Source organism: Zingiber officinale, chromosome 2A, assembly GCF_018446385.1.
Source record: "Zingiber officinale cultivar Zhangliang chromosome 2A, Zo_v1.1, whole genome shotgun sequence".
Classification (NCBI taxonomy): Eukaryota; Viridiplantae; Streptophyta; class Magnoliopsida; order Zingiberales; family Zingiberaceae; genus Zingiber; species Zingiber officinale.
Window position 1 is genome coordinate 133,800,205 of NC_055988.1, and position 144,179 is coordinate 133,944,383.

The 144,179-nt window shown below is 38.0% G+C and overlaps 2 protein-coding genes and 1 long non-coding RNA gene across 6 annotated transcripts; 1 reads left to right on the forward strand and 2 right to left on the reverse strand.

The window, feature by feature from the left end:
• Positions 1-55,750: 55,750 nt before the first annotated feature.
• Positions 55,751-61,178, reverse strand: LOC122042366. The gene is made up of 3 exons (XR_006129206.1): positions 60,856-61,178; positions 56,056-56,104; positions 55,751-55,955 (listed from the first exon to the last, which is right to left on the reverse strand). It is a non-coding gene; the product is annotated as an uncharacterized LOC122042366 (long non-coding RNA).
• A 3,184-nt stretch (positions 61,179-64,362) lies between these two features.
• LOC122042367 (cyclin-dependent kinase E-1) lies at positions 64,363-115,226 on the forward strand. 4 transcript variants are annotated; one of them, XM_042602444.1, is made up of 16 exons: positions 64,363-64,693; positions 68,327-68,437; positions 72,187-72,290; positions 72,440-72,482; positions 72,553-72,651; positions 75,860-75,929; positions 75,996-76,090; positions 76,208-76,241; positions 76,314-76,398; positions 76,476-76,553; positions 93,956-94,003; positions 106,975-107,007; positions 107,172-107,289; positions 113,765-113,980; positions 114,049-114,118; positions 114,957-115,226. In XM_042602444.1, the coding sequence occupies exons 1-15, from the start codon at positions 64,490-64,492 to the stop codon at positions 114,115-114,117; spliced, it is 1,407 nt and encodes a 468-aa protein (XP_042458378.1). In that variant the 5' UTR covers positions 64,363-64,489; the 3' UTR covers position 114,118; positions 114,957-115,226. The 4 variants fall into 4 exon arrangements, with proteins under 4 accessions (XP_042458378.1, XP_042458377.1, XP_042458379.1 ...); XM_042602443.1 differs by having other exon boundaries at positions 64,364-64,693; positions 114,904-115,226; XM_042602445.1 differs by having other exon boundaries at positions 64,364-64,693; positions 107,172-107,280; positions 114,904-115,226.
• An 11,746-nt stretch (positions 115,227-126,972) lies between these two features.
• LOC122044006 lies at positions 126,973-127,473 on the reverse strand. Its single transcript, XM_042604556.1, has one exon. The coding sequence runs from the start codon at positions 127,471-127,473 to the stop codon at positions 126,973-126,975; it is 501 nt and encodes a 166-aa protein (XP_042460490.1).
• Positions 127,474-144,179: the final 16,706 nt, after the last annotated feature.

Genomic DNA, 144,179 nt, shown 5'->3' on the forward strand with positions numbered 1-144,179 from the left:
ATTAAGCACTAGAGATGTCGCAAGGTAAGTTATCTAGACGATCGAAAGCTAGCTTTGGCATTTACAAACTAATGAGGGTGATTTAAAAGGGAAAGAGAAAGATGAGAGAAAGAGAAAGAACTAATCTTGGATGGAATGAGCCTCGGGAGATGGATTCTAGGATTTCAGTTTCATTGTAATACTAGGAGATACTACATAGATTGCTTAATTTCCATCCTCTATGTCAATGTTCTTGTAGGAAGTTAGATTGGCAAGTATCCCTAAGTATCACGTAGAGACGTTCCCTGTGAAATCCTATAACGGTTAACCCTCCTGTCACGAGGGCGCCTCGGTAGATCACTGGGATACATATCTAGTAAAGAACAATAAGGATAAGGGTAGAGGATCGGTACAGTTACCTACTTCCTTATGGAGGAATTGCCTCTCCTTTCAAGAGAATATCCTAGACGTCCGTGAACGGGTTACCCTTGTCACTAAGGCCCCTCAGGTATACGATCTAGAGCACTCTCTTTACGAGAGCAACAGTTCCTAAGGGATTGTCTCTCCTTTTGAGGGAATGTCTTAGACATCCGGAAAGGGTTTCCCCTGTCACTAGGGTACCTTGGTCAATACACTCTAAGGTATCCCCTTTGCGGGATCAATAATCCTCCACATCAATCAATCAAAGAATAGAAATATAAACATCTCACACAAGCATGAACAAGAATTGACAAGTCATCGTATAGAAACAAAGTAAATTTACATAGTTCTATATCTCCATCGCATTACAAATACTCCCTAATCCTAGAAGAGGACGTCTACTCCATTGTGGGGGAAGAACAACCCCAAAACATAAAGAAGAACATACTTACAACCCTTGATATGAGAAGGAAGGGAAGAAGCGATGCTTGTCGAGGTTTCCGATGTCTTGGAGATGCCCCCTTGCTCTGGAGATGGACGGAACGTCAAGGGACGACGGTGGATGAAGCTCTAGGGTTTCCCCCAAAGGAGAAAACCCTTTCCCAAGGAGAGTGGTGAAGTCCCCGAATAAAAAATGTTGCTCTTGAAATTATCTTCAATCTGATACTTGGATCGAGCCCTGGCTCCAACTGAGCTGAAAGTTATGGCGGTTCGAAGTTTGGTCTGCGGTCTGGGTGGAGGTCCAGTTGAACTCGCGGTTGGGAGGAACGACCGTGCCATTTAGCATGGGAAAAAAAATTTTCATTCTATTGGATCTGAAGCAAAGTTGTAGATCTTGAAGTCAGCTACGTTTCAGTATAAAGAACAGCCCGAAAATCCAACGGAGCACAAAGTTATGGCCAAATTACGATCGGTCTGCAATCTACCCAGAATTCAGCACAGCTCTGTTTTGGCGTGGCACGACCTGCGCTCTTCGTCGCACGGCCATGTGGAATCCACACGGCCTCACACGGCTTCCTCTCGGGTTGAGTCACACGACTGTGCGAGGTTGCACGGTCGTGGCCTTCTTCGTCTCTGCCGAGGTTACACGACCGTGTGGATTCACACGACTGTGACCTTTCTCTCCACTGGAATGTTGGCACGGCCATGCCATTTGGCACGACCATATGATTCTTGGCCACTGTCATGGGGGCACGGCCGTGCATGGTTGCATGGCCATACCTTGCTTGATTGCTGGTGGTGAGGCACGGTCGTGCAGGGTTGCACGGTCGTTCTTTGATTCCTCTCTGGATTGGCCACACGACCGTGCAAGGTTGCACGGCCGTGCTCTCTGCTTTGTCCTGGTGGGTCGACAATCACCATTTTCACTCCAAAAGTTATCCCTATCAACACAAAACCAAACAAAGAGCAGATATCCGAACAAAAGAGTATATATGGTGAATACATGCTAAAAGAGGCGATCATTCAAGGAATATATACGTATAAAGCAAGTGAATGTGCGTCAAAACATGCATAAACGATTATACTATTTACGCACATCAACCGGTCATAAATACGACATCCATAGGCTGCTGCTAGAAGGTGTCCTGTACATCTTCGGCCTGAGTCTGATCAGCACTCGACTGTCGACCAGCCTAGGTATGAAGCTCATTTAATTCTTCCTTTGATGATAACTGATTTCTATTTCTCTCTTACAGTCGAAGTCATGATGCGAGCATGTGTGGCCGGCAAGGCACAGCTTAAGGACGTCGTGATAGATGCAGTGGTCGTTGAAGCATTGGCGAGTCGCGCCCTACAGTCGGTCGGCTCCCACGAAGATTCACTCGGCCTGAGCGACGAGACGCCCGTGGTGGTGAGTGAAGGCGAGGCCAGCCATGCGTCGAGCGGAGGAGCCACCCCGGGCTCACAACCTCCAACCGAGCGACGCCCCATCATTCCCGTTGAGGAGCCATCGGGCTCAGTCTCCTCTGATGTGCCATTGAACATGCGCAAGAGGCACCGAGCCGAACCTTCATCGCATTCCGCCACTTCAGGGGTGCAGTCGGCCGAGCGGATCGAAACTTCGACCCCAACTTCGGTTCAACAAACGACGACCTCAATGTCGTCTGATCAGATGTTGTCCCTTGCCGATCTGCCACAAGGGACTCTTGCAACGCTGTCGATGGCCTTCATGCCACCGACTTTGAAGCCCTCGAAGGTTCAGAAGTCCCATATCCGTCCGACGAAGGTGTCTCGCCCCTCGAGTCGGGCAACCTCAGCGTAGTCGGCCCCGAGCGGCCAGCGACATATCACTGCGATCCGAGCCGAACCTTCATCGCATTCCGCCACTTCAGGGGTGCAGTCGGCCGAGCGGATCGAAACTTCGACCCCAACTTCGATTCAACAAACGACGACCTCCATGTCGTCTGATCAGATATTGTCCCTTGCCGATCTGCCACAAGGGACTCTTGCAACGCTGTCGATGCCCTTCATGCCACCGACTTTGAAGCCCTCGAAGGTTCAGAAGTCCCATATCCGTCCGACGAAGGTGTCTCACCCCTCGAGTCGGGCAACCTCAGCGTAGTCGGCCCCGAGCGGCCAGCGACATATCACTGCGATCCTCCATTTGCCCATCGAAGAGTACAGCTAGCTGAGTGTTGGGTATCGAGGCCCTAAGCATCAGATCATTATCTAGGGACCACTCGCCAAGATCTAGGAGGACGCACGAGCCTGTGCTGCGATGATGCCTTCGGGCACCCTCGCGAATAATCACACCCAAATGCCCACTAGAGTAAGTACTTTAATGTAAATTCATAATTTACCTCCGATCGACACTCACAAACTCTTTTTTGCTTGTCCGCAGTACTGGATGGAGAGCCTGGACATGTGCCACAGACTCACATTTTTGGAGGAGGAAGTAAAACAACTGAAGGCGTCGAGCGGCCAATCCTTCGTCGCTCAAGAAAAGACAAACGCCGAGGTGGCCAGACTCCAAGCCGCTCTAGAGAAGAGTGATAAGTTGCTCGAGGCCAAACGGGCCAAGAGCGCTGGGCAGGCCACCATGTGGAGCGGCTGAATAAGCAGGTCACCACTTTCGATAATAAGATCGAGTTGGCGAATGTGAGGAAGAACCGAGCCATCACCGACCTCGACGAGAAGAATAAAGAGGCTCGCGCTCTTGCCTAGAAACTGAAGGAGACCGAAGCTTTTTTGATCACCGAGCGGAACAGTCGCTCGGCCGAAGAAATGTCCCTTCGTGGCTAAATCACCTCCCGAGTTACAGCGCTGGCCACCGCCAATGATGAGCTGGAGGCCTCCCGAGTGACCCTGAAGACCTACCACGAGGCCGAGCCGAGTAGGTTTGAGGTCAAAATGCAAGCCTACATCCACTCAGATGAATTCTACGACAAAGTTACCGACCAGGCCCTCCGACTATTCGACTTGGCAATCGACGAAACGATCGATCAGCTTCGCGATGGAGGCCACCTGCCGGCCGATCTAACCAGCAAGGTCATAAGCCGGGACAAGGTTACAACCGCGCTGCCCGATGACGCCCTGGATTATCTCGAGTGAGGCGGATCCCTGTAATCTATAATCCTAAAGTTTTAATGGATGCTCGTCCATTCGAACGACTTTTATTTCCTTGCATGTTTTTTTGACTCCTGAGTTTGAAACGAACTCGCGGCCTTGTGACTCCGCTCGTCCATAGTTGGTCCACCTAGACAATCAATCCACTTTGAATTCAGTGGCGCACTTGTTCTATGCACCGTCGATCAATCCTGGGATGCTTTGAAGAGCAGTGTCGAATGGTCACTGTATTTTGCAGACTTAGGCCTTTGAGTAGTCGTTGCTTATCCTTTCACTAAGCCCAGTGTTTAAGGTCTCCGATCGACCGTTGGCGGAGGCAGGGGTTTAACGTCGCCGCTCGACCGCTGATGGAGGCAGGGGTTTAAGGTCACCGCTCGACCGTTGGTGCAGACACTCATTTAAGGTCACCGCTCGACCGCTGACGGAGATAAGAGTTTGACGTCGCCGCTTAACGATTTGATGTAGACCCGCGTTTAACGTCATCGCTCGACGATTTGATATAGACCCGCATTTAACATCATCGCTCGACGATTTGATGTAGACCCATGTTTAACGTCGCAACTCGACGATTTAATGTGGACATCAACCGTAGACACGCGTTTAAGATCACCGCTCGACCATCGATGGAGACAAGGGTTTAAGGTCGTCGCTCGACGATTTGGTGCATATTCGAGATTAAGGTCGTCGCTCGACCGCTGAAGGAGACAAGAGTTTAACGTTAACGCTTGACGGTTTGATGTATACTCGAGTTTAAGGTCGTCGCTCGACCGTTAAGAAAGATGTACTCCAAGAGGCTTCTACTTTTTTATTGAAATTTTGCCCTGCGCTCGAGAGACATACAAGAAATACAATACATAGTATTCACTTACGCACCTCTCATCCATCCCTATAGGGTTGAAAATGGTTCGCGCTCCATAGCCTCTCGTGCTGCCTTCCCTCTTTGTCCTCTAAATAGTAAGCGCCCGAACGAAGCTTCTGCACGACCTTGAACGGTCCTGCCCATGGCGCCTCAAGCTTGGTGACATCGCCGACCGGCTTCACCTTCTTCCAGACGAGATCACCGACCTGGAAGGACCTTGGGATCACTCGCCGGTTGTAGTTCTGTTTCATTCACTGTCGGTACGCCGCTAGCCGAACTACTGCTTTTGCCTGCGTTTCGTCCACCAAGTCCAGCTCTATCAACCTTCGTTCAGTGTTCCTTTCATCGTAGAGCTGCACCCGATCAAATTCCATGCCGACCTCCACGGGGACAACTACCTCATTACCATATACCAACTAGAATAGGGTTATGTCGGTCGCTTCCTTCGGAGTCGTGCGAAGAGCCCATAGTACACTGGGGAGCTCATCGACCCAGCTGCCTCTCATGCGGTTGAGCCAAGCGCATAGGACTCTGAGAATCTCCCGATTGGCGACTTCGGCTTGCCCATTGCCCTGAGGGTAGGCCACCGAGGTAAAGGATCTTTGGATGTCATAACTTTCTGTTGGTTGCTACTCGGAAAACCTAATGGTCCCACTGTACAAAAATTTTGTACAAAGGTCTGAACCTTTTCCTAGCTACCATGTGTTCTTTTAAATTAAACTTGGATCGCCTGCGGAACTTAACACGTTTGATCCAAAGTTTAATCTATTTGTTCTTTTAGGTTTTGACTTGGATCTCCTGCGGAACTTAACATGTTCGATCCAAATCACCTAAGTTATTAATTCCATTAAATATTAATTTCCATAATTAGTTCCCAGTACTGACGTGGCGAGGCACATGGCCTTCTTGGATATGGGAGCAACCACCACCGACTAGACAAAACCTTTTAAGGAAAGCTAATATTTAATTTCCTAAAATAACTTTAGGTTAACCGAAATGACCAATCAAATCACATGGAAAAGAAAAAACAAAGAACACAAAATTGAAAAAAAAATTGAAATACTAGAATTGCATGCCTCTTGTATTTGGTATTATTTCCAAAAATAACTAGTATGATGTGGAAAGGAAAAATACTAGTTATACCTTTTAGAAAGACCTCTTGATCTTCTACCGTATTCCTCTTCTAACCTCGGACGTTGTGTGGGCAACGATCTTCCGAGATGAGAACCACCTTTCCACCTTCCTTCTTTCTTCTAGATTTCAGCCACAATAAACTCCTCTAAGGATGAAGAATTTCGGCCACCACCAACGCTCCAAGGGATGCTAGAGACGAGGCTTGCTTTCTCTCCTTCTTCTCCTTCCTTGATCAGGCCAGAAACAAAAGCTCCACCAAAAGATGAGTTTCGGCCAACAAGAGGAGAGGAGAGAAATAGGGTCGGCCACCAAAACCAAAGAGGAGAGGAAAGAAAAAAAAAATAGAAGTTCATCTCATGAAGGCTCCTCTACCTCCTCTTTTATAATCCTTGGTTTTGGCAAATAAGGAAACTTTAATAAAAACTTCCTTAATTCCTTTGCCATGAAAAAGAAAATTTAATTAATTAAAATCAAATTCCTCTTCTTAATCAACATGGACGGCCACACAACAAACCTCCAATCAAAGGAAATTTAATTCAATCAAGAATTAAAACTTTCCTAATTTGTTTCCAGAAATTTATAAAAATTTCTCCAATAATTTAATCCCTTCATGATTGGTTTATAAAAAGGAAATTTAATAAATTAAAATCTTTCTTTTAAACATGTGGATAAAAAGAAAATTATCTCTAAAAATTAAAATCTCTTTTAATCTACAAATAAGGAAAGATATCAAATCTTTTGTAGAAACTAATAAAAGGGAATTATTAATTTTTTAAACTTTCTTTTAAATCATGAACATGGTTAAAAAGGAAAGTTTTAACCAAAATTAAAATCAACCTTTTAATCTACAAATAAGGAAAGAGATTTAGCTCTTCTCTTAATCTTTTGTAGAATCTTAGGAAAGATTTAAATTTTAAACTCTCTTTTAAAACATATTATCCACATAAGAAAATTTTTTTAAAAAATAAAAATCTTTTTTTTTTAATTTGGGCCGGCCACACCAAGCTTGAACCCAAGCTAGGGCCGGCCACCTTGAAGCACCCATGAACCAAACTTTGGCCGGCCCTAGCTTGGTCTCTAAGCTAGCTTGGCCGGCCCCTTATGGGATGGGTAAGAAGGTGGGTATAGGTGGGTATAGTACTCTATAATTAAGAGGCTACGATAGGGACCGAGAGGAGGAATTGGTTTTGGTCTCCCGATAAAATTAAGCATCCCGTGTTCGCTCCGAACACACAACTTAATTTTATCAATAATAATTCATTCCACTAAAGAACTATTATTGAACTACCGCACCAATCCCAAATTACATTTTGGGCTCCTTCTTATTATGAGTGTGTTAGTCTCCCTGTGTTTAAGATAACAAATGCCCACTAATTTAGTAAGTTACTGACAACTCACTTAATTAATATCTAGCTCCAAGAGTAGTACCACTCAACTTCATCGTCATGTCGGACTAAGTCCACTTGCAGAGTTTAACATGACAATCCTTATGAGCTCCTCTTGAGGACATTCTCAACCTAGATTACTAGGACACAGTTTCCTTCTATAATCAACAACACACACTATAAGTGATATCATTTCTCAACTTATCGGGCTTATTGATTCATCGAACTAAATCTCACCCATTGATAAATTAAAGAAATAAATATCAAATATATGTGCTTGTTATTATATTAGGATTAAGAGCACACACTTCCATAATAACTGAGGTCTTTGTTCCTTTATAAAATCAGTATAAAAGAAACGACCTCTAATGGTCCTACTCAATACACTCTTAGTGTACTAGTGTAATTATATAGTTAAGATAAACTAACACCTAATTACACTACGACCTTCCAATGGTTTGTTCCTTTCCATCATGGTCGTGAGCTACTGTTTATAATTTATAAGGTACTAATAACATGATCCTCTGTGTGTGACACCACACACCATATTATCTACAATATAAATTAATTGAGCAACTACATTTATCATAAATGTAGTCATTTGACCAATGTGATTCTTATTTCTAGATAAATATTTATACCAAAAGCTAGGCTTTTAGTATACATCCTAACACCTTCACACCATTCTTCAAGCTCTCGATCAGCGAACTATCTTCCATTGTCAGACACGAGTTGGCATGGGATTCCAAACCGGTAAATAATGTTTTGCCAAATAAATTTGATGACCATCTGCTCGGTGATTCTTGCCAACGGCTCGGCTTCTATCCACTTTGAGAAGTAGTCCACCGTGACGAGTAGAAACTTCCGCTGACCGATCGCCATAGGGAAAGACCCGATGATGTCCATGCCCCATTGGTCGAATGGGCATGACATAGTGGATGCTTTCATTTCCTCGGTTGGTCGATGCGGCAGGTTGTGATACTTCTGGCAGGACTGGCAGGTGACCACCGTCCGAGCGGCATCCTCCTGGAGGGTCGGCCGGAAATACCCGGCCATGAGTATCTTATGAGCTAGCGCTCGGCCGCCCCGGTGACCTCCGCAAGAGCCTTGGTGCACTTCCTTCAAGATGTACTTGACATCTTCTGATCCGACGCACTTGAGGAGGGGTCTGGAGAAGGCTCTCTTGTAGAGTTGATCCCCGATCAAGTTGAACTGCCTGACCCTCTTCTTCAGCAAGCGAGCTTCTTCTAGATCGGCAGGTGCAGCTCCCGACCGCAAGAACTCCATCAAGGACGTCCTCCAATCGTTCAGGAAGGTTATTCCCTCCATCCAATCGATGTGCGCCATAGCTGAGACTTGCTCGATCGGCTGACCTATGATGATCGGTGTCAACGAACTGGCTAGTTTCACTAACTCATCCGCCGCTTGGTTCTCCGATCGGGGGATCTTCTGTATAACGACCTCCTGGAAGTTGGTTTTCAGCTTCTCGAAAGCCTCGGCATAAAGCCTTAACCGTGCGTTGCATATCTCGAAGGTCCCAGATAGTTGTTGGGCGGCGAGTTGGGAGTCCGAGTGGATGAGGACTTTAACCACTCCCATGTACCGAGCTGCTTGTAGGCCGGCTATCAACGTCTCATACTCGGCTTCGTTGTTAGTGGCTCGGTAGTCAGCCGAACGAACAGCTGCACCGAGTCCTCCCTCAGTGAGATAAGTAATATGTCGATCCTGTTACCTTACCGAGTGGGCGCCGTCTACATATATCTTCCATGTTGTTGCTGGCTCGCCACTCTGAACTTCTATGATGAAATATGCCAAGGCTTGAGTTTTGATTGCCACTCGGGGTTGATACTGGATGTCGAACTCACTAAGTTCTGTTGTCCACTTGATCAGTCGTCCGGACGCCTCTGGATTGAGGAGGACTCTTCCCAAAGTATTGTTAGTCATCACAATTATTAAGTGCGCCATGAAGTATGGACGGAGACTCCGCACGAAGAGTACTAACGCATAAGCCAACTTTTCAAGACCAGTGTAGTGGGACTCAACATCTTTAAATACATGGCTTAAAAAATACATAGGCTGCTACTCTTGGCCATTTTGTCTAATTAGAGCTGATCCGACCACATGCTCATTGGATGACAAGTAGATCCAGAGCAGTTCACCCACAACCGGCTTGGCTAACATAGGCAATGAGTTCAGATACTCCTTCAGCTCCTCCAGCAGCCGGTCGCACTTGGCGTCCCATTGGAATTTTGTAGCTCGGCATAATATCTTGAAGAATGGCAGGCTCCGACCAGACGACTTGGATATGAACTTGGATAATGCAGTGATCTGACCGGTGAGCCTCTGAGCTTCCTTCAAGTTCCGAAGCGGAGGCATGTCTTGCAAAGATTGGACCTTGCTCGAATTGGCTTTGATGCCCCGCTCGATGACTATGTAGCCCAGGAAGCGGCCACTCTTTGCGCCAAACATACACTTGTTTGGGTTCAGCTTTATTCCATGCGTCCTTAGTGTTCGGCAAGTCTCATTGATATCTGCGCATAGGTAAGCAACTCGGAGGGATTTAATCAGTATCTCATCAACATATACCTCTATATTACGACCGATCTGTCGTTGGAACACCTTGTTCATCAGCCTCTAGTAGGTGGCTCCGACGTTCTTGAGTCCGAACGACATGACATTGTAGCAATATGTCTCATCGGCCATAATGAAACTGATCTTCTCTTGATCTTTGATAACTATGATTTCATTACACTATTTTGGTTCAGGCATACATGATTTGATGTCTTGTTCATAGGTTAAACACATATTTACATCACATTTTATGCATTGCATTTATTCTTGGACTTAATTATAAATTGGCTTATAATCATGGTATTTGATGCTAATACTTGATTATTATTTTGTAGGCATCAAAAGGATCATGGGCCCGATCAGATCAAACCAAATTTGTACTCGAATCAAAGTTCAAACAAGATGATCAAGCCTAGGAGCAATTTGGACCGTTCATCAAGAACAAGCGAGATATGAGCCATCTGTCAAGGATCTGGTCCATCCGAGCCAAGGGGAAGTAGATCACAGCCGTTGAATTCAAATCCAAAGCTTACGATCCAGATCTAAATTCATCCAGCTATGAGATGAGATCTGAAACATTCTGGGTCGTTGGATCAGATTGGGAGAGATTTAAAAGTTGAGAAGCTACAGTGAAATTGCGGAGCTTGGGCATTTTTCTTCCTCGCAACATTTCTTCACTATTCAGCCTTCGTCCCCCCAGTTCCCTTCCACATTCCAGATCCGAGAGCCTACCTTCTTCAATGACGACGATCTTCGAGCTGCTAGCGTTCATCTTCTGAGATCAGAGAGTGGTAGAGGGAGGTTTCTTAGCCGCAATTTTGATTCTACTTCACCGTGCATTCCTGATCGAGGGAGGTTCCTGATCAGGGATCTTCGCATTCAACAGAGCTTCAAGGGAGTTTTCTAGGAGTTTTTGAACCTTTTCCGATCTTCATTCCGCAACGGAGCTAGGTTGAACTGATTAATCGAACTAGTTTGGCAAATCACAGAATCATCCTATGATATTTGGCCGATGGGGTTACCAGACAGGTGTGAGCTCAAAGGGAGTTCTCCAGAAGCTGTGAGCAACACATGGTAATAATAGCTGGAAGCTTGGTTGATCGTAGTTGGGTGCTCAAAGGGAGTTTCCTTAGAGCATCTCTGTTGACAGCAGGTTGAGTGAGGTTTGGGCTTGGAAATGGATGCGGAATGTTATCTATTTTTGTTTTCTTTGATTTCTTATATCTTTGCTCAGACTTGATGATTTGATAGTTTAGATTGCAATTTACTTGCTAGTTTGAAATTCCTATTTCGGTTTTCACAAGTTTGTGTTAGTTTTAATTCTTGAATTTAGAAAACACTTGTTCTTTTCAATGGATATGTTGTCACTGAGATTGAATTTATATGGTGAAAGAATTACTTGATCTTTTTAATGCAAGTTTGAGATGTGAATGAATTACTTGATCTTTGAGTGTGATTATGAATTGAATATTATTTCGGTTCATGCAAGTTTAAGCTTAGTTTCAAGTCTTGAATGTAGAAAACTCTTGTTTTAGTCATTGTATCTGTTGTTATTGTGACTATGAATAGAAGATATAGTAATTGACTCATTTGATTCAATGATGCATAAGAATCCGAATTTAATTGATGCTCATTTAGTGAGAAGGAAGTGGATCATGTTTAGAAGAGAATAACCTTTCTTTGAATCTATTCATAATTTTACTAGTGCACTATTGATAATTAGATGTATTCAAGTTAAAATGAGAATAAAATGGAAATGTCTAATAGACCTTGTAGATGTAAGAATTCAATTTGAATCAATTCTAGAATGCACTCACACTTACTAGCTATCCTTGGAAAAAAAATACGACTTGGGACTCCTTTCTACAACTCTTATCTTTAGTTTCACTAGGTTCCAATCTTTATTAATTTTGAAGTGCCACATGATATGCAAAAATGACTACATCAAAATTTGTGCTCGAATCGGAGTTCAAACAAGACGATCAAGCCTGGGAGCAATTTCGATCGTTCATCAAGAATAAGCAAGATCTGAGCTAGTCATCTCAGGCGAGCGACACTTGATGGTAACCATGATATGCGTCGAGCATGCAGGTGAGCTCACGGCCCACCGTCGAGTCCACCATTTGATCTATCCCGGGCATGGGATAGAAGTCCTTTGGGTAGGCCTTCTTAAGATCGTAGAAGTCGATGCAGACCCGCCATTTGTTGCCTGGCTTGGAGACTAGCACAACATTAGCTAGCCAGCTCAGGAATTGGACTTCTCTAATATGGTCGGCCTCTAATAGCTTCTCTATCTCCGCCTGGATGATCACGTTTTGCTCTGGGTTAAAATCCCTTTTCCTTTGTTTGACCAGCCGAGCGTCCGGTCGGACGTGAAGTTCGTGTTGAGCCAGGGGTCGAGGAGATGCTGGGCAGCTTATGTGTCGACCAGGCAAACACATCATAATTCTGTTTGAGGCAGATGATCAGCTTTTCCTTCTTCTCCTCCTCCAAGTCAACGGTGATGAAGGTCATGGCTTCCAATCAGCTTGGGTGGATCTGGACCTCCTCCTTTTCCTCATATATCAAAGTAAGAGGCTTCTCAGTGATAGCATTTACCTCTGCTCGTGGAGTCTTCCGAGCAACTTTTGCCTTGGTCTTGACCATCTCCACATAGCAACGCCAAGCAGCCAATTGGTCGCTCTTGACCTCGCCCACCTGGTTGTCCACTAGGAACTTTATTTTCTAGCAGTAAGTCGACACTATCGCCTGGAACTCATTGAGGGTCATTCGGCCCCAAATGACGTTGTAGGCTGACGGCGCGTCCACCACTATGAAGTTGATGGTCTGGGTCCTCCTCAACGGCTCTTCTCCCAGTGAGATGGCCAGCCTTGCTTGCCTAATCGGCAAAACTTTGTTGCTTGTGAATCCGTAAAGCGAGGTCACCATGGGTAGTAGCTCGCTTCGATCGATCTACAGTTGATCGAGCTGTTGGTTGCTACTCGGAAAACCTAGAGGTTCCACTGTATAAAAATTTTGTACAAAGGTCTGAACCTTTTCCTAGCTACCATATGTTCTTTTAAATTAAATTTTGGATCGCCTGCGGAACTTAACACGTTTGATCCAAAACTTAATCTAATTTGTTCTTTTAGGTTTTGACTTGGATCTCCTGCGGAACTTAACACGTTCGACCTAAGTCACCTTAAGTTATTAATTCCATTAAATATTAATTTCCATAATTGGTTCCCAGTACTGACGTGGCGAGGCACATGACCTTCTTGGATATGGGAGCAACCACCACCGACTAGACAAAACCTTTTATAGAAATCTAATATTTAATTTCCTAAAATAACTTTAGGTTAACAAAAAAAAATAATCAAATCACAAGGGGAAAAAAAACAAAACAAAAGAACACAACTTCGAAAAATATATTCGAAATACTAGAACGTAAGCCTCTTGTATTTGGTATTATTTCCATAAATAACTAGCATGATGCGGAAAAGAAAAATTACTAGTTATACCTTCTAGAAAGACCTCTTGATCTTCTACCGTATTCCTCTTCTAACCTCGGACGTTGTGTGGGCAACGATCTTCCGAGATGAGAACCCACCAACCACCTTCTTCTCCTCCTAGCTAGGTTCGGCCAACAATAAGGAAGCTTCACCAAGGAAGAAGATCAAAACACCAACCAAGCTCCAAGAGATGCTAGCTTTCTCTCCTTCTTCTTCTTCTTCTCCAAGTAGTATCCGGCCACCACAAGAGCTCCAAGGGGAGAGAGAGGTTCGGCCACCACAAGAGGAAGAGAGGGAGAAGATGATGGCCGGCCACACCAAGGAACAAAAGAGGGAGAGAAATAATAGAGGTTGTATCTCATGAAGGCACCCTCACCCCTTCTTTTATATTCCTTGGCCTAAGCAAATTAGGAAATTTAATTACAATAAAATTTCCTTAATTTCCTTGACATGATTGAATAAAATAAAATTTCCCCAATTAAATTCTAATGGTCGGCCACATCATGAAATCAAATTAGACAAGTTTCAATCAACAATTAAAACTTCCTAATTTGTTTCCGGAAATTTTAAAATTAAAATTTCTCTTCAAAATCTCTTCATGGTTGATAAAAAGAAATTTCCATAATTTTAATTTTACAACATGTGAATAATTTTTAAAGAGAAAATAAAATATCTCACCAATCTACAAATAAGGAAAGAGATCTAATCTCTTTCTTTAATCTTTTGTAGATCTTTTACAAGAGAGATAATTTAATTTTAATCCTCTTTAATAAATTATATCTTCCACATAATAAAAATTAAAATTAAAATTCTTTTTTAATTTAATTTGGTCGGCCCCTCTAGCTTGGGTTCAAGCTAGGATCGGCCACCCCAATTTATACCTAGGCCGGCCCTAGCTTGGTTCCCAAGCTAGCTTGGCCGACCCCCTTTAGGTGGGTATAGAAGGTGGGTATAGGTGGGTATAGTACTCTATAAATAAGAGGCTACGATAGAGACCGAGAGGAGGAATTGGTTTTGGTCTCTCGATAAAATTAAGCATCCCGTGTTCGCCCCGAACACACAACTTAATTTTATCAATAATAATTCATTCTACTAGAGAACTATTATTGAACTACCGCACCAATCCCAAATTATATTTTTGGGCTCCTTCTTATTATGAGTGTGTTAGTCTCCCTGTGTTTAAGATATCGAATGTCCACTAATTAAGTGAGTTACTGACAACTCATTTAATTAATATCTTAGTCCAAGAGTAGTACCACTCAACCTTATCATCATGTCGGACTATGTCCACCTGCAGGGTTTAACATGACAATCCTTATGAGCTCCTCTTGAGGACATTATCAACCTAGTATCTCTAGGACACAGTTTCCTTCTATAATCAACAACACACACTATAAGTGATGTCATTTCCCAACTTATCGGGCTTATTGATTCATCGAACTAAATCTCACCCATTGATAAATTAAAGAAATAAATATCAAATATATGTGCTTGTTATTATATTAGGATTAAGAGCACACACTTCCATAATAACTGAGGTCTTTGTTCCTTTATAAAGTCAGTATAAAAGAAACGACCTCTATTGGTCCTACTCAATACACTCTTAATGTACTAGTGTAATTATATAGTTAAGATAATCTAACACCTAATTACACTACGACCTTCCAATGGTTTGTTCCTTTCCATCATGGTCGTGAGCTACTGTTTATAATTTATAAGGTACTGATAACATGATCTTCTGTGTGTGACACCACACACCATGTTATCTACAATATAAATTAATTGAACAACTACATTTATCACAAATGTAGACATTTGACCAATGTGATTTTTATTTCTAGATAAATGTTTTATACCAAAAGCTAAGCTTTTAGTATACATTCTAACACGAGCGCCTTCTTGAACATGATGTTCACCAAACTCCCCACATCGACAAAGGTCTGGTGAATGGTGTAGTTGGCGATCACCACTTGGATGATCAAAGCATCATCATGAGGGGTCTCTACACCTTCCAGATTGCTAGGTTTGAAGCTGATATGAGGCCCTTTAGCTTTCTCCTTGCTGCACCCCACGGCATGGATATCCAACCACTGAGCGTATGACTTCCTGGCTCGGTTGGAGTCGTCGCCGATCGGTCCACTAGAAATCACGCCTATCTCTCCATAGGAAGCATTATTCCTATTTTCTTCTTCTTGAGCAGATGATCTATCTCACTCGGCTGGGGCCCGGGATGGATAGGTGTCTTCGCTCTGCTAATGTTGGTGATGGTGATGGCGTTCGGGCACCCTTCTATCGTCCTGACGCTCAGCGGATCTATGTTGTGATCATCAATCGAGCGAAGGTGGAATGTGTTGGAACCCCAAGATTGTTTTGGTGTGATCAACAAGTTAAGTTAGGTCCTGTGTGTATTTAACCTTGTGTCTAAGTATGCAGGAGCTTAGGAGCACAGGTAGCTGAGTGGAAGACGCAGCTAGCGTGAAGGGCGGCAGCCCGAGGGACGAGGTGCTGCGGAAGAGTACACCCGCGGACGAGAAGGAAGCGTGCGGTGGTTCCGAGGGACGAAAGCCGGAGCGGAAGATTAGCGAGAAGGACGGCACGCGGTGCGTCCGAGGGACGAAGACTGCGGATGAGTACGCCGGCGGACGAGAAGGAAACACGCAGCGATTCTGAGGGACGAGAAGCCGGAGGGAAGCCCGCTCGAGAAGACCGGAACTTGGGTTCGGGTGAGCCCTATTCCGGGTAGCAGAGATCACCCAAGCAAGCGAATCCGGAGTAGAAGACCCGGACTGAACCGAACCAAACCGGAGTAGTGGTCCCCGGATGAAAAAGTCAACGTTGGTTGACTTTGGGCTCCGGGGTGCCCGGAACAATCTGGGGCGCCCGGAGCAGCCCGGGGCGCCCGGAACCCTTCCGGGCGCCCGGACCCAGTATTTTGACCAAATCGAGTCAAAACTCAATCTGAACGTTGGGGGATAAAATTTTATCCCCTAGGGCGCCCAGAACCCTTCCAGGCACCCCGACCAAGGCTATAAATATAGCCTTGGTCCAGAAGCTTTGAAAAAATTCAGAACTCACGAATTTCTTTCAAACACTTGTACGCTTTCTGTAGTTAGCTTCTGTTGTGCGCTTCAACTTTGTAAGAGGCTTCTCCGCCTGAAGGAGAAATTCTAGTGTGATCATCTTTCTTGGATTAACAACCTCCCCGGTTGTAACCAAGTCAAACCTGGTGCCTCGTTTTCTTTTTTAATCTTAGTTTATTGCTTTGATTATTTTACAAGTGTTAGGTTAAGAGTTCGAGAAGGGTGTTTGCGTTTTGATTTTTACAGGGTCATTCAACCCCCCCCCCCTTCTAGCCGGTCCAACGGTCCTACAAGTGGTATCAGAGCCAAGACGCTTCAGGAGGACTAACCGCCGAAGGAAGCAACGAGATGGCCGGATCTAACATCCACCCACCAAAATTCGAGGGGGACTTTGCAAGCTGGAAGAAGCACATGGAGGTATTTTTCGGTACCAATTTTGATTTATTACTAACAATGGAACTCGGTTTTGAAGCTCCCGAGGGCAAAGCGAAAAATCAATGGACAAAGAAAGAGCAGGCCGAGTACGTGGCAAACAAGAAAGCAGAATTCCATCTGCTAACCGTACTTCCGCCATAAGAAGTCAACCGTGTCTGCACCTATAACTCGACAAAGGAGCTTTGGGAGAAGTTCCTTGAATTACACGAAGGAACATCCGCAGCCAAGCTTGCGAGACGGGACTTACTTCGCAACCAGCTCACCAACCTCCGTCTTGAAGAAGGTGAAACAATTGCACATCTACACTCGAGGATACAGGAGCTCATCACCGGACTTTCGAATCTCGGAGAAGAGGTAAGTAACCGAGATTCGCTCAGGTACGCTTTAAATTCCTTCCCTAGAAATTCAAAATGGGCATCACTAGTAGATGCTTTTTACATTTCGAAGGACTTAGAAAAAATTTCATTAGAAGAATTTTTTTCAACATTTGAAGTGCATGAATCAAGATGTGCAGGAATGAGGGATCCAAAGAACAACATCGCCCTCAAAGCTTCGAGAGATGAACCTGAATCGGAGTCTTCTCTCGACGACGAGGAAATGGTAATGATGGTAAGACAATTTAAGAAGTTATATAATTCTAGAAAAACTAACCATCCACAAGGTAGAAAGAAAAGAACGATCCGCTGCTACCATTGCGACGAAGAAGGGCATGTCAAGGACAACTGCCCCAAGCTGAAGAACAAAGACAAGGAAAAGGGTAAGAAGCCTATCCAAAAACAAAAAGCCCTGAAGGCGACGTGGGACGATACGTCGTCCGAATCGGAAGTCGAAGCATTCTCCGGACTCGCACTGATGGCAAGTCATCAAGACGACGACTGCGATTCAAGCTCTTCTGAAATGAGCATCGAGAGCATCGATGAAGGGAGAGACACGTCGGAAGAAAGCAGTAGCTCAGGGGGAGAAACGGAAAACGAGATCGACAAGGTAAGTCAGGTACGATCTCTTCCTCCGGATAAAATGTTTAAGTTCGTTAAACTTTTAACAAAAGATTGCTGCAAATTAGAAAGTGAAAATAAAAATTTAAAAGTAATTCTAGTTAAGTCTTGTCCCTTAGAAGAATTAGATAAATTAAAAATAGCAAATGAAAAATTGAAACTTGAAAATGATGATTTGAAAATTCAAGTAGATAACTTGAAAAACTATGCATGTTCGTCTAAAACCAATTTTAGAAGTTTTAATAATTTTAATTGGTATTTTAAATATCATCCGGGACAAATTAGGAACATTTCAAGAAAATATGTCCCTAAAAGCTTTTTAATTAATCCAGTAGGGTGGAACCTATATTGGGTTCCTAAATCATGCCTAAACTAAATTGTAAAATTAAAATTAGCGCTTTAAGTGAGAAAATTAAACAAAGAATTTCCTTATGAGGTTTTGTCAAGGAAGTGGTTGTTGCTCCAATAACCAAGAAGGCCTAGTGCCTCGCCACGACCTGGAAGCCAAAATATTGAAATAAATGTTTAGTTAACTTACTAATAAAGCATTAATAAAAGAATTAATTAGTACTTTAAAAAAGTTATTCAAAACATTTTATTTTAATTTAGAAATTTACTTACTTAGAATGATTATTTTAAGTCATTTTTTTGGCTTAAAAAACTCTCAAAAATTTAAGTTAGGATTTTTTTTAATTTATTTCAAAAATTTGTTACTTAGGATTTTTCTTACTTGGAAAAATTCTCAAAAATTCCTAAGTTTTTCTCAAAAAAAAAAACTTTTTCCTGAAACTCGAAATTTTTTTCTAAATTTTTAACCCTTAGATTGTTTTTTCTTGGAACCCCATTTTTTTTGTGATCAAAGGGGAAGAATGGAAAGTATAAGTCTAGGGGAAGGTAGATAGATTTAATTTTTTTTTATCTTTTCTATCTTTTTGCACTTAAATTACAAATTAAGTTAATTTACTTAATTTTATTTTATGTCTATTTTAACCCTAGCTTAACTTGGGTTGATCACACCAAAAAGGGGGAGATTGTTGGAACCCCAAGATTGTTTTGGTGTGATCAACAAGTTAAGTTAGGTCCTGTGTGTATTTAACCTTGTGTCTAAGTGTGCAGGAGCTTAGGAGCACAGGTAGTTGAGTGGAAGACGCAGCTAGCGTGAAGGACGGCAGTCCGAGGGACGAGGTGCTGCGGAAGAGTACACCCGCGGACGAGAAAGAAGCGTGCGGTGGTTCCGAGGGATGAAAGCCGGAGCGGAAGATTGCTCGGGGAGCAAGAGACGCAGCTAGCGAGAAGGACGGCACGCGGTGCGTCCGAGGGACGAAGACTGCGGATGAGTACGCCGGCGGACGAGAAGGAAACACGCAGCGATTCTGAGGGACGAGAAGCCGGAGGGAAGCCCGCTCGAGAAGACCGGAACTTGGGTTCGGGTGAGCCCTATTCCGGGTAGCAGAGATCACCCAAGCAAGCGAATCCGGAGTAGAAGACCCGGACCGAACCGAACCAAACTGGAGCAGTGGTCCCCCGATGAAAAAGTCAACGTTGGTTGACTTTGGGCTCCGGGGCGCCCGGAACAGTCCGGGGCGCCCGGAGCAGCCTGGGGTGCCCAGACCCAGTATTTTGACCAGATCGAGTCAAAACTCGATCTGAACGTTGGGGGATAAAATTTTATCCCCCCAGGGCGCCCGGAACCCTTCCAGGCGCCCCGACCAAGGCTATAAATATAGCCTTGGTCCAGAAGCTTTGAATAAATTCAGAACTCACGAATTTCTTTCAAACACTTGTACGCTTTCTGTAGTTAGCTTCTGTTGTGCGCTTCAACTTTGTAAGAGACTTCTCCATCTGAAGGAGAAATTCTAGTGTGATCATCTTTCTTGGATTAACAACCTCCCCGGTTGTAACCAAGTCAAACCTGGTGCCTCGTTTTCTTTTCTAATCTTAGTTTATTGCTTTGATTATTTTACAAGTGTTAGGTTAAGAGTTCGAGAAGGGCGTTTGCGTTTTGATTTTTACAGGGCTATTCAACCCCCTCCCCCTTCCAGCCGGTCCAACGGTCCTACAGAATGAACAATCGGTGTTACTCCTCGGAAGTCCCGCGTGTTGTACGTCGTCGACTGGTGGAATGAACAAAATATAGGCATCCATACCTTGTACTTCAAAGGCTCATAAGGCCGACTGGATGCCACATGTTGCATGGATGTGCCTTGGTCTCCTTGTGCAGTCGTGCTCCTTCAGCCCTCGACCCCTTGGGCGGCAGATGGTTACTTATCGGTCGGCGCTTAGTCGATGTCGTATTCTCAGTCGGCGACTCCTTTCTCCTGGCCGCCCGGGCTTCTTCCACATTGATATACTCATTGGCCTTCTTGATCATGTAGTCGAAGTCCCTGGGCGGCTTCCTGATGAATGACCGGAGGAAATCTCCCTAGGTGAGCCCCTGGGTGAAGGTATTCATCATGGTCTCGGACGAGACTGAGGGGATGTCCATGGCCACTTGATTGAAGCGCTGAATGTACGCTCGAAGTTCTTCCTTGGGCCCTTGCTTTAGGGTGAAGAGGCTGACGCTTGTCTTCTGGTAGCGTTGGCTGCTAGCGAAGTGGTGCTGGAACGTAGCTCGCAAATCCTTGAAGCTTCGTATCAAGTCGTTCGACAGCCTTCTAAACCAGCGCTACGCCGATCCGGAGAGAGTCGTGAGGAAGACTCTACACTTTACTCTGTTCGTGTACTGGTGCAGCGTAGCTTCATTATCGAACCGATTCAGATGATTATCAGGGTCGGTTTACCTGTTGTACGTCCCAATCGCCAACGGGGTGTAGTGTCGGAGCAGAGGGTCTTGTAAGATCTCCTCTGAGAATAGTTTGTTGATATGTTCAGGAGACGTGTTGCTTCGGGGCGCTTTGCCTTTCTGTACGTCCCGAATGGGAGCATTGTCTGAAGACGATCTCGCTCCTGATGTGCTTGGGCTATCTCCGAGGGGGTTTGGAACAGAGCTCGATGGAAGGGGATCAACACGAGTGGTGCTTCCCCTGGGTACCAGTCGACCATCGATTCTGCCCCCATACGAAGAGTTGCTCTGCTCGGTCTTCTTGCCTCGCTCGGTCTTCTTGCCCCGCTCGTCTATCGACCGCTGATGTTGCAAGCTGTGGCGCTAGCCGATCGGCTAGCACCTGTTGTTATTGTTGCTCGATCATTTTTGCTACTTGTGCTTGCACGAGCATCTCCAGCTCCTCCTGAGTGAGCGTCACAATGGTTAGTCGTCAAGTGTCTTCCATCTTCTCGGCTCAGATTTAAGTGGTGTTCCTACAGATAGCGCCAAATATGATCCTGTCCAAAAGTCGATGGGATGGATGCTGGGGATGTGGCACTCCTGTTGACCTCTAGTGGACATTGTTCTGACCTACAATGCAAGCAGCGTCAGTGCCGAGCCAAGGAAGGGGTCCCCGGCGATGGCCCTCCAACGCTTAAGTCAGTCTCCGGCGAAGCAAGAAGAAAAAGAAATGAGAACTGTAGCGCAACAGTAAATATCATATGTAACGCATACCTCCGTCGATGCTAGGACCCCCTTTATATAGAGCTCCGGAAGCGCGCATGCATGCTTCACAATACGAGTGCATCTCAAAGCTTTCCCTAAAAGATGTGTCGGTAAAGTCGCCTTGACACAATACTTTAACATGTAAAGCATATCTCTGAAGTGACAGTGGAAGCTCCTATTGTACGATCTCCTGTCTGAACATGTCACCTATCAGCGGCACTAGCTCCCAAAAGGATGTCAAAAGATATCCTATTGTGTTTGTTGCTTGGCCAAGTGGAATAGTCGCTCGGCCGGAATTCTGCTGTCCACGTGCTGTCTACTGTCGCGCCGAAAGGGATAGCCACTTGATTGGAAGTCCGCTGTCCAAGTGTTGTCCGTCGTGGGCCGAGCGGGATGATCGCTCGACCGGAAGTCCACTGTCCCCGTGATCTATTGCTGCGCCGAGATGGTTGGCCGCTCGGTTGGAAGTCCATTGTCCGCATGCTCGACTGATGTTGAGTTTGTTGCTCGTCTGAGCGGAGGAGCTGCTCGGCTCGACTTTTGCACGTCGTCCCTCGAACGTCGATTTGATTACTCCTTGTGTCGAAGATGGTGAGTCGGTGCTTAATCCCTGGTCGGAGTATGATTTGCTCGACCGGCCACCACCGTCCACCCATTGACCATCTTGACTTTGACCTCCTTTGACCTCCATCGTGGCAGCGGGGTGGGCCCCCTCATCATCACTGCATCAGTTAAAAATACCAACTCAAATTGAGCGAATTAAGTAATCCTTCATAGTAAATAACTAGTTGGACATTTTTATTTAACTTTGCTAACCAAGTGAAAATTACTATTTTCTGGTAGTCAACTAGTAGCTAAATGTTAGATATTTATTTTTTTAAAAAAAATGGATGAATTGTTTTCACATATTATTTTCCAAAAATTACTAAATATTTTTTTAATCATGCTTTGGCTATAAGAAAATTATTCTTTAATTGCTAACTTAGATAATAAGGTCATCTTGATTAATTGTTTTCTTCTTAAGGTTTTTCATCTTTAATTTGCCTTTGGCAAATTGAGTAAATTTTTTTTTTACAAACCTATAGTAATTTTTCTAAAACTTGCAAAGTTTTCAAAACTAATTTTAATTAGATGTTTTGAAAAATACCTATGCTCTTATTTCAAAATATTTTTTTCAAACCTTACTTTTTTCCTCCTTTCAAACTTTTTGATATATGATAAAGAGAGATAGAAATGTTAAAAGATAATCAATTTCTAAGAAAAATAATCATTTTTAAGATAAAATAGATATTTCAAAATATGATTAGATTTTCAAAATATGCTTTCAAACTTTTGAGGGGGAGAATGTTAAATTAGGGGGAGCATCTTTTAAAATTTCCTTTAAAAAATGGAAAGCATTTAACACTTAAACTAAAAGCATTTGTCGTGAGAGCATGCTCACTTATAACTCGTTCTGGAGAGAGAGTTTGGAGTTCCGACCGAGAGATTGTTGGTCGTGAGAGCATGCTCACTTATAACTCACGCTGGGGCGAGAGTCGGGAGTACTGACCGAGAGGTCGTTGGTCGTGAGAGTATGCTCACTTATAACTCACGCTGGGGCGAGAATTGGGAGTACCGACCGAGTAGTCGTTGGTCGTGAGAGAATGGTCACTTATAACTTGCACTGAGGCAAGAGTCTGGAGTACTGACTGAGAGGTCATTGGTCGTAAGAGCATGGTCACTTATAACTCGTGCTGGGACGAGAGTCTGGAATACCGACCGAGAGATCGTTAGCCGTGAAAGCATGTTCACTTATAACTCGCACTAGGGAAAGAATCTGGAGTACTAACCGAGAGGTCGTTGGTCGTAAGAGCATGCACACTTATAACTCGCGCTGGGACAAGAGTTTGGAATACCAACCGAGGGGTCATTGGCCTTGAGAGCATGCTCACTTATAACTCGTTCTGGGGCGAGAGTCTGGAGTACTGACCGAGAGGTCGTTAGTCGTGAGAGCATATTCACTTATAACTTGCGTTGGGGTGAGAGTCTAGAATATTGACCAAAAGGTCGTTGGTCATGAGAGCATGCTCACTTATAACTTGCACTGGGGCGAGAGTCTAGAGTACCAACCGAGAGGTCGTTGGTCGTGAGAGCATGCTCTCTTATAACTCGCGCTGGGGCGAGAGTCTGGAGTACCGACTGAGAGGTCGTTGATGATTAAGGGAAATGAGCCCATGGGCTTAAACCTCTATGACCCTTGAAGCAATTTGTGATCATGACTCCTACCTCACTACCTCGCAATTAGGCTTTGACCAAATTTGAATCTTTCTCTAATTCCGAGGTAGGGGTGAGGTGTCAAATTCTGATTAACGAATCATACCGCCTTCTATTCCTTTTTCCAAGGTAGCTGCATGGAATTTTCGATTCTCGAGGCATAGTCTCCCCGAGGCATGGTGCCAATGCTTTCATATTAGCACTATGATTTTTCTGTCCTTTCAATCATAAATGTCGTTTCATAGAAAACTACCACGAGCCCCACTTACTCCTTCCGATACGACATCTGACGCACGCTTTCTACACGTGACCCGATGCCACTTCTCTTCCCTTGATCTGACAGCTACCATGCGATACTATATTGATTGCCCGGCTCGAAACCCTGTGTCTCTTAAGGGTTTTAGTTTAAAAACCCTAAAGGCCTCAAGCGGCTGTTCATCGGTGCTTCCTCTTCCTTCCACCTTTCTTTCTCCACTTGTTCTTGCTTGTCCTTCGTACATCTCCTTTGTAAGTGTCTCTTCTCACTCGCCTTTTGCTCCTGTATTTTTCAATTTGGTAATGGCCGAAGAAACGGTAGTCCCCTGGTATGCCTACTTCTGTTACGATTTTGATAAAAGTGACCTTAACTCAGTACACTCTAGCTTGGAGCTTTCTGAAGAATACAAGCTTCGCCTTCCTGGGCCTGACGACCATCCTTGTCCTCCTCCCTCCGACTTCGTGACTTTCTTCAAGGACCAGCTTCTTGGCAGTCTACAATTTCTTGTCCCTTCCTTCTTTTCATCGTTGAGTCGGTATTTTGTTATCCCCTTATCTTAGTTCGCCCCCAATGCCTTCCGGACCATGAGCGGAATGGTAATTCTATGTCGTCTGTATGATATTCCTTTAACTTCTCAATTTTTTAATCATTTCTATTCCCTCAAGTGATCAGAACCGGGTGTATTTATGGTGAAATCTAGGACCAGGTACAAGTTCTTCGAAGGCATGACTTCTTCCAATAAAGACTGGAAGTCTCATTTCTTCTATATACAATTACCTGAATTTGTGACTTGGCCAGTTGAATGACGCCCCAATCTTCCCTCTCCTTTTGAGTTGAGTGACCATCAATACCGACTAGATTGTTTCACAGCTTTTGAAACTTGGATGGGGTGCAACTCTGACTCTCTTCCTTGCTACGAGAAAACGTGTTGTACACCTTCGAGTTGAGCCCCATCTGAATGCCTCTGACTACCCCCTTTGGTAAGATCAAATGACTCTCCTTTCATGTCTTCACTAACTAAGGTATTTTGCTTTACCTGCAGAAGTCATCATGTTCAAGGCTTTTGCCCTCGACTCCTCCACAATGCCCAGCGACATCCTGATGATGCGAGGAAGAGAAATTTTGTCTGGCCAGAAGGTCCCCTAGGCCAGCGTCTTCATAGGGGCCTCCTCTCAGTGGTTGAGGGAGCACGAGGCTCCCGAGGATGAATCTCTCCCATTGGCAGAGCTTCCCACCGAGGTAACTGCTGGTGAGAAGGCTTCTCTTCCAACTTCTGAAAGACCCTTGCGCCTTCAACGCAAGAGACGATGCATCATTCCCTTAGTCCAATCTTCCCCCTAGAGGTCGCCTCTATCGCGGGTGTCTGCCAAGTCCAAAACTCCCGCTCGGGAAAGCACTCCAGCTTCTTCGGAGGTTGCGACCTCCTCTCCTGTTCCTACCCCCATCCAAGAGAAGACATCCTCTCGAGCAAGAGGTCAGCCAGGGACTTCCGCAACTTCTGTTCCTCCTTCCTCGAGCCAGCAATCACCCGCGGCTCCTATACCTCCGTCTCGCCCAAGGAGTGATCCAAGGAACGGTATGCTTTCACCTCCTCGTTTCAACTATCATCCCTTCAAGTGCTGGGTCCAATTCCCTCTTCCAGCACTTCTCCCAACTGTGGTCAGGTACAACTGCATGGTGCCTTGGCTAACTCATGGAAGATCACCACCGACCAGATTTTCGAATACCCTCAACTGGACTTGGCCGACTAGTTTTCTCAATGAATGGTGTCGGTAAGTGTTATTTGTTTCAGCTTGTATATATTGCTTTGCTTGATTTGCTTTTGCTTAGAAGTTCATTTTTAGTTTATCTTGTTGATTTTCATAATAAATTCCCTATGCATTCTTTTTATCATCTTGGAAACTATGAAAGTTAATTAAATTTGATTGTCGAGTTTGATGATGTATTATCATGATTGGATTCTTAGATTACATGTGATTACAACTTGGTGATGGATTTCATGTTGATACATTGAGATGATAATTTTTGATATACCTAGTGAGGATATTTTTAAGCCTATTATTTCTATTGATGTGTGATGCACTTGTGGTTAATGCTACTCTAGAACTTGCTTAATTTTTTCAAGACCGCATTATCATAGTTTGTATGATTTTTATGAAGGCTAACTCATTTGCTTTTATCCATACCTTTTGTTATCACATGTTTCTTGAATAAAATCCATATCATCAATCATATCATTATTTTCTCTCTTCTATTTATTTCCCTTTATTAGTCTCTTAGGATGTGGATATTTTTGGATGATACTGTGAGATCTCGGAAAATTTAAATAATAGGGTTATTTGAGAAATAACCTTATAGAATTTTTTCAAAATTTTTAGAAATTTTATGGAAATTTTTCAGAACTCGTACGATGGGTTTTGAGGGGATTAATTCCGGGTTCGGATAAAGCCTGTTTGGGATACCGTTTAATTTAGGAAATGTTTTATTTATAAAACCTTTTCCTTTTTATTTTTCTTTCCCCAAACGGCGACCCCGATCCTCTCCTCACTCGAACCTTCTCCTCCTTCCCCGATCTTTTCTTCTCCCCTTCCTCTGTTCTCTCTTATGGACGAAGCAAAGCCGAGGGTTCCGGCGAGTGTCGACCTCGACGGAAACCAGTGGAGTCACCGGAGCTTGCTGGAGCACGACAGGAATGGTGGAGTACAGATCTTCTTCGGTCGAGGGGTTGTGGCTCGGTGGATTCAGCGACCGATCGTCGGCGATACGGTGGCTAGGGCATGGTGAGGAACGAGATTCGCTTCGTCTTCCAACCTATCGACTCCCTCATACGTCTTCCTCGAGCTTTCCTCCCGGTTCTACTGATCCTTTCTTCCGCCGATCATTGATACCACTGGATTGGGACTCGATCGCCGGCGTGAGGGGACAATTAGGGCTTCAAGGGTAAGCAATCAAACCTTCTTCCTCGCTGTGGTTGCGTTCTTGTTGCAATTCATGCCCTAGATCCACCGCTGGTGCTTTGCCCTTTGGATCATTGGTGCTGGATTTTACCCTATCAGATCTTGATCCTCATTCTTGTTTGCGGCTGAATTAGGTCACGGATTGGAGGGGATCAGTGAGTTGTGTTTGGGTTGCCAGGCAGAGACTAGAGGGGTTGATGTTTGATCAGTGGACCTCCTCCTCCTTGCTGTTGACTGAGGTCCCAGTTTGAGGTGAGTTCTTGTTGGAAATTGGGTATTGCTTGGTTAGAGATCTCCATTTCTTGTTGATCTGTGATCTTCTTGTTTGATTCCTTCTTGATCCGAACAGTAGGGGGAAGAATTCCAATAGGGAGGTCTCTGTTGAAGTGAGGAAGAATTTCAGGAGAGTTGCTGTGGTTTCTCTGATCCAGCAAGAAAATCTCCTCTCATTGTGCTGTTGATAAGGTTTTGAATCGGTGAGGTAAGTTCTATTCTCTGTGAGCTACTTGGTTGTGGATTTTGGTTAGATTTGATTAATGTAGATGGTGATACATGTTGTAATTAGTTGTTGAATTGTGATTAGGTTTATTTGCTTAGATTTAACCTAATGGAATGATTAGGGTTAAGACAATTAACCCTAGTCAACCGTTGGATTTCTAATCTAATTGGTGATTAGGGATTAGGTAGCTAACCCTAATCGACCATTAGATTTAGTTAGGTAAGTTGTGATTGTGGTGATTAGGGATTTTGCCCTAATTTAGTTTTAGAAATTTTATTTAGCTATTTCATTTGGATTTAACTAAATAAAATATATATATTGTTTGGTTGACACAGGACTCTGATTCGAGACAGGCGTCTCGACGTTGGATTTGGCGTGATACTGCCTGCTATTTGAGGCGGGTACCCTTTGACTTATCTTTTTGATATTGTCTTATGATATGTGTAGTTTATATATAATTACTAGTAGTAGATGGTAGATTTATCTCTTCCTTGGTCTTAGCTTAGTTGATATCTATCACATGCTTCTACTGTTAGATGCTTTACATTAGAACTGGATGCTTTTATCTTTTGCCATGTGTATCTATGTTTATAGAGATGGATATGTATATTTATAGTGCTCCACTATACTGGTTTAGTTGCTTTACATGTTTGATACGTGCTCTTGGATGCATGATACTTATATCATTGTTATATGTGATGTTCATGGATTTATGTTGTTTATTATCCTTGTTATATATGTGTTTATCTTTTTGGCACCTACACATATGGAGGATATGCTCAGGGATGACATACTGTAGCCGCATGCACCATATCGCATGATTGCATGCTGGACGATTGACGACTCCATTATTGTTGAGCTCGTCGGTTGGCTACATGGACCTCTACACACGTGATCACTACATGGGTAGTGGCACAGCACTCAAGGTGTGTATGGTAGGTTGCTCTGTCGAGGGCTCCGCTGGTACACTCATGGGTTAGTGTGACGCAGCGTAGTAGCAGGACAGGGGTCCCTCCCCGTCATTGTGTACCGGGAGATGAGAGCATTGCGCTCCCTCACTATGGTTGAGGTTGGAGGATAGGTGTACTCCGGTGCATCCCGTCCACTCGGTCACTCTTCAGGGGTAGTGACGACAGAGTGCACGGTGTCACAGCCCTACCCACTCGGTCTCACCATTGTGTGTGAGATGGCTGACTGGCGTCAGTGGTAACCATGTCATATTGCATCATATGCACAGATTGCATTTATTGTGATTGTTGCATATTGGATGGTGCACTTGGGTGACTGCATATGATTGACATGCATACAGGATACATGTGTATTTGCTCTGACTATCTTTATCTGTGTATGTCCACAGTCATTTGCCCAAGCCTCGCAGGTGAGTACAGTTTATTTCAGTTATGCATTTTTCTTATTATTCTTGCTATAGACTGTACTTTATGCCTATTGCTGGTTATTACAGTTTATTTCAGCTATGCATATCTGTTATACTGTTAGGAGACTGTACCGTAGGTTGTACTGTTAGGAAACTGTACTATAGGCTCTATGGTTTAGTGTACTGTACCATAGGATGTTACGGGTGGTTATATGTTGCTGTACATATCTATTGGATTACCTGCTGAGTTCTTTGAACTCACCCCGTTGTTATTATTTTTCAGGTTGAGGCCATTGGGAGATATTCCAGTCGCTAGCCCCATTATCGCGAGGATTTTCTTTGTCGGATTATATTTTGCTTTTCCATCTTATATACTTGTATTGTGGGTTTGTATTGTGGACATTGAACATTCTGGTTTGCTACTTTTGTTTTCCGCTGCGGAGTTTCTCATTACTTCGTGAAGTTGTTTTCTTCGTTGTAGGGGAGTAGGATGTTTACATATATCTTCGAGGATTCTATATCGTTCTTCCTTATTAAACTGCGTGGATTGATTATATGTTGAATTGTGTGGAATGTTGATATAAACTGCATGGTTTGTTTCTTATTTGTATTGTATTGTTCTGGCCGTGTGTGACCGAGGTATAGATATATGTATTCTGGATTCATATTGTCACCCGTACAGGGGAGATGCTGTCGAAATTTCTTCTAACAGGTACTACCTGGGACATGATAGATACATGATGAGTATTTTGCTCAGGCCGGTCAAAAGTTTAAGTGTGGGGGAGAGACATAGCTTAGTAGAATTTAAAAGAAGCATAGGTGAACCATGCTTGATCACCATATGTAAACCATGCTATTTATCTTTTTATTTGAGTTATTAATGATGTTGTATAGTGATGCACATCGTGTTGAAAAAAAAAAGGAAAAAAAATACAGAAATGAAAAAAAAAGTTCAAAACAGAAAACAGAAATGAAAATGAGGAAAAAAAAGGGAAAACAAAAACAAAACATGAACAAAAAAGTGAAAAAAAAAAACAAGAAAAAAAAAGAGAAACCAAATGAAAAGAAAAAAAAAGAGCTTTTGATATGATGTGTTATTTTTGTATTCATATGTGGTAGAATTTTTTGTTAGTGATAATCTTTATTATAGTGACATTGAGATTTTGTAGCATATCATTACTGTATTTTCATTGAAAAGCTATAGTAAAGGTTGTCTACATGTTTGTGAAAAGCTTTGACATGTGATATTTTGTATTCATTTGTGGTAGAATTTTTGTGAGTGACAATTTTTACTTTAGCGATATTGAGATATTATTGTATACCATGTGTAGATTTTTAGTGTGAAATGTTAGAGTAGGAGTTGTTCACATTTTTATTGTATTGGTGAAAGGTGATAGAATTTTTTTGTTAGTGATAATCTTTATGATAGCAAAATTTAGATTTTATTATAGATCATGAGTGAATGTTTATTGAAAAGCTATTGTAGAGATTGTTCATATTTTTTTTTTTAGTTGTGAAAAGCTAGCTTGGGAGTTTGGATGAGATACATTTTGGGTATTATTTTCTTGTACTCATCTATGTAACATTCTAATATATCCATGTCTTCCACCATTACTTTGCTTAATCTTTCTTATTGTTTCTCTTGCACTATCATTTACTTTGATTCATGTTTTTCTTACATTTCAATAATGCCTTCATTATTTTATTGTGCACACTTATGTTTATAGTGGTGGAGATTTGAAGCAAAGCAAGCATATGGTAGTGCATAAATCATGAGTAGCTTGAGTGAGCTCCACTATTACATTTGTATGAGAGGAGAGCCACCGTTACTTTCCTTGTGAGGTTATTTTGTTATCATTCTTAGTTTATTCATTATGGATTCAAGTTATCATGCTTGTTAATCAATGTATGAATTGAATCCATGATTGCTTTGGTCATTTGAATTTGACAATCATAGATAATTTCCTTTCACTATTTTCTATATATGATTGAGAATTGCTAAGGGAATGCATCTTAGTTATTTTCTTGTTTTATTTACTTTCTCGAGACGAGCAAGTATAAGTGTGGGGGAGTTGATAATGAGCATTTTTATTGGTTATTTTGGCTTTTAGACTTAACATTTTTACCTTCTCACATGCTTAATATTGTGTTTATGTTATGTTTTGTGAGTAGGATTTATTTTGGACTTAAATATAAATTTTCTACAAATTATAGAATTTAATTGCATGTTTTTAATGTGGTTTTGTAGGAAATCGAAAGAGTCATAGATTAGGGTCGAGCCGAATCGAATTTGGGTTGATTTGGAGGTCAAACGGAGGAGATCAAGCTGAATTAATGTGGACCGTTGATCAAGATTTGGTAAGATCCTGCCCCTTCAGCCAGATCAAGTGATCCAGCCCTTCATCCTCATTTAAAGAGATCTGGACCATCCATAGAGATCATCTTCATCCAAGTCCAATTCATCTCCAATTTGGATCAAGAAAAGAGCTCAATTTGAGCCAACAATTCAACTCTTAAAACCTAATCCAAAAGCCCAATCTTGAAGCCCAATTTCATGACCCAATTACCCTTCTCTTATTGGATTCGGATCCCATTCCTTCCCAAACCCGATCCACTAAGAAACCTTACCTCTTCACGCGGAATAGAACAGGAGCTTCCTCTCGCGACTCTCTGCTCGCGTCGGCTAGGGCTCGCGATCCACACCAGCGTCTCCCACATCCTTTTTCTTCCTTCTCTCCGGCTGGCAGCTTCTCCTTTGCTTTCACTGCCATCGGTCGGCCATCCACAGTCCACTCATCTTCTTCTTGATTCCAATGGCGAGTGACAACGGGTAAATCGGCAGGGGCAGCAAGCTTCGGCGACGACAGCGGTAACTCACCTTACCGGAGAGGGTTTCTCGGGCTAGACATCCACCTTCCGATAGTGTCTTCCGACTGGGGTTCAGGCGGCAGCGACAGAAGAGAGGTCCGGTAGTCCATCACAGTCCAGCCACTTCCAGCGGAGAGTTCTCTGGTGGAAGATTTGTTCATCCCATCATGGTCGTCGAAGCGTGCAGTGACCGACAGCGAGCTACTGTCCACCGGTTTTGGGGGTTTCGAGTCGGGTCTTTCGTGTGACGACGAAGGGTAGTCATTGGTAATCAGAAGCGGATGTGTGGATTGTGGTTTGTATAGTTAGAGTTTTTTTTATTTAGTTAACTTAGTTTAATTTTGTTCATTGTTGATGTTTGCTTGTGTTGAAGTTCTTTCATTGAATGCCTGTATTGAATATGATTTTCCATGTTTGAATTGCACTTACTGCGCTTAATTAGCTTCACGCCTACAATGTGTTCGATGAATTACTTCAACCATTAATTAGTTTTAAATTGATGCATTTTAGTTTGTTCAATTCTTGCTTTGTCTTATTCTTTCAATTTTGTTAAGTTCTAGTTTTGATTGAATGCAATTAGGTTAGGTTAGATTAGATTTCTTTAATGTTTTAGGGTTCGTTAAATGCTTACTTTATTTCATGTTGCCTCTTAATTTCTGCAATTGTAGTTAGGTTAGGTTTAGCTTTATTACTTGCATTGTCTTTTATTTATTAGATTAGTTTTCATTTAATGTTTTGTCATTTCATTCCTTAGTTTAATTGTGTTGATAGTTAATCCATAGCGTAGTGTGACAATGCGTTGTGCATTAATTATTCACACTTAGTTAGTTTTCATTCTAGCATTAGATTAGTTTCCTACTTGCTTCGCTGTTAATTTGTTAGATTTAGAATCAAAACCCCAAACCCCCAATTCCATATTAAAAATCCCAAAAATAGAAATAACATACAATCCTAGACTACCATCCTATCGTTGCTTTCATTGGCGGACGACCCGAGTCATTTCTATGCTACATTAGCGTAGGAGGGGTTTGGTACTTCATTATTTGATACCCAATTCGCGACAAAATTGGGTCATAATCAAATTAGCGTCGTTGCCGGGGAGAAGTCTACTTTCTCTCTTTTTTTTGTTTCTATTTTTTGTGGTTGCAAAAATTTAAAAACATTGTTAGGGTTTAATTATTTCATCTCTTGTATGCATACATTCTATCTTGTATATTTTTCTGTGTCTTTTGATGGTATTTGTATGAGTGTTTCAGGTAAGACCAAGAAATCTGTGTGATATCAGTAGTTTCAGAGTTTCAGTGTGTTTAGAACCTCAGATTTAATGAGTACCATGGAGAATAACACTGAAAAGACTCTCAGAGAGCTTTGAGCATCAGATTTGTTAGCTGATTCATTTTGCATCAGATATTCTGATTTAGATGCAGACTTCGAGTTATGGGAAATTGTCCATCTATTACCGAAGTTTCATGGACTTTCTTGCGAAGATCCCAACAGACATATGCAAGAATTGGATATGGTGTGCTCTTCATGGAATCCACTTGGTATATCAGAAGAAGATGTTAGACTTAGGGCATTTCCATTTTCAGTAGCAGATTCAGCAAAAGATTGGTTGTATTATCTCCCACCCAACTCTATCACTAGTTGGATCGAGATGAATAAATTATTTCTGGCGAGGTTCTTTCCTGCTTTCAGGATCGCAGCTATTCGGAGAAGTATTTGTGGAATCCAACAATTCATAGGAGAACCGTTTCAAATTATTGTGATAGATTTAAAAGGCTTGTTGCTAGTTGCCCTCAGCACCAGATAAGCGATCAACTACTGATTATGTACTTCTATGAGGGATTGCTTCCCATAGACAGGAGTATGGTTGATACAGCTAGTGGAAGAGCTCTAGTTAACAAGACATCTACACAGGCTAGAGAACTTATTGAGATTATGGCTACAAATTATCAGCAATATGGGACTAGACCGATGATTACCGAGGATGTTCATTCCTTTGCCAGTGTACTCCCTACCAGGATCCAGTATTTTCAACCTGATCCTCAGTCTTATCAGATCCATCAACAGGACAAGTATAATTTTGTTGCAGGATTCGGGTATGGGAATACACAACAAGGGAAATCTGATTGGTCCCAACATTATCAGTCATATCTTCAGCATCAGCCAGAGCAGCAATTTTGGGAGCAGTCACAACAACTTGTACAACATCAAGAAACACAATTTCAGCCAAGGAAATATTCATCGACACAGTTACAATTGCTATCAGATCAATCTACTGCATCAATTCCCCAGAAGATGGATTGTAGAGTTTATGATATTCCTGACTTTGATTCTACTACTCTACATACCTCTTCTAGTTTTTTGTATTGTGATGTTGTAGTTGATTCTGATAATATTTTTGTTGATGATATTGTTGTTCCAGATATTCTTGATGTTGCAGGTGTTATTGATGATGATAGAAGTGTAGGGGAGACCCAAAAATAACTTCCTTTGACTATTCTATCACCCGTGTCAACTGAGTCAGTTGAGCATGCTATTGTACTTATTGATGATGGAAGTGTAGGGGAAACTGAAGAATCACTTACGTTGATTGTACCTGATTCAGAGCAAGATCCTTCACCTGATCAAGATAATGTTGCATTCACTATTTTAGACCCTCCAGGTAACCATCAGGGATGGTAAGGTCAATATTTTTTCTGAATTCTTAGAAAATTCCATGGAGGTAATTCAATTTGATTGTAGTGAATGTGACATATCTTTTGATTCATGCTCTATTGATTTTGATATTGTTTATAGTCCATCTCACACAACATGCGTGCAGGAAATGCATCTTTTTCTTTTTAGTGCACAGGAATTTTTCAGACATTTCATTTGCAGTCAATCACGCAAGGATGCATTCTACCAATTGAAGAAAGCCTTAACACTATATGCAATAATGAAGCTTCTGGAGTGGACACTCCAACTAAACCGTCTTCGGCCACCGGAGAAAATTTTTGAGGAGTTAAAGGTCGAGGGAGTGATCCTCACTATATCTACATTCATTCCACTTCCAGATTGGCTTCTGGAACTGAATCTCCGACCATCAGAATTTCAAGGGAGTATGTTCCATCTCATTTCTTTTTTTTTTCTTTCAGCTTGTATATATTGCTTTGCTTGATTTGCTTTTGCTTAGAAGTTCATTTTTAGTTTATCTTAACGGTTTTCATAATAAATTCCCTATGCATTCTTTTTATCATCTTGGAAACTGTGAAAGTTAGTTAAATTTGATTGTCGAGTTTGATGATGTATTGTCATGATTGGATTATTGGATTACATGTGATTACAACTTTGTGATGGATTTCATATTGGTAGATTGAGATGATAATTTTTTATATACCTAGTGAGGATATTTTTAAGCCTATTATTCCTATTGATGTGTGATGCACTTGTGGTTAATGCTACTCTAGAACTTACTTAATTCTTTCAAGACCATATTATCATAGGTTTGCATGATTTTTATGAAGGTTATCTCATTTGCTTTTATCCATGCCTTTTGTTATCACATATTTCTTGAATAAAATCCATATCATCCATCATATCATTCTTTTCTCTTTTCCATTTATTTCCCTTTATTCGTTTCTAAGGATGTGGATATTTTTGGATGATTCATGATGAGTATTTTGCCCGGGACGGTCAAAAGTTTAAGTGTGGGGGAGAGAAATAGCTTAGTAGAATTTAAGAGAAGCATAGGTGAACCATGCTTAATCATCATAGGTAAACCATGCTATTTATCTTTTTATTTGAGCTATTAATGATGTTGTATAGTAATGCACATCGTGTTGAAAAAAAAAAGAAAAAAATACAAAAATGAAAAGAAAAAAAGTTCAAAATAGAAAACAGAAATGAAAATGAGAAAAAAAAAAGGAAAAAAAAAACAAAACATGAATAAAAAAGTGAAAAAAAAAGAAAAAAAATAGAGAGAAAAAATGAAAAGAAAAAAAAAGAGCTTTTGACATGATGTGCTATTTTTGTATTCATATGTGGTAGAAGTTTTTATTAGTGATAATCTTTATTATAGCGGCATTGAGATTTTGTTGCATATCATTACTGTATTTTCATTGAAAGGCTATAGTAGAGGTTGTCTACATATTTATTAGATTTGTTAAAAGCTTTGACATGTGATATTTTATATTCATTTGTGGTAGAATTTTTGTGAGTGATAATTTTTACTTTAACGATATTGAGATATTATTGTATACCATGTGTAGATTTTTTAGTGTGAAATACTAGAGTAGGAGTTGTTCACATTTTTATTGTATTGGTGAAAGGTGATAGAATTTTTTGTTAGCGACAATCATTATGGTAGCAAAATTTAGATTTTATTATAGATCATGAGTGAATGTTTATTGAAAAGCTATCGTAGAGATTGTTCACATTTTTTTTTTTAGTTATGAAAAGCTAGCTTGGGAGTTTGGATGAGATACTTTTTGGGTATTATTTTCTTGTACTCATCTATGTAACATTCTAATATATCCATGTTTTCCACCATTACTTTGCTTAATCTTTCTTATTGTTTCTCTTGCACTATCATTTACTTTGATTCATGTTTTCCTTACATTTCAATAATGCCTTCATTATTTTATTGTGCACACTTATGTTTATAGTGGTGGAGATTTGAAGCAAAGCAAGCATATGGTAGTGCATAAATCATGAATAGCTTGAGTTAGCTCCACTATTACATTTGTATGAGAGGAGAGCCACTGTTACTTTCCTTGTGAGGTTATTTTGTTATCATTCTTAGTTTATTCATTATGGATTGAAGTTATCATGCTTGTTAATCAATGTATGAATTGAATCCATGATTGCTTTGGTCATTTGAATTTGACAATCTTAGATAATTTCCTTTCACTATTTTCTATATATGATTGAGAATTGCTAAGGGAATGTATCTTAGTTATTTTCTTGTTTTATTTACTTTCTCGAGACGAGTAAGAATAAGTGCGGGGGAGTTGATAATGAGCATTTTTATTGGTTATTTTGGCTCTTAGACTTAACATTTTTACCTTCTCACATGCTTAATATTGTGTTTATGTTATGTTTTGTGAGTAGGATTTATTTTGGACTTAAATATAAATTTTCTACAAATTATAGAATTTAATTGCATGTTTTTAATGTGGTTTTGTAGGAAATCGAAAGAGTCATAGATTAGGGTCGAGCCGAATCGAATTTGGGTTGATTTGGAGGTCAAACGGAGGAGATCAAGCTGAATTAATGTGGACCGTTGATCAAGATTTGGTAAGATCCTGCCCCTTCAGCCAAATCAAGTGATCCAGCCCTTCATCCTCATTTAAAGAGATCTGGACCATCCATAGAGATCATCCTCATCCAAGTCCAATTCATCTCCAATTTGGATCAAGAAAAGAGCTCAATTTGAGCCAACAATTCAACTCTTAAAACCTAATCCAAAAGCCCAATCTTGAAGCCCAATTTCATAACCCAATTACCCTTCTCTTATTGGATTCGGATCTCATTCCTTCCCAAACCCGAACCACTAAGAAACCTTACCTCTTCACGCTGAACAGAACAGGAGCTTCCTCTCGCGACTCTCTACTCGCGTCGACTAGGGCTCGCGATCCACACCAGCGCCTCTCGCATCCTTTTTCTTCCTTCTCTCTGGCCGGCGGCTTCTCCTTTGCTTTCACTGTCGTCGGTCGGCCATCCTTAGTCCACTCATCTTCTTCTTAATTCCAGTGGCGAGTGACAATGGGTAAATCGACAGGGGCAGCAAGCTTCGGCGACGACAGCGGTAACTCACCTTACCGGAGAGGGTTTCTCCGGCAAGACATCCACCTTCCGATAGTGTCTTCCGATTGGGCTTCAGGCGGCAGCGGCAGAGGCAGAAGAGAGGTCCGGTAGTCCATCACAGTCCAGTCACTTCCAGTGGAGGGTTCTCTGGTGGAAGATTTGTTCATCCCATCATGGTCGTCGAAGCGTGCAGCGACCGGCAGCGAGCTACTGTCCACCGGTTTTGGGGGTTCCGAGCCGGGTCTTTCCTCTGACGACGAAGGGTAGTCATTGGTAATCGGAAGCGGATGTGTGGATTGTGGTTTGGATAGTTAGAGTATTTTTTTTATTTAGTTAACTTAGTTTAATTTTGTTCATTGTTGATGTTTGCTTGTGTTGAAGTTCTTTCATTGAATGCTTGTATTGAATATGATTTTCCATGTTTGAATTGCACTTACTACGCTTAATTAGCTTCACGCCTACAATGTGTTCGATGAATTACTTCAACCATTAATTAGGTTTAAATTGATGCATTTTAGTTTGTTCAATTCTTACTTTGTCTTATTCTTTCAATTTTGTTAAGTTCTAGTTTTGTTTGAATGCAATTAGGTTAGGTTAGATTAGATTTCTTTAATGTTTTATGATTCATTAAATGCTTACTTTATTTCATGTTGCCTCTTAATTTCTGCAATTGTAGTTAGGTTAGGTTTAGCTTTATTACTTGCATTGTCTTTTATTTACTAGATTAGTTTTCATTTAATGCTTTGTCATTTCATTCCTTAGTTTAATTGTGTTGATAGTTAATCCATAGCGTAGTGTGACAATGCATTGTGCATTAATTATTCACACTTAGTTAGTTTTCGTTCTAGCATTAGATTAGTTTCTTACATGCTTCGTTGTTAATTTATTAAATTTAGAATCAAAACTCCAAATCCCCAATTCCATATTAAAAATCCCAAAATATAAATAACATACAATCATAGACTACCATCCTATCGTTGCTTTCGTTGGCGGACAACCCGAGTCATTTCTATGCTACATCAGCGTAGGAGGGGGTTGGTACTTCATTATTTGATGTCCAATTCAAGACAAATTTGGGTCATAATCAGTAGACATCGTTAAAAGAAGGGTCACCTTGTATCTATACCAACTACCGGCCCGGTCGTGGGTCATAGTGATTCTAGAGGCATCCCGCCTGCCCGGACGAGGATTACTATAGCATCGTCTATTTTCGATGTCATAAAGACTTCCTCCTTTTTTATGATGTGTCCTTTGATCCATCTTTTTCTGACAAGGCCACTGCTACATGATCTTCTAAGATGATCCAACAGCCAACATCACTTCTATGCCTATGGTTGTCGCTGCAAATCTCTTCTACGGATCGTATGATTGGCGCTGATGTCGAGGTGTTCTTCTAAGTGTCCCCCCTAACAACTATAAATAATCTGCTTGACTTCTCCTTTGGACTCCTCACTGATAGCTAGAGTCGCCTTATTTTCTCTTCTTTTTTCCGTGCTTTTACTTTCTCGCCTTCTTTTTGTAACCGCTTCATAGAATCTTCTCCAATACTTATGTATGCTCCTAGAGTCTCGACCTTTAGCGGTGTAGATCTGGATGATCTCTGCTTTGTGTACGAAGTGTCCTCGGCCATGCACTTCATCATACCCTCTGAGGTCCATCGACTCTTCCAACCCTCTCTCGGTTATGTGACTTTTTTCAAAGAATAGATTATAGTCCGTCTTTGTTTTCCTATCCTCCCCTTTTTCTTAAATGTGAGTCAATACTTGCACATTCTCCTTTGTCAACTCACCCCCAATTCCATTAGGATTCTGTGTGGGTTCATTCTTATTTGTGACTTGTGTGACATTCACTGGACTCATCGCCTATTTCACTACTTCTTTACCCCCCAACGCTATAGTGAGGGTCTTTTTTGCTTCCAGGCTCTTACCCAGACTACCCTTTTTCAGAGACGAAGTGGAAAGAGAAGTATTTTTTCCTTCACTTTCCCTCCACCATGGAGTGGCCTACCGAGCGGCGATCATCCCTTTCTTCAGCGCCTTATCTGGGAGACTATTGCTCAAATCCCACTTTTATGGAGGCGTCGTCGCAACTAGAGGGTTGGCGCTTCGATCTGCGCATGTTACTGATGGAGGATGTGTTATATCTATTTAGGCTAAGCTTCGTTCTTTCAGAGTTGCCGCACTCTCTTAGTAAGTATTACCTTTGCCCTAACTTTCTTTTGCCTCTTATTTTGACCCTCACTTTGCTGCGGCGGACACCCTCGCCCGAGCGTCTTTGACCAGACCCCTCCCACTAAGCGCTTTGGAAATAAATCACCGATGACACATAGTCTTGGGTAGACGGGGCCTTTTGCATGCCATGTCGACTACTCTGGGATGACCGCAGTTATTGTCTCTTGTCATGTCACCCCTTAAGCGCCGCCGTCTGTCTGCTCTGTTCCTGAGCCTACTCGACGAACTCATCTTGCTCCTTCCGCTTGTCACCCTCGAACTCCAAAAGAGGGGTATGATTCAAACGAGCAGCCACTTTCATGTCAACCGAGGCGCATACTTGCTAAGTCATGCCCGGTAGCCGAGGCCTCCACTATAACCTAGATACCCAGGTCAGCTCCATTTTTCGTTCCAGAGCCACAACTCCCGGGTGACCCTACTATGCCTCCAGAAGACCAACTAGGAGCCGACCGAGGTAAAACTCCGATCGTTAAGGAAGAGATCGATCTAGAGTGGCAATCTACACCAGTCGTCTAGGCTGGGCATTCTTCTCCTCAACCGTCTACTTCCACTCGACCTGGCCCTAGCGGGACCGCTCCTGGACCATCTCAATCTCAGTGTTTCCATTTCTATGCTACTATGCCTTTAGAGCGGGGATTGCGTCACGACCCCTCTCTCCTAGCTGGTACTGTCCAATTATGGGGGCAACTAGCAACTGATTGGATGGAGTCTATGGAGTAGATAGATAACTTCCCACTGCCCCCTCAAGTGAACTTGTTCTCCAAAAATTCTACTGCGATAAGCTTTCACCTTCTTTTATTACCCCTCTCTTCCGATTCTGACTATCCATTTATATGGTTAGCTCTTTGCCAAGGTGTTGTGCATGAGTTAGGCATCCCTGGACATGTATCAGTAAAATAAGGTCTTGAAGGATCGTATTGCCAACCTAGAGTCTCATCCTTCTGATGTAATACCCCGGTTCTGAAATTCTGGTTAAGTATGACTTAAAAGGTTAGATGGTACTATCCATATCACCAAGGTGCACCTTCCTTTTCGGGAACTCAAACTTAAGAACTCCAAAGTTAAGCGTGCTTGGCTTGGAGAAATCTGAGGATGGGTGATCTCCTGGGAAGTTTTCCAGGGTGCGTGCGAGTAATGACAAAGCACGCTGAAAGGACCTACGGTGGTCTGTGGAGCTAGTCATCAACCTGATGGGCAATTCTGGGTGGCGTTCTCGGTTCGGTCGGGTGGGGCCCGCCTGGGCCGGGGCGTTACATATGGTATCAGAACGTCCTTACGACCATAAGTGTGCTGTGACAGGAGCACCCAGGGCACCACTTAGCGAGGGAGATACTGGGATTTGTTTGTGGTGTGATTCGTGGTTACACAATGAGGACGTTGTGTCTTTAAGTGGGGGTGATTGTAATACCACGGTTCTGAGATTCTGATTAAGTATGACTTAAAAGGTTAGATGGTACTATCCATATCACCAAGGGGCACCTTCCTTTTTTGTAACGCCCCGGCCCGAGCGGGCCCCACCCGATCGAACCGAGAAGGCCACCTAGAATTGTCCATCGGGTTGACGACTAGCTCCACAGACCATCAGAGGACCTTTCAGCGTGCTTTATCCTCACTCGCACGCATCCTGGAAAACTTCCCAGGAGGTCACCCATCCTTAGATTTCTCCAAGCCAAACACGCTTAACTTTGGAGTTTTTAAGTTTGGGCTTCTAAAAAGGAAGGTGCACCTTGGTGATATGAATAGTACCATCTAACCTTTTAAGTCATACTTAACCAGAATATGAGAACCGGGGTATTACATCTGACCCCCTCCAACCCTGCTTCAACTAAAGGCAGAGATGGAGTCTTTAAAGAAGTTGAATGTCTCCCAGGAATATATCTTAAGTGAGGCCTTACTAGAGGTCAACCGACTACGGGATGACAAGAAAAAGTTAGAAGCCCTCCATCAATCGATTGATGCTAAGTATCAAGAGGAGTTGATCCTCAAGGAGAAGGCCTTGTCAAAATTGGCTCAGTATACTGCGACCCTAGATACCTATAAGCTCATGCATAAGCAGGAGATGGACTGCTTGACTAGTGAGCTTAACTCCAAAGACATACTCCTCATGGATCATCAAAGGGATTTAGAGTCTCAAGCTACCGAGTTGGGCTCCTTACAGACGGAGCTATCTCAAACTCGGTCTGCACTGTCCCACTCAGCCCAGGTCTTAGAAGCTTATAAAGTGGGAGAAAGTGATCTCCTTCTGGCTAGTCGAGCAGAGTACCTTCACTCTCCGAAATTTAGCTCCCAAGTGAGAGGCGGTTTCATCTGGTCGCTCACCTATGGAGTAGTAGGCGCAGACCAACAATTCCAAGAGGGAGGGTATCTGTCCTTCAACCTTCCTAAGGATTTTCTGAACCATCATCGAATCATCAAAGAAATACCCGATGATGTTTTTTCAGAGTTCAAGTGACTCAGCCCATTTATTTCTTCATTTTACTTTTACTTCCCTTGTTTATAAGAGCTCTTCTGTAGCCTTTTAATTCTTGCTTTCTATTATTGTTCCACGATTTCTCCCCTGGCTAGATCCCATCGTGGTCATACCCATGGGTTATTGCATGCGTGAGCCGAGTGAAACTTGTTCTACTGCGAACCACAAGAGCTAATCATGAATGAGATTTTTAGATCCTCACCCGACTGAGCTAGGGCGATAAGGCAGGATCTGGAAGAGTTCTACTTGGGGCTTGCACTAGGAGAAAGAGAATAAAGGACTTAAGCATAATCTCGACCGAGCTTTCCCGACCGGTCACTATGTGCGTACGCCCTGTAGTGCTCATCCCCGACCTGGATGTTTCTCTCAAACAACTGTTAGTACCAAGGGTAATATTTTCAGACACGATAAGGCTGGAGGTAATTAGCACTCCGGGGGCGGTCCAACTTCCTACCTTGAGTGTCCTATAGGTAATAGACACCAAACGCTAGTTTTTTAATGGCCTTATAAAGATCGTCCCGCTGAGGTGCTAACTTAGTTACCTCTCCTACCAGTCTGATCCTTTTCCATACCAAATCCCCTTCTTTGAAGAAGCGGGGAATTACCTTCTTATCATAGTTTTGATGCATTCGTTGTCGATACACTATTAACCGGGTAGCCGTCCTCTCACAGGTCTCACTGATAAGATCTAGCTCTAAAAGCCGCCGCTCGGTATTCTTCGGGCCATACAATAATCACCGGACGGATGGAACCCTAACCTCGATCGGTACAACTGCTTCGTTGCCGTAAATGAGATGAAAGGGAGTGAGCCCTGTACTCTCTAGTGGAGTCGTTCGATATGCCCAAAGGACACTGGGAAGCTCTTCCACCCAATTGCTGCCCACGTGGTCCAACTTGACCTTCAGCCTGTGAACTAGCTCTCTGTTAATGACCTCGGTCTATCCATTGCTTTGAGAATATGTCACGAAAGTGAAGGCCTGGGTGATACCAAAACCTCGGCGCCATTCTTAGATCTTGCACCCTTGGAATTGTCGACCATTGTCTGGGACCAACTTATGAGGGATTCTGAATCAGCATAAGATGTTCTTCCATAAGAACTGGATAACAACTCCTTCCGTTATCCTAGTCAGGGCCTCTACTTCCACCTACTTCGAGAAGTAGTCTACTGCCACGAGTAGAAAGCGCCTCTGTCCCGGAGCTACAAGGAATGACTCCATGATGTTCATACCCTATTGATCAAAGGGGCAAGAGACTACCGAAGTCTTCAGAATCTCGATCAGCCGATGGGACAAGTTATGATGCTTCTGACAAGCGAGTCAAGTGGTCACTAACTGCTGAGCATCTCTTTGCAAGGTGGGCTAAAAATATCCGGCCAGCAATATTTTTTGGGCTAGCGTTTTTCCTCCTATGTGACTACCGTAGCATCCCTGGTGAACTTCTTGGAGAGCATAATCCACCTTGTCCGGACCTAAGTATTTGAGTAGTGGTCGAGAGAATGTCTGCTTGTATAATTGATCCTCAATCAATGTATATGCATGGGCTCTCCTTTTAATCGATCTGATTTCTTCAGCATCGGCAGGTAAGATACCTTGTTGAAGATAAATGATCATTGGAGCTCTCCAATCAATTGGTTCTTCCAAGATGTTTTGTAGGTTGATCTGAGTTATCAAGAAATTCTGGGCTATCAACCTATCCATCACCCAAGTGGTCTAAGAGCTGGCTATTTGGGTTAATTCATCTGCTCTCTGATTATCTGCCCTGAGAATCTTGGTAACTGTAACCTCCTTGAAACCTTCTTTCATTTTCTCATACGCTTCCCTGTAAAGCTATAGCTTCTCATTGTTGATTTTAAAATTATCGGCCACTTGTTGAGCTACCAACTAGGAATCTAAGTAAATGATTACCCGTGCGGCTCCTACATGTCGAGCAGCTTGAAGTCCAGCCAAAAGCGCCTTATATTCTGCCTCGTTGTTAGTAGCTCTAAAATTTAACCTGATGGCTAGTTGCATGACATCTTCTTGAGGGGATATAAGAAGTATCCCCACTCCACTTCCTTATTGAGTAAATGATCCATCCATGTATTCCTTCCATATTTCCTCAGAATCATGCTGATGGATCTCTGTCAAAAAGTCGACCAAGGCTTGTGCTTTGATTGTAATGTCCGTAGATTATATACACTTTTATGCATATTTGGACGTACATCTACTTGTATTTCATTAGTATAATTTATGTTTATTGCACTCTATTTCTTTATAATATCATACTTCCATTATATTTTGTTCGGAGATCCGATCTTTACTTGTTTTGATTGATAGAATGTGATCTGGAGTAAAAATAGAGCCAAAACGCATACAGGAGCAACTCCGAAAAAAATCAAACTCGGGTCGTGTAAGTCACACGGTCGTGTGGCCATTAGCATGTTCTGGCCGTGCCAAATGGTACGGTCGTGCCAGCAATCTAGATGTGAAGAAGGCCACGGCCGTGTGACCCACATGGTCGTGCCATTCTCCTAGTGTCCAGGCAGCACACGGTCGTGCCAAATGACATGGTCGTGCCAACTTTCCAAAGGCGAGGAAGGCCATGGCAGTGTGAATCCACACGGCCGTGTGAATCCACACAACCATGTGACTTTGACAGAGAAGAAGAATGCCACGGCTGTGTGAGCTACACGAGCATATGACTCAACCCGTGAGGAAGTCAGGTGAGGCCGTGTGGATTCCACACTGCTGTGTGATGAAGAACATGGGGTCGTGTCACGCCAAAACAGAGTTGTGCTGAATTCTGGACAAATTGCAGATCGATCATAAAATGGCCATAACTTTGCGTTCTGTTGGAGTTTCAGGCTATTTTTTATACTGAAACGTAGTTGACTTCAAGATCTACAACTTTGCTTCAGATCCAACAGAGAGATAGCACTATCTATCCATGCTAAATGGCACGGCTATGCTTCCCAACCGCGGGTTCATCTGGACATTTGTTCAGACTGCAAATCAAACTTTGAACCACCATGACTTTCGTTTCGGTTAGAGACAAAGCTCGATACAAATATCAGATTGAAGACAATTTCAAGAGCTACAACGTTGGTTCAGGGTGAATCATGAGAAAACCCAGTTTAATGGGTGAAAATTCTGATTTACCAGACCCCTGTAATCCTGGTCTTCTTGGGTAGTTTGAAGGAGGTATAAAAGGGTCAAGATCCTCATTCTTTGACTCATCTTTGGTTTAAGACTTCGTCCCTCTCCTTGAGGAAGGGTTCTCCCCTTAGGGGGAAATCCTAGAGCTTTATTCATCTCCATCCCTTGATGATCCGTTCATCTCTGGAGCAAGGAGGCATCCTCAGGACATCGGCAAGCATCTCTTCTTCCCCTTCTTCTCACATCTAGGATTGTAAGTATGTTTTACTTTATGTTTTGGGGTTGTTCTTCTTTTGCAATGGAGTAGATATCCTTTCTAGGATTAAGAAGTATATATGATGTGATGAAGATGTAAAAACTATGTGGATTTGTCATGTTTTTATTCAATGACTTGTTAATGCCTTGTTCATGTTTGATGAAATGTGTGTGTGAAGCTTATATATATCTTTTGCATGTTTTATCAAATGGTTGTGTATAATTATTAATCTTGTAGGGGAGATATCCTAGATCGTATGACCGAGGGGCATCAGTGACAGGCTGCCCTGCTAACGGACGTCTAGGGTATCACCTTGAAAGGAGAAGCAAATTTCCACAAGAAAGTTGGGGATAGGGCATAATCACTATTTCTATTTCTATGTTATTGTGTGTTAGTGTGTTTCTGTGTTGTATGACCGAGGGGCGTTAGTGATAGGCAGCCCTGCTAACGGACTTCATAGGAATCACTTCCATTTAGTAGCATAGGACATGGCGTAGGAGATCATGCCGGCTTATCCACTGCAGGGGAGAGTCGGTAATGCATCTAACTTCCTACAAGAGCATGAACATAGAGGATAGGAACTAAACAATCTATGTAACATCGCCTAGCATCACAAGGAAACCAAAATCCTAGAATCACACCTTAAATCATCTTCCATCCTCTTAGCTCAATCTCATCTCAAGTTTCATTCTCTCTCTTCCCTCTTTTCTTTCTCTTACTTTCTTTCCCAACCAATCTTACGTTTGTCAAGATATTCATCGTGCGAAGTTAATTAGTGCTTCATCAACAGTCCCTGTGGATTCGATATTCTTTTATTACTGATGATGAAATCGTGCACTTGCGGTTCGTAATAGATTACTGTTCGGGGTTGATATTGTATATCATATTCTCCCAGCTCGGTTGCTCATTTGATGAGATGGCCGACTATCTCCATGTTGGTAAGGGCTTTCCCAATGGTACTATTGGTCAATATAATAATGGGGTGTGCTATAAAATAAGGTCTTAGGTGACGAGCCATGAGAACCAATCAGTAAACCAACTTTTCGAGGGTCGTGTATCGAGACTCAGTCCCTTTCAATAGATGGCTGAAGAAATACACTAGTCGTTGTGCATCGTCTTGCTCTTTCATCAGGACTGCCCCCACGACCTCAGGAGTAGCTGACAAATACACCCAGAGTGGCTTCCCAACAATAGGTTTAAATAATAAAGGCAAGGTCTTCAAGTGTTGTTTCAGTTCTTCGAAAGCTTTGCTACACTCTTCATCCCACTGAAACTTGACAGCTCTTCAGAGTACCTTAAAGAAGGGGAGCACTTGATCTGCATATCGGGATATAAACCTGTAGAGTGCCATGATTCTGCCCACCCACTTCTGGGCTTCTTTCAAATTTCGAGGCGCCTGCATGTCTCGAAGTGCCTATACCTTCTCTGGATTGGCTTCAATCCCCCACTCAGTAATGAGGTATCCCAGGAATTTTCCACCTTGAGCTCCAAACAAGCACTTCAAGGGATTTAACCTTAGCCCGTACTGCCTCAACATGCCGCAGGTCTCCTCCATATTGATAATCAAGTTATTGTCATAGTAGACTCTATCAGTATGTCGTCTATGTAGACTTCTATATTCCTCCAGATTTGCTCCCGGAAAATTTTGTCCATTATCCTCTGATAAGTAGCCCTTGCATTTTGTAGACCGAACAGCATGACTATATAACACAAAGTACCATCGACCATGATAAAGCTAACTTTCTCTTGATCTTCTTGGCGAGAGGAATCTGGTGGTATCCTTGGTAAGCATCAAGCATACAGATCCTCTCACAACCCGAGGTTAAATCTATCATCTGATTGGTCCTTGGTAGTGGGTAGCAGTCTTTAAGGCTAGCTCGGTTGAGGTCCCGAAAGTTGATACAGACCCTCCACTTATTATTAGGTTTGGACACCAGGACCACGTTAGAGAGCCAAGGTAGAAATTGTACTTCTATAATGTATCCTGCTTTCAAGAGCTAATCAACTTTAGCACGGATGATCTTATGTTGTTCGGTCGAGAAGTTCCGCTTCTTCTACTTGACCGGCCGAGAATCAGGTAGGAGGTGCAACTTGTGCTCAGCTACCTCGGGCTCGACTCCCGTAGCTCCTTGGGGGACCAGGCAAAGATGTCCCTATTGCGTGTCAGACATTCAACTAGATCGATCTTAATTTTGATTGGCAGGTCGCTTGATATGTGAGTGATGCTCTCCGGATGATCAAAATAGAGTTGGACCTCCTCTCATGGAATGGGCTATTCAGCTATAGGGAGAGGCTCCTCTTGGATGACGTGGATTCTTCCATCCTGGGTTCTTTCAGTTTTGCGGGCTTCAACGTTCACCATGTCGATATAACACCTGCGGGAGACCAATTGTTCGCCTTTTACCTCCCTAACCTGATCTCCCATAGGGAATTTAGCTTCTGATGAAATGTGGAAATTGTTGCTCGGAACTCGTGTAGGGCAGGTCTCCCTAAGATAACGTTGTAGGAGGATGGAGAATCCACTACAATAAAGGTGCTCCTCTGCGTCCTCGCCAATGGTTCGCTACCTAAAGATATGACCAGCTTAATTTGACCCATTGGCCATACCTTATCGCCAGTGAACCTGTACAAGGGCGTATCTATGGGTTGGAGCTCACTAACGTTGATCTGCATGCCCTCAAATGCATTCTTGAACAATACATTGACAGAGCTTCTAGTGTCAATAAAAACCCTGGACACGCGGTTGTTGGCAATAACGGCTTTAATTATGAGAGCATTATCATAAGGGAGTTCCACTCCTTCCAGGTCTTGCGGCCCGAAGTTGATTACGGGCCCTGCAGCTTGTTTCCGGCTGTACCCCACCATGTGTATCTCTAAGCTGCACTCATGGGATTTTCGGGCTCTGGTGGAGTCTCCATTAGTGAGCCCTCCGGAGATCATGCCAATCTCCCGGATGGTAACATTTCCCCTATTCTCTTCCTCAGGTAATTCCACCGGATCTTTGCCCCAGCCTGGCTACTGAGTTCCCTGACCTTCGCTCTCAGGCAAGGATTTACTTGATTGCCCTGCTGTAGTAGGCGGTGTTAGACCCCCGTGGTTATTTTGATATGATCAACCAAGTTAGGTTAGGTCCTGTTTATTATTTGATCCCTGTGTCTAAGTGTACAGGAGCTTAGGAGCGCAGGAAGTCGAGCGGAAGACGCAGCTAGCGAGAATGATGGCACGTGGAGGGAGGTGACGGGCTCGGTACGTCCGAAGGACGAGAGAGCTGCGGAAGAGTACATCAGTGGACGAGAAAAACGTGCGCGACGTTCAAGGGATGAGAAGTCGAGATGGAAGCCTACTCAAGGAGAAGGCCGAAAATTGGGTTTGGGTGAGCCCTATTTCGGTTGGCCGCAATCACCCAAGCAATCGGAACTTCGGAAGAAGAAAAAGAGTCAAAAGGAGCTGGAAAAGCAAGCTGGAGGTGCCTTCAACGAAGTGCTGAAGGCGCCTGCGCTGGCTGCAGCCTTGGAGGCGCCCTCATTGCCTTGAGGGCACCTTCAACCTTGTCCAGGGCGCCCTCAAGGCCATTGGAGGGGCCTTCGACCTGGCCAAAGTGGTCGTTTGTAATCGGATAGAGTTTTATCCGGTCAAACTCCTTGGAGGCGCCCTCAACCCCTTTGGAGGCGCCCTCAAGACTCGAGATAGAGTTTCCAGGAGCTATATAAAGGCCCCTGGAGCTAGGAAATTATTGATTCAATTCTGTATCAATTTCCTAGCAACTATTTGAGCTTCTAGTGTGTAAAAGGCTTCTCCGCCTTTAGAGAAGGAGACTTTTCTAGTGCGTTTTTCAACCGCCTTAGATTAATAACCTTCTTAGTTGTAACCAAGTCAAAACACTGAGTCTTCTTTCTTTTCTGTTATTTTGTCTTATTTTATTGTTGCTACTATTTTTGAGTTGAAAGTTTTGAGGAGGGTATTTTTTATTTTACAAGCAATTCACCCCTCCCCTCTTGCCAGCCCCGCTGCACCAACAGGCGGGCTAGCCAGCAACTTCTAAAGATTGGGCGCGATCTCAGGTGGAGGCAAGCCCAGTTCGACTGCCCAACGAGAATCTTGGTCGAATTAGACATAATTTCCTATAGAATGGGTGTGAGACCTATGGTAGGTGCAATAACGAGGCCCCAATTAACCAAGTCTAGGAGCTTGAATAGCTTCGACTCGTTGCGCCACCCTGGATTCCTAACCGGACGAAAATCCTGGTCGGGCGTCCTTAGAGCAGGGAAAGGGTTGAGTTGGAGGTTAGGGTGACCTTCTCTCCGACTTATTGGCAGGAGCAGGTGTCTTGTCTGCTTTTCCTTCGGTAACTTGGGCTTCTTTTACATTAATGTAGTTGGCTACCTTCCCCAGCATCTCGTCGAAATTCTTCACAGACTCTCGAATGAGGGCTCGGAAGGACTCTCCTTCCACCAGACCGTGATAAAAGACGCTCATCAAGATCTCTGAGGTAACGGACGAGACATCTTGAGCTACCTGGTTGAAGCGTTTTATGTAGACCCTCAGGGACATCATGAACTGCTCCTTCTTGTTATAATACTCTGGGCAGGGGTTTCGATAGAAGGCTCGGGGGAAATCCTCAGGTTGTTTCCTCTTAAACCCTCTGTCTGAAGCATGGGTTTGGTCTTTTAAAACTGTAGGCATCTTGCGCGGTTATGAAGCGATAGTGTGCCTTTCAGAAGTTGCTTGCCTCTTGGCTTCCTTGAATAGCTCGTACTCTCCTGCTGTCATGGTGACGTTGATCTTGCCAGTGTCCTCTATTATCACGTTCCAAAACAGGTGAAGGAGATTCTCACAAATTGCGCCAAATTGATCTTATCCGGAATCTGAGTCAGACGAAGGCCGACTGAGATGGTGTTGGTGTTGAAGGAGAGGCGACTTTGACACACCTAGCGTATATGCACCGGAAAAACAGACCCCTACGTGGAACTCTGGGACAGTGGTGACGAAACTGACGGTACTTAGGCTTTGTGCACACTTAGACAGGCACGCGGAGCATTAGAGACCAGAAACCAGCGAAAAACTCCTCGGCACAGGGTCTTCGACGCTCAAGCCAGGTACTTTTCTCCTAGAAGAACAGTGTACGAAGGAAAAAAGAACTGTAGAAGACGAGTGCGAATGTGCGCGTATCTGGCTAAGAAAGAGAATCTCCCTTTTTATATGACGCTGCGCACTTTCAAAACCTGTATGTTGCTAGAGAATGTCGGGTGTCAGGGCTTATTGGGTAAGAGAGGGTGTACGATGACCACCTATTGGTGGAAGGAATGTTCCATTCGCAGGTGATAGGAGACCACTAGAATATTCCTTGACGTATGACAGTTATTCCCTGACAGGAGATTACGATTCTCTGGCATTGTTGTCGTTTAGTGCTTTCTGCCCCGCCCAGGTGTAACTACAGACAGCTCGAGCTGACCGCTCGAATGTACCACCCGACTTGAGTCTTGATGAGGAGGATGAGTTATGGCGAGGAACCCATCTTTCATGCCCTAATCACCAAAGGACCGACTAGGAGTTATCTTAGTGAAAGTACAAGGCCTGGTTACACGACCCAATCTGGGGAAGTCCAATAAGTTGGGGACATGTCAGGAAGAGCACGAGATCCATCTTATGTCTCAGATTTGGAGGACCTGCCCTGTCTGTGTCCAACCAGGAATTATACGTTTAACGGCGTCAGACGATCTAATTCTCTTTTTTTTTTTTACTGTTGACTGTCACGTTCTCTTGACTATTGACTGCAACGCCCCCTTAACTTTGGACTACGTGACTTCATTAGACCCTACCTTTATGCACTATATCAATAAGTATTGTTTAAGCTTCTTCCGTTAAAAAAATAAAAAAAATATAGCATTGCAATCCAGAGTGATATACTAATTGATCATAAACTATAGAATAAGAATCATAAATTTTAAACCATGTAAAATTTTATTGCCCAAAGCAATTTTTAGTTGGAAAACCTTCATAAAAATCAGGTAGTAATCGAATGTACCATCCAAAAGGAACTTATTTATTTTTCTTCATTAATAAAACTTGCGTCTTTTTTTTTCAAAAAAAAAAATAACTCTTCGACCTTGTGATTTATTCTTGAGAACTTTTCCTCATTAGTAAATTTGAAGTGTTTTTTTTTGTTATGTGTTTATAAAATTTGAAGTGTTTATTTGTTATGTGTTTATAAATGTACTAGTGAGCGAATGATTATTATTATATATTATCATCATCGTCCTGTTTTTATTTACACTTCCCGAAAAGTGACTCCAGGAGGAGGTTAGACCATCTTCCACCATAAAATTCATTTCAATGCATTTTTAACACTAATTTAATATCATTTTATATCAAATATTTTTCCAACTTCAATCAATACATACTATTTTCTATATAAAAAAAATATTTTTTAAAATATTCTATTTTTCCATCTTATCATTTATAATTAATATACATATTAATTTGTTAAATATTTCTATTGTGATAATAATAATAATTATGATTAAAATTAATAATTTTATGATACATGATAATTAATTTTTATGATATTATATTTTTTTACAAGAAAATAAAAATTAATACTTTCTTTTAATTTTATGGAAATAATTTAGCAATGTACTTACTAGTTAAAGATAATACATAACCATAAACAATTAAGATAAAATATTTTGAATATTAAAAAAAAATTCATTAAAAATATATCATTATGAATTTTAATTATCAGAATTACTATATTATCCCCACAAATACTCAATTAATGAAAATAGTTTTCTAAATTTAAAAATAAAAATAAAGAGTAAAAAAAAAATCAACAGTTGTGTCATTTTGGTACAAGTGAATAGAAAAACACACGGTTAACTTGCACTAAAATGGTGCAAGTTTAAGGAATAAAAGTTGGAGTACATTTAGTGTCTCTTTTATACTAAAATAAAGTTAAAGGGAGTAAGGGTCATGATTGGAATTGCTCTTAGTAGGTATCTATAATATTTATTTTAATAAATTTTAAATTTACTTTTTAACAGATATAAAATTTCTCATTGAGTACTTGACCTCTTTCATTCAAAAGCCCACCATGCTTGAATAAAATATTTTTATAATTTATCTATTTATATCTTATAGTGGGAGATTATTTTGAGTGAGTGATATTATTTTTTTTTTCCAACCTATACGAGGATGTTTGAACCTAAAGTTTTGTTCGCCTTTACAAACGTTGGGTATATCTAATTACATATATCACTTATTTCATTTTATATAATTTAGGTAATTTACTAAAGTACACTCATTAATATTACATTTATTATCACAACATGTTTTGTTATTTTTATCATAACACTCCCATTAAAGTAAAATTCAAGCTGTAGATTATTTTATAAATTAATTTATAGATTTTAATATAAAAAATTAAGTTACAATTTGAAATTGTCTGATTTTTAGATATGGAGGGGTGATTGTTAGCCAAGATTATTTTGATGTGATTAAATAAATTAAATTATGTTCTATTTGATTTAATCTTTGTGTCTAAGTGTGCAGAAGTTTAGGAGCACAGGAAGTCAAACGGAAGATGCGGCTAGCGAGAAGGACGACACGGGAAAGAGCCGAAGGACTCGGTGCGTTCGAGAGACGAGGTGCTGTGAAAGAGTACATCGGTGGACGAGAAAAACATACGCGATGTTTAAGGAACGAGAAGCCGGGGAGGAAGGTTGTTCGAGGAGAAGGCCGGAAATTGGGTTCGGGTGAGCCCTATTCCGGACGATCCAGATCACCCAAGCGAGCGGAATCGAAGTGGAAGACCCGGACCAAGGTGAGCAGAACTGGAGCAGAGGACCCGGGCAGAAAAAGTCAACACGGTTGACTTTAAGGGTCCGGGCGCTCGGAACCTTGATTTTATCATGATCGACGTGTACGTTGACCTACGCATCGGGGATAGAATTCTATCCCACTTAGGCGCCCGGAACCCTTCCAGGCGCCCGAAATAGTGCTATAAATATAGCTCTGATTTCACTAGTTCAGACATCAACTTGTAATTTATTTCTTTCTGCTCAACTTTCATTTGTGAGTTGTTAACGTTGTAAGACCCTACTCCGCCCGAAGGAGATCGTCATAAAGTGCGCTTCATTTTCCTTGGATTAGCAATCTTCTGATTGCAAACCAAGTAAGTTTCCTTGTGTTTCTGTGTCTGTAATTAGTCTCTTAGTTTTTTATTACAAGTTTTCTTAATCAAGCTATATGTCGAGAAAAAGTTGAGTTTATTTTTGCAGGACAATTCATCCCTCTCCTCTTGTCGGCCACTAAGGACCAACAAGTGGTATCAGGTAAAGGACACTTCAAAAGGACTAACCGTCGACCGAAGCAAAGAAACCAATGGTCGGACCAAGCATCGTTCAACCAAAATTCGAGCGAGACTTCGCACACTAGAAACACTGAATGTCGGTATTTCTAAAAACTGACTTTGAGATTCGTTTAATAATCAAGTATGACTTTATAGCTCCTACGGATCAAAATGGAGAGGAGAAGGAAGAGTCTTTAGACGAAGAAAGAACAAAATGATTCCATAGCAAATAACCGAACGGAATATCACTTGCTGAGCCTATTGCCGCCTCAAGAAGTCAACCGCAACGGAAGCTACTCGTCAGCCAAAGAACTCTGGGAAAATTCTTGGAACTCCACGAAGGCACATCCGAAACCAAGCTCACAAGACGAGACATACTTCGGAACAAACTGACGAATATCCGTCTGGAAAAATGTGAGAAGGTAGTCGATCTACACGCGAAGGTTAAAGAACTAATCACCGGACTCGAAAACCTCGGTGAAACGGTAACCAATCGGGACTCGATACGCTATGCACTTAATACCTTTCCCAAGACTCCAAAATGGTCCTCGATAATCAACGCCTACTATATCTCAAAGGACATGGAGGTAAGTACCCTAGAGTAACTCTTTTCTACTCTAGAATTACATGAAACCAGATGTACAGGTACAACAAAAGAAACAAGCCAGATTATGACAATAAAAAGCAACCAAGAAGGATGAACCCGAGTCAGAATCAGAAGAAGATCAAGAAGCTTACATAGTAAGGAATTTCAGAAAATTCTTTAGATTTAACAAATTTAAAGAAATGCAAAACAAGAAAAATAAAAGAAGAGCTCGATGCTACCAGTGTCAAAAGGAAGGACACTTAAAAGAGGAGTGCCCATAACTCAAAAAGGAAAAAGGCAAGATGCCCAAGCAAAACAAGCACAAGACTCTAACTGCTACTTGGGACGACAGCTCATCATCAAAATTAAAAATAAAAGAATATGTCGGACTAGCACTAATGGTAAGCCATGAAGAGCAGAGCACCTCAGAAGTCAGCATCGATGAAGGGGGAGCGACTTCAGATGAATGTAGCGAAGCAGGGGGAGAGTCAGGCTTCAAGTCTGATATGGTAAGTGAGGTATGCCTCTTACCTCCTTATCAACTCTATTTTGGTATTAAGTCTATGGCAAAATCTATGTACAAGTTAAAAAATAAAAATGATAAATTAAAAAAATGAAAACTTAGAAATAAAAAAAAAATCAGCAAAATTATGTCTAATAGAAGATTTTGAAAAAGTAAAACTTGAAAATATTAAATTAAAAGAAGAAATAAAAAACTTGAAAAATTCTGCATGTTCAAATGTTTATGTTTTTAGAAACTATAGAGGATTAAACTGTACTATAGATTTCACAAAGGTCAGATAAGAAAAATAACAAAATCTTATATCCCTAGAAAATACTTGATTAACCATGTAGGAAGGAACCTATATTGGGTTCCAAAAACTTGTTTAAATTAAAAAGTGAATTTACACTACAACAAAAATAGCTTTTCGTTGCGCGCAAATTCGCTTCCCGCAGCGCGCATTGCGTGCTGCACAATTAAAAGCTGTTGAAAGTCCTAAATTATTGACAGAGTGCTCTGCGCGCTATGGATAATATTATCCGTAGCGCGTAAAGTACGCTGCAGAAAGTATTTTTATGTGCTAAGGATAATAATCTGCAGCGTATAAATGTATGTTGTCGATGGTTGTAACCATATTAAAAAAAATATTAATTTGATGAAAATAATAAACCAAAATTTTACAACAAATTGAGTGTAAATAAATCCACACAAAATTAATAAAAGTCATAGTTTTTCATTATATCAAAAAAAATTTAAAGATCTTAAACAAGATACGAAATCTCTATCAAACTAGTTATTACATAACAACAATTAAACTTACAATCCACACAAATTAGTATATTTTGTATCAATCACACAATATTATAAATTTAGATAACCATGCGATCGTGCTTCCTATTATGTCATCGAGAAACTGCATTTCATCATTTGGTCGAATTAGGTCCACCTTTTCCACCAAAACTTTATCAGCCCAAACTTTCCAACATGATCTACCAAGAATAACGTGATGCACTTTTGTGTTTAGATCTGTGGATGCAATTCGACCTTCTACAACAACTAATTTATCAACAGACCAATGAAACAACTTACATTTAGTATTAGCACAGATATCTCCACGACTCACATTTCTCAAATTTGACTGTAAATAAACAATACAAAGTTATTAATTTAATCATATATATTTTTGTAACAATTTTGTGATTCATAAATACATAATTTTATAATAATCACCTGAAAAACATGACCAAAATCATCACATTTTTTTGCACCAATATTGATATCGCTATTGCTACCAAATTCATTCCCAATACTACTACAAATGCCACTACTAGCAATATAATTTTACAATCAAATCGTGTCAAACAATGTCATCATGATAATTTCAAAAGCATTTAAGTGTACATATCAAACTTATTTTATATATGTTGTTTACTTACTAACCTGTTCTGGATGATTTTGTTGTCTCATACTTTGTAAAAACATAAACCTCATTTCTTGCATTTCTAGTTGATCTTGTTGCCTCATTTATTGCATTTGTTGTTGAACATTTTGTACTATAGTTTGAAGTTGTTGAACCGTTTCATTTTGTCGTACAGAAGCTCCAACTTTCGATGGTGTTACTCCAAAGCCCATTCCGCGCACTCTATCTCGAGCTTCCTTGTCAAACACAATGCTAATTGCATCATCAACAATATTAATTATGTTTTGAGATTTAGGTGGGCATTCTAATATTTTTTCTGCAACAAAAAAAAAACTTTCAATATATTATCATTAATATAATAGATGACTATACTGAACATTGATAATGGGTATTTTTATATATTATTTTGGCTCTTATATTTAGCATTTTATACCTTCTCACATGCTTAATTTTGTGTTTATATTACATTTTGTGAGTTAAATATATTTTGGACTTAATTATAAATTTTTTATGAATTATGGAATTTAATTTCATATTTTATGTGATTTTGTAGGAAATTCAAAGAGTCATGGATTAGGGTCGAACGAGATCGAATTTGGTTTGATTTGGAGGCCAAATGAAGAAGATCAAGCTGAATTAATGTGGACCGTTGATCAAGATCCAGTGAAATCCTACCCTTTTAGTCAGATCAAGTGATCCAGCCCTTCATCATTATTTAAAGCGATCTGGGGTCGTTCATAGAGATCAAGACATCCAAAGGTTCATTTAAAGCTTCAATTCAATTTGGATAAGAGAGGAACCCAATTTCAAAAACCCAACCTAATTCTCAAGCCCACTCTTAAAGCCCAATTTCATATTATTGGATCCGGATCCCACTCAAACTCCTCACCTCCTTAACCCAAATCTGACAACCAGTTAAGAAACCTCTTCCTCACGCACGACACAGTAGCCCCGAGACCTCTCATTCTGCTCGCGTTTCTTCTTGGCACAGCTAGGGTTCGCGGTCAACTTCTCCACAGCGCCTCCTTCTTCTCTCTTCTTCCTTTCTTCCTCCGGCCGGCGACTTTTCTTCTCTTCCCCTGCCGCCGGCCGGCCAGCCCAACCCACATTTCTTCTTTGATTCCAGCGGCAATGACAACGAGTTTGCTTCCAATCGGCAGTAGCTTCTGCAGCGATTCCGGTCATCCACCTCACCGGAGGGGTTCTCCGGTGTGATCTCCACTGTCTGGCTTTCTTCTGGCAGCTCCGCTTCTTGGGGTTCAGGCGGTGGAGCAAGGAGTAGCGGCAGCGGTTCATTCCGGCAGTCCATCACCATTTCCAGCGGAGGGTCTCTGTTGGAAGATCCGTATCATCCCATTGTTGTCGAAAGGTGCAACATTCCGGCAATGAGCTATTGTCCACAGGTTTTGGGGGTTTCGAGCCGGGTCCTCGTGTGACAGCAAGGGTAGTCATTGGTATCTGTAGAGGTTGTGTGGATTGTGGCTGGATTAGTTTAGTTTTCTTAGTTTAATTCTGTTCATTGCTTATGCTTATTTGTGTTAATGTTTTGTGGTTGAATGTTTGTATTGAACTAGATTTTCTATGTTTGAATTACACTAATCTTGCTTCATTTGATTAATGCTCATAACATGTTCGATGAAATGCTTCAACCAGTAGTTAGGTTTATTTTGATACATTTTAGTTTGGTTAATTATTACTTTGTCTTGTTCTTTCAATTTAGTTGAGTTCTAATTTTGATTAAATGCAATTAGGTTAGGTTAGATTAGATTAGATTTCTTTAATGCTTTAGGTTTCGTTCCATGCTTAATTTTATAGATGCTTCATTTAGATTAGATAGGGATTTCTTTACTTGCAATGTCTTTTATTCATTAGGGTTAGTTTCATTACGTGCATTGTCTTTCATTATTTATGTTAGATTTTATTTGATGCTTTGCTATTTCGATCCTTAGTTTACTCGTGTTGATGATTGACCCATAGCGTAGAGTGACAATGCGTTGTGGATTAATTGTTGTCACCTAGTTAGATTTCATTCCAGCATTAGATTAGTTTCTTTCTTATTCTGCTTTTCATTCGTAGGATTTAAAATTAAAATCCAAACCCCCAATTCCATATTAAAAACCCTAAAAAAATAGAAATAATATACGATCTTAAGTTTATCATCCCATCGTTGCTTTCGTTGGCGGACGCCCCGAGTCATTCCTATGCTACATTAGCATAGGAGGGGTTTGGTACTTCATTATTTGATGCTCAATTCGCGACAAAATTGGGTCGTAATAAAAAATCAACATATAATGCATGTAAATGAAATCAACGTCATGGTAGGACATCTAGGTTGTCACCCAGACACCCAAGGTTCGATCCCCAGCTACGGCGTATTTGCAGGAATTTTCCTCCAAATGGGGAGCGCAATCAAAGGATGTTGGGCGTCTGGGTTGGCTGTCGCGCGCGCTTCCCGATTTACCCTGGTGATCGGTGGGAAACTTTCGTGGGGCCGGGTCGATCACCCCTAGGGATAGTCAATGAGACTAACTAGGATTATCATTTTTTTTCATTTTTATAAATGAAATTAACATATAATACACGTAGTTCAATGAAATCACATGTACGTACTTCAATAAACTCCAAATTTCTACAAGATGGAGCAAATTTTTTTATTGCAACAAACACTACCACGCCACATTTTTTTGTTGCAACAAAGTACACACAAACACTTACGAAAAAATAAGTTTGAAATAGAGCAAATTTTTGTGTTGCAACAAAGTTATCTACATCCACTGTCATATAGAGAGATATTATTAAGTCATCAAGAAAACATGGTATCTGAAATAATTTACCCCTTTTTATAATAGAAGGAATCTAGAGTACACAAAGAGATCAAGTACAGAAGTGAAATCAAGCAATAGGAAAACCAATAGATCCATGTAAAAGCTCCAGTGTTGCAGACTAAGGACATTAGTATGCATGCCCTTACCAATTAATTTACTTGCAAATAAGGTCATGATGCAAAGCAGAACAATTAGAGTTGTGTATTTTATGGTTTCGTTATCATTCTTGGCCATATCTCAAATCCAAGTAATAGGTGCATGATGTCTTTCATCCTAGATTTTTTTCTACCTGAGGCATAGGGTTAGGTTCATGCTAATCTCCTGCTGTAGCTTAAACTATTGGTGGTATTAGGAAATTATTCATGCTAATCTCCTGCTACAGCTAATTATATGCTTAACGGAGATCTCATTATATCTCAGATCTAATGAGTTCTATTTTATTAGATCTAATGAGATCTAATAAGTTTGCACATGCAGCAGTTAATAGGTGGACATATATATCCCTAGCCATTAAATTTTTATTCAGAAGAGCATGAATTCTTTATGAAACTGAACACATGTACCAACTCAAGCAAAATAACAGCTTGAACACATGTACCAACTCACAAGCAAAAGAACAATTTGAACACATGTACAAGGAGTTATAGAAAAAACAAGATTAGTGGAATACTTGCTTAACATGATAAAAATCTTTCTACGGAGACATTGGTAAGAGTATAAATGGAGATCTTAAGTATAATGCTTATGAAAAACCATATCAGTGGAATAAAATACCAAAGAAATCTAAAATGAGTGAACATGCTTACCATTTTCTCTCCAACGGCTTGAGTACTAGTCATGTCAAAGTATTATTCACACACTTTAAAGACTGATAATTTATTTTTTTTCTCTTTTAGTTTAATATATTTAATCATTATTTTGCGTCCATTCATTCTTGTTACCCGTATCAATATAATCATTGTCTCTAATGATATACTAGTGTCAAAAGATCAAACAAAATATATCAATAGCGAGAACTAAATAATGTGCATTTCATGTAGAGCAAGGGTGACATAACTATAATAGAATTGTATTAATATATGCATGTAACACACAAGATTAGTTAATTCTAATTTAGTTAATGTGTTCCAAATCAAGATAAGAAAATGGAAGGTATTAAATTATACCATCAAGATAAGAAAATGGGAGGTGTTGAATTATACCACAGATAATGTGCTTGTAAATTGAAATTAGTAAAATACCTGATCATTTTATAAAGAAGAAAGGCATGACTCTTGGAGCACAAATATTGCAAGACAAATCGAAGCATTAAGCAATCAAAACTATTTTTTTTTACTTAAATCATTCACAAAAAGAGGATGCGAAATTGTAATTATTAATCCAACTCCTCCACCGCACTCTATAGAATTGATCATCCCTAACCAATTCTATTAAATCAGAATTAATCTATGTTATGGGAAGAGTTTAAGAGAAAAATAATAATAACAATTTGAGACACTATACTCCAAAATCATTTCTAAAATGAGCATTTAATTGCTCATACTTTGTAAGTGTACAACAATCAAAGTTGAACACAGTTCACAAAAGTGAAAGAGTTAAGTAGTGTCACCCAAATAAGTTTAGGGACTTAGAGATTAGGGTTACCTTTAGCTTTGAGCTTTTGGCTTGATGTAGAGTGTGGAGTGATTAGCAAAGAGCTTGCTTACTCTTGCTGTGGTCCTATGATATGGAGAGATGGAAGTCTTGTGGTAGACAATGGCGAGTGAGGAGAGGCAGAGTGGAGTCGTGTGGCCAACGATGGTCAGTGCAGAGAGGCAGAGAGGAGTCCTACGGTTGGTGGCGGTGAGTGCCGAGAGGTAGAGAGGAGTCCGACGACGACGACAGTAGTGAAGAGAGGCAGAGAGCTATTGCGGAGAGGTAATAGTTGTTGCGGCGATGACTTCAAGCGACGGTGGCTTGTTATTTTAACCTATGTGTTCTTTAATTTAGTCGTGTTTTTTTTTATTTAGCAGGTTCTTGCATTTTTTGTTTTACTTAACTTTAATTTTTCTTACTTGAATTTTTAACCAAGTTACGTTTTCTTTTAATCATGTGTTTTTTATTTAATTTTGTTTAACACAACTTTGTTTTATTATTACTTTTTCTTTATTATTTCCAAACTAATCGCAAGTTATGTTTTCTTTTAATCATGTGTTTTTTATTTAATTTTTATTTAACATAACTTTGTTTTATTATTACTTTTTCTTTATTATTTCCAAATTGCATGCTATTGATAATAAATAAAAGTATTTATAGCGTGCTTAGTCTTGTACGATGTTATTGTTATTAAATATTTATAGTATTAACGACATGCTTTTAATATGCGACGTTAATATTTAGACGTAATTTTTTTTTCTTATTCAAGTTTATACTATTAACGACACACATCAACATGCACACCATTAATAATACTATTAACGGTGTGCTTTTAATGTGTGTTGTTAAGAGCAAGCTGCGAAAAGCTATTTTTGTTGTAATGTTAGACTTAGTGCTTTCAGCGAGAAAATTAGACGTTTAATTTCCTTATGCGACTTTGTGTAGAAAGTGGTTGATGATCCAATAACCAAGAAGACCTAGTGCTTTGTCACAGTCTGGAAACTAAATATTGAAATAAAATATTTAATTAACTAATTGATAGAGCATTAAAATTGGAATTAGATAATGCTTTAAATAGTTACTTAATTTTTTTTCTCTAAGAATTTTTTTAACTTAGAAAATTTTCTCATATTTTTTTTAAAGTGTTAAGTTATTTTACAAACTTTGTTTGCACAATTTTTTTTTTGAATATTTTCTTCCGCTAGAAAATTTTTTAGAAATCCTTTTTCTCTTGAAGTTTTTTTATAAAAATTATCAGCTTTAGTTTCCATACATTTCTATAAATTTAGTTTCTGAAAAATTTGTTTAACTTAGAAAAATCTATTTAACTTAAAGTTTTTTAAGTTATTATATAAACTTTGCTTTATCAAAATTTATATGTTACACAATAATTGTTTATCTTTAAACTTAGAAGGTTTTTCTGCAACACTTAAAATTTTTTAGAATTCTATCCCACTCCAGGCGCTCGGAACCCTTCCAGACGTCCGGAACAGTGGTATAAATATAGCTCTGATTTCAGTAGTTCAGATATTAACTTGTAATTTATTTCTTTCTGCTCTACTTTCATTTGTGAGCTGTTAACGTTGTAAGAGGCTACTCCGCTCGAAGGAGATCGTTATAAAGTGCGCTTCATTTTCTTTGGATTAGCAATCTTCTGATTGCAAATCAAGTAAGTTTCCTTGTGTTTCTGTGTCTATAATTAGTCTCTTAATTTTTTATTACAAGTTTTCTTAATCAAGCTATAAGTCGAGAATGAGTTGAATTTATTTTTTCAGGGTAATTCACCCCTCCCCTCTTGTCGGCCACTAAGGGACCAAAAGTGATTTGCAATTAATTATTAAAGTTTTTTTTATGAAAATGATAAGAGTCCAATATACTTTCCAAATGCTAAAAAGGAGTACCCTACTATAAAATTTACCATCTCTTCCTCTGCACCTAGAGATGTAAACGAGCTGAATAATATTGAGCTCGAGCTCAGTTCGTTTAAGTTATATTCAAGCTCAAGCTCGAATTGAACTTTTATCACAAGACCCGAGCTCGACTCGTTTTAGAATTACTAACTAGTTAAGCGAGCTCAATCTTGTTTTCGGGATTGTTTTAGAACTCGTTTTAAGGCTTGTTTTGCAGGCTTATTAAGTGAGGTCGAAAATTTATTTGAATAAATATTCAACAAACCTAACCACTAAAATAATATAAAACTCAACACATTATTGAATATTCTAAACTACTACATTAAACTTCCAAACTCAACACACCATTAAACGTATTCGTGAGCCTTTTAATAGAGCCGAGCTCGAGCCTGAGTTTACGAGCTTATAAATGAACATGTTATCGAGTCATTTAAACGAGCCGAGCTCGAGCCCGAGTCCACGAGCTTATAAACGAACATGTTCTCGAGCTCTTTAAACAAGCCGAGCTCGAGCACTTTAAATGAGCCGAGCTCGAGCTCGAGCTTGCGAGCCTATAAACGAATATGTTTGTAAGCTCACGAGCCGAATATCCTTAAGCTCGAGCTCGACTCGATAAAATTGTCAATTTTGAAATCAAGCTATAGCTCAACTCGGTAAATTAAATAAATGAACTCGAACGAAATAACTTGCGAATCATTTGGTTCATTTTTTGAACCCTATCTGCACCTCACTTCATTTGTTATTGGTCAATTAGCAGTATAGACTAAATTGATTTAAACAAAAATGCTTAACTAATAGTGACCAACTGAAGTAATTTCAATCATTACATGTTACATATTGTTCATAAAAATATATTTGACAATTGTATAAAATTCATATAAAAAGATAAAGATGAATAATTTTAGAAAAACATTAAAAGTGCATGCTGAATCTAATATCTCAAAGACCATTAGACCTGTGACTAATGCACTCGTAAGACTCAAAATATGAAAAATGAATATAGATAAATTCAAAAATATTACAATGCTAATTTAATGCAAATACAATTTTAAAAGTTATAAAATTCTTGTGGTTGAAAATATTTAGAGACTAGCAATTAATTGAATATTAGAAAATAAACAAATTATTTAATTATTATTTATATTAAATAATTAAATTTATAAAATTTAATAATCCTTAATATTACCTTAGATTAAGATATTAAATTAGTAAATTAAGAATTATCTCACAATTAAGAATGAAATAGTTTATACATTTAATTAAGTAAATAAATTAATAATTTAGCATAAAAAATATATTTAAAATTCAAACATAATTAAATAATTAATTTAAGAAAATAAATTAATAAGTAATCCTTGTCATTGACTACTGAAGAAATATTAATTGTTATTTAAATAATTACTAATAATTTAATAATCATTAACTATTTACTTAATAATTAATTAATTAATTAATTAATTTCAGTAAATTGGAATAATATCCAAAACGTTATACATTTAAATATTTAATTAATTACTGATTTGGTAATAATAAATTGATTAAATTGAATCGGGAGAGAGATTTTAGTAATTTTAAAGGAAGGTGCATTGTTTCTGCGACATTATTAAAAGAAAAAAGAAAAAAAAAAAGGAGAAATTAATATCAAGGCGCAACGAGGCGCTAAAAGTGGGAGAGACATCCGGGGACGACGACTGACGGCAGGTGCATACTCTCCTGCTGACCACCCTTTAGGGATGGGTGACGTTCGCGGCGGCGGCGGGGGGAATCGCCCAGCGTGGCTGCAGCAATACGATCTGGTTGGTAAGATCGGAGAGGGAACCTACGGTCTGGTTTTCCTGGCACGGACCAGCCACCGCAAGGGCTGCATCGCCATCAAAAAGTTTAAGCAATCGAAGGAGGGCGATGGAGTATCCCCCACCGCTATTCGCGAGATCATGGTGCGCCTCTCTCCTCCATGATTCCATTTTATTTGTCCTCCGAGGCGCAAAAAAAAAAAAAAAAAAAAAATGAAGAAAGGGGGCAACTATTTTCCCACATCGAGTCTAAAATCAACATTTTACTTGATTGGTCTCGTTTTCCTATTGTATAAAGTGATATTATTTGTTCTCCCTCTGTATTTTCCGCCAGGGACAACTGCCTGTAATCTAGGTTTTCAGGCTGTAGAACTGCATTTTCATCTTAAATAATCTTCTTTTCTATAACTAAATCTAATTCGAGTTGATAATGTGTTTATTTTGTTTCCATGGATAGCAAAGGTGTGCCCATGTAAAGTAGGGGAGGTGGTTATGAGATATCCCACTCTTTTGAAGGGTAAATTGAACATCGTAGCAGATGGAATTATTTACAGTGAAGTAGTTACTTGGAATAGCCGAGCCATTTGGAATTAAATACTGTCCAACCAAGAATCTTGAAAGGAATGAAAATAAGCTTTGGTGTCGTCTATTTTTTTTTTTTTTTTGACCATAGTGTGGGATCATCAAACTACATTAATTATAACTTCTCCCTATAGTATTGGATTTTTTGGTCAGTTGGGCGTAAGTAAAAAGGAAAGGAGCAATTTAGCGGGTTATATCTGTTGAATGGATTTTATCATATTGACCTAAATTGGCCCCTCATATCTTTGTGGATTATATGGCCTGAAAAAAAACAGATTGGTCGAGCACTGATGTAAAGATAACAAAATATGCTGCCTAATGATGTTTGCCACTTAATTGCCATTATGTTCGGTAACTCGTGCTCAATAATATTATACTTGCTTACGCATTAACATTCTTACTTATTTGGCATTTGTTTATGGCCTTCATAATAACTAGTAATAATTCATGCAAAATATGTATAAAGTACGATAAATATGAATAATTCAAATGAAAGAAGGTAGAAAAAAGGAAAAAAAATAGTATAACTAAAATACAAAATGTTTCACTAGGAACACATTGTGTTATGAATTATGATCATTGACCTGATACTTGATAGTGAGAATATGACTTGTACATGTAATGGGGGAATTCTTAGTTTTCATACTCTGAGTTGAGGAGTAGAGAACACTTAATTGTAACATATTTTATGCATATTTAATGCATTCAATGAGAAGGGGTTCATCAAGAGAAGAAAGTTATCTTTCTCCCCTTCTCTCCTCTGTAAATTGTGGTCAAGCAATCTCTTGCCCCATTGAATGCTAGGAGATGCATGGTATCTCTTTTCTCATTGGCAACCCATATATTATCAATCTCCAATGGTCCAATCTTATGCACATAATAGTTGGTTACAAAGCTGATCATGGGAACCTGATTCCAACAACATTTACAATATTTCTACTATAGTATGTAGATATATTGGCTAAGAAACTAGTTGCATACCATATCCAATTATAACCAGCTGGTGACACATTGTGGAATTGAATTTTATTTTCATATTCATGATCCAAAGCGACCCTTAGTCGTTGCGAACCACGTCAATGAGTATTTAAGTTACTACCCAACTTTTTATCACTTTTGCATATGTTTCTCTCTGTTAGAACTTAGAATAGAGGTAGAGTTCGATGCTTGAAATTTCATTATTTCTCTTTGTTGCAACTACAATGAGTGCTTGGAACTTTGCCATCATTTACACCTCCATCTCTTCCATGAGATCCTCATTGATTACTCCACCTCTATCCACCTTGATTTTCTTATCGAACCTTTCTTCCATAGCAACAACTTACTATTGCAAATCATGGTTTAAAATCTCGAACTGTATTGGAGTTTCGATTTATGTTCGGAACGATATGGTTTTGGTACCATATCGTGCCGATATGGTTTCGATATTTTTTAAAATATAAATATATTAATTTAAAATACATATTAAAAAATTTAAAATAAAAATTATTTTTTTTAAAAATAAAAAGGAAAAAAATACGAGATCGCGACACCTTCATATGGTAAATAAATAAACAAATACATAAATACAAATTTTATTATATATTTTCAGAATTAAAACAAATAATATAAAAATATATATTAAATTAATAGGATAGTTTTATTAGGGTTGATTAAGTCTATTTAGATTATCCTATTTATAACTAAGAGTTGATTGAAATTATTAATTATTAACCTAAGTTTATTTTCTACATCCCACCCTCGCACCCATGGGCATCTTTGTTGTGACCCGCACGGCGACCATCATCCTTGTCGCGCTCCTGCGGGTGTCGCCTGCGCACCAGCAGGAGTCCCCACGACAAGCGGGCGATGGGCAGAATGGTAAATTTTGCCCGTTTCGCCTAGCCCAAAAAGAAATTCTAAACCATGCTACAAACAAAACTCAATTTATGATTATTCTCTTGGTTGCCTCTTAGTGAAATTTCAGTCTCTTCTCCAAGACATCCCGTTGTTATTCTTCCAAATGTCATCTCTTCTCCAACAACTTTTGCCTTTCGATTTGTCGAGTTATAGGTTTGTCATAAATCACCTAACATGTTGAGCAGTATGGTTGAAATGCACTTGTTTGGGTAAATTACTGAAATTCAATATTGATTGATGTTAGGAAATATTGGTCGTGCCAATGATCATCTTATTGTGTTGACACTTGGTCCACTTTGACACATTTAAAAATAAGTGGAAGTAGATTTAAAGTAAAATTTATAATTCATTTTGACACACATTTATCTGAAAATGATAAAAGTAACTTTTAATTAAGAAATCTAATTGATATAGTTTCTTAAAAGAAAAAATTTTAAGGTTCTTAAATAAATATGCAAAGAACGAGTTAGCCCAACTAGTTGCAAAAAATGTTATTTAAGGATTTTCATAAGCATGCAGGTGTATGGGTCCCGCCACATAATGCATCTGCGGTCCATATGTTTCAAAATATATTGACAAGAATTCTTAAGATTGTACCTGAGCAATAAAATGTATTAAGTTTATATATACTACATAAAATATTAAATTAATCAACCTAAGCAATAAAAAAACCGTCTATCACTGAACAAATTAAATTAAAAATCCAAAATGATGTAATTGCATATAAAATATTTTATAACCTTAAAATATATATTAACATAATGTATATAACACATACAATGCATGTTCATCCTAAACAATGGATGTAAATGAAAATTTTGCATGTTTTCCGAAGCAATCCATGGAATTTGTTTGTTTATTTATTTATTTTCATTAAAAAAAGTCTAATCAAATGTAATGAACTAGTCATAACAAGGATATTAAGAAGTAGAAGCAATATAGGGGTATTGCCCTTATATTGGTTTAGCCCACATTATCTTTATGCAGACATAAGTAGAAGCAATATTGTCCTTCATTATATCTTGTGTGGCTACTTGCCTGTTTTTTTAGAATAGGGGTATTCTTCTTTCCCATGTCACTCCATTTTCTTATCAAGATCAAGCACTAACATTTAAAGAATGCTAGAACTTGGGTAGACTCACTCTCTCTCTCTCTCATGAATGAGCTCACAAACTGTTAATTGCTTATGATTCTGTCTTGGATACATAACAAATTTTCTTTGTTATAGAGAGAGAAGTAAATGCGTACCATGTGATACTCTACATATCTTCTCATATTATTTTCTTGTCATTGCAGCTATTGCGAGAAACTTGTCACGAAAATGTTGTCAAACTAGTGAATGTACACATCAATCATGTGGATATGTCGCTCTATCTTGCGTTTGATTATGCTGAACATGACCTTTATGTGAGTATTCTGATGTCATTATAAAGAAAACAATTTTCATGCGCATTTTCACTTTTTTTTTTTAACATGAATCGCACAAATGAGAATGATTAGCATGTGATAAAATTTAGCTAATCAATGTTATAATTATAAACAATAAAAATTTGACTACAATTGTTACTCAGTATTAGATGGTTGACATTACTATTAAATTTTTTATGACAAAGCTTATGATAAACCAAGATTTTTATTGACTTAGAGAAGCTTATGGTGAAGACTGGATAACATTTACAATGAGTTTTTGGAGAAGGGACATGAATAGTTATTTGATGTTATAAAAGGTATTTATTCAATGAATTATTAGCATTAAAGCTTCTATTGATTCAAAGAAAGCTTATGATAAAGTCCTTGGTGAATTTTAGAGAAGAATGAAAAGTTGTATTTATGTGATAAAAGATATGTGTTTTCATATTACTATTGCTAGAGCTTGTGAGCGACATATTTTTGTTAAATGGTCAGCTCTAAATCCCTATTAATGTTAGATGAATTAGCTTATAATATTGAATACAAACTTCCTAGGCTATGCTATTAATAGATACATTATGTTAATTAATTATATTATAATGAAATTAAATTCAAAGCTTGATTGTGAAGGAAAACATTATAAAGGTGCTAATTTAAGTAAAATAAGAATGGAGAATATAAATTGTAGTTTTAGTAACAAGAAAAGAATCAAGGTGATAACTAAGATTGATGAGCATGAAATCTTTGTTTGGCTTTTTAGAATCAATCATTGAATAAGATTGAGAGGAACTTATAAAGCCTTGTGTGATTGTCGCATCCCTTCTAAGCAACAAGGAATGTTTCTTACTGTATGTATATGAGAGTTGGATTATTAGGAAAAAAACAAACACATCTAAATAGTAGAAATGAGAACTCCAAGATGCATGTGTAGAGTTGATAGAAAGGATAAATTAAAAATACAAATATTCTATAGAATAGATGATTTGTTGAAGTGGTATAGAGATGTTAAAAATGACCACTATATTTCATCGAAGCATTGATTTCACTGGAGGTGCAAGGAGTACAAGGAAACTAAAGAAAACATTGTTCAACGTAATAAAAATGATTTCATTAGTTTCAACATTAGTAGGAATATATAGCTATTGATAGAGCTCAATATGAGATAAGATTTATGTAGTTGACATCAAATAGTTGGGAAACTGAGTTTGGTGTTGACGATTGTTATGTTATATATATTAAAAAAATAGTAAGAGAAATAGCTATAAGTAATTAAATTCAGAGGCACTTCCAAGAGATATAAACTCTCCAACGACATATGTACAAGATTTGAGGCTTTAAAATGACATAATTGAAAATTTAAATTTGGCAAATGTGAAACACATACACACACTCAACCACTCAAGATAGTAAGAAGTGTACCACGGAGGAGTCCCGACAGTTGGCTAGCGTATGGTGGTGTTACCACCATGAGGTCTAGGGGTCAAATCCCCCCACGCACATATACATATACAACCACTCAGGATAGCAAGAAGTGTACCACGAAGGAGTCCCCTTGGGATAGACAGCTGGCTAGTGTATGGTGGTGTCACCACTATAAGGTCTAAGGGTCAAATCCCGGCTAGTAGCCGGGTGCTTGCCCTCCCTCCTACGCTATTCAACTATCCAAAGCTAGTAGCCACTCGTGATCTACCTCTTCCGTGTTGGCCTGGAGACGGATTGGTGGAGGTACTGGGGCAAGCGAATCACTTTTTACCACCAAGAAGCGTACCACGGATGTAAAACTAAATAAAATCTTTTAGAAAATTGAACTCTTTTGCATAATTTTAATATCTTAAAATAATTTGTTAATTATAAAATCTAATTTTTTTCTCTTAGAGTTTTAATATCTTAAAGTATTCTCTCAAAATTTAAATTGAGATAAAATTAATAGGATTTACTAATTTTGAAACATATATTACATGTAGAATGAGTAGAGAATAAATATAGATAGTGGAACAATTATATTGAAATTACAAAATTAATATACTAAAATGTAAATATATAGGATACACAAAAATAAAATTTTCTATAAAAAAATGTGCATTTTCACCATGAAAATTTTGACTTATTTGTGATAAATTAAAAAATCTAGTTAAACAACATCACTATAATTATAATTAAATCACAGTAATATACAGATAAATAAAATAGTTTAATTTAAATAAAATAAATCAAAATAGTAAAATATCTAAAATTTAATTTAAATCAAATTATGAGAAAAATAAATGTATTGACAAAATATAGTAAATATGTATTAATAAAAAGTAATTAAATGTGAATTAACGAAATAATGAGAAAGAGAGCAGTACAATTGTTAAAGTTTTCTAAATTTTTGCCATTCAATTGTTTGCAACTTGTTTACACATGGACATATGTTAATTGAATGGTGAAGCCTATGGTGCTAATGTATCTGTTATATAATTTAATTAAACTACTTTAAATGTTTAAAATTCTAAATATATGATTCTTTATAAAAAATTTCAAATATTATTTTTTTCATAGGCATAACCTCGAATTATTTAAGAACTTTTTAGACATTCATTATTTGATATAATTACAAGGATTAGTACAATGCATGCTTGAATACTATGTAAATAGTCTAAAGTATAATATCAATAAATAATTGTAAGTAAAATAATTATCTTAAAAAAGAAGATCTACTACCTTAGCGGCCCCCCTAGTGTCGCCCCCACGGATATGGAGGGGGTAAATGCAGTTATAAGCCATAGGCGCATGGTGGGGTAAACGCAGGTCGTCAGGAAAGAGAATCGACTCTTGGCCATTACGCCAGAGATGTCATGCGCCCACCGTCTGTGCTACGCCCTAGGGGCTAAAATAATTATCTTAAAGGTTATTTGTAAGTTAATTAAATTATATTTTTTACATAATTTAAAATGTTAAATGCTTCCATCAAAGTTTACTAAATATACAACAACGACAACTAAGTCTTTATCCGACTAAGTGGGGTCGGTTATATGGATTCTCCTACACTGTTGGACTCAATTCCCTATTATATCCTCATCTATATTTAAATGAATTTTATGTTATATTTAAATGAACTTTATTTGATTATCATTGCTAATCAAGTCTTTTTTTGATCTTCCTTTTCCCGATTAATATGTGTATTTGTCATGATCTCATATAGTCTAACTCGAGCTTTCATTAGTCGCCTATATACATGGCCATACTATCTTTAATATTCTCGTATTTTCACACATCCACCTTATTATTTTGATTTATACGACTCATCTTTTACTCGCGTGCTTGATTCATAGCCTCAACATGTAACTTTATATAACATAGCATGATTAATCGTCATTTTATAAAACTTCCCCTTAAACTTCAGACGTACCTTATGATCATAAGGAACACTTGACATCCTTCTCCATTTTAACCACCCTGTTTGTATCTATGTAAAATATCTCTATCAACCCTTTTATTCTTTTACAAAAATGATCTTAAATATTAAAGCTTTCCATTACAAGTATCTTGTCATCTTCTATATTAATAATTGTCTTACTAAAGATGCACTACAACATATTTAATTGTGCCAATTAGAGCCATTTGTAAACATATGACAATATTTAAGTCATTATATCAATGTTTAAATGCATAGTGGGCATTGATATATGGTTTGAGCTTAGCTTATATGCATATGGATTAATATCTTTTATGTGTGTAATCAATATTACCCTGTTTATTCTTAGGAAATTATCAGACATCACCGGGAGAAGCTCAATCACCCCATTCACCAATACACTGTAAAATCATTGCTCTGGCAGTTGCTTAATGGTCTGAACTATCTTCACAGGTAGGGATTATATATGCAGTTCTACTATTGATTTTTTACTTCTGTATTTGTTGTTGTTTTATTCAATTTAACAACATTTCTATAATTGCGACTATTGCTTTATGAGAAAGAGATCGGTGAATTTTAAAATCTTCTATTTTCTTTTGCAGTAACTGGATTATACATCGGGATCTCAAACCTTCAAATATTCTGGTATGCATCCCTGGGTTTCTAATTTTAAGAAATTACCTCAGTCTACATGTTTGTCTCCAATGTGAATTAGGTGATGGGGGAGGGGGAAGAACATGGAGTTGTAAAGATTGCTGATTTTGGACTTGCCCGAATATATCAAGCTCCACTAAAACCGTTGTATGAAAATGGGGTAAATATCAGTGTAACATGTAATATATCTTTTTCTCTCTCTCTCTCTCTCTCTCTTTTTTTTTTTTAAATTTCTAGTTCCTCAGTATGATTTGTCACCAAGTAGTGTTGATTTGAATGTTTGATTGGTCTCTTAAGTTTTTATATTATTCTTGCACACACATATATCTCAATGCCTAATAACAAAAAAAACTATAGGTTAAGCTGGTAGATTCTTTTTTGCAAACTTGACAAAAGCTTAAAATTTTTTGTCGTGCTAGGCAACACAACGTTTATAGGTCCATATGAGGAATGATAGCTACACTAGTTGGCATTGATAAACTATTATTGTGCTGTTAATGTGCTGCTTGGATCAATAGAGTATCGGATGAGATTCATCATTTTGTTCAACACATTCTAGAGCCAATGGTCTTGTGTGGTATGTGAAGAAGCAACCACAGAGACATTGAGGAAGCCATGGAAAGACCAATTGAAGAGGAGGTGCCGGGTTGATTTGATCAAGTAAAGATGGGATATCAAGATCATGAGGGCTCGTTGGCGATGCTGTGTGGGCCTATGAGGTCTGGTAGTCACTTGCCAAGAGGAAGATGAAGGGGGTGTATATGTGTGGGTGGTGCTTTGGATTAATCTAGTTTAAGTGAGTGGTCAGTCATTATTCTAACTAAATTTGTTAGGGTTTCTTGAACACATATATATTATCTCAATGGCCAATGAGAAGAAAATTTTTAGGTTGAGCTGGTAACTTTTTGGTAAACTCTACCAAAACTTGAAAATTTGTGCCATTCTAGGTAGCACATGTTTACAAGTCCATATGAGGAATAGTTCCCTATGAACCGGTTGGCATGGGTAAACTATTACTATGTTACGTAGGTCAAATATGATTCATCTTCTCTCATTCAATACGTACTAGTGTCAATAATCTTGTATGCTATGGGAAGAAGTAACATCAAAAAAAATTGTGGAAGGCACAAAAAGACCCATGGAAGAGGAGACAGTAAGTCGATTTGGCCAAATAATGAGGGAGAGATCAAGGTCAAGGGCTTGTAGGCGATGTTGCATGGGCTCACGAGGTCTCTTGGTCACTTTTTGAGAGGAAGACGAAGGGGGTGTATAAGTGTAGGTGGTCTTCTGGATTAATTTGTTTGGGTGGAGTTTGGGTTGGCGGTAGTCATGATTCTAATTAAATTTGTTGGGTCAGGATTTGAGGTGGGTTTTTCAAATTTTAATTATTTAGATCAAGTGAGGGAAGAATTTGGACATTGGTTAAGGGAGCTAATTAATTGATTAGTTTAGAATTTATATTTTAATTCATGAAAGTGGGGAGGAAGAGTGTGGATGTTAATTCTTAAACTTTCTTAAGTTTAATTAATGTATAATATGCAATTGATTAAATTGGAAGAATTTTATTTTTGTTGATTTTGTTAATTATAAAAGTTTGTTAAGTTTATATATATATATATATATTTTAAAATTTTATTTAACTAAACAAATTTATTTAATTAATTAGTTTTGAAATTGACATAAACAATATTTCAATTTATATGAATTTAATTAAATTTAAATTTTGCTCATGTTAGATTGATTATAATAAGTCTTATTATTAATTAGTATTATAAGTACAACAACAACCAAGTTTTGTTCTACTAGGTGGGTCAGCTATGTAGATCATTTTCCGTCATTGGGCTATCCCCTATTATTATTAGCAAGTATATGAGTAAAATTTATATAAATTTATCTCAACATAAAAGTAAAAAATGCAAGAAATTATATTGATATAACTTTATATAAAGTAGAAAATCAGTGCAAGAGAATTAAATGAGTTTTACTCATTCAAATTAATCTAGGCATGCTTTAACACATGCTAGCAATATGTCGAGATGCTGAATAAAAAAAAAAAAAAGGCAGCCCGGTGCACGAAGCTCCCGCTATGCGGGGTCTCAGGGAAGGATCCATGTCGAGATGCTGAATAATACAAGAAAATTTAACACTATCTAATTGCTATTGTCTCTTTTCTTTAAGTAAAAGTTCAATACATACCAAAGTGTAACCATATTGAAACCCTACTATTTTAGTTAGAAACTGAAACTCCATCATAGAATGAACCCTAATTCTAGCTAGCTATTTTCTCTTCTCCTTTTCCTCCTGTGCTTCTTCCTCCTACTGCCTTGAACTCACTAATAGAGTCACTCATCTACATTGATGCAATACTAATATTGTGCTGTTTGAGTGAAATATAGAAATTGTGACACAATTCAAGATTTCAAACCTTAGTTTAAAGTACATGCCAGATGACTTTGTGTGAGTCAGCCAGGTATAGTTTTATTAGCTCTTTTAGACACTTTCTTGCTTTGCTAAGTTTGCCTCTCATAACAAGATATATACTAATATATGAGGTTTTCCATTCAGGATATATATTTTTTGAACTCTTTTATTTTATTTTTTTTTAAATTTTGATAACAGGGTCAAATGCTGATCGGATAATCTGGCATATGAGTGACATTTAGATAAAGGTAGAATAGTAAATGGTTTCTCTTCGGAGTATTAACAGGAATGAACAAATGAATCATGTTGTAATTATATGTAAGTTGTTATGCACCTATATTAGCCTTATACAATTCAATTATTAGGATAAAATCCATGTAGCCTATTCTAAACAGTTGAGAATCTAGGCTTGCTAATTGTCGTCGGCAACTATGTCCTTTGTACTACCCATGGTTTGAAATTTCGTACTCTCCTGGGTGAAATGGTCATAACGTATTGCTCCAGTAAATTACCGAAAGTCAATACTATTTGACACTAAAAAATATCTTCTTCCTCTTTCAACCTCCAATACACCACCAACACCATGCATTGAAATGTTGGTACAATGCCAAAACAAAATTGATTGTTCCAGTCAAACGACCAAAACTCCAGCATGGCTTAAACTCTAACATGGTTTGAGATTTTGAACTTATGTACTATCTTTAGAAAAGAGAATAAACAACATAGGCACTTACTATCTTCAAAAAAAAAAAACCATATAGGCAAAATTGTACTATGGACTACAACTTTCTTTATTCTAGTACTCATGCACTATGGTGAAAGACTTCTAATGCTTTTGTGCTTTTTAGAACCTTTAGCTAAGTGCTTCTATACAGATTTTGTTGATGGGTACTATATATACTATCTTAATAATAAGCTAATTAATTTGGTACTTTGTCAATTTACAGGTTGTAGTAACTATTTGGTACCGGGCTCCTGAACTGTTGCTTGGAGCAAAACACTATACAAGTGCTGTTGGTATCCTAGTACATCATAATTTAACCTAGAATGCATTTTCTATTAAGATCCTTACATTGCAATTAGATATGTGGGCTGTTGGATGCATTTTTGCTGAGTTATTGACTTTGAAACCATTATTCCAAGGAGTAGAAGTCAAAGCTACTCCTAACCCTTTTCAGGTATCGTTATTCATGACTTTAAGGTGTTTGATGGCACCTTTGTTGAATAGGCTTTTTTAGTTTACTTGCTATAATTCTATTTAGTGGTTGTTTCTAAATTCTGATATGTCTTCTTAGCTTGACCAATTGGACAAGATATTCAAGGTTCTAGGTAAAAGGTTGTTCTCTATATTTTTTTTAGCACTACCTTTCACATCGTTTTATATGCAACAATGCTTTTCAGGGCATCCTACACCTGAAAGATGGCCTACTTTGGTTAATCTTCCATATTGGCAAAATGACCAGCAGCATATTCAGGGTCATAAATAGTGAGTTGTCATCCCAATTACAAAGTAAAGTTATTCATTCAATATTAGTAATTTGTAAATCTTTTTTTCCACTGCAGTGAGAACCATGGCCTGCATAATTTTGTTAATTTGCCACAGAAAAGCCCTGCGTATGATCTCCTATCAAAGATGCTGGAGTATGTACTTTTTTTAGTTATTAGTATCCAGTTCCATAGTAAAAACCTATTATTTTGGTTCCTTGCTTATAGGATTATGCTTGTATGTGCCAGAGCCATTAAATGATTAAGAAATTTTGAATGACAATCATAAAAACAGTCAGTAACTTGCTGAATGGATTTAGTTTCATCAAGTAGTAGTTCTGTCAATAATCGTACAATACAGTATTCTCCCTCCAGTTATTAAAGTGTTCTTTTCCTAGCTAGGTTTTCATTCTCCAATCTTCTTAGGAGGAGGCCATGAGTTAGTATGATGGCACAATCAAGGTTTGGATTCTTGTTCCGAGTTGGGGTTTTGATCCCCAGCTAGAACCAATCGACATTGGTGCCAGTGCCGGTGCCGGATGGTATGTCGAACACCAAAAGAAAAGGGGGATGTCGGGAAGGAGAGTAGGAAGAAGAATACCTTTTCATTTTGGGATGTCGTGCTGAAGCCAAGAGAAGAGTCATCGTTGCAGAAATCTCAGACGAGAAGGGCAAAGGAATTAAGATCTTACCGCCTCATGAGGAAGTCCTTATCACCTTGAGGAACCTCTTGATCTTACTTGCAGTCAAGATCGCTGAATCTCACCTGATTTTGGATGTCGCCATTGTCAAAAACTTCTAAATGATGATGCACTCATGGAAGACTTATACCCGTGTCAATGGAACCTCTTTGGTGCATTAACTAAAGACTCTTGTGCCTTAGACAATAGTACACTCAATGTTGTTAGAGGCACAAGGTACACCGAGGTGCAAAGGGCTCCTAGAGCCCAAGGCGCGCGCCTCTTGAATATGAGATTGATTACCAAACTAGTAAGTACTGACACACTCATATAATATGTCAAATATGATAACTATTAATATTCCGCACACAAATATCAAACCACTAAAGACATAATATGGCAAGCAAATCAATACTATAAAATTAATAAAAGTTTCAAACATTCAAGTTTCTAATCTAAACTAATGAAGTTCATCAAAACAAGCATAATAAGTCAAATTAATCATCAAGCTTAAGATCATCCTCATTGTATTCTTCTTCTTCTTTTTCTTCATTTCGAAGTCTTAGAGATGAGTTTCTCATAGAGAAAGCTGTATTTCCCTTCTCGACTTGTTTAGGCTTAGCATGTGAACTAGAGGTCATGGATGCAATATTTTACAATATTAAGCTCCACTAGCCCTAACAACGACATACCATATCAAGTCATCACCTTCAAAAACCAACTCATCTTCTTCATTATCACTTTCTTCATCCATTCTACCCCTCAACCATTCATTATTGTCATCAATATCTGTCAAAGAGATGGGTCAATCTTATCCTGTGCATCGTACCGAAGTTTTAAGGCGCAATCATATTTCACAAATACCAAACCATTTAAGCACTGCTAAGCTAGCCTATTCCTTTTTTTTTTGCTGTGAATCTACAAAATGTCAAAACTCACAATAAGTATAATAAAATAGAAAAAAATATTTTCTACTTATAAAAGTAACATACTAATAGTATTATACATTTATATTTATTACATACCTGCTCAAATACACTCTAATTGCGCTCGCAGCCAGAAGCACAAGAACTGAGGCTAAGTACTTTAATAACAAACTTTTGCAATTTTGGGGTATTTGCTCTGTAGCATTCCCACCATTCTGTTGGAGATAATGGTATTCTATGTCTAATTGCCACATTCCTCCCAAATAGCCCTTCTGCCTTTCGATATATAGAGAGTTAGGTAGTGATTTTATCTTGCTCAGCAACATTTGGAGCTAATCTCTCCATAGTTTCAAACAAACCATTCACCACTTCTCCACAGATATTTGAATCCGTGTATGAATAAAGATATTCTAGATTCAGATAATGTCCTGCAGCATGTAGAGGCCGATGAAGTTGGCATTCCCATCTCTTATTAATGACCTCAAACACCTCTTTGTATTTCTCTTCTTTCTCCTCAAAGGCCTTCATAATTGTTTCTTTTACCCTATTCATAGCCTCATAAATATAACTCATTGCAGGTTTTCTTTCGCTATCAACCAGTCTCAGAACACATACTAAAGAGCCATATATCTTTAAAATATGTACAACGCTGTTCCAAAATCTAAATGTCATGATGATTTTAGACCTTTTTCCCCGTCGCTTCTTTGCCCATTTACTTTCTGTCCAATCTTTTGAAATGAACATTTTTCTTAAATTTTGCTTCTGTAGGTGCATCCTTTCAAGAGTGAGAAAAGCAGTAGCAAATCTTATGACATTCGCTCGACAAAGCTCTTTTTGTCTTGTCAATTGCCTCAACATATTTACTATGCCTGGACGAACATAAATGTAGACATTCACACTTATTGTCATTTTTAATGTTGCTTTAAAATTAGGCTATTTCTCAATATCTTCTAAGATCAAGTCGACACAGTGAGCAGCACAAGGAGTCCAATACAAGTGTGACATTTTTGCTTCTAATAATGTTCCTACAAAAGAAGTTAGAAAACTAGATAAGTTTAACATATATAAGAAAAAGCATATTGATAAGAAAGAATTACATAGATTCTTATAAGCAAGCACATTGTTATTTGCACTATCTGTAACAATTTGAACAACATTTGCTTCTTTTACACGCTCCACAAATTGATCAAGCAACTGAAATATTTCCTCTCCAATCTTTGCATAATCAGAAGATCAACCGATTCGATGAAAACTGAATCTTCAGGAGAATTCACTAAAAAATTAATCAATGCCCTCTGCCTTTTGTCTGTCCACCTATCTGCCATTAAACTACAACCATACTTGGCCATTCTATTTTACATGACTTAATATAATCGTTTGTCACAACAGTCTTTTTTAGAAAAGGAACTCGCATCTCATGATAACTAGGTCCTTTTAGACCTACACCATATTGGCCAACCAAGTCCAACATCCTTTTGAAGCTTGAATAGTTAATGACATTAAAAGGAATTGCCGCATCATACATCCACTTAATTATGACCATATAAGCTTTTTCTCTTAATCTTTCTTGTATGGCTCGTTTATCGTAGTTTGCCTCTCTTTACTCTTTCTACTTTCAATATTTTTTTGCACATTAGGAGCAAAATACGTATCCATTGGACCTATTTATCTTTGTCTTTTTTTTGCATATTCGATCTAGAACTTGTATTTGTAGTTATAGGAGGCATAACTTCAGCTCTAATATTATCCATATCAATATCATCACCAAGAGGGTCTACATCCTCAAAGTCCAATGTCGCAAGTTTAGAAAGATTACTTTTCTCCGTCTTTTTCTCCATGAAAATTTTAATTTCTTCATGTACATGAGGCGGATATCTTTTGCAAGTCGTAGTATTTCGAAACGCCCAACAAGATGTTTTGCACGATAGATATCCCCTATTGTAATTTTTCGACAAAAGTTATAAATCAAATTATTTTTGTTATCCGGATTAACTCTTTAAAAATAATTCGATGCCGGATATTTTGATATATATGTTGGAGTATCACTACTATCTTCCATGATAATTGAACAAGAAAATAACTTAAAAAAATCAAAAACAAAATAAAATCAACATTGTACTGGCAATAGAAAAACATTGAACCAGTAATAGAAAAAAGGACAAAACAAAAAGAAAAACAAGAAAAAAATGGTAAGACATGACAAAAAAAAAAGCAAAATCGGACAGCAACAAGGACATGAACTAGCAAACGGGACAAAAAAAAAATCGGATAACAACAAGAACACGAACCAACAAAAATAAAAAAATAGGAAAAAAATCGGACAAGAACACGAACTAGCAAAAATCTAAAAAACAGGAAAAAAAGTAAAATCGGACAGCAGCAAGAACACGAATCAGCAAAAATGAAAAAACAGGAAAAAAAGAAAAACTGGACTACAACAAGAACACGAACCAGCAACTCAACAAGAAGAAAAGAAGAAAAAGGAGAAGAAAAGAAGATACCAGAACAAAAGAGGAAAAGAAGAAGAAAAGAAGAAAAACTGACAACGAAGTAAAGAAGATAATAGTAGAAGAGAAGAAGATAACATAAGAAAAAGAAGAAGAGAAGAAGAAGAAGAAGAAGAAGTGAAGAACAAAAAATCAAAAAAAAAGGAAAAAGCACATACTTGGGTATGACGGCGCAACTAAGGCAACGACGGTAGCGGACTCCGGGTAGGCTCAGGCTCTTTCTTCTTCTTGCGTTCTTTTCTTCTTCTCTTCTATCTCTTTCTTCTCTGTGCCCTAATTCCAAACCAAGTGAAATGTTTTTTTGGTAAAAAATCTAGAAAATGTTCACAAATCGCGGCTCAATCGCGCCTTAGTTGAGATGCAAAAGTGCCCTAGGTGCACCTGGGAATAGCGCCTGCCTCGCGTGGGAAAAGACATTTTTCCCCGCGCCTCGTGCGCCTCACGCCTCGGGCACGCTTTTAACACAGAGTACACCATTATATCATGGAAGACTTGCAAAAGCATTGTATATGTGCTTAGATGATTTGCCTACGCTAATATCCCACCACACTCTCGCAAAAGACTTGTGTATGTTGTGGGGTTTTGTCAATCTCAAAGGTTTGACATGTCAATTTACAGGTGAAATAAAATATTTCATCAGCACCGATTGACATGAAATGATACTTTAATTCATGGCACAACACCTTTCTTTCTATCGTGCTCCCAATCTCCTATCTACATCATGAAACCTTTTTTTTTTGCTCCAGATTTCTTCTCTCGGCATTGTGAAATTTGTCTTTTTTCCCTTTACTCCATAGTCATTAAATTCTAGACTTTTTTTTTTCTAAATTTAAACCAAAAAGTCTTAAGCTCCCTATAGTTGATCTACAACATCACACCTTCTTGCCTTGCTACCAATCACTAGTCTGACAAACTTCTCTGTTCGTGTCCATTCCCTTCATCAGTACTTGGGCTTCTCTTGTTTTGTTCCGCAGACTCCACACTTGAACCCATCCTGACCTCTACTGATTTCTAAAAAAATAATAATAATAGTGATGACATGAGTAATAAAAGCAAGTAAAATTATAAGAGATCTTGATTTTTTTTCTTCTTTAAAAACAATAATATTCAAGATTTTTTTGCCTCCATCTTAAGTTGAAGTATCGTTAGATTCTTTCATCATCTCTTGTTTGTTTTTGTGCGTGATTTAAGATGGGGTCAACTATTGTCTCGCAGAGTGGATGATGGAACCTAAGTTCTTTTGCAACACTTCTATCTTTATTACTTGAAACTTCAAAATGATACATTAGTCTTATCCCTCTTATAATATATTCTCTCTTAAGTAGATTTCAAATGGTACACAATCTCCATTGTCATATTCTCATGTGGATAATATTGCATCATACCCATCTTCTTTCTTTGTATTAACTCATTGTACCCATCTTCTTTCTTGGTATAACTTATTGTTTCAAGAGTGGATGTTGAAACAACTGTCTAAAATCATGAGCCATGTTGATTGACATGGCGAAATTTTTTGTTTTTCTCATTGGTGGACATGCAAAATTATTGATATGGCAAGCGGTGGTGACTTGCGAGATGCTTCCTTTATCTGTGTCTTCTATGAGAAACTTTGACTTCTATAAGTAAATAGGTTTTTATATTGAGATGCAAGAAGTCGCGACACAAGAAGCTCTATACCTCTCCTTTGTGTCGAACCTTCTACCTTTGTTTTGAAGCCTTAGCATCCTACAACACTAGCTTGCATGTAATGTCTATCCGCTCCAGGTAAGCTTCCTCATCTCCTCTCTTCTTCCTCCTGCTCTAACACCCGTGTTCTTTCTCCTCTCTTTTCCTTTTGCACCCCTTTGACAACTAAACTTGGCACCCCAATTGAGACTGATACTTGTTACTAATGAAACAACTTAAGCTGACTAAGGACCAAAAATCTAGCTTGACTCAATATTTCAATCCTTGGTTTCAACTTTAATATATCCCTTTGACTCTGTGACCTCTCACAAGTTATTTCACCCTTCAAGTTTTAAAATTTATGATATCTTTAGTGTGAGGCAATGTTAAAATATTGTTCTTTGCTTGGGTATCAGTCCCTTGCTGGAATGATGGTGTATGTGGAACTGATTAGAAAAAGAAGCCAAAGATTGATCTAGAGTAGTTATAGAAGAGCTGGACTAAACCCTTGTGCCTTAGTGGATTTGTGGAAGAAGAAGAAGAACTCGGAGATTTACCTAGTGGAGTTCTAAAGATGGATGGAACCCTTGTGTCTTGATGGATTGATGAAATTTAAGAAAGTAGAAGAGAAGTTGATGGCTAACCTAGAGATGTTATGGAAGAGGAGCTCAATCGTGTGCCAATAGATCAGTGGAAGAAGCTAAAGGTTGGCCTAAATAATTTTTGGAGTAGTTGAATGAAAAACTTGTTCTTTTGTGGCTCAATGGAAGAGGACTCCACTTCCCATGTCTTGACAACCCACAAGACATGTCTTAAGTTCTCTTTGACCTTGAGACATGACATAACCTATGTGGGTGGAAGAAAGTTAATGGAAGAAGCCGAAGTTGCATATGGAAGAAGCAAATTAATGTGAATCCAAGGAGAAGAATGTCACATGAAACCACAACAAATTGAAGAAAGAAACAAGGAAAATCTAAATTGATAAGATGGACGAAAGAACTTTGATTCAATGCTTAACAAAGCATGAACTTTAGGTATAGGAGATGGAAGACGCCATAGCCTTGGGATTTAGGTTGATGTCTTTGAATGCTACAAGGGATTATAATATTACAAGAACCATTGCTTTCATTTGATTCACGTCACTTCTTTTAGTAAGGTAACATATTATAATATTATGATGTATCAATTTTAATTCGTGCTATTTTTAGATCAATTGTTGTTTTAAAGAAAACTATATTTAATTATTTTTTATAACAATATTAAGTTGTTTAATAATGGATAACTTATATAAAATCAATATATAATTTATTTTTAAATTATACATAATAAATATATTTATCTAATAATTACTATATGTAAATAAAAAAAATACCGAAACCGTATCGACATGGCACAATATGATACCGAAACCGTATCGTTCCGGTTTGAGACCGAAACCTCGGTACGGGTCAAAATTTTAAACTTTGGATGCAACCCTGCAAGCTATCCAAATTGCCTCAAACAGTCTACAATCAAGTTGATTGTTGGTTCATTGACCCTAGTGATGAGTAAGAGATCATCCGCATAAGATGATAGTGAAAGGTCGGCTTCATAACATGATAGCAGTAGATGTAAGCATTCTTGAGAACACCTCTAAACATAATCCGAAGAGGAAGGGTGATAGTGGATCACCTTACCTTAAGCTCCTCCTCTCTTTGAAGAATCCATACATTTCTCTGTTAATACCCATCGAATAGGAGATAGTTGTTACACATTCTTCTATCCATGTGATGTACTGCTTCGGAAATCCAAACCGGCGGAGTGCAGCAAGCAAAAACGATCAGTGGACTGAATCAAAAGCCTTTTGGAGATCGACCTTAACTATACACCGTAGTGAAGTCCTCTTCCGTGTGTACTTCCTCAAGAGCTCTTGGGCAAGATGGATGTTTTCCACCATGGAATGATCCTCAACATAACTTGCTTGTGCCGGATCAATGATGCTGGTCATCACCTTGCATTGCCTTCTTGCCAAGATTTTGGATATGATCTTGTACACGATTGTCCAACAAGCAATTGATCTGTAGTCTGTAACCCTCGATGCGTGATCCAACTTCGGAACTAACACGAGGTGTGATTTCACTACTTGAGGAGCTGCCTTGTTTCGAAAAATTCCCGAACTGCTGCGTAGACTTCAAAATGCACCGTGGTCCAGCCCACCTTGAAGAAATTCGAGCCGTATCCATCCGGTCCCAAAGCCCGAATGTTGCCAATGTCGAAGAGGGCTGCACGTATGATCTCGGAAGAAATTGGAGCGACCAAACCTTGCTGTTGGACCTCTATAAGCAAAGGCCCATCAAGCTATATGCTGCTGTCCAGCAGCATGCAATCCCCTTTTGTGCCCAACAGACTCGAGAAATGTGATACGAATTCCTCTGCAACCTCTAGTATGTTAGAAGTTTGCTCCCCGGACATTTTGGTGGTGGTTACGAGTGCATTACACTTGTTATTCCTCTTGACCAGATTGTGGAAAAACTTACTACACCTATTGCTTGATATATGCACATTTGACCTTTTGTTGATAAAATGATTGTTCTGCCTCTAGCCTGGTTGTAGTTGACTTTAAGCTGCGGTCTCCCCTGCAAGTATTTTCTGTTGGGCAGCCTCTAGTTCAGCCGCAGCTCGCTTCACCTTCTTCAAAATGTGTTGGAAATGTAATCTGTTAAGGTTTCACAACTGTGGTTGAGTCTGACCATTCTGTTTGAGGCAGAATTGGTCTGTATGATCGGCTCTTCCCATGACTCCTTAAGTAGTCTATGGAAGCCCACATGTAGTGTCCACATGATGTGGAACTTGAAAGGTAGCGGCTTGAGTTGTTCTCTGCACAGCAGTGAGACAATACCACAAGAATGATCCGAAAGGCAGCTAGGTGGAAGACATTCTGCATAGCTTACATAATATTCAAGGAGCCACTGCGTGTTGATCAATGCTTGATCAAGTTTGCTTGAAACTGAGCCATTAGTCCATGTCAATCGACAGCCAATTTGCAGAAGGTCCACCAAGTTGCATTGTTGCGCCGTCACCGCTAGGTCATTGATTTCATAGTGCTAGACCGGCATGCCACCTTCTTTGTCTTGAGCTGTCAGCATTGAATTCACCAATTACCATCCAAGGATTTGTCATATCATCCGCTGAATCAGTGAGAGATGCCCACAAAGGCCTTTTGTTACAACATTGTACAAATGTCACCTAGATGCTTGTTGCAGGTGAATGAGTTGTTGCTCTTCTGTCCGTAAGATGGTCAAGTTCACAAGATCTAGTTTCCAAAGTAGCAAGATGCATTCACGGTTAGAGAATTGAAAGTTGTGTTCAATCCCTATACCTAGAAATTGTAGTCGGAGGGAGTTGTCGACGTCTTCCTCCAATAGTTTAATCTCCATCAATCCTAATATGGCTTGCGACTATGAAGGAGGTGTTGGACCCCCTTTTGTTTTAGGAGCTTGTGGAAGCCCCTAACGTTCCAACTAGCGATCTTCATGTTTTGTTGCGGAAATTGTGTCCGCGCCACCCATATTTAGTCACCTTCCATTCTATCTTCGCTTGGCGCGCTTATGTGTTGCATGTTATGCGCTAGATTGTGCATTGCCTCTATGCTACGTACTAGCCTGATCGGTGCCTCTACTCTACTATGCACTGGTTTGGGGTTGCCTCCGCGCACTGGCATGTGCGGGCATGGAGTCACTGCCTCTGCTCTGTGTGCTACTGCCCCTGCTTTCTGCACCATTGTTCCCTCCCTTCATGCCACCGTCTCCGCTCTCTGCACTAGTCTGTGCAGGCGTTGACCCATTGCCTTTGCATCGTGTACCATTGGCTCCTATGAAGACAACGAGTCGCTGCCTCCGCTTTGTATGCCATTGCCTTCGCTCTCAGCACTATTCTGTGTGGATGGTGAGCCCAACGAGCCGCGACCTCTGCTCTGTGTGCTATTGTCTCCGCTCTGAGTGTCACTGCCTGCGTTCCACATGCCATTGGCTCTACCCTTTGCGTCGTTGTTGGCTCCGCTCTACGATGGTTTGGCTCTGCCTTCTGCCCTAGTTTGTTTGGGTGGTAAGCTCCTGTCACCATTCTTCGCTCCGCTATGCTCTGACCTAGCTTAGCCCTCTACACCCTGCACTAGATCCCTTGGCCCATGGTGCTGCCTCTGCATCTGGCTTTGCTCGCGTAAAACCGTTGTGCTTTGTTGCCCGCGTGATCTCAATCATCGATCGCCCTGTGTGGGTTGCCCTATGGCCCTAGTTTATCCTTTTGCACAACCCAACAACTCTCCTTAGAGTGACCAATGCGTCTACAATCGTCACTTAATTCCGCCATTGTCTCAAACTTAATCTCCAAATTTACTTGCGCTTCTGTTGGAAGCGTGATTGACACCATGTCGATTTGCGTACCCTCCATATCCACCTCAATCAGTAGTCTTGCGTAAGTAACACGTTCTCTAGTAGGGTGAACTTATCCATATACAATGGCTGTCCAATTTCTGAGCCAACAAAGCTAAGAACGTGCTCCGTCCAACAATCCGTTGATAGCCTATGTATCTGCACCCATGTTAGAACAAAATGTCATCCTCATCAAACAAGAAACAACTCAGCATCATCTTCAAGAATAACGGATTGCCATATGCAAAATACGGCCCCTTTGTCAACACATGATCTCAATCCACGGCCGTATCAAAGCGGAAAATTGTCCAACCGCTCTTATGCATAGGGAATTTGTACTCTTTTCTCCATTGCCTAGCAACCGTGGTGATCCCATTGCTGCCGGGGTTGCGGCCCATGAAACGGCCGACAAGGCAGAATCCCTAAGGAATCCTCAGCCGTATCGATATCTTCGTTGTCCAAACGCAGCCTTTTTCCTTGCCTTTCTAGCTGCAGAAGTTTCATCGCTGATCCTGTCTTCCGATTGTCTTGGAATAGCCCAGTCAACGACTGTTGTTGCCCGCTTCGCAAGCACTTAAACAATTAATATCTCTATTTTTCAAAGTTTGAATAGGTTCTTTATTTTTGATCGAATTAGAGCTTGCATCCATATTTTTAGAAAACTCGATCTTACTCTTAGATGCAACTTTATCATCCCTTTTGCTCCAACTATATTTCCAAGTGAATGAACTAGAACTCTGCCCATGCCTGGTCGAACCCTTCCTTTTGAGTTGCCTTTTAATTTTCATGGACATATGCACCATATCCTCAACCTCCACATAATGTTGCAACTCTACTACATTTGCAATTGTTGGATTTAATTCTTGCAAAAATTGTGTCATGGTTGCTTCTCGATCCTCCTCCACATTGTCTCGAATCATAGCAATCTCCATCTCTTTGTAGTATTCCTCCACACTCTTAGACCCTTGAGTTAGACCTAGTAGTCGTTGGTAGAAATCTCGATAGTAGTGTAATGGAATAAACCTCTTTCACATAATAAACTTCATTTACTCCCATATGTTGATCGGTGTCTCATGGTTTCTTCTCTTACTTGGAATAATTTGATCCACCAAACAATATCATAATCAGTAAACTTAACAACAAGTTTTACCTTCTTCTCTTCAGAGTAGTTGTGACAATCAAAAACTAGTTCCACTTTTTTTTCTCATTCCAAATATGCTTCTGGATCACTTTTGTCATAAATGATTTCTAACAAAATGATAATCCAACCTTCCTCTTCGACTACCAACTCTACCATGCATTGTATTCATCATCCTCTTCCTCTTCACCTAATTAGCTTATTATCCATCATCTTCACATTCATTGTATTCATTGCATTATTTGATAATTGTCATTACTTGTCAATATTTAGATTGACACAATGAGAGAAACACCATAATGATCACATATATAGATATGTAGATTTGAGGAACGTGAGGTATCAATCGAATTATATCCATGTGAATGACAAATTTAATGACTAATGGGTTCTTTGTACACTGCTAAATTTTGCAACATGTACAAATGATCACAGTGGCATTAGAAAAGAATCTAATTATTTTTTTTAAATAACAATTTACGTGTTAGGGGATATCCCTATATTTGATAGGAGTATGAAGCCTAATGTATTTCTTAATTAGTTAGACAACATTGAAAAATATTTTGACCAATATAATTTCACCTTCATCGATTTAGTTGACCCACCAAAAGTTATTGGTGATATGTTAAAAGGATTAGAGACGAAGATCGACGAAAATCCATTATACATGATATAAAATGAAAAGACAATTAATTAAAAGATAGATCATTTTTCCTCCAAATAGGACACGTAACCACAAAATGCTGGGTTTCTGGGCCTCCCGCCACAAGCGCTTCCTGATTTACCCTAATGGCCGGTGAAAAACTTCCGTGGGGCGTTCTAGGTTCGGTGTTACTTGGTTCAATATTTTTTTTCTTTTCTTGAAGTTATTGCCCAATGATCTTAGTTCTCTTATAATCAATGTACTTGTAGCTATAATGAAAGAATTGTGCTCAAATACATCTCTTTATAACTCAAGCTTTGAAAAATCCTCTAAAGATAATTTAATAGTCCTATAATTACACTTTAGATGAGCAGTTTAATGATGCAATATTAGAACCTCTAATTAACTTCTTTTGGCGTCCAATCAACTAGATACTTGTCATGAATTTGATCTATAAGTTATAATGCATTCATGTTACGTAGAGAATATAAAAAGAAGAAACTAAAAAGAACAAGTAATATAAATAATGATGGAAGATATTAATTTAAAAATTTTCAAATCACTCCATGTGAGTCTTCCGTAGCTATTTATATCTTTAATGCTTGTCAATTAATTGAGGGAAATTTTTTATTTTCTTTTATCTACCAAATCGAGAAATATATATGTTGATGCTACGGTAAAAATTATATATCTAATGATATAACAAATTCTGATAGTTCATTCATTAATTTAAATTTCTTCATCATATCTACTTAGATGTATTCATATATACAACATCTACTTTATTTGGTCATATTATAAGGAAGATTAGTTACAATATTGATTTACTTAATTTTCCAACTTGTTTAAACTTAAATTCAAATTTTAAATTGGAGTATACACTAATTTGTTGGGAGAAGTCTGAACACTTATTGTTATAGAGTTTGTGGAATCATCCTTTTTATTATTGCCTTCACATAATCACATCACATGATTCAGTGAAGACTGACATCAATATCGTCATGCATAAGGTCAAATTGCAAAAAGAGAAATAAGGTATATCTATTTCTTTCTCAATGGAAGAGATATTTCAAGGAATATTACTAGATAGAGTTATTGAAACAATTATTTCCTACCCTTGGAAAAGATGACCTAAGAAAAAAAAAATTGAAAACTCACTGATGATTTCTCCACTAGTGGAGGAGAATTATGCAAAGTAAATAAATTGGTATAATAAAAATCAATGGTTAAAGAAATAAACCAACAATAATAATTGTCCAATTTGGCTAAAGAGGCACCGTTTTTTTGCACCTATGTGCAGTGTCATTGTACTTGACTTGAACCACTTCACCTCCATAGTTGGCGGATTTGAGTTCTCTTCGGTTGAGGTGAATAACACAATAACCAAGCCTTACCCCACTAGGTGTGGCGGCTATATGGATCCTTTTACGCCATTGCGCTTTATCTCCTACTATATCATCATCTATATTTAAATAAATTTTATCTTGTTTTATTGTTGCTAACCAATTATTTTTTTGTCTTCTCCTTGTTTGATGTGTATATTTGTAATAGTTTTACATCGCCTAACTGGAATATTTATTGGCCGTCTAAGTACATGTCCGTACAATCTTGAACGTGTCTCTTGAAGTTTTCCCTTAATAGATCAACTTCGATTTCTCTCTAATGCTCTTATTTCTTATTCTGTCTATTCTCGTATGTCTATACATTCACCTTAAGATCCTCATCTGTACAATTTTCATCTTCTACTCATGTGCTTGAGTCATAGCCCAACATTCAACGTCATATAATATAGCAGGTCTAACCGTTATTTTGTAGAACTTCCCTTTAAGTTTTAAAGATACTTTACGATCATATAAAACACTTAACGTCAACCTTCATTTCAGCTATTCTGCTTGTATTCTACGTAATACATCTCTCTCAATTCTTCTATCATTTTGCAAAAATGATCATAACTACTTTAAGCTTTCAATAATTATCTCCTATCTTAACAATTATCTCGTTATGTCTAATATTATTAAATTTAAATTTCATATATTTTGTCTTTACTCTACTAAACTTAAATTTTTTCACTTATAAAATTTCCTGCCAAGATTCTAATTTAGCATTTACTCCATGTGTCTCATTTACCAAAATAATATCATTTACAAACAATATGTTCCACAGTACTATGTCTATTTAAAATTGCTCAAAAAATTTATAATTTCTCGAAACTTTTTAAGAATTTGTTTAGTTTTTATTTTTAAAATAAGTGAAGACCTTTTAAAGAGAAAGGTCGCTATGGTTTTATTGGGATAAGTTGTTGTGTTAGGATTAGGATCTCATGTAATACAATTTTAATTTACTTTTCTCTGACTTATAATTGCTAACTTTTATTGGGGGAGAATTGTTTGTTCACTATGCTACTTCAATCACATCATCAAGCTTCTTTTATTGAATGTTCATCTTCAATGTACTCTTAGCTAGGTGGTTAATGCTTCTCAACTCTCTAGGTGGTTAATGCTTCTCAACTCTCTAGTGATCTACATTTATAGTTAGATTGCATGTTTAAGTACCAAAGCTTAGCTTTCAATTATCTGCAGCATGTCCCGTTAAAGCTTGAATTGGGTTGCCTTGATCTGAGAAGCTTAGGTCTCAGTTCATAATTTTACAACATGTAAATGATGGCTTTTGCACGAACAACCTTTATAACAAAGGAGTAATCATGAATTAATAATTGGTATTATGAAATGAAACATTTTTTATCTTTAAAATATTGGCTTAGTTTCTGTAAGTTTTCATTTGGTATCTACCATATAGTAAACTAAGTTGATGAAATTGTAGCTATCTTTCCATGTACTTTCCTAATCCAGCAAACATTTTTCCTTAAAATGTTGAGCTATTGACTTTAAATATCTATTTGATTATTGACATTGTTGATCAATTTGGAATGAACTATTTTCTTAATTTATATTTGATTGTTGATAATTTTGGTAAATCTGAATCAATGTATCTATTTTTTCCATATAGCAAAATACTTGATTAACTGGTTGCAATCTTTCCATATATTTGTCATGAACTGCTGAGCTATTTTCTCTAAATTTGCATTTGGTGGTTATCATTGTCGATCAATCCTTGGGCTATCTATCTCTTGTCATTTAGCAAATGTACTTGATGGAATGGTTGCATGTTTCGATATATTTGTCATGATCCAGCAACCATTTAGCCTTAAACTATGGATCTATTTTTCTTATATTTAGCAGTCGACTTTGTTGATTAATCTGGCATTTGGTTCTTGGCTTGCTGCAACACCATTCATTTTCCATATATTTTTATACTGCTTTAGTTGTTCGATTTTTAGCCCGTCCCAAGCCTGGATAAAGGAGGAGGGTTGCGTTAGGTTGTCAGCCAACGTTAAAATTATGACAAATGTTCAATGAATAGATCCATTAAACTATTGTGCTAATGCTAGGTTATTTATTGGAAGGAATACTTTGTAGGGTCCAATTATAACATCTTGGCAAGGACCACTATATCTCCAGAACTTAGGTGTAGTGCTAAATATACAAGAGTTCGTGTTGCAGGATCCGACTGTAACGTATTAGCAAGGACCACTATATCTTCATAAGAACTTGAGTGTAGTGTTAAATAGGCAAAAGTTCTCATACCATAGGTTGGATAAGAACAAATATAATAGGAAAACTAATAGTCTAAGATTTGGAACATGGAAGGTAGGTACCTTCACTAGTAAATCAATAGAGGTAGTAGATACGATGATTAAGAGAAGAATTAACATTTGTGTAGAAGAGATAAAATGGGGAGGCGAGAAGACAAAGATGATAGAGAACTTGGATTTTAAGTTATGGTACATAGGAAAGAGTAAAAGAAGAAATAGAGTGAGTATTGTTATACATAGTTCGTTAAAGTATGAAGTTATAAGAGTAGTTAGAAAAAGGATAGAATTATAGCCCTTAAAATAATAGTGGCGTCATGAACATAATTAGCGTATATGCACCGCAAGTAAGATTAGATGAATCTACTAAATCAAGGTTTTGGTACGACTTAGATGAAGTATTACAAAACATTCCACCAAATGAAATGATTTTAATAGGAGGTGATATAGATGGGCATGTCAGAGTGAAAAATAAGGAATATGAGAGGGTAGATGGAGTTATGAGTTTGGAACGAGAAATGAAGAGGAAAAATTATATTAGATTTTGCTATAGCGTATGACCTTATATTAGCTAATATATTTTTTAAGAAAAAAGAAGAATACTTGGACATGTTCAAAAGTGAGAATAAATCACAAATTGACTTTCTTATGGTTAGGAAGAAGGATAGAAAGATTTATAAAGATGGTAAGATCATCCCTGGAGAAAGTTTAACTACCCAACATAGATTAGTAGTGTTGTATATACGCCTCAAGCATAATATCAATAGAAAGAAAATATATGCGACTTCTAAAATTAAGTGGTGGAAGTTAAAGGATGGGAAACAAAATATATTTAAGGAGAAGGTAAAAATATAAATATTAGGTGAAATATATGGTGACTCTAATATGACATGGGATAAGATGATATCAAAGTTGAAAATAGTAGTTAAGAGTGTACTCGGTGAGTCAAAGGGGCATGCATTACTAAGTAAGGAATCATGGTGGCGGAATGAGAATGTACAAGAGAAAGTGAAGGAAAAACGAATAACTTATAAAAAATTATATATTTGTTAGAATGAGGAAAACTTTAAAAAATATATAATAGCCCATAAAAAGGTTAAGAAAGTAGTGAATAAAACAAAGAATGAAATTTTTGAACGATTATATCAAAAATTGGATAAAAAAAAGGGAAAGAGACATTTATAGAATAGCTAAAGTGAGAGAATGGAAGACAAGAGATCTTATCCAAATAAAATGTATTAAATATGAATGTAATAGGGTACTAGTAAATGATGGAGAAATAAAAGAGCAGTGGAAGAGGTATTTTCATCAATTTTTTAATGAAGGTTTAGGTGAACAACTTAACTTGGGTAATTTAAGTAGGTCAAATGAGTATAGAAATTTAAATTGTACCATACCAATACTTTTCTTTAATAAGATTACATTAATTAATTAGATAATTGAATTAATGTTTTTTCACTCTTATTACTTCAATGTGTTGATTGAATAGAACTTTGTACTCTAAAAAAATAAAAAATATTATTTAGATTCATCTTGATGTGTGCCCTAGTATTCTAAGTTGTCAGCATAATATAATACTCATTGGTTATATTAGTATGGGCGAAGAAGGTGGGAATACCCATGTCTATTAGTATTAAGGGTTGGTATTGGAATACAAGTTTTGACTTTGCCCCCTAGAACAGTGTGAGATTTTAAACCATATTGATAGGAATGGAGATTGACATTAATTTTTTGCCATTCTAATGATCCATACTGTTATTTTCATCATTTGATTCGAATAACAACCCAAAACATTTTCCTTTATCTGGAATATAGGATCCTTAAGTGCTTGATGTTCTTGTTTTTCTGTCAGCAATTTCGAATTGTTGTATTTTATCAGTATCCGAATCTTACTGTGATACTGCTGCATATCATAATATCTGAAACTATTCTCTTTGGCAGGTATGATCCTCGAAAGCGTATAACTGCAGCACAAGCACTTGAGCATGAGTAAGGATTTTTTTTTCTTTATGTAGGTAGATTTAAAATTTTTGTCCAATGTCATGGACCCAATATTATACAAAAACATGAGAAGAATAAAAAAATAATTGAGAAAAAAATTACAAAAAAAATCAGTTATAGAGTACTAAGCAAATGTGTCATAGATTACCCACACCAATTGACCACCCAAACCAACACTGGGAAATCTGTGGAATTGTCCCTCGTTGACCAGTGATAACTGAATGTACTGGGTGGAATAGTTTTTTGAAACAGGATACGTGCATGGATAACTGGTTGTGCCATTTCCTGTTTTATTGCCTTGCTATTCGCTGAAGACTTCAAGTGATACCTTATAATTCTTATGCTAGCTATTAAGCATCAGTCAGCCATTTTGACATGACATGTATTCAGTTTACACTTCAAATTTCATACTTCCAAATTTCAAAAATGAATAAATAAAGAAGAAGCTTAAGAATCCAATTTTACACCCTGATACATATAAAGCTCAATTAACTCAACTACGGGCTTGGTTGCCTTTTACTTGTTATAGGAACTTGGAAGTTTCATTGTACTGTACAAAGATCATTTTGTTAAAAATTAATCTTTATTTTTGATATTTTTCTAAACCTCCTTCACATTTATGGTTATGTTTAAATTACACAAAAAATCTCATTCTATTTAAAACATTGTTGAATTGGTTTGAATTTCTGTGTTTAGACTCAATGTGGTCTGATGCTTTCCGTGGACCCGCATTGGTAGGTGCACTAGGTTGCCTTTTTATTGACTACCAATGCTCCTAGTGAAATGTTTGATAAATGACAATATATTCTGAGATATTCAAAGACAGTGACATTGCTTATTTTCCAACAGTACAACAATAAAACTCCTTCCATTTTGTACTTGGACCATTCCTTGGATCATGTAATCAATTCTTTCTTCCATCGACCAGATATTTAGATCCATAGGGCTATCAAATAGCTTGGACCCTAGTATACCAGTTTCCTCTACCACATCAACACATTAATTTGTTACGGATATCAATGTCTCCCTTTTGTTGAGCAACATCTAAGCCAATAAATACTTCAAATTACCTAAATCCTTGATTTGAAAGTGTTGATGAACGTACAATTTCAACCTTTTGATTTCAGCTGAATCATCAACAATCATGATGTCATCCACATGACCAATGAAAAGGGTACATTTTAACTAAGAGGGAAAGAGAAATACTGAATGTTTCGCTTTGAGATACTTGATGATACAAAAAATTTAGCATAGAATTCAATTTACCAAATCATTCTTTATAGTGATCTTTTCAATTTCCACACAGGCACTAAACTTGGTAGGTTTCTCTGCCAGTCTATCCCTATACCTCTTCATCTCATTCATCCTAAAGGGAAAACATTTTTGGCATCCAATTGATACATAGATATAGCCGCCAATGTGAAAAAAGCTAAAGTTGACATAGCCACAAGAGAGAATATGCCCCTTTAGTTAATTTTATATATCTTTTGTGTGTACAATTTCCCTGCTAATTGAGATTTTAGTTTTGCAAATTGAGCCATTAGGGAATGATTTATAGTAAACAAGCATTTGCAACCAAACAATAGCTAGAAGGAAAAGTCATAAGTTCCCAAATACCAATAGAATATAATGTTTCTATTTTTTCTATCATAGTTCATCTTCATCTCAGATTTGATAAAGCCTTTAAGGTAATCTGAGGTATCCTAACACAATCTAAAGTAGAATATTTTGGAGAGATGCATATGAAATGTAATGAGAAAGGAGATGTGAGATATTGCATTTAGGAGTTCTTAGTTTAACATGAAGGCCAAGATCAAAGGTGTAGTTCAGGACCATGTAAGTTTGTTAGGGCAGGGTATTTGGTGAAGGAACTACATTGAGCTTAAATTGTGGTCTTCTACTGTTCATTGGAGTAGTAGTCAAGTCTCTAGTATCAATCACAAGATTGAGTAGACCATGAAGTACTTATGGAAAGCATTTCAACTATTGTGTTGGGTCTATTGAGCAAGAGAAAAGAGTGGATTCCGAGAATGTCACATCAATTTAAATAATAGCTCAATATAACTTGAAGAATAACATGATCGCCATTCTGTAGCTTAGAACACTTGACACTTGAAAACATAGGGCTTGTTTGGTTCATAAAATTTTTCTATTTTCAGTTTTCAGATTCTTGAAAATAAAAGAAAACTATTTAAAATAAAAAAGGAAAAAATATTTATGGTACCACTCTAATAAATATAAACATGCCAAACAATTGATGTTAACTATTTATTTTGCATCTCTTTGTAGCTGTTAAATTTTATTTTTTTAAAGGAAATTAAAATAAAAATTTTCCTTAAACAAATATGGTTTAAGGGATCAATTTAATATTCTTAGAGGCTAAGATATTAATAAAGCAAGTGTTATCAAATACAGGATTGGTATCATGAGGGAAGGAAATAGAAAAAGGAACTCGACCATAAGAAATGGACAGGGACGTGCTTTATAAGATGGCATGATGTGAGAACCATATCATTTCAAAATTGGAGAGAAGCCCTCATATGAAGGGCAATTTTCCTACTGTCTCAATCAAATGCCTATTGTTTCTTTACTGCAACAAAATGTGTTCCAGTGTTTGAGAATAATATGATTGATGGAAAAATTAAATAGAAAAACTGAAGGACAGCATTGTTAGAATTGTATGATTTGCAATTCCAATCATATGATTCAAATCGGATCTGCAATAGAATTGTATCTATTTGATACACATTGGTCTTCATCTGATCATGTGAAGGAACATTTTGAAGCCAAAGAATGAAAGAAGTGTGAGTATTAAATTAGCTTGGTCCATTCCATTCAAATTTCTCTTCCTCTTTTGTACAAACTTGCAGTGTCTGTCTGAAGCTCTCTACTCTTCTCATCACTGTCCATGAGTGAAGAAGGCATCCTCCATTTTTTTTTTGATAAGAAAAAATTTCATATCCTAGTTCAAGAGTACAGAAAATGGTCTATAGTGGTTACTTATGACTGACACGACATCAGATCAGAGTACACCCCTAAGACCTATATATATGTATACACACACTCTTGAATATTCTCTCAACACTTAATTGTTCACCCTCGAAGATACATTTATTTCTAACTCATCATACATAGTGTATTAACGAAGACAACGCCAAGTACTGAGCCTTTGTTAATACCATATTCCCACGGTAACATCTTTCAAATACTCTTAGAGCCCGTCTACATCTCCTATGGCATATGGAGCCGGTCTCTGACCCTCCTCCATAACTCAGCAATAGGGGGCATCCAAAAAATAGATGTTCTTGTGTTTTCAACACTTGTCGACAAAATGCACATTACTTATCCTACTCCTGCCTGTCTTTAGTGTGAAGACGGTCAGCATCCAACAAGTGGTAGCATGACTCGGTTGCAATTAAATTTTCCACACTGTTCGTCCCTAGACTATGACATCTAAAGAAATCATATGATTGTGCCACTCCACTGCCCTGTGCGAACCATCTTGCCAGTCTTTGTCTACCATCAGACGCGAGCCTCCGAAAGAATTCGGTCCCGTATTAGTAGTAACCTCTTAATCAATGGTGTATATGAAGGAGATACTTCTTAGGACCACACATCTGCACGCCTTAGATACCGATGGTGGACCCATTTGATCCAAAGAGCATCTACTTTTACCTTAATCCGCTAAAGTACTTTAGCTAGCAGAACTAAGTTCTAACTTTTTAACTCCTGTAATCCCAATCCTCCTTTAGTTTACACATATCGGGCCAAGATACCGGAGGATGCTTAGCTGTCCACATAAAGGATCTACAAATTCTATAGATATGTCTATGACCCCATAGACACTGGTAAGATGGACATCTAGAAACATTCCACTCCTTGAAGCACCGAGGAAATAAGTTGTGCCTTTCCTGCATATGATAGAGTGTGTCTTGGCCAACTGTTAAAACGCCGAACTGCTCAGCTGCAAGGGCAACCCTAAGATATCTAAACGGTATAGATCTCTTATGAAAGCCCATGATGGGATCCTCAACTCCAGCCAAGTAAATGCATGATTTCAACCCGCTATTTCCCGAAATTCATAAAGACAGGTAGATAAGGTTCTAACTAAATTTTCATCACCCTTGCTAAATAGGAGATTGTCAGCATAGTCTAGGTGGGTTAGTCCTAGGGGTGCACACTGGGGATGAAATTTGAAGGCCGAACCAACTCTGCACTGTTGAATTTGTCTCCCAAAGATTTCTATACAGATTCCAAATATATATGGTGACCATGGGTCTTCTTGCTGCAACCTCCTAGCTCAACAGAATAGCCCAAAAGTCCCTCCATTAATGGCAAGTGAGTATGAGGTAGTGATCACACATTCCATAATCCAATCTATAAACTTCCTTGCAACCCCAAAAGTGCCTACTTCAGGAAATTCCAGACCGAGTCAAATGCCTTTTGTAGGTCAATCTTCATGATGCAGCTCGGAGACAATCACTTTTGATTGTATTTTCTAAAAAGCTCCTTAGTCAAGTGGATGTTATCTATAATGAACCTGCCCTTTACAAACGCAACTTGTGACTGATGTAAGAACTTGTTCATGATATTTGCTAGACAACCTGCCAATAACTTCGATACGACTTTGTAGGCATGGGAAGACTTCGGGACTAGAAAAATCAAAGTATGGTTCCATTTCTTAAGTAACTTCCCACTGTTGAAGAATTCCAGGACTGCGTCAGAAAAATCTCTTCCAACCATGTCCCAAGCTTGCTTAAAAAACCTCGATCCATAGCCATCAGAGCCCGGGGCATGCTAGTCCGCTTTGTCAAAGAGTGCCTCCTTGATCTCCTCAGCTGTAGGAAGGCAGACATGCTGAGCCGTTTAAAGAATCTGACCAAACTTCAGGCAGGATGTTGGGAATTCAGTCCTGTCTATTCGCGTGCCAAGTTGGTTCTGAAAGTAATTAGTAAATACTCCAACAACCTCCCTAAAAGATTCAGGAAGATTGTCATCCTCACTTTCTACCACTGTGATTTCATTGCGCTTGTTATTTCTTTGTACGATCGCATGAAAAAACGAGGATATACGGTCCACCTGTTTGAAATAATCTAGCTTGGCATGCTGCATGCTGAAGTTGTGTTCAGTTGAATTTAATCGGGAAGCAGCTTGTTGAATTTCTTTGTAATTGGCAACCATAGTTCCACAAGACAGTCCAGCTTCTTGAGCTTCCTCCAATCTCAGTCGTGCTGCTGCTTGTGCCGAAATGTGTGCTGAAAGTGCATGGTATTAAGAGTTTTTAAGTCCAATTTCAGAAGTTTCAGAATCTGCACAATTCTGTACTGAGCTATTCCCTGCCCAATCTGCTGCTTGTAGGTTGTCCATTTGGTGTTAACCAGTTCCAGGAAAGTGTTGTGCTTAACCCACATATTGAAAAACTTGAATGACTTAAGGATTTGAATGTTATGGTTCAGAATAGAGACAATGCAGAGGCCGAATGATCTCACAAGTAGCCCGCGGGAGTGAAGTTAGCAAAACTTTGTAGCTCAGCCTCCAACCAATATTTATTCACTAGTGCTCGATCAAGTTTACTACACATGTTGTCGTTGGACCAGGTAAATCTGCAATCTGTATGGTTTAAATCCTCTAGATCAGCAATTGCAACAAAATCTTGGAACTCCGTAAGACTGTTTTGTGAGAGAGGGATTCCACCATGCTTGTTCTCTATTGATAGGTAAGCATTGAAATCCCCTATGACAACCCAAGGCAAAGCTATATCATCTGATAGATGCTGCAGGTGTTCCCATAACGGTTTCCTTCCCAGAGCAGTCAATCTGCCATACAGAAAGATGATAGCTATGGATCTGCATGTCACTTTACGGGTCACTTTACAATGCACAAACTGATCATGCCATTCCTGTACCTCAAGTTCAACCCTTTGTTCATCCCATATCAACAATATCCTACTCCGACCATCTGGAACATCTAGTTGTTCCATCTTGAAAATCAACTCAATTTCAATTTCTGATAACTCAGTGCTGATAGTTTAGTTTCCAGCACTCCTAACACTGCTAATTTATTAGTACAAAGGAAGTTTTCCACTCCCTTTTGCTTGAGGCCTTTATTGAGGCCTCGTATATTCCAGCTAGCATGCTTCTCGGGCTGGTTCACTTTGTATTCTCCCACTAGGTTCAGTATTATAAGGAATATCCTCTTGCAGTAACCATTTTGGTACTGTTGTATTTTCTGTTGCTATTTGTTTTCCTTTGCTCGTCATCTCTATTTGCTTGCCTGACAGTTCTGTGGCACTGACTTTTGGGATACCTCAGTTTCTGAATGGTCATTTTTTGAACCTGTGCCGATTTCTGCAACAGATCCTGAATTTGTGCCAGTGTTTACCAAACCATGTTTCTGGCCTCCTTTCCTTCTTCCATATTGCTGAACCACCCTTTTCTCAGGTATAATTTCTTTACCTTTATCCGGCCGAACTCCATCAGGCTTCAATCCTTCCCTTTGACTTGCTAATTGGCTAGCCTCCTGCTGCCCCAAACTGATATGAAGATTGTTAGGCAATGTGGTCTCTGAATTGAGCCGGAGGGTTCTTGAAACAGGTACAATTTCCTTGCCTTTATTCAGGTGAGAGCCATCTCGCTGAGACTGCAATGTTTCTCTTTAGTTATCTGTTTGGCCAACCTCCTGCGGCCCCAAATTGATTTCAGGATTGTCATGCAATGCAGCTTCTGGAATAAGGGTATTCCCATGTGGTTTGGAATTCGACAGAATTGAATTACTGCACCGAGAATCATTCTGATCATCACTCTTACAATGTTCTTGATAATGACCCATGTGCTGACATTGCAAACAGAACTTAAATTTTGATTCTAAATGAAGGGGTAGGGCTATCTCAATACCGCTAGGCAGCATGACGCGGATAACAATCAATGGTTCTTTGGTGATGTTTACTTCCACAAGCACTCGGGCAACATTAATTCACCCTCTTTGTTTCGTCACCTGGTCCGTATAGAGTGACCTGCCAAGTAACGAGGCTATTTTGCTCACAGCTTGCACCGTCCAACATTCTAGCGGGAGATTGAAAATTTGAACCCAAATCGGCAGCCGTTGGAGCTCCTCCCGCCGAAAAAAGAAACAAGTGGGAAGAGGTTTCAGGTATAGCGGCAACCTAACGCAATGTATGGACGACCACGTAACACTTTGCCACAATCCTCCGCATTCTGAAATTTAAATAGCAGCCACATGGTTTTATGTAGTTGAACTTCGTAGTTGACCCTCCACCTGTTCGCCATGCTTTTTATGCCAGCCGGGAAACATCCTACGAAACGCCCGACTAAGTAGTTTCCAATGGCATTTTCAATTGTGTCAACATCCTCCAGCTCCAGTGCAACATTGCAACATTCCCAGTTCCGGTTGAACAAAGTGTAAAGCGTTTTCGTCAGTGAAAAATCTGTTGGAAGAGAACAGATTAGTCCAACATTTTTTATTTTTGAAGCCCTCCTGATTTTGTTATTCCGCCGGGTTATCATTGGAGTCCATAGTTGGTACCCGTGCAACACTGATTAAGGTCACGAAGGTTGCACCAGAGGCTGCACCACCGGCTGTTGTGCTGCTGCCGCAATTCGCCTTCTACCCTCATGCCTGCGATTCCTTGCCTGATTCGGTAAGTGGGACATAGTTGGAATACTGATTTGATAGGTTGGCAGCCTTGGAAAGTGGTGGCCAATTAGCAAGCTTACAAATCCAGCTAGAATTACCAAATAAATATGAATCAGATTGCTTTAAAGGCGAGAATAAATCATTTCCATAGATGGCAAGGATTTGTCTCCCAAATCCAGAAGTAAATGGAGAAAACCTGCTAGCCTTCCAAATAGAGGAATTTCCTTATGCGAAAACCAGCCACAAGGATCCACTGTGTAGCCACTGATGGGTTACACAAGACACATCATCATACCTTCCACATCATCTGCCCTCCACGTCAGCCTTCTTCCATCCAGCACCAGCAGAAGTTGTCACCAGCGTCGAAAAGCTTGATTCTTTCTGAATCACCAGCCACAAGAACCCCACCCAATCTTCTTAGATGATTTCCACAACTCTTAAGAATCAACACCAAGAAATCTTTGCACATAAAATGTCCAAACTACCAAGGGGAGCCTTCTTGCCCGTGCGAGAGGATCTAATCCAGGGAACCTCCCAAATTAGAAACCGTTGAACAAGAGCACTTTTGTCAATATGAACTTTGGGATGGTTTGCCATCACCTTCTCCCTAGAGAGAAGGGAGAGTTTCTCTCTCTAAACAACACTCCATTGGCATTTAACTTAAGAAGACATCCTCCTGTCTCATGCTAGTATAGTGAAGAAGATAGCATCCACCGCTTGCACTACTACCAGTGTCTAAGACTTGCTCTCCACTGGTCATTCCTCCACTGGCCTTTTTCTTATTCCTTCACCACCAGATTGCTCTAAACATCTTCCTCTCCGTCTAGCCAGTTAGAAGACGACCAGCAACACCACACCAACATATTTTTATCTCGTCTGCATGGCCCTTGACTGGCTAACGACCCACTAGAGGTTCTCTTCCTCACTTGATTCTTCTTCTTCAATTGATAACTGTGTCTTTTCTTTGTCCGTGGCCAATGGCTATCTCTCCAACAAGCAAGGTAACCTTTCTTTGGCAAACAATATATAATTCCCAGTACACTGGTGAGTGATGGTTAATTAACTATTCTATTTCTTTGATTTAATCAAAGTATCAAACTGTATATCGGATAGTGGTATTATACTAATATACCCAATTCACTATTCTGTTTTTCTATTAGTTGTTAGTGTTAGTTTTATGCTACTATATGCTCCCAAAAAGAAAGTAAAGATAACTGATATTACGTGGGAATGATGTAAGGAACTTGGTGAAGGAAATAAAATGAGATTGGAGTGCAATTGCTGCAGAAATAAATATTGGTGCAGTGTTATTAGAATGAAGAATCATCTAGCTGGAACTAGAAATGAAGTTACACCTCATTCACAGTTTCTGGAGATGTCAAAAAATTAGTTTTTGAAGATATTTAGTGGCTTGAAAGATGATATGACAGAATGTTTAAGTGAAAAAATGTGTTAGTGTCGGTATTAAGCGAGCAGGAAGAGGAATGAAAGCTTTTGTACTAAAAGGAGTTAAACTTGGTAAAAAGCAAATTACAATGAATATGAATGTGAAAATAAGTAAACTTGAAGATTACGGTAATGTTAAAGATTCATATAAAAAAATTCAATTGCTTGATGAATTGATACATTGATTGGTGAGAAAATGTTATCCAGGTCATGACTGATAGTACTTTTTATCATGTAGCAGCAAGAAGATTGTTGGAAGAGAAGAAAAAAAATTGGTTTCCTTGACTTGTACATTGTTTAGATCTTATTCACTATTTCAAAAGCAAAGCATATCACTGTCTTTATTTATCATTACATAATAGTACTTGTACTAAAAATTTAGGTAGGTGATTTGCTGTGATAAGATTTTCCATATTATATCACATTAAAGAGTATGCTAGAAAAAAAGACTCTTAGGTCAATATTTGTATCCGAGGAATGGGCTAACATTTCTTTTGCAAGAGATTTTAAACAAAGACTGTGTAAGATATTGTGTTATGGGATCAAAGATTTTGGAAATCGATGTAGTTCTACTTGAAACATGTGATGCAAAACCGACTATGAGATGTATCAATGAGGCAATAGATAGAGCCAAAGGCTGAACTTTAAAACTTTAATTCTCTGTTTATCCCAGCAGATGGATAGAGGAGAGATGGATGATCTCTGGGGAAATATAATTCACCGTGGAAAAGAAAATAAAATAATTTCCTAGGAAGGAAATGAGGAGGGGGGCCTGTTGTGAGCTTGCAACTACTGTGTGGCTTCAAGTTGAAGCCAGGCCATCACCACAAATTGTGGTCCCTTAGCTACAGCTAGCTTGCAGCCACCAGCTTGTGGCTAGGCCGTGATTGCGAGCTCACTGTTGTGCTTGCGACAAACAATGGTAGACCGTCGGAAAAGAGAAACTGTTAGCTCGGGAAGAAAGAAAATGTGTTCCTTCTAGGTTCGGGTGGATGAAAAAAATGAGCAAAATTGATCTGGGAAAAAATTGTAAGTCCATCCTATTTCTCATTTTATGCCAGTTTAATGAAGAAACTATCTTAACTTTCATGTAATCCATCCTTTTTCCTATTTTGTTCTTCAGGGTAAACAGGGCATAAAGAAATTGAAGCTCGTTATCGACATGCTTAGAAACTCAATGATACTCGATTAAATTTATAGCTTTATAAACTTACTGCTTTAATATTAATTATAGTTTTATTATTTAATTTTATTACACGACACATTTATAATGTAACAAATTGTCATTTTGATGCTTTCAAATTTTTAGGTCCCATTGTTATTAAAATTTCAATCTAGATGTGGAAGTAAAAGTTGGTTTGAATACTTTTTTTCTCCTTAACTTCGTAGTTAAAATAAGACCTGATGTTTCTTAAGAAAAGCTATATAGCTTTATGATGGGAAAGCTATGATTAAGAATGTCTAAGACATTTTCATTTTAAGCCTAACTTGTAGTGGTAAGTTATGCTAGAGAAATTGGAGGACACTCGAACATATGTACTCTAAAAGAAGAAATCATTTGTAGTAGTAAAAATATCCTTGTTTATACCCAACTAAAATCTTCAACTTGAATTGAGGCAAGAAAACTTGACAAGAGAAAGGGGATTTGTATGGTCCAATATATCTATCAGATATGGAGTTTGATGATAAATATATTACAGAAGCTGAGGACCCTTGTTTACCGGATGATCATTTATAGATGGATGTCTAAGAATGTTTTAATATTGAAGATGGGGCATTTGTGAAAAGGAAAAAGAGGGAAATGTATAATAATGAATTTCCAGATATTTATATTCATGATAACTAAGAAGTATGTGTCAAAGAAACTCCTGAATTGAGAATGTAGGTTTATGACCTAGAGCCATGTGTCAAAGAAGCAGTAGAAGTATCTCCATAACTAAGGATGTCACGAAATGCGATGGTGCAATTTAGGAGGGTTACCACTGAAGTAAACATTTATACTCCACGTGTGTATAACAAATGTGTCTTTTACTGGCAGACTTACTACCCATCTTGAGGAGTTGTAGGATGAAGTGCTACACAATTGTTGAGGAAATTGTCATTTTAACTATTGATGGATTTATTGCCTTACTGGAGAAAAATCACTACAATAAGGGGTTGGTTCCCAGTTCTCATCGGAAGATGCTGATGTAGATGCAAAAAAGGTGAACTCTGTGGCAACAAGAGATCACAACAGAAGGGATGAACTGCAGGCAAAGGAGACAACAGTAGAAGGTGAAGGATGAAACATGGTCAGCACTGCCTTCAGTGATGGTGAATTGGTAGTGGCTACCAACTCAATACTCAATTGTGTTTGTGAAATGTTAATCCATTAGGTGTTGAGATTGGAAGCCCAGGTATGTTTGCTTGGGACAAAGATAATACTAGTGTTCTCTGCTGGTGAAGTCATATGCTTAGCGATGTGCAAATCTGTGAAGCTATTCATCAACTGCTTTTGATGAGCTGTTTGATCTGTGTGCTTCACATGGAACTTGGTTGGAGGATTCCCTGGTTGATTGTTGGATAACACCTAGAATTGCACCACGGGAAGGTTTTCAATAAATTGAGAAAGGTTGTGTTATGGTGTGATGTCTATGTTACTGGTTGAGAACCTTGTTCCCTAGGTATCACATGAGCTGGTGTGGCAAGGCATAGATCCGAGGGAGGCACAAGTGAAGCATATTGGACAACAATGCCAAAGGAATTATTCACTGATGGCAGTAGCATCATGAGGAATTATGGGACAAGGAAAACAATGTTGGAGAAGACCTAGAGTGCACCAGGGTAAGGTCTTTAATCAATCAAGGAAGGTTGTGCTATGGTATGATGTCTAAGCTACTGGTCGAGAGCCCTTGTTTCTAGGTATTACATGAGCTGATGTGGCAATCCATAAATCTGAGGGAGGCACAAGTCAAGCAAATTGGACAACAATGCCAAAGGAGTTGCACCATGAGGAATTACGGGACAAGGAAACAACAATGTTGGTAGATTGCAAAGATGAGCTGGTTAGCATGCACTAGAAATACATTTCAACTCTGACATGTTGATTTGTGGAAAATTAACTACGGAAGTATCAGAACTAGGGTTAAGCTCCTTACGTGGTCTTATATCTCTATGTATTATGTTCATTTTACATAAACATTCTAGTAAATAAGCCCCTAGCTGTTCAAAACCAAGTCTCTAACAATTTCAATATAAATGGGAAGAAGAGGAGACTTGCTGCTTTGGTTCATAACAGTGGTATAGAATCTTCTATGTTAATTGTCATTGCCTAATTGGAAGTGGAAAGTTCATAAACTTGTTAGACTCATGGATAGACTATATGAAGTCAGCACAATGTTTGCAATGAATTTTTTTATTGTCAAGTTGTCAACATAAGCCTCCATGATTCATAGGTAGTCCCTTCCACTGGTCTACCATATCTTACCATTAAGCTTTTACTAGTGCAATAACTTAATTGGGTTTGCATAGCATACTAATTGGTACTTATCAAATAACATTTCTTTGAAAATTCAAATGATAATCCACATTCAACATGCAATTCATCAACTTTTCACATTTCTATAGCTAAAATTATGCAAAATGAGTTTTCATTGCACTGATATTTTGCTCATGTCCTGTAGGATTAAAGAATCAGGCTGAGTAAAACTTTCTATATCTTTATCAATTATTATTTCATATTGCATCAAGTTCTCTTTAAATTTTTCTAGATATGATTGAGGTTTTGAATGTGTGTTATTTTATATTTGTGTGTTGATTTTGTTTAACAGTTTTATCGCTTGTTTATGTTAGAAAATTATTGGCTTGCTTTCTCATTCCAGGTACTTCCGCATGGATCCTCTGCCAGGACGGAAGTAAGTTTCTATTATATATATATTAAACTGTATCATATCACGTCCTGTAATATTCACTTAGCAATTAAGCTTAATTTGTTCTTTGGAATATTTTATTATTGCTAGTTTTACTGTATGCCACTTTTTCACATTTAAATCATGATTAAAAAATATTACTTCTTCAGTGCTTTAGTGCCATCTCAGCCAGGAGAAAAAACTGTTAATTACCCTGCTCGTCCTGTCGATCAGACTGCAGATTTTGAGGGAACAGTTCCTGTCCAACCTTCTCAGCCGGTACCAAAAGTAGATACTGGATTTATGAAAGTTCTATTTTATTGATGGCATCTCTTCATTGATTTCAAGCTTTGTGCATCATATGCCATGTGAAATATGACAAGTTACCTTTCAGCGCTATAATTTCACAAGGATGTACATACATAATTGCCTCTGTTTTGGCTTGCTTTCAAGTCGGTACTAGTGCAAAACATAAATGTTGAATATTAATTTATTAATTATTCTTGGCTTCCAGGTTGAACTTGGTACTTTGTTTAATTCTAATACACTACTCTGACCCACCTAACCAAATACTGACCTAGCTTCCTGTTAGTTCAATTGATGTTTCATGATAATTGAACTTGGAATATGTTATTTAAATAATGAAGTTAATTCAGAGAATTACCAGTGTTTTTCCCTTTTAAATGTTCAATGTTTCTCAGTTATATCACAAGCTGCTATAATTTCATATATTCTGATTTGATCATAGTGCATAGGAATTGCACAAAAAATTCTATGATTACTATCGCTGAGAACATAGACAAGGGTGTAATATGTGTGATTTGCAATGAAGCTGATAATAAAGGTGTTACCTCACTAAGTAATTAACTAGGTAAGTTTCATGATCTTGTACATCACCATCATCGTCATCAAACTGTCCTACCTAACTATTTGGAATGGTACAATTATTTTTCCATTCAGATCTATGCAAAACATATATGTAAAAAGTAGTAATACTTAACTAGATATTTTTATTACATGGACTAATGTGTTATTTATTCTCTCTTACCCTTACACTTTTCTCTTGATTCAACTCTTTTAATTATATTGGTAATCCTTGAATATCATACTACCTTAATCTATTTTCTTTCGTGCTCACTTACACAATACACAATACCTTAATTTATCTATATTGAACAAGAAAGTAATATTGATGAAAATACCATTAACAAGATTACTAATACGCAATTGAAATAGAGAAAGCTTAATAGAGTCTTGTGTGATTGTCTCGTACCTTAAAGCTATAATGAAGATTTTATAACACTCTAATAGGACTTATGGTACAATTATGAATCAAAGGTTTGAGTTAGTGAACAAAATGTAAAAGATGAAAAAAAAAAGATTTATAAAGTTACTAAAAAGGATACAAGTATAATTAGGTGTAGGACTAATTTTAGGTATAGGAACACACTACTTATCATTAGTATTCTCTCGTCTCTTCTGTTGCTTGTGTTGGTGTTGGTACTGAGTTTTGTACCGCCAACACTTCAACATGGGACATGATAAATTTAGTTACTTTTTATTATCTTTTGTAGTTTGTTTCATGAAATTCTAATTTAATTGATTATGTGAATTTTATTTCCAAAAGCAAACAAATATTGTTAAAGAAAGTAAACTTTATATGAATTCATCTCAGTATCCATCGCAGTAAGAACTAGTAAGATCATTTTTAACTCAACTATCTAATTAGTATAGCTTTATTAATTGTACAAATTTAAGTGGAATAAAATTAAATGGCTAAAACTCATCTTAATTTTACTATGCATGCTTTTGACACATTGAACAGCATGTCAACTATCAGCATGATATAGTATAATAAAACTTATATTTATTTGACTATCCAATTACTATATTTTTTATTATTAGAAGTTGTACTATTTTATAAATTATTGCTCTAAAATTTTAATTCAAATGACTTTAAACTTGCAATAAGCTTATTAATGATGAGAACTATAGGGATTAAAACTTATTTGCATAGTTTAAAATCTCATATTTCGTTTCACTCGTGGACCAACATGCCTTTGTGTCGGCGTGCCTCAAGGCTCAGCGATGCATCCGGAGACTTTGCGTCGGCCTAACATGTCCAGATGTGTTGCCCGACAACGCATTCAGACGCTGATGACGCATCGTGACGCAAAACAGGTGGGCAGAGGGGAAAGGTTTTAACTTAGGTTTATTTAAATAACTTAGGTTAATATTTTAATTAGCTCCTAGCTATGATTGAGACAATTTAGATAGACTTAATTATTACATAATAAAATTATCTCATTAATTTAATATATATATTTTAAATATTTAGATTAAATTTTTTATTTTTAGTTAATTTATTTTATATTTAAAAAATACCAAAATTATGTTGGCACGACACGATATAGTATCGAAATTGTATCGTTCCAATCCGGGACCGAAACCTCGATATAGGTCAAGATTTTAAATCTTGCTTATTCAAATTCATTTTATTATTTTTAAGAGTGTGCAACAAACATGACATCAAAACAACACCATTTAGTCAACTCGTGTCTAAATCTCTTATTGGAATTTTATATTTGTTCATATTAATTATTTCATCAATTTTTTTTTACTAAATTTAAATTTTATTTAATTAGATTTCGTTCTACTTATAATACTTTTAAAGTTTTTCTCCCCAATTTGATCTTCAATTTTAATCTAATTATATTTATCAATTAACATAATATCATTTGCAAATAACACGCAATAATAAGATTTATTGATAATATAATTTCTAATTGCATATTGTATAAATATAAAAGAAAAGAAAATGAATTATTTTTTTTTAAAACCCACAACAATAGTTGTTTATGGAACCTTTGGATTTCTTTGAATAAAAAAATCATATGCAAATCTTTCTTTTCATCATATTATTTCATTTCTTGTCTAATTTAATAAATAACATAAATGGTTGATCATAGACATGAAATAACTTTCCATGGTTCTATGGTTTGCCATCAATTTAATTCTTCTATAATTAGAACATTGTACATCACCTTTATTCTCATAGATAGATGCTAAAATACTTTCCATCTCTTTTTAGGAATCACTTTGAGCCTGAATAACCTAATAATCAAATTACACTTTGATCGCTTGAACTCTTCCTACTGGAATTATATCTAGACTTACACTTTTACTCACCTTCATTTTCTTTTAAAACATATTTAACCTCACTTGATCTAATATTACAGATAAATCTATGTTTCCTATATTTACCATAATTTTCATTCTTTTGAACCAAATTAATTGTAGATTGCCATTAAATAGTTCATAAAAGAATTTTTTCCTTAATTGCATTATCATCAATTAGAGTTTTTGTTTTTTCGTCTTTTATGGATCAAACAATATTTGAGCCTCTAAATTTTCTTCCTCGAATTCGATATTTAGTCCTTTCGCTATCATGGAACTTATTGCATGCCTTAAAGTGTGCGATGCTTTTAACTTTTTTACCTCAATTATAGTTCATTACTATTTAAATCATCTTCATTTCTATAATTTTGATAATCTATAAGCTTTACTTCTTATAGTCTTTAAACTCTTCTTATATTTCTTACACCTACCTTTATACTTTGTAAAATTTGTTGTCGCTATGTTCTTAATTTTATTTGCCATCTAGTTCACATAACATTAATATTAGTAACTCTTCATTCCAAACTTTTTCTTTAATCATTCTATCTTTGAAAAGTCTTATTTTGTTGTCTTTAAAGTTTTTCCATTTAATTCATCTCAAATAAAATTTCCTTTTATTACATTTTCTATGACTCGTATTTAATGCCATTAGCTGGTATTGGTTTATTAAGGTATTCACCAAGTATTTTCTTACTATTTCTACACATAATTTTATCTACCTTCATAGTAACTGAAAACATCTATCTGACTATGATTGCTGTTACTTTTTAAGCAAATTAAATGTTCATTTCTCTTCTAAAGAGTGTACAATCATAAGTTCATTCGATGCAACAAAAACCAAAATTGTACTACTCCATTATTTCTTTTTCTCAATGCAAAACCTCTACGTTCCCCTTTATACTTCTTATAGATGCAAAACCTCTATGTTCCCCTTTATACTTCTTATAGGATCACCCCCCAATGTCCATTTAAATCTCCTATTCTAAGTTTGTCAATTGTTTTGTAGGACACCATGAATAATGTTATCTATTTATCCCCCAAAATTTTTTATGATCTGATCATTCAATCTTACTTGTGGAGCAGATTGTTTAATATATTATTTCCTAAAATAAACTTTAGCACAATAATACTATCTCTACATATTTTCACTATGATGGGAAGATCAAAAGGAGACATGTGGAATATAATACTAATAACATATGTTCATATTTTTCTAAAATCAACTTTAGCACAATTATTCTATTTAGATCTTTCAACTTTGATGACCTTGTCTTTGTATGGTCATTTTCCTATAATGGAAGGATCAAAGGAAAAAAGTAAGGGAAAAGCTTCTCTTGCTCTAATTCTTGCCATTTCCTTGGGCAGGAATGGACAGATGGAAGTAAGAGACTAAGGATTCCCCAACTCCTTTACATAATGCCTTCACTCATATCAAGCGGAGACAAGTATTAACATGCTTGATTCATTCGAATCACAAATTAGGAGAATATTTCCTTATCCATTACCACAACATTGTGAGAGTGATTCATATTCTGCATCATATCTAGATGCTAGGTGATGGGTCACTTTTTTGGGTGCCCGCTTAACTCACCCTTTGGATATTGAGGTACCTCTTAAATCCACTTATAGGTGACTAATTAGCCTTATTAAGGATGAATTAAGATTTTTGTTTATACATTTGGACAAATATTAACTTTGTCTATCAGCCTTTCTCATCCAAACTTTGTTGGTATTGGTGGTTCTCATGATTTGTATCTTAGTTGAATACGTGCTTAAATTCTAACATATGAAGTTATGTGTAATTAGTTAGCTAGAGCAAATATTTAGCTAAACAAATATATGATCAATAACATGGTTACATGTTGGATTAAACAGTTTTAGAAGTATATTAATGGGCATGATCATATTGGCTTGTGTAATCCATGGTTTAAATTTTTTAACATTTTATTCAATGTCAATCAGTGGCCCTGTGCGTCAAAATCAAAAACAGATTGCACATGACAAAGCTACATGTTAATCTTGTACTAAGTGTGCCACCTCTATTTACTGTTTCGGTAAGAGCAATATAAACTTTGGTTTTGGTCCGAGACAAATGTAAACCTTATGAACACAAGCCATTTGAAATTGAAATTAAGCATTAATGACCTCATTCCCATCTAATTTCCTTTAGCAATCCATTCTGTTTCCATCCATGAACAACGTTATCCTTATGAACATAAATAATTTAAAATTGAAATTAAGTATTAATGACCTGATTCCCATCAACTCTTCCCTCTAATTTTTTATAAAACACAATCATAATATAACAATCTCTATTCTGTTTTCATCAAACAAACAACTTTATTCTTTTTTTTTCTTTGATGAACATTTAGTGTTTTTAATTTGAACAAATTAACTTATATTTAATTTTAAATATTTAAATATTGATTCATTGAATTTTCACAGTCATGTATTTATTTTTTATTTTTATTTGATTTAATTCCTTTATAAATGTTTATATTATTTTACTAGGAGCAACTTTATTGTATTTCTTTAATAAGCAATCACATAATTGGTTAAAACTTAAAAAATAAGTGTATCAATACATTTTGAAAATTTTAAATATTTAAGTTTTGATTCATTAAATTTTAACATTAACTTTTATTTTATTATTATTTATTTGATTTAATTCCTCTATAAATGTTTGTATCATTTATCTAGAAACAACTTTATTATATTTCTTAATAAGAAATCACATAATTTGTACAAAATTAATTCCCATAAAATGTGTATCAGAATATCTAATTACATTTTTTTTCACCTTCCTAAACTATTTATCAGCCATTGATTAACCTCTCAAATATTTCCTTTCTTCATGAAAGAATATATGTTTTTTCATGGGTTCTTCCATTAATTAGCTATTGATGTTGACAAATGTAATCTTCATCACTCTTTTATTTTGTCAAACTAATTCCTTTATAATCTTCCATAATCTCATGAGTTATGAATCTCATAATTATCAAATCTTTCACTATTCTCTTTGAAATTAATTTGGATCCATATTTTATACTCATGCTTGTTCCAATTCTAATTAGTCTAGTCAAACTTCCAGTTGACTTCAGCTAATGTCTATTACTAGACACATGGATTAACCAATTCAAATATCAAATTTCGTAGGAGTAATGTTTATCATGAGGATGGGAAATTCTAGTGTTGATCCTGCTCAGTGTTGCAAGTGTTTATACTCCTTTCCAATGCAAGACACTCGTTCTAGTAGACACAATTACTAAAACATTAGTAAAGATTTTCTAATCAAATTAAACTAAATTGAAGTGTTTATTTTACTTTTTGGTTTCTAGATTTTTAGAGTTGTATGAAACTGTCGTATTCTTGTTTTACCTTTGTTGGTTCCATATCACTATCAAAGTTTCAAATTGTTCTCTGTAGTTTGTATCTTCTTCATGTATAAACTATTCTTGAACTTATTCCTTGATATATGGACCATGCTGTGGATCTATAGCCAGATATCAATTGTCTTAAAAAATTCCAATCAAGTAAATATTCATGTAATTTACTTTGGTAAAATATTTAAATGTTTCTTTTTTAGGTGTCTTCTGCAAATGCTGCTTCCGGAAATGTTGCAGCATCTGTTGGTCCTTCGAGATCCATGCCTCGGCCTATACATATGGTTGGGATGCAAAGGATGCCAAACGCAAACATGACATCTTTCAACGTTGCATCCCAAGCTGGCATCGCTCCTCCAAATTCTGGTGGTCTTCCTTTGCAAAGAGGTGGAGCTGGTGCTCATGGCCATCAGCAACAGGTAATCTTTAGCAACTTTCCTTTTTTTCCCCTCTGATTTGGTTGTTAATATTTGTCTACTAAAAGCAGTTGAGACGAAAAGATCCAGGAATGGGAATGCAGAATCCTAATTATCCTCAACAGAAAAGGCGTTTTTGAGGTAATTGCTTATGAGTTTCTAGTATCATAGGATTCCACAGGAGCAGGGGGAGTCTTCTCTAATCTCAAAGTTATAAGTAAAAACTCATGCTAGTTGGATTCCACAGGAGCAGTGGGAGTCATCTCTAATCTCAAAGTTTTAAGTAGACTCATGCTAGTTCAAACTCTACTTTTCTCATTAGCAAGAAAAATATTCTAGGATTTATAATTTTGTGGTGTAAATCAGCCTGTGCCTTGTGGCGTTCAACTGGCTCTTTGATTGTCCCCTGTTTGCCACTTGTGAAATGTGTTGATCAAGTTTTTCCACGGAGGGTTAATCTCATCCAAGTGTCCAGTCTGTTTTGGCTGGTATCCTTTTCTGTAGGACAACTGGGATTATGCGACTGCACTTTACCAATTTGCAAAAGTGACCTTAGTTGGATCGTCCAGCGCCGCAGTGGGGCCCTATATGAGGATTTTGGCTTTGGTTAGGGGAGAGTTTTACGATGACTCATGCAAGTATCTGAATGGATAGGCATAACGCTTCATTTGGGTTTTAGTAGGCTTGGTTTACCAGAGTAGAAAACTAGGAGAAGGTGATGAGAAGGAAAGCAATACAAGATGCATGTAAATGATTTAGTGAGAGCCAGTTGACCAATTTTCAATTGTTTAATGATTTAGCGCCGGAACATGAGCCCCAATACATGCTTAATTCTCACGGAATTGTGGAAAAAACAGCAATTGCTGCTTTATTATTTGCGACACTGTTGTCAACTATTTTTGATTGAAGATTTTCGTTTTGAATAGATAAATGCAGATTTTTTAATCTGAAGATTTCTCAAGACAAGAATTGACTGCAGCATCATTACAGAAGATAACGGAAGAAAGAAGCTGTTTCTATGATTTCTGAACCAATATCATCATCCAACAATGAAAAAGGAATGCAAAAAAAAGAAACCATTATGTAAACTGGCTTTCTCATGGGAGGCAACAGCACTCTGTGACAGAATAGTAAAATCGTTTAATCAACTTTAATTTGTTCTGGGATAATTTCCATTTCCTACTGGAATAAACATTTTCTCATGACCGCTGGCGTAGCCAGATTCATATGGAATGGCCTTTTCCTGTAACATTGTGTTGGAATTATATGATGGCTTCTTTCATTACAGTATCTACGTGCGAAAGCTTAGGAATATTTTGATTGATTATTAATAATTTAAATAATTTGATAATTATATTTTAATGAAAATTTTTATCCCACATATAAATTTATGAGCAATGATATATTTAAGGAAAAAAATCTTAAGGTAAAGTTGATACATAAATTCATAATCCATCATTTTATTTTTTGTGGGCCTTATTATTTTATGTGTCTATCTTTGAATTTTTCATTGAGCATATTATTTTTCTAAATTTATTAAGGGTTACTTGTACAAACTAAACGTTCTATAAAGAACATTTCTTACCCGCTTCTATTGCTTGGACCCTTCAGTTGGTTGGTTCATCACTGTAATTCTAAAATGTGGGATCTAAGTCCATAAGCAAATATAGGCACTCGTCCACTTTGCTCACTATCTACTATGAATGTTCGTCCCTAGCGTTATGATATCACGATAGGATATTTAGATTGTCATTCAGATATCTACGGTTCGATTCTCAGTTATGATATATTTGTAAGAATTTTTCCTCCGAATGGGGGATACAATCAAAGGATGTTGAATTTCTAGGTTGGTCATTGCGTGTGCTTTTTGATTTATCTTGATGATCAATGAAAAATTTCTGTGAAGTCGGATCGATTATCAGAGATAGTTAATAAAATTAATTGAGATTATTATTATTATTATTACTACGAACTTCCCATTGGGTGAAGATTCCCAGTGAACCGACTTTGACTTGCCATTTGATTGTCTACCTCAATTGCCAAACTCTGTTAAGAGCAGTTCATGGCAATGTCGTCGGAAAGTTCTCAATCGCCATATGCTAATGGATATGGCCACACTAGTTTACTTCGCACCTCAAGGTGATGATGATCCTAAAAACGCTCCTTAAACAGTTAAACCACCTCTATTCCACTTTACACGTCTCCTTCAGTACAATCACAAATCCTATTCCTTATGTTTGCATTTGAGCTCAGCAATAATATTTTGCAGCAGCATAGGCATCGTCTTTGTGCACTTCTCTTATCATCCCCGGTTAGCACGGCTGAACGTTTAGAAGGTTTTCAAATGAAGTTGATTGCCCACTTTAAAATGGCATGTCTCAAACTCGTCTTTGTCACAAAGTCATCATCCTAAAATGAGCACCACCATAATGACCATGACCATGACAATCTTCTTCCACGATATTGCCATTAAGAAGATATATATGTCTCAGCTAAGTTGTAGTTATTGTCATAGTAAAGATGAACAATCTTTGCTAATATATCTATTTTCCCAATCAGGAAAGTTGTAAAAGAAAATTGTTTAGTCATTGCTGCCATTTTTACTTGCAAAACCAATGTAGATTGAGAAGGAATTGATTTGGATGCTATAAGTTTATTTGTACGGGCTATTCACCTCCTTATACCCTCTATTTTGATCTACAAGCAGTATTAGAGCCTAGTGCAATCATATCCCTAAAGTATGTTGTATTGTAAATGGTTAGTTTAAGTAAATATCTGTGATCCCATGCGTGTTAAATATGCAGGTGCAATTGGTGGAAATCCAAGTAGGTGGACAAAGACCGAATACCTAGTAAGATGAAGTCCTAACAAGTTACAGAAGAAATCTGATGCTAAGCAAGTTCAGGAATACTTAACTGCTTGAAGTCAGACCAAATGTTAAGTAGGGAAGTTAAGGATGGTTAGACATCATATTCTTAGTGGCATGAAGTTCTAGTAAGTCATGGAAATTAAATGTTAAGCAATGAAGACCTAGAGGCATGGAGTCTCTAGGCATGGAAGTCCTGAGTGGATGGAAGCCTTTTGCAAACGGTAAGCTCTGGTGAGCTTTGAGAGTTGAGTGAATCATACATATGAGACATTGATAAAACTTAACATTAAGCGAAACTCAATCATTACAAAGATTGAGTCTCGATTAGAATAGGATCCAATTGATGTTGGAACATAAGTTGATTGTTGGATTCAGACTTATAAACTTCAAATTCTCATTCAATTCTAGATTTGAGGATTGAACCAATCAACTAATGGACATAACTATTAGGACCAGATGGCTAGTGAATATCAATTTACTTTCTACAAGTGTGATTTTGACTACTCTTGCTTTCAATAGCAAGGTCAAATATGATTAGCGCAACATAAATAAAATATTTAAGTGGTCACAAATTCAAAATTGCTAACATGTTTAATTAATGTTGTTTGATAATCCCCAAGTTCCTACTCACGACCTATGAACTGTTTGTTTGTCGATCACTCGGAAAGCATTACTATGATTCTCCTTCTAGTCAACTACTAGAGCGGGAGAAACCTCTTAGAGCCACAAGGGTTGCAAATATTACAAAAAGCAGAAACCTCAGAAAATACAATTTTAAATAAGTTTTAACCTACTCTATTTCACTAGCTTTTGAAGCCTCTACTTCTCCTTTGATAACCTTTGAAACCTTGTTGTAAATTTTGTATCGCCAAATGGTTGACTAGTTTGCACCATTAGTTGACTAGTCTTTCAATCTAACCTTATCGTAGTAGCAACTTCTTTGTACTTTCCACGACAACAATCAATGACTGAAAACTTATCATCAGTCGACTACCTAGTTGACTTACCTACAAACAAAACTATTCCATTTGCTAGTTCCTAGATTCTCGGCTATCCAGTCGACTTGAATTCACATCAGTCAACTGCTCCAAATAAAAAAACCCCAACTTACCATAATTTTGAAGTTTTGGTTTATTTGTCAACTAACTATTTTATTAGTTGATTGAACCATCAATTACCTAGATTCCACACTATTCGACTGATCAACTCTTAAACCTTGAACCTATTTAGAGTATTGAATTTTTCAACTACTCGAGTGTTGTCTATCACTAGTTGATTGGTGACCCTTACTACAACCACTTCTAAGGTCAAGTCTGTGTATATTGAGTTCTATCCTTATCCCCATGGATACATTACTCAACTCTCAGCCTAGTAGCAGAGTCTTATACTTTGCAGCTTGACTTCTCTTTGGCCATCTACAATCAGACTATACGCCCCTTGAATGAATCTGAGTCCTCAGCTCCTCTACATACTATCCTTCACGCCTCTTGCCTACGTAGGTCATCTCCATTGGTTGTCGTCCTTGCTATCTTGATGCTCTTTATCTTGCTGTCCCTCAGTTTGCCTCATGTAAAATTCACCGACTACTTACAAACCTTAAGCTTTCGAGTTGCTAACATGGTCATGCAAGGTCATCACTCTAGAGCTACTCTAACACCACTTTAGTACTCCTCATTTTGCAGTCCCTCGGATATCCTATACCATCCTTCTCTTATATCAATGGATCTCTAATCCACTGAGTGTTTCATCTTGGCCATGCCAAGCAGACATCACACACTCGATCTCGTTGAGTCATGAGCTCCCAAAGCTCCATGTGTAATGTATCTCAAGATAGTTTTGATGTGATCAAATAAGTTAAGTTAGGTCCTGTTGTGTTTAACCCTGTGTCTAAGTGTGCAGGAACTTAGGAGTATAGGAAGTCGATCAAAAGACGAAAGTAGCAAGAAGGATGACATGGGAGAGAGCCGACGGGCTCGGTGCATCTGAGGGGCGAGGTGCTGCGGAAGAGTACACCGGCGGACGAGAAGGGAGCATGCGGTGTTTCCGAGGGACGAGAAGCCGGAGCGGAAGATTGCTTGAGGAGGAAAAGATGCAATTGTCTGAGGGACGAAAAGCTGTGGAAGAGTACAATGGCGGACGAGAAGGAAGCAAGCAACGATTCCGAAGGGCGAGAAGCTGGAGTGGAAGTTTGCTCGAGAAGGTCGGAAGTTGGATTCGGGTGAGCCCTATTTCGGATGGCCGAAATCACCCAAGCGAGCGGAGCTGGAGCGGAAGACCCGGACCGATGCGAGCAGAACCGGAGCAAGAGACCGGGACCAAAAATCAGCAAAAGCTGAAGCTGATTTTTGGCCCCCGGGGCGCCCGAAACCCAATTCTTAGCCAATTCAACGTGACGTTTGAACGTTACGCCAGGGATAAAGTTTTATCCCATTCCAGGCGCTTGGAACCCTTTTAGGTGTCCCGAGCAGGACTATATAAGCGGTCCTGCTCCCAGAAGCTAAGAACAACAAGAACTACAAAGTAACAACACTTGTGCTTGAGTTTGTCTGAGTTTAACTTTATTTTATAAGTTTTGAATGTTGTAAGAGGTTTCTCCACCCAGAGAAGATTTTTAGTGCACTTTTTCATCTATCTTGGATTAACAAGCTCTCCGGTTGTAACCAAATAAATCCGCTGAGCCTTGACTTTCTGACTCATTGTTTCTTTCTATGTTTATGCAAGTGTTTTAATTAAGTTATAAGTTCGAGAAAGATCTTTTTGTTTTATTTTTGTGCAATGACTATTCACCCCCCTCTAGCCGGCCGCCAAGGATCCTAATAATGTATTCATGCATGCTCCTAAATCTAAACTCCATGCCCTAACTTAAATTCTGTGGCCAAATATCAAAATGCAAGGTCAAACTGGACCACAAGACACGATTGTCATTTTACAATTATCTATTTACATAGATCATTAGAAAAATCTAAAGAGAAAATCAACTTAGAACATTGAGACAAGAAGCCTCTACTTGTAAAGTTCAAAAAGCGAGTTATTCTCAAGTTGAAAAACTTGAAGAAGAGAACTCTTCACTGAAATTACAGCTACAATATTTAAGGAAATGTTTAGTAAAATTTGCCTTGAGCTCAAATATCTTGATATGACACTTGGAGCATAGAGAATTGTTTACAACAAGGTTGACCTCACTTACAAACCAAGGGAGGTAACATACACATCAATTATAGTGTTTCATCTACTAATTAAAAATCAAATGTTAGATCATCTTCTCTTAGTTAGAAAACTGTGAAAGCTTGGGTTCCCAAGCAACTTGTAAGTGACACAATCAGACCCAATATTTGAGTACCAAAATATCTTATTTTTCACATTTGATTAGGTATAGGTTACGGGGAGCATCCGGAGGATTAGTTTATTGATAGTGGATACTCCATATCCATGTACAGGATGTCTCAAAATTCTCAACCAAAAGGTACACGCATAAGAGTAGTGTGTCATTTGGCAACAGTAGAGAATTAAAGGTAATATTGAATTAAACTCAAATTTTATAATTAGGGATATTTTGCAAGTCAAAGGCTTGAGTTTAATTTGTTAAGTGTCAGTCATCTGTGATATCAAGTACAAAGTTGAGTTTAACTCAACAAGTATTTGGTAATACACAGTGAAACAAATGAAGTCATATTAACAGGATGTAGGAAAGAAAATATCTATAATATTTCATTATCATGTGCTACTAAACTTTCTGCCAAGTGTTACATGTTAGAAGAAGAAGCCTAGCTTGGAATACAAAGTTAGCACACATGAATTTGAAATTAATAGGAAGGCTAGCTAAAGGAGAGTTGGTGAGGGGTCTCTACCTAGGCTAAGTTATCACAAGAACAGAATATGTGAGGCATGCCAAATGAGTAAGCAAATGAAAGTGGTACACAAAGGTAAGAATTTAAATTCTACTATGCAAGCTTTAGAATTAATTTACATGGAACTGTTTGACAGTAGTAGGACTGTTTCTCTGAATGGAAATTGTTATTGCCTAGTTTTTATTGATAATTTTACTAGATATGTTTGGGTGCACCTTCTAAAACATAAGGACAGCATTATAGAAATTTTGATTACCTTTTATAACCGAGTAAAAAAATGAAAAATGCTTAAGATTAACAAATTTACAGTGACCATGGTTGTAAGTTTGAAAATGCTAGGTGTAGGATTGAACTCGACGTTAGAAGGGGTGAATAACGTTACGAATTTTATAAGCTAAAATTATCTAAAATAACAAAAGGTAATAGAATAAACAGACTAGCACAACGGAAATAATTAAAAGCAAACTTAGCACAGATTTAATCAAGTAAAGTAAGACAATGTAACCATGTAAAAAACTTAATCAAATATTGAACATGTAAAACTTATTTAACAGTTTATCAACTAGGGCAGAAATTGACACACACAACAACTTAAAAAAAAACTTATTCTTATTTTTAATTTCTCCTTTCCCAAAAACCTTTCGTGGTGGAGAAACATTAAAAAAAATAATCTAAAAATTTAAGCACAAAGTCAAACAAAATATGACAACAATAGTACTAAAAGAATGCATTCGAATGTTACTGATTGGAATTGAAGGACAGTTTCAGTGCTTCGATGTCACAATGTAGAAAGTATGAGAGCACCAAAAGCACAAGCAGTGTAACACAAAGATAGATGAGTTGTCTTGAAAGCTCTGTCTCGATGCCTTTTATGTTGGGAATAAAATCAAAGTCCCATATTAAAAATCATAAAAGATGAAAAATATCTCCATTGGTATGAGACATTTTAGGTATAGTCCAAAAATAAATTCATGAGGACTTATGGTAGAAAATTTTAAATTTCTTTTAACTTTTTTTTAAAATTCCTCTACTTCTATTTTTTTTTTTTTAAAAATCCTTTAAAAAATATCATTTAACCTTTTAAAATTCTGTTAACCTTATCAAATACTTTTAAAAATTTATACTTTTGAAAATTATTTTATTTTATTTTTTTGAAAAAATGCCTTTTAAAATAAAAAAAAAAGTTTTATCTTACAATTTTTTTTCAAAAAATTTAAAATCTGTTTCAAAATTTCTTGTTTTTTCAAAAGCTCATCCCCAATTTTTCTAACTTTTTTTAAACTTATCTTACTTTTGTTTTTTTTAATATATATCAAAAGGGGAGAGGACCGGAGTTAAAAGTTAAGTTTTTGAGGATATGTTAAAAATCTCGTTCTTACCTTGTTTTTAAAAATGTTCAAGTATTTTAAAAAAATCCCTAAAATGTTAATTTCAAGAGGAGAGATTATGTTAAGGGGGAATGTTTTGAAATTTTATTGAAATTGTTTTTAAGTGCTTTATATTTACTTAACTTTGAGCCAGATTGTTATAATTAAAAAGGAGTAGATTGATGGTGTAGAAAACATCAAATAATCAAACTTGATTTTAATGTTGGCAAAAGTTCAAAGTTAAGCTTTGCTGTGATTTAACAGGATTGATCAAGTATGCAAGTAGTTTAGAAGAAAGCTCTAGTAGGTCATCTAAATCAGATGCTAGGCAAAGGAAAGCTCTAGTAGGTCAACTAGACTTGATACTGAGCAAAGGTGGAAGACTTGACAGATCAAGGACACCATGCGGAAAGTCTAGATGGGTCAGTGGACAGATGTCTAGCAAGTCAATAGGTCAGCAAGGATAGGACATCGAAGGAAGCTTTGAGGGTCAGAGGATCAAATGCTAAGTAAAAAGTCCAAATAGATCTGGAGGACCAAATGTTTGACACTAAATAAACTCTCCTGAGTGGAGTGGGTAAGGATGAGTTCCTTTTAAGGCAATAGTAGGCGTCAGTCCAACCTAAAGTTTCATGGGAAACTCAAAGTTGAGACCGAATAATTGTAAAATGGTCACTCTATCATATTTTTTATATTGTTATGCTAACATTATGGTGTAGGGATATGTAATCGGAAGATGGCTACAACCAGTGAACTCTAGGCAATCATACCCATTTCTGGGGCCAGAGATCCAAGCGCCCGGACCAATCCCAAGCACTTAGATGGCATAGGTTCGACTGAATGTGTGGATGATGTGGCACAAGCTGATTGGTCTAAGACACAACATATCCAGGCGCCCGTAAAGGATCTAGGCACTCAAAATAGGATATGAACAAGTTGGATAGAGTTTCATCTAGAACACGCCAAGCTAGTAGTTCAGGCACCTGGAAGGGTTCCATGTGCCTAGAGATGGATAAACTGTGATGGAGTCAGATTGTATGAGATTAAGCTGGGGCACCCAAGGTTGATCCGGTCACTTGAAAAAGTTTATATAAAGGAGCCTCAACCAGAGCATTAAGATCAACTATTCTACTAATCTCTATCTCTATGTTAAAATTAGATAGCAAGGCAAAGCTCTACGAGTAGAGAAACTCTAGGAGGAGTACACTTCACTTAGGACTTTCAGATCAGATCACAGTGTTTGTTTTTGTTTAATTTACAAGCTTGTAATTTGTTTTATATTCATTATTGTGCTTGTTCTTGAACTGTAAGATGAGTTTCTCTGCCTCAGAAAAAGTTTCGGAAAGGATACCACTAGTGGATGAGCACCTCTTGTATTTAGGCCTTGGACGTACTGACCATGGAGGTTGGAAACTAAGTAAATCCCACGAGTATTCTTTTCGTTAAGTTGTTTATTATATTTCTAGTTCAAGTACTAACTCTGTACAAAAGATAAACAAACAAATGACAAAATGAGTATGAAAGACAGATCGATATTCACCCCCTTCCCCTCTATCGACTTGCTCGGGACTTGCACTGGTCCTATTGTCATGCCCCGAGGGCATACTTGTCTGCCAAATCGGACGATACCCTCTAGTGACAATATAGGAAATATAATATCGAACCAATTCAAGTCAACACAAATACCAATGCGATATAATAATAACATCAAGTCACAAATGACAATGCTTGTATGTATACATGAACAAGTTATCGTACTAACTAACAAGCTAAGAACAACACTCAAGCATTTAATATAGAAAAAAACTGTAAATACAAGAAGTGGAAAATAACCCAAATAACTAGAATAAAAATCTGAACTCGAGTGGGACTAGCAGCCAGGACCTCTGAGCAGCACAACACCTCCTCTATCTTTTAACCTGAAAGGTAAAGAAAAAGCAAAGAGTAGTGAGTACAACCACTCAGTGGGTAGAAGAAGATAGTGAATGAATAATATACTGACAGGAGATCAAAGGATGCAGTCTCAGGTAAATACTTACTAACCAATGTAGGTGTCCTAACATAATCACCAGCTAACCAAAAGTATAGTTAATAACATAGCACTTCACTAACCTGCTCAACCAAGTATAACCAATAAATTGGGAGTACATACAGTACATCCAAACCTGCATGAATAAATACATGATCGACATATAACAAGTATATAACAAATACTGACTGCAGGAGAACACTCTACTATGGATGGCCCCATGGGCAGTCAGGGCAATGACTAGTCACTATCTGCAGGAGAATGCTCTACCACGGATGATCCCGTGGACAGACAGGGTCAATAATTAGTCACTGTCTGCGAGAGAATGCTCTACCATGGATGGCCCCGTGGCAAATAAGGTATATACCAATGGTCACTAACGACTCTCTCTCAACCATGCATGGGAGACCGGATATACTAACGGTCGCTGACGACTCTCTCAACAACAAATGGGAGACAATGGTTGATAGAATATACCAACAGTTGTTGACGACTCTCTCAACTACGAATGGAAGACAATGGTCGACAAGATATACCAAAGGTTGCTGACGACTCTCTCAACCACGAATAGGAGACAATGGTCGACAAGGTATAGCAACCAAGGGTCTAGTAGGATCCTCGAAATCCTACACTATGGTATAATTCTACTAATGTATAGGTAGAAAATAGGCAATCACGTCCCCAAGTTACTAGTCACCTAGTATTAATATCTTGACTAATTCCATGGAATCATCGCAGATATAATAAATAATGAGATCAATATCAAGTAATCCTAGAGATTGATTCAGAGGGGAAAGCCTAGTGGAATACATTACACTTTTGCTAGGGAGTGATTTTCATCAAATCTAGGTCAGTATAATCTCACTAACATATATGCCTCGCACCAGTTTACAACTATACTACCTATAATATCAGTGCCCTGCAGGCACGAGCCTAAGTATATAACCATACTATAATACAAATTCACGAACATAAGCTATAGACCTAAATAATAACGAGGGTCTATTAGGATACTTAATATCCTACACCATAGTATGAAATAACAAACACAAGTTTAGCAGATGCTCCATATCCTATACTACGGTATGATCATCCTACAATAAACACAGAGTCAGATCATCTACTAATGGGTCTAGCAGAAATATCCAATATCCTACACTATGGTATGGTAATATCATACATATCTATAAACACAATCAAGAATATTAAACATAACTACATAGCTATCAACAATCGATCAATATATAAGGATAAACAATAAGGTATTAAACTCAGGAGTGATATAGGACAGAATTAAGGTAAGCGAGTATTTGCAACCTCATTAAAACATGACAGTAAATAATTATGCACTATAATCAAAACTATCAAGAAGATAAGCAGAATCTACCCACCTCAAATTTAGATCGTGCTGACCATCTTCAAGTCAAATGATTTGTCTTGAACTTGAATCCAATAAGTATAAGATACAAAGCAAACTCAATACTAAAATATCTCCAGTAACCATAACTAGTATACCAAGGTTACCCATATATTTTCCCTTAAATATGCTCAATTATCTCACTAATTAGTAAACCTAAATAACTAATTAATTAAATCTATAAATATCAATTAATTAACCAAGCATCATGAATGAACCTAATAATTTTCATTAATCATCAAATTCATTTAATTCTCAACTTTTCTTCAATTAATCAACTAATTAACACTAATCAGTGAATAATGATTAATTAAATTTATCCGATCAAATCAATTAATCACTCATTATTAAATTGATTAATATTTAATTGATCTTCAACACTAATTAATCCAATCTGTTAATTACTTAATCAATGATTGAACGCTAAATCAAAATTATTAATCAATTAACCTGTTAACCACCCAAACTCTAAACAAACTTCAATTTTGATTAATCAACTAACCTTAAATAAATTACTTACCGATAACTTAATTGTCCTTATCACCCGCAGCAAGTCACGGCGGTGGAGTAGAGCAAGGCCTGTGATGAGGGGCACTACGACTCAAGTACGTGAGAACAACAGGGACGTCTGCTTGTAGTGGCCGGCGGGGCTTATCGGCGTCACCAGTGGAGGTAGTGGATGATGCGGCGGTCGAACAACAGGATGGTACAATGCTACTGTTCGCGAGGGCAGAGGGTTGCGCCGACAGTAAGGCTCACGACAGAGATGCTACGGGAAAAATGGAAGCCAGCTTTAGGCGATGATGGTCTCGGCCTAAACACGATGCTAGGTGGAGGCTCGTCCATGTTTCCTCAAGCTCGGCGTCTGTTGTGAGACAAGAAGAAGAGAAAGCAGGGTGCGGCTCATGAGGAAGGGATTGCAGCGAGGCCAGATGCCAGCGGTGGTGAGGCGACGGTCGTCCTTGGCCTTCGTCGACGCGCGGTGGCGGCTTCGATGTGAGAGCGGCCCAGGTGAGGGAGGAAGTGCGACGAGTTAATCAAAACTTAGAGCATCCACAATAGCTTGGGATATTTCTCCCAAGTATTTGTGGACCCCACTTCTACATAAACTTTCAAATATCCCACTATTTAAATATCTCAATTTTCACAATGAAATATCCCACCATCCAAATATTTATGGGTCCCGCTCATCAAATATTCATTCTCAAATATCCTCAATTCTACAATTAACTATCTCACCATCAATCAAATATTTATAGGGCCCACGACCATTTAATTAACTTACATTTAATTTTAATAAAAATATAATAGAAATATAAATTTAAGTTCATACAAATACAAATATTTTATAAATTTAAAATTAAAATACAGAGATACACACCCTATTTAATTAATAAAATACATAACGATAAACTACAATTAATAAACTAAACATTAAGCAGATAAAATAAACCATAGAAATTCACTACATGTTCAATTTTTTCTTCAGTTGTTCACATATCGCTAGATGATTTTGAAGTTGTTCATCAGTCATGCCTCGTGTGTCCATTACGAGGAGTTGATGTGTTTGGATGAGTTGATCAACTTTCTTATTGTTATTATACTCTTCCAAATGTGTCATTGATTGTTGCATAGCCTGATTCAATTCATCAAGTATGCCTACTCTTTCTTTGCCTTTCCTCTTTGCTGTCTTCTGTCCCATTGGACGAGATCGGATTTCTCTATCATCTATATCAGTAGTTGTGTTAGGATTAGAAGAGTCAGTATGTGCATCTGATGATTCTGATGTTCTTGCTTTTTTTGTAGCCCGTCGATCTGAGGATTGAGGAGTATACATAGGACTATCTTTCACGATTCTCCACACATGCTCATATTGGAAAGTAGTTTTAAAAGTACTCTTGTATTCTTCATGAGCTCGCACCATCAAATCCTCGTCATTCCATCCGCTTGGTCGATCATTATACATTTATTGTAGATTCCATTATATCTATTTACGATCTTTTTCAATGAAGCCCAATGTGATTTTGCTTTCTCCGCAGTTCTCTTTTTAGCTCCCTTAGCTCGATTGGTATTGAAGTATGCCACAACTCGTTTCCAAAATGACTCACTCTTCTGGGCATTACCAACTACTGAATCTTCACTCATAATTGTGTAGGCCACTACAAGGAGCTTATCATATGCTACTGTTCATACTGTTCGCTTGCTATGATCTTCATCTGATTCGTTGCTCATCTCTGGTGCTTGATTTAGAATAATATCGTCAAATCCTATTTCAGATGAGAATGGAGGAAATTGTGAATCGGGAACTGCATAAAGTGTACCTTTATCACTGTCAGCTGCATCAACACTAGCTCTTCTCGATTCATTTGATTGAATCTCTGGTGATTGAAGCTGATTATTTCCATGAGATGGGGCTTGCATGAAATACTGACTACTCTGCCAATATTCTGGAGCATATGTATAAAACGGAGCTCGAGGGTCGCCACTCAAAGAATTTGGATAACTTTGGAAATTATGGTAATATAGTGGTGGGTATAGAAAAGGTTGGAAATTTGGTGGATGTTGAGTGGGAAATAGAAATTGAGGATTGAAGAAATTAGGACGGAATCGAGAACTTTCCTCACTAGAATTTTCGTCGATATTTGGAGAGTTGAACAAATCCCTAAAATAATGACCAGAATTTTTATCCATCTCTCTAAATTTTTGGTAGGCAATGGGTATGGAAATGATGAAAATAGATAAAAGAAAGGATGTATATATAGGGAGAAATTGAACGTTACTTAACGTTTAATTTTTTGAACGTTACCCAACGTTTAATTTTTCGAACGTTTTCGAACGTTTAATTTTTCGAACGTTGATTCCTCGAACGTTTAATTTTTCCAACGTACGCTTCGTTTTTAATGTTTTAATCGTCTGAATTTAATTAAATTTTAAAAAAATAATAATAAAGTCATGGATCCACATTTGAGGTGGGGTCCACCAACAATTAAAAAAATAAAAATAATAAAAAAAGAGTGGCATCCCACTTTTTATGGGCCCCACAAGGGGAAATCACTGGGCACTGATGAGTGCCCGGTGATTTCCATTACCCCCATTAATATCCCCCACAATAGGGGATATTTGGGAGTGGGGGATATTTGGAGAAATATCCCCTTCAAATATTCCCTATTGTGGATGCTCTTAGGTTTGGATGAATAAAATTTTAGCTTATATATCCAATCAGCTCTCATTTTAATTGGTTATTCTTAAATAGGCTTTAAATCCTGTCCGTTTATCTCCATAAAAATCTAAAATAATCTCTTTAAAATCTAAAAAAAATTAGTAAATTTTATAAATTCATATCAGCTTAATTCTTGATAAATTATTCACTAAAATAATTTAATTAAGTCAAATTTTAATCATTTACATCTTTATCTATATTTTTGGCATATTACACCTACACTTTATAAAATCCTCCTTCTATTGCTGACTTGGCAAGCTTCGGTCGACTGGAACCTCCCCCAGTCGCATGGAAACTACTAACGTGGTTGCAATGTTTATCAGATAGATAACGTCGTCTGCATTCTCCAATTGACCTGAAGTCCTCTATTCGCTTAGAGTATGGTCAAATTTGATCTTGGCCATCTCGCTCGGGTCATTGAATCTCGTCTTCTACCGGTCATCTAAAAGCATCAATCGTCCATACGCTCTGGTTCCCCCGACCATAGTTGTGATCGCCTCAAACCCTTCGACTTTGTCCTTCAATAGTTATCACCAGCCAATTGCCCGGACTCCCTTCCGGTCACTTGAATTATCAAACTTTGCTTCTCTACAATTGTTACGCGTAATGAGTATGATAGAAAATTCTAAGTTACTCACACTTACTTAACTAGATGTCCAGCTCCCAGTTGATTTATCTAGAGTAAGTTGCCAAGCTTTAGTTCCTAACTAACTTCACTTGGATTTATTTGCTAAGCTTTCAGCTCTCAGTTGACTTTACTTGGACTTGTTCCACCTAGTTATCAACTAGGACTTTCTTGCTCTGTTCCCAACTAAGATTTAGCTCCTGTCTAATTCCCAATCAGGGTTTCAGTTGCCAAGCTCCACTAGGACTTAGCAACTACTTGGTTCTCAAATAGAACTTCATTTGTCTAGTTTCACTAGGACTTGTCCACTATTTGGTTCCCAACTATGAGTCTAGGACTTCACTATATGTTAAGTAACCTGCTTTGCACACTTGACACAAACTTATTAGATCTCAACAAATCTAACTTTCATCTTAGCTATACATCAAAACTTTAGATTTAATGTTGTACTCTCAGCACCAATAATTTCTCTATTTTTGATAGTTTAAAAACTAAGTTAAAGCTAGTTAAAAATAAACAAAAATAATTTTAAAATTTTATAAGAAAAATGATATAAGTGCAATCGTACAATATATTAATTTCAATCTTTAGTTATAATTCCCCCTTAATCATATAAACTTTTTGAAAGTTCTAAACTTAAAAATAATTTAAATTTGAAAAACATAACAAAATAAAATTTTTAAAATTTCTTATTTCAATAGAAAGTATACGAGTAGACTTGATTTTAATTAACCTCCCTCTCTCCCCTTTTTTATACATCAAAAAAATGGCTTAAGTAGCTGTGGGGTCGGACCCGGGGGGCCGCTAAGATGGCGGTTCTACCTTTTTGCAAAAATGGCTTAAGTAGAGAATTAAACAAGTTAAATTAATTTGCAAAAATATTCAAACTTGAGTCAAGATAATCAATTCAAGGCATATAATCAAGTGTAGATAAGCTAGATTAAGCAAGTAAATGTAAATCAAGTATATAATTAATTTGCAAACTAGAAGTCAACTATAAGGCAAAAAGTCATGTCCTAATAAGTCAAAATGACGTCCACTACTATAAGTCCAAAAATAGTCAAAAGAAAGTCATCTGCTATAAGTCAAAAATAGTCAAAATAAAGTCAACTACAAATTCATCAAAAAGAAAGCTAATACAGATCAGTCTAGTCAAATGGAGTAGGAAACTAGCTATTAGCTCACATGTTGATCACATAACATATCTATGATCTTTTGCATCTAATCCTCCAAAAACTGAAATCCACGAGTGACGTCCCCCTATGTACTCAAAGACTAGTAATGGTTCATGAGTGATAGATGATGGATCTGAAGATATGGAAGCTAAACTTGATGTCCAACTTATGTGTAAGTGCATATAGTAGAAAGGAGTGGAAGGGTCACATAACAGCTAGATCTCTAGTGTTAAGTAGTAAAATGCATGAAACTAGAGCTTTGTTCAAGACATAGTCTGCAGCTTTGAGATGACTAGAGTTGAAGTTGATGATGGTCAAATTCCATTTGCCATAAAAAAAAATAAGTGTAAATTAAGTCCAAACAAATATGGGAGAAAGGATCAGAAAAAGGTGAATTGGTGAATGGAAAATATAGAATGTGGAAGATGAGGGGCACGACTCGAGTTGGTCCCTAATTAGGTCGAGTGTGAACAAGTGTAGACACGACTATAAGGTTGTCTACTATAGAACTCAGCACACATATCAAGATTTACTGTCTAGTCATAGTAAACAAGTGTAGATAGACAATACTAGGCTATGATCACTAGGACATCAGCACAATAATTAATAAAGAATTATCTATTGAGATATCTAGAAGGTATGAGAATGTAAGTATGTTATTCATACCTAAGCCTAAGGTCCTTAGAAGGAAACCTATAGTCCTCAGAAGGATGCGTTGAGGTGTTTGCCTCAATAGCTTTACGTTGGGTCTATCACGTAAATTAAACAACTAAGCATAAAAAATTTAATATGCATAAATAGAAATAGATTTGACAAAGATTAAGTGAAAATATGTTACATAGGCATGATGATCGAAGAAGAATTGAACAGGTTAAGGTAAAAAACAAAACTGGGAATTGAGTTTTGAGGTGAAAAATAAGTTTTGGTTGAGGGTTCGGCAACTGCTCATGGTCGTCTATATAAAGGTTTTCCAAGCGACCAGATATTGTCTCGGTCGACCATGTGTCTAATTATCGCTGATATAAGTAGCAATTACGAATTGCTAAGTCAATTTGACGATATAGGTCTGGTCGACGGTATATAAATCTGATCGATTGAGGCCTAATTTTGTCCGACTTTGGTTAAGTCAATTTGACTTTCATGTGGTTTAGTACCCAGGCATCTTTATACTGTCCGGGCGATCAGCAAGTGAAAAGTTGACTATCCTTAATAAGTTCTATGTATGTTTTTAATCTATCCTTAAGTTCATATGCAAAATTTTTGAAAATAAGTTAACAGAAATTTAAAACAGTTTTATCAAAATAAGATTTTGAAAACATTGAGAAATAATATCTTTGAAGAAGAAATTTTGAAAGATAGAAATTTGATCAAGAGTAAATTTTGAAACATATTTTTGAAAAATTAAAATAAAATTTAAAAAATATTTTTGAAATATCCAAATTTGATTTTGAACTTAACTATCTATAAAATAGAAGCTTTCAAACAGTTAGCCAAGTTAAGTAAGATTTTTCAGCTTTATTTTTTTTAATGATATAAATGAGTGAATTAGATGGTGGTAAAAGGTGATTTCCTCATCCTTAGTGCCTCCGTCAACCCGCCCCCAAGTCAATACGGAAGAGGTAAATCACGGATGACTATTAGCCTTGGTAGTTAAATAGCTAAATGAGTGAATTAGAGAATGTAGGATTAGTGTAATCGATAGGGGGGTGAATAACGATCTTTCGGTTTCTTCGTTTCATCGTGTTCTTTGTTCTACATAGTTAGTACTTATAGCATGATATAATAATAACTTAAACAATTAGCAAGGACAAGAACACGCACCGATGTACTTGGTTCTTAAATCCTAGGGTTAGTATATCCAATGTCTATGTACGGGAGGCACCTGTCCACTAGTATTCTCCTTTCTAGATACTTTCCAGGGATAGAGAAACCTTTCTTACATATTTGTAATTACAAGCACAAGTATTGAAAGATAAACAATAAGCATATGTATTAATAAGAAAATCAAATAACTCGACGATCTATCTGGAGGCACTGAGCACCTCGCACTCCTCTTGGCGCTTCCCCGGTCACACAAGTAGTGTGATCTTGCTTTTCTTCGAGAATAGAGTAGTATACTAGAATATGAGAATTGATGTTCTGAATGTCATGCTAAGGGTTTCTTTTATAGGACTTTTTTGGTCTACCGATAAGTCCTATCGGTCTACTGATCCTAGATAAAACTTGACCCCACGACTAAGTTTCTTGTGATCTTCGATCTCATTGTTATCAAGTTTATTAGTCTACCGAAAATCTATTTCAATTACTGAAGTAGGCCACATCACCAACCCGATTCTGGACTCGAACTCGGACCATCTAGGATTGGTCGACCAAATCGACTTGGGTCCAGTTCGACCAGAGTCAAGTCTGGTTCACCTCAGACTTGGTCCAACTGCATACGATTGCCTTCGTCGTCACCAACTAGAGTCCAGACTCAAACTTGGTCAATTGAACCCAATCAGTCTACTGATCCCTAGGATCAATTGATCGAACCAGCTTGGATCCAGTTCGACCCGAGTCAAATCCGATTCTCCCCGAACTTGGTCCAACTTTATCAAGTTGCCTCCATTGCTTTCCATCTTGTTTTCAACTCTAGGTTCCTACAAGACATCCATACAAACAAGAAAACAACCAAACATAATTGTGAAGTCTACCTGCCATTCTAAGCTTAGAGTTCACTTTTCCAAGACTTTACTACCTAAGGATCACTCTCTTAGAATCAAGCATAACCTGTAAGTCTACCTGACCTATTAAATTTCTTGCTTAGACTTCTTCCTCCAAGACTTTACCGCCTATGTGCCACTTCCTTAGGATCAAGCCTAACCCTGTAAGTCTACCTTACCTACTAGGCTTCTTGCTAGAACCTCCTCCAAGCCTTTATCAACTAAGGTCACTCCCCAGGATTTCCCTTTGCCAAACTGTAGGTCCCTTTGGAGGTCGGCAAGAGGGGAGGGGTGAATTGCCCTGGAAAAAAAGTTACACCTTTCTCGGTTTTTCAATTTAATAATAAAACTTGTAACTTTAAATAAAAGAGACTAATCAAAAACAAACTTAGACACAGAGAGTTTACTTGGTTTGCAATTAGAGGGTTGCTAATCTAAGGAAAGGATGGTGCACTATCTGATGATCTCCTCTGGGCGGAATAGCCTCTTACAGAGTTGACAGCACAAAAAGAAAGAACAGAATTGAAAGCATTGAATTACAAGTTGATTGATTAATCTGTGCAAATCAGTGCTATATTTATAGCACTGGTCGGGGCGCCCCGAAGGGTTCCGGGCGCCCTGGGGGGGATAAAACTTTATCCCCCAACGTTCAGATCGAGTCAAACCTCGATCTGGTCAAAATCCACTTCCGGGCGCCCGGACCACTTAAGTCAACCCAGTTTACTTTTTGTGGTCCGGTTCCACTACTCCGGTTCAGCTCGTCTCGGTCCGGGTCTTCTATTTCGGCTCCGCTAGCTTGGGTGATCTAGGCCATTGGAATAGGGCTCACCCGAACTCAAGTTCCGGCCTTCTCCTCGAGCAGCTTTCCTTCCCGGTTTCTCGTCCCTCGAACATCGCGTACGTTCTTCTCGTCCACCGGTGTACTCTTCCGCGGTCACCTCGTCCCTCGGACGCACCGAGCCCGTCGGCTCTCTCCCCGTGTCATCCTTCTCACTAGCCGTGTCTTCCGCTCGACTTCCTGTGTTCCTAAGCTCCTGCACACTTAGACACAAGGGTTTGACAAAACAGGACCTAACTTAACTTGTTTGATCACATCAAAACACCTTGGGGTTCCAACAATCTCCCCCTTTTTGATGTGAGTAACCCAAGTTAAGCTAGGGAGAACATATACAATAAAAACAAGTAATTTACAAATAGGTCCAAGATTTGTCAATTCAAAAATTAGTATATACCTCCCCCTACACTTAACATACTTCTCCCCCTTTGATAACATAAAAAATTGGGGTTCCTACACAAGTCTAAGGTTAAAAAATCCTTAAGTAATAAGATTTTAAACACTTTCTTAATCGAAGTTAAAAAAAAAATTTTAAGTGATAAAAATTTTAGTTAAAAAATTTCTAAGTAATCAAAATTTTAAGTTTTTAAAAAAATTCTAAGGCAAATTGCGATAGAAAAATTTTCAAAAGTTTTTGAAAGCATAATTTTTAAGTTTAAAAAAAAATTCAATTAAAAAAAATCCTAAGCAAAAAATTTTTATGCAATGGAAAACTTTCAAAATTTCTAAATTAAAAACATAGAAAAAAAATAATTTTCTCAATTTTTTAAACATGAATATTTTTGAAAATGTTTTCTTAAATAAATTGAATAACCCTTTTAAAGCATTAAGTAATTTAAATTAATGTTTTTTCAGTTAGTCAATTAAACTTTTCATTTCGATACTTGGCTTCCAGGCAATGGCGAGGCACTAGGCCTTCTTGATTATTGGAGCAACAACCACTTTCTAGACAAAGCCGCATAAAGAAATTACATGTTTAATTCTCTTGCTGAAAATGCTAAGTCTAATTTTAATTTTTAAGTTAAACAAGTTTTTGGAACCCAATAGAGGTTCCTTCCTACAGGGTTAGTTAAGTATTTTCTAGGCACATAGGCTTTTGATATTTTTCTGATTTGATTATGGTGAAACCTATAGTACCAGTTTAATCCTCTATAATTTTTAAAAGCAGAAATATTTGAACCGTTAGACTTTCTCAATCTTTCTATTTCTTCTTTTCATTTTTCATTTTCAAGCTTCAATTTATCAAAATCCTCTATTAGACATGATTTTGCCAAAATTCTTTTTGTTTCTAGAATTTCATTTTTTAATTTGGTATTTTTATTTTCTAATTTATACATGGGTTTTGTCATAGCCTTAATACCAAAGTAAAGCTGATCAGGAGGTAAGAGACATACCTCACTTAACATATCAGACTTGAAGCCTGATTCTCCCCCTGCTTCGTTGTATTTATCTGAGGTCGTTCCTCCTTCATCGATGCTGGGTTATGATGTACTTTGCCCCTCATAGCTTGCCATCAGTGCTATCTCGACATATTCTTGAATCTCGGACTCAGATGATGAAGTGTCGTCCCAAGTGGCTTTTAGGTTCTTGTACTTCTTGGGTATCTTGACCTTGTTCTTCTTGAGTTCTGGACAATCTTCTTTTAAGTGCCCTTCTTTTTGACACTGGTAGCAACAAATCCTTCTTCTATTTCTTTGATTTTTCTTATTCTGCATTTCTTTAAACTTATTAGATCTAAAGAACTTTTTGAAATTTCTTACCATATATGCTTCCTGATCCTCTTCTGAGTCTGACTCGGGTTCATCCTTCTTGGTTGCGTTTAGTGCCATTATTTGACTTGATTCCTTAGTTGTCCCTGCACACCTTGTTTCATGTAATTCAAGAGTAGAAAATAATTCTTCTAAGGTACTTACCTCCAGGTCCTTTGAAATATAATAGGCGTCGATGATTGACGTCCATTCTGGAGTTCTGGGAAACACGTTGATTGCGTAGCGTATGGTGTCCCAGTTGGTTACCATTTCATCGAGGTTCTCGAGACCAGTAATCAATTCCTTTACCTTCGCGTGTAGATCGACTACCTTCTCACCTTTTTCCAGACGGATGTTCGTCGGTCTGTTCCGAAGGATGTCTCTTCTTGCTAGTTTGACTTCGGATGTTCCTTCGTGGAGCTCCAGGAACTTCTCCCAGAGTTCTTTGGCCGACGAGTAGCTTCCGATGCGGCTGACTTCTTGAGGCGACAACACGCTTAGCAGGTGATATTCCGCAAGGTTGTTCACTACGGAATCATTCTGCTCCTTCTTTGTCCACTGGCTCTCTTCTTTTTCTTCTCCATTGTGATCCATCAGAGCTACAAACCCATACTTTATAATTAACCAAATTTCGAAATCAGTTTTCAAGAATATCTCCATACGATGCTTCCAGTGTGCGAAGTCCCCCTCGAATTTTGGTGGAACAATTCTTGGTCCGGTCATCTCGTTGCTTCGATTGGCGGTTAGTCCTCCTGAAGCACCTTGCTCTGATACCACTTGTATGTCCCTTTGGAGGCCAGCAAGAGGGGAGGGGTGAATTACCCTGAAAAATAAATTACACCTTTCTCGGTTTTTCAACTTAATAATTAAACTTGTAACTTTAAATAAAAGAGACTAATTAAAAACAAACTCAGACACAGAGGGTTTACTTGGTTTGCAATTAGAGGATTGCTAATCCAAGGAAAGGATGGCGCACTATCTGATGATTTCCTATGGGCGGAGTAGCCTCTTACAGAGTTGACAGCACAAAAAGAAAGAACAGAATTGAAAGCACTGGAATACAAGTTGATTGATTAATCTGTGCAAATCAGTGTTATATTTATAGCACTGATCGGGGTGCCCCGAAGGGTTCCGGGTACCCTGGGAGGGATAAAACTTTATCCCCCAACGTTCAGATCGAGTCAAACCTCGATCTGGTCAAAATCCACTTCCAGACGCCTGGAATGGTTCCGGGCGCCCGGACCACTTAGACACAAGGGTTAGACAAAACAGAACCTAACTTAACTTGTTTGATCACATCAAAATACGTTGGGGTTCCAACACAAACAACCAATCATCCTTGACCTACTTAGACTTGCCACTTATCAGACATCAATCATCCTTGACCACGTGGACTTTCCCTTGCCTAACATCTTGCTAGGACTTTTCCTTACCAAGAATCCAACTACCTTTGACTTGCATGGACTTTTTCTTACTAGTCATCCAATCAACATTTGACCTGACTAAATTTTATTTTTGCTAGTCATCTAGTCAACTTTTGACATAACTAGACTTAGCTCATTTCTAAATATCAAGTCCTATTTGGATCAACCCTTAGTCAAACTTGGCCAGACATAAGTATATTGTCAAACATTAAAATCCTATAGGATAATTGTATCAACAATCTTTTCCTTTTTTATATTTAATAATACTCTTAAGTTAGGCTTGGGTCTTAAGGGTCTTATACCAAACTGAGAGGTACTAGATTTTTCTAACTTATGTCTTTCTCTCCCCCTTTGATACATATCAAAAAGTTAATTATCTAAGGTCAACCTTAGATTTTGCACCAACAATCATAAGTCTTTTTGGTCAAAAATTACTCCCTATCTAATGTGCTTGATTATATATGTTATTTGACACTATTTGATGCACATCTACTTATAGTTCATATTTATGATCTATGTGTTTTGCACCCTTTTTTTTTTATCATATTTCAGCATAATTACTACCTTACATCCAAAAATCTGTTCGATGTCTATTTTAATTCTCAGGAGCAGCTTGGAGCTATAAAGGGTTCAGAATAAGCAAAAAGAGACAATATGAAAAAAAAAAAAACTTTGACCCAGCCATGTCTTCCCCGTGATGAGGGAAGCGAAGGAGTGGAGTACCCATGTGAAGGAGCGCAAGCAACAACCATTTCAGAAGCAAATTAGATCTAGCCATGGCTTGAGGCATGGCCAGGAGGAGCTCCAGGAGTTGATCGTGCCAATGGAACGGCCAAGGAATAAGAAAGTATACTGGCTGTGCCAAATGGAATGACCAGGAAGCAGACCCAGCACAAATGAAGACATGGATGTGCCTCAGAGCACGACCAAGAACGTGCCCGTGCCAATCTCCAGAGAAGAAATGGACTAGGCCATGCCATGAGGCATGGCCATGCTTCCAAAAGTCAAAAAAACTATAGGTTTGAAGAAGTGGCCATGTCAAATGGCACATCCTAGAAGGTAAAATAGTGCAGTCTCATATTCTGGCCATACCAAATGGCACGGCCAAGCTATGTGGACAGAGCTAACCTGGCTTTGGCCATGCCATTTGGCACGACCATGAAGCTAGCAGCAGCTCTGGTCATGCCATATGGCATGGCCTGGTGCCCAGAACTAGAGCCAATTTAGCTCTGGCCGTGTCAAATGGCATAGCCAGATGCACCGAGAACTGCATGGTTGTGTACCAAGGCACGACCACCCCGTGCCTCACTCCTATAAAAGGAGCACTTCATCATCCCCTTTGTGGAGGAGGAGGATCAAAGGCTAGAAGGGGAGATCTAGGTCGAATCCTTTCACTCGGATATGTCATCTGGGTGATCTGAGGTTGTCCTATTGCTCCATCCTCATCAACACTCCAAGGTCTTCATCTGAGGCCTTCACTCGACATCAAGGATAAGTTTTTCTTCACCTTCTTTAGGGTTCTTAAAATTCTTATAACTTTGAGTCCTTGGATTGTAGTTCTTCTAATTATGGAGTAGATTTCTATTGTTCTAAGACATAGGAAGTAATTGTAATGTGTGGATGTTGTAAACTCTATTGAATTGCTAATTTCCTTATTTGATGAAGCTTGTATGACACTTGTTCTATTTGATGAAATGCTAGCAAGTAGTCTTTCCTTACAAACATGGATTTATCTATCTAGATTGTATTTCTGTATGCAAAAATCTAATTGTTGAGTTAGATACATTGCTGTGTGTCTATATCTAGGCATAAACCTGAATTTTCATTGAATTGATGTATAAGTTGTTGCCTCTTCTGAGTGTATGATTCGATATAGCTCGGCATGACCTTAGGATACTTGTTTAACATTGAATATCTAAGGTAACTATCCTTCTATATGAAACGTAACCTCCTTAGGGAGAACAATTCTATATATGGATAAGTCTATCACTTGACTTAATCGGCTTTCCCTAATCATATGCTACGCAAATGACCTATGCAATCTAGAGATGTAAACCTGGGGGAGGCCTTGTGACAGGAGGTACTCTACTGAAAACCCGGACTCTCTAAGTTACTTCTTCACTTAATGGCATATTTGGTTAATGGCAGGGCAAGTACTCCGATACACCATTGTGGGGTGGTATTCTGGAGTAATTTAGACTATCCTGCAAACATACAAGTGGAGAACTAGGAATGGGCGAATTCATAGCAACACATTCTATACGATCGTTGCGGCCGGTTAGAAGGGGGGTTGTTGAGTGGTCCTGCAAAGTCAAAATGAACAACCCTTCTCGAACTCTTTAAGCTAGCACTTGCATAAATAAAGCAGAACCGTAAATTAAAAACATAAAGTAAGAGACAAGAGGTTTACTTGGTTACAACCGGAGAGGTTATTAATCAAAGGAAGATTAAGCGTACTAAAAAACTCCTTCAGGCAGAGAAGCCTCTTACAACGTTGAAGCACAGAAACAGAAGCTTAACTCTAAAGCACACAAGCGTTGGAAATGAATTACTCGAGCTCGTTCTAAAGCTTCTGGACCAAGGCTATATTTATAGCCTTGGTCGGGGCACCCTGAAGGGTTCCGGGCGCCCTGGGGGAGATAAAACTTTATCCCCCCAACGTTCAGAACGCGATTGACGCGTTCTGGTCAAACTTCCTGGTTCGGGCGCCTGGAAGGGTTTCGGGCGCCCCGGGCTGGTCCGGGCGCCCCGGACTGTTCCGAGCGCCCCAGACCCCCAAGTCAACAGATGTTAACTTTTCTCTGTCGGGACCTTTGCTCCGGTTCAGTCTGCTTCGGTCCGGGTCTTCTACTCCGGATTTGCTTACTTGGGTGATCTCTGCTATCTGGAAAAGGGTTCACCCGAACTCAACTTCCAGTCTTCTCGAGCAGCCTTCCGCCCCGGCTTCTCGTCCCTCGGAATCGCCGCGTGTTTCCTTCTCGTCCACCAGCGTACTCATCCGCAGTCTTCGTCCCTCGATCGCACCCCGTGTCGACCTTCTCGCTAGCTGCGTCTCTTGCTCCCCAAGCAATCTTCCGCTCCGGCTTTCGTCCCTCGGAACCACCGTACGCTTTCTTCTCGTCCGTCGGTGTACTCTTCCGCAGCATCTCGTCCCTCGGACGCACCGCGTGCCGTCCTTTTCGCTAGCTACGTCTTCCACTCGAGTACCTATGCTCCTAAGATCCTGCACACTTAGACACAAGGTTAGAAACACACAGGACCTAACTTAACTTGTTGATCACACCAAAACAACCTTGGGGTTCCAACACATTCACCATTACAATGAAACCAACGGCCTAGAACATCTTCTGAATTAAGGGCTTCCTCCATTATCTTTCTTTACTTTATTTTCGCATCTTACTTGAAAATCCAAAAAAATGATTATCGATGTTATCTAGCTAAATTCAACGTGTAAAATCAATTATTATTTAATCCTCAATCTTCGTGGGATAGACTTATAAATTTTATTACTTGACGGTGACCGTTCGCTTGCGGTAACACATTAAGTTTTTGGCGCCGTTATTGAGAACTGAGTGTTTAAATCTTGTTAGTTTACATTAGAGTTTGTCTAGACAATTCTTTAATTCTTTCATTCTTAATTCTTTATTCATTACCCTTTATTCTTGCACCTTATCTTATTCCCTTTTCTGTATTCTATTTTCTTTCCTGCATTTTCTTTCTTTCTTTTTTTGAAAATTTTGTTACTTCATGTCTATCCACTTCTAACTCATTCCCTTTCAGATAGACATGAACTCCTTAAGGCGAAGTTGATTGCTCTAATTCATAGGTTCAACCAAAATACTAACAAAAATTCTTATATTATTTTTTGTGATATTTATTTTGCAACAGGTAATGTGAAAAATACTTCTCCATCACTATTTGACCCTTGTGAGATTCCCTCCCTAACTACAATCAGTGGTCGGAGCAAGGTTATTGTGAGGCTTGTAAAGTAATAGGTTATTCCATTGTAACTTATTTAAGGATAAATAATCTGATAAAATTATTGGAAGAACTTGAAAGAAAGTTTAATGAAATGGCCTATTCAAATTCACATTATCAAATATCCAACCTGAGGGACGACCAAAATTTTTTCGAAGATAATTAACAAGAAGGAAGCATAATTATTTTGACCTGACAATGGAAGTTCAACCACCATCTCAAGAAGATAGATTGGAAAAGATGGTGGAAGAAATTGTGGCCAGTCAAGCTCAAAAGCTCGTGAATATGAAGCAAATGATTAAGAACGACAATGTAGACTCATCTTACACTGAAACGCCAACTCTACTCTTAACTTGGGAGGACCCTTAGATGAGCATTATACATGAATATGAGCTTGAGGAACAAGATATAGAAGCTTCTTCCCACACCTTGGAAGATAGATTATGGGAAATATGGGAAAGCTTCAAATCCTCCCAAGCTCAATCAGATTAGATGAATAAAGATAATGTAAATAAGTTTAGGGAAAATAAAACAGAGAATCTAACAGAGGAGTGCACTGCTCTAATTCCAATACCTCCTATTACCAATAATTAAGAGGAACCTTCTCTTTGTCCTGCCATTGATGAAGTTGTGGAAGGAAGTGTAGGGAAAATACACTAAGCATCATTTCCTTGGTTCACACAGTAATTTGATTTTATGGATGATGCAGGACTAGATATAAATGATGAGGGTAATGTAGGGGTTTGTGCAATGGATACAAAGCCCCAAGAATCATTTCCTTCAGTAACTCTCATACTCAATGATTTAATTTTTCCTTTAATTGGTAGTAGTATGCTTTATTTAATATATCTAATGATACTAACCAATTCTTTGTTGAGCATATTGACTGCAGGGAATATGATGTAAAGGTTTCACATAGTCAATTTCATGATGAACCTTTGAAGGAAGACATTAGTTGAGGAGACTTTAGACCTTATGCAGGAAGGTTCTAAAATATCTGACGCAGCCAAGGTCGAGATTTAGGCTTGGTGGCTATGATAAGGGGTCGAGCTTAATGTAGGACCGCTGACGGCCGACTAGAGGGGGGTGAATAGCCCCTGCACAAATAAAAACAAAAATACCTTCCTCAACTTATAACTTAAACAAACACTTGCATAAAAAATGATAAGGAAATCAAAAAGACAGAGGCACAGAAGTTTTTACTTGCTTACAATCGGGGAGGTTGTTAATCCAAGGAAGTAGAGTGCACTAATATCTTCTTCAGGTGGAGAAGCCTCTTTATAGCAATGATTGCACAAAAACAGAAAGCTAAATGGAAAACTGGAACCGTACAAGTGTTGTTGCAAGAATATTTGTTGTATTTAGCTTCTTGGACCAATGTTGTATTTATAGCGTTGGTCGAGACGCCTGGAAGGGTTCCAGGTGCCTGGAGGGGGATAAAATTTTATCCCCTTCGCAATGGATCATGGTCAAACGTGATCCGGATAAAACTTCGTTCCGGGTGCCCGAACCAGGAAGTCAACCATGTTGACATTTTCCAATCTGAGCCTTCCATTCCGGCTCCGCTTGCTTCGGTCCGGGTCTTCTGCTCCAGCTCCACTCACTTGGGTGATTTCGGTCATCCGAAATAGGGCTCATCCGAACCCAACTTCCGGCCTTCTCCTCGAGCAAGCTTCCACTCTGTCTTCTCGTCCCTCAGAAACGTCGCGCGCCCCCTTCTCGTCCGCCCGCGTACTCTTCTGCAGCACCTCGTCCCTCAGACGCACCAAGCCCGACGGCTCTCTCCCGTGTCGTCCTTCTCACTAGCTGCATCTTTTGCTTAACTTCCTATGCTCCTAAGTTCCTGCACACTTAGACACAGGATTAAACACAACAAGACCTAACTTAACTTATTTGATCACATCAAAATAACCTTGGGATACTAACAATCTTCCCCTTTTTGATGTGAGCAACCCAAGTTAAGTTAGGGTAAACTAACATAAAATAAAAGCAATAATTTTACAATTAAAGTATAAAAAAGTGAAATTTAAAATTACTACCTCCCCCTACACTTAATCTTCCCTTCTCCTCCTTTCATCACATAAAAATGGGGTACCAAAAAAAAATCTAAGGGTTAATTTTTTCAAAAAAATAGGAAAGTTTTTTAAAAAAACTGATTTTCAACATTTTGAAAAACTCTGTAACTTTTGAAAATTATTTTGATAGCACTTAAAATAATTTTAGAAAAAATTTCTAAGTATATTTTTTTTGATATCATAAAAAACATTATTTTTCTAAGTTTACAAAAACTAATTTTATAAAAATAATTTTTGAAAAAGTAAAGTTGATACTTAAAAATAACTTTTAAGTTAAAATTTCTAAGTTTAAAAAGATTAAAAAAATGAGTAACTATTTAAAGTATTTTTTAATTATAATGAAATACTTTATCAGTTAGTCAATTAAATATTTTATTTTATTAATTAGCTTCCAGGTTGTGGCGAGGCACTAAGCCTTCTTGGTTATTGGATCATTAACCACTTTTAGACAAAGCCTCATAATGAAACCAAATATTTAATGTACTCTCTGAAAATCCTAAGTCTAATTAAACTTTAATTTAGACAAGTCTTTGGAACCCAATATAAGTTCCTTCCAACTAGGTTAACTAGAATTTTTTTTTGTATATATTTCTGAGAAATTTTTCTAATTTATCCTTTGTGGTAATAAAAATACCAATTTAGACCATTAAATTTTCTGCTACTTGTATTATATGAGCATGCATGATTTTTTAAGTTCTTTATTTCTTTTTGCAAAATATCATTTTCCAATTTTACTTTGTCAAATTCTTCTAATGGACAAGATTTAGCTAGAATTAATTTCAACTCTTTATTTTCTTTTTCAAGTTTGCAACAATCTTTAGTTAATAATTTAATACATTTAAACAACTTATCAGATGGAAGAGATCATACCTGACTTACCTTGTCGATCT

Bases quoted from the DNA above. Each gene is read 5' to 3' on its own strand.
- LOC122042367 (XM_042602444.1), top strand. From the start codon at position 64,490: ATGGGTGACGTTCGCGGCGGCGGCGGGGGGAATCGCCCAGCGTGGCTG. The intron at 68,438-72,186 runs GTGAGTATTCTG...GTTTATTCTTAG, and splicing joins ATGCTGAACATGACCTTTAT to GAAATTATCAGACATCACCG. The intron at 107,290-113,764 runs GTAGATACTGGA...TTTCTTTTTTAG, and splicing joins CTTCTCAGCCGGTACCAAAA to GTGTCTTCTGCAAATGCTGC.
- LOC122044006 (XM_042604556.1), bottom strand. From the start codon at position 127,473: ATGTATAATGATCGACCAAGCGGATGGAATGACGAGGATTTGATGGTG.